The 108,400-nt window shown below is 38.1% G+C and overlaps 8 protein-coding genes and 1 long non-coding RNA gene across 16 annotated transcripts; 5 read left to right on the forward strand and 4 right to left on the reverse strand.

The window, feature by feature from the left end:
• Window positions 1-1,360: 1,360 nt before the first annotated feature.
• rorc (RAR-related orphan receptor C) lies at window positions 1,361-18,230 on the reverse strand. Its single transcript, XM_035530906.2, has 11 exons — window positions 18,001-18,230; window positions 6,701-6,786; window positions 6,277-6,418; window positions 5,702-6,034; window positions 5,476-5,595; window positions 5,204-5,325; window positions 4,592-4,724; window positions 4,275-4,382; window positions 3,923-4,033; window positions 3,731-3,840; window positions 1,361-3,398 (listed from the first exon to the last, which is right to left on the reverse strand). Exons 1-11 carry the CDS (start codon window positions 18,008-18,010, stop codon window positions 3,234-3,236), a joined length of 1,440 nt encoding a protein of 479 aa, XP_035386799.2. The 5' UTR covers window positions 18,011-18,230; the 3' UTR covers window positions 1,361-3,233.
• A 10,345-nt stretch (window positions 18,231-28,575) lies between these two features.
• Window positions 28,576-33,354, reverse strand: them4 (thioesterase superfamily member 4). The gene is made up of 6 exons (XM_027006646.3): window positions 32,665-33,354; window positions 32,240-32,423; window positions 31,258-31,420; window positions 30,908-31,018; window positions 30,291-30,415; window positions 28,576-29,020 (listed from the first exon to the last, which is right to left on the reverse strand). Exons 1-6 carry the CDS (start codon window positions 32,806-32,808, stop codon window positions 28,971-28,973), a joined length of 777 nt encoding a protein of 258 aa, XP_026862447.2. The 5' UTR covers window positions 32,809-33,354; the 3' UTR covers window positions 28,576-28,970.
• A 2,901-nt stretch (window positions 33,355-36,255) lies between these two features.
• LOC145651217 (uncharacterized) lies at window positions 36,256-43,051 on the forward strand. The gene is made up of 3 exons (XR_014117024.1): window positions 36,256-36,379; window positions 36,489-36,529; window positions 42,918-43,051. It is a non-coding gene; the product is annotated as an uncharacterized LOC145651217 (long non-coding RNA).
• Window positions 38,061-42,928, reverse strand: LOC118242116 (uncharacterized). The gene is made up of 4 exons (XM_035530433.2): window positions 42,535-42,928; window positions 40,407-40,461; window positions 40,096-40,213; window positions 38,061-39,698 (listed from the first exon to the last, which is right to left on the reverse strand). The coding sequence occupies exons 1-4, from the start codon at window positions 42,829-42,831 to the stop codon at window positions 39,665-39,667; spliced, it is 504 nt and encodes a 167-aa protein (XP_035386326.1). The 5' UTR covers window positions 42,832-42,928; the 3' UTR covers window positions 38,061-39,664.
• Window positions 43,052-43,622: 571 nt separating the features above from the next.
• Window positions 43,623-48,585, forward strand: zgc:174935 (uncharacterized). The gene is made up of 4 exons (XM_027006647.3): window positions 43,623-44,248; window positions 44,478-44,532; window positions 46,065-46,179; window positions 46,704-48,585. Exons 1-4 carry the CDS (start codon window positions 43,952-43,954, stop codon window positions 46,897-46,899), a joined length of 663 nt encoding a protein of 220 aa, XP_026862448.2. The 5' UTR covers window positions 43,623-43,951; the 3' UTR covers window positions 46,900-48,585.
• Window positions 48,586-54,542: 5,957 nt separating this feature from the next.
• Window positions 54,543-69,439, forward strand: si:dkey-17m8.1 (C-Jun-amino-terminal kinase-interacting protein 4). 4 transcript variants are annotated; one of them, XM_027006660.3, is made up of 28 exons: window positions 54,543-54,694; window positions 55,242-55,676; window positions 56,130-56,324; window positions 56,778-56,898; window positions 57,639-57,709; window positions 57,857-57,924; window positions 58,272-58,344; window positions 58,468-58,634; window positions 59,295-59,545; window positions 59,728-59,785; window positions 60,507-60,659; window positions 61,147-61,195; window positions 61,674-61,801; window positions 61,930-61,980; window positions 62,080-62,217; window positions 62,388-62,514; window positions 62,631-62,714; window positions 65,131-65,178; window positions 65,487-65,628; window positions 65,929-65,971; window positions 66,092-66,172; window positions 66,244-66,311; window positions 66,440-66,588; window positions 66,707-66,878; window positions 67,189-67,302; window positions 67,532-67,627; window positions 67,807-67,899; window positions 68,129-69,439. In XM_027006660.3, exons 2-28 carry the CDS (start codon window positions 55,578-55,580, stop codon window positions 68,236-68,238), a joined length of 2,949 nt encoding a protein of 982 aa, XP_026862461.2. In that variant the 5' UTR covers window positions 54,543-54,694; window positions 55,242-55,577; the 3' UTR covers window positions 68,239-69,439. The 4 variants fall into 4 exon arrangements, with proteins under 4 accessions (XP_026862461.2, XP_026862463.2, XP_026862462.2 ...); XM_027006662.3 differs by having other exon boundaries at window positions 61,147-61,189; XM_027006661.3 differs by having other exon boundaries at window positions 57,642-57,709.
• Window positions 69,440-73,711: 4,272 nt separating this feature from the next.
• ccdc106a (coiled-coil domain containing 106a) lies at window positions 73,712-84,021 on the forward strand. The gene is made up of 9 exons (XM_027006702.3): window positions 73,712-73,877; window positions 74,587-74,723; window positions 79,725-79,826; window positions 80,323-80,508; window positions 80,728-80,778; window positions 81,172-81,396; window positions 81,710-81,919; window positions 82,154-82,457; window positions 82,709-84,021. The coding sequence occupies exons 2-9, from the start codon at window positions 74,669-74,671 to the stop codon at window positions 82,731-82,733; spliced, it is 1,158 nt and encodes a 385-aa protein (XP_026862503.1). The 5' UTR covers window positions 73,712-73,877; window positions 74,587-74,668; the 3' UTR covers window positions 82,734-84,021.
• A 761-nt stretch (window positions 84,022-84,782) lies between these two features.
• On the reverse strand, window positions 84,783-96,944 carry arhgef5 (Rho guanine nucleotide exchange factor (GEF) 5). 5 transcript variants are annotated; one of them, XM_081696379.1, is made up of 17 exons: window positions 96,584-96,944; window positions 96,411-96,472; window positions 95,783-95,854; window positions 91,629-95,162; window positions 90,402-90,447; window positions 90,094-90,140; window positions 89,040-89,410; window positions 88,786-88,946; window positions 88,327-88,479; window positions 88,010-88,139; window positions 87,489-87,563; window positions 87,261-87,350; window positions 86,526-86,668; window positions 86,265-86,408; window positions 85,916-85,986; window positions 85,543-85,647; window positions 84,783-85,154 (listed from the first exon to the last, which is right to left on the reverse strand). In XM_081696379.1, the coding sequence occupies exons 4-17, from the start codon at window positions 95,140-95,142 to the stop codon at window positions 85,012-85,014; spliced, it is 5,193 nt and encodes a 1,730-aa protein (XP_081552505.1). In that variant the 5' UTR covers window positions 95,143-95,162; window positions 95,783-95,854; window positions 96,411-96,472; window positions 96,584-96,944; the 3' UTR covers window positions 84,783-85,011. The 5 variants fall into 5 exon arrangements, with proteins under 5 accessions (XP_081552505.1, XP_081552504.1, XP_081552503.1 ...); XM_081696378.1 differs by lacking the exon at window positions 95,783-95,854; XM_081696377.1 differs by having other exon boundaries at window positions 96,411-96,944.
• A 1,978-nt stretch (window positions 96,945-98,922) lies between these two features.
• m6pr (mannose-6-phosphate receptor (cation dependent)) lies at window positions 98,923-108,072 on the forward strand. The gene is made up of 7 exons (XM_027006697.3): window positions 98,923-99,314; window positions 99,654-99,818; window positions 99,898-100,058; window positions 100,307-100,416; window positions 105,189-105,319; window positions 105,953-106,079; window positions 106,190-108,072. The coding sequence occupies exons 2-7, from the start codon at window positions 99,664-99,666 to the stop codon at window positions 106,310-106,312; spliced, it is 807 nt and encodes a 268-aa protein (XP_026862498.1). The 5' UTR covers window positions 98,923-99,314; window positions 99,654-99,663; the 3' UTR covers window positions 106,313-108,072.
• Window positions 108,073-108,400: the final 328 nt, after the last annotated feature.

The raw sequence follows: 108,400 nt of genomic DNA on the forward strand, positions 1-108,400 counted from the left end.
GCTATGTGTGGAAAAAGATATGTCTGAACAGAACATGGTCAGGGGCCATACCCAGACACAAAGACTGTTATTCTAGTGCACCTCAGGAATGGCAGCATGTTTTTTTGGTCTATATGAAAGACATGCAGCACTGCTCAACTGTCTGTATCAGAGATGCTTCCTTTCATCTCTGTCATGATCAACAACTTCTTATCTTCTGGATATGTGCCAACTGCATTCAAAACTGCCAGGCTATTGTTTATACATCTCCCTTTAAGTGCTTTTTATTGTAAACCAGTCAAAAAGAACGATTTAATTAGATGCCGACTAAACTGCATCTAATTCAGTCACTGTGAACTGAATGAAAACCCTAAGATATACAGATTCCATGATAGCAGGTACTGGTGGTGATTCACATGGCCTTGAATTTTTAGCTTGTGGGGTTAAACTGAAATTTGCTAAGATGTTGTTTCCAATGATATTCTCATTGTGTTGTTCTTGCAAAAATGTGTAGATGTTCATGTTTGCTCTGGAAATCAGCATGGAAATGCAGGACATTATACAAAAATTTGCCTGCACCATTGATATTTGCGCAGTGATAACGAACATCTGGGATGTGCGACTGCCAAGTATGGAAAAAGCAAATAGTTTCCAAAAAAAATGAGGTTATGTCTTAATGAAAGAGGAAGTATGTCAGAATGAAATTATAACATATCCAGCTTAATCATGGAGCACAGAAAAACAAGTCATCTCCCTTTAAGTGCTTTTTACTGTAAACCAATTGCTCAAAATTATGTTTCTGATTAAATTTTCACTGTGCTGTTCTTACAGAAATGTGTAGATGCAGTGGTCCAAACACTTCCCGTATAATCATGTTATTTTGATTATATAGCAAAACGTAAGTAAAAGTAAGTAATATGCCTTGTCTCAGTCAAGGTTCTATTGTTGAGAAAGTTTAAAGTTCCTTATATGAAAGATTTCAGATATAAGGTAACAAATAAACCTTCATATGGAACATATTAAATACTATGCACAACTAATACATGGTGAAGTCTAAACCTGGCAGGGTCTGAAAAATGTTAGATAAGATTATGGTGATAATAAAGTCTTCTCAGGGCTTGTTCTCACACCGGAGAGGCAGCATAAAATGTGCTGAAAGCACTTTGATCACTGTAGTTGCCATGTAAACCTACTTGGAAAAATTAGTAACTAAATTTTATGAGATATCAGTGAAAACTTTGTGTCAAACATCTTAAGCATCCTCAAGACCAGTTTGTGTTTGTGAACATTATGATTTAAAACTAATACAGAGTATAGGATCAGTCAAACATTTAGTCAAAATCTTTTTTTATTTTCAACCATCTTTATTGTTATTGTTCAACCATCTTTATTGTGTGTGTTTTATTGTTGTTGTTTTTTTTGAGTGGGTGTTAAAAAAACAAATTAAGTAAAAATCATAAATGTTTGCGCATCAACCAGAAACTGAATTATAGTTATGACATCACATAATATAGAATATAGTTGTGAGGTCACATAAGACACAGGGAGGGAGTGTGACACGAGTGCAGGAATGGAGTGTTTACTCTCCACTGAAACAAAAATAATGAAGCATTGCTGTAAGCTGAAATAAAAGGAAAGAAAGAAAGTAGGAGTAGGGATGCAGCAAAGGAGCAGTTACAATCAGGGCATCTGTGGTACACGAGAAGCAATGCATGAGAAGCAATGCACAGCACTGGATGAGTGAACCTGTGGAGCCCGTGGGACACAGTTGAGGCAAATCAAGGTACAGGTGCAAGCAGTCAATAATAAGGTGATTGGGAGCAGGTGCGGTGTGAGTGTGTGTGTGTGTGTGTGTGTGTGTGTGTGTGTGTGTGATACAGTGGCTGTGTCCCTCGGGCAGGGTGCCTGGTGTACCTTGACAATAGTCCAATAGTCATAACATCTGGGATATCAGACCAAAATAATCCACATGAATACTTAGCAAGAGAGCAAGACTTCTTAATAGATTTATAAGACATATCATGCTCTCATGAATAGTACATAAACATTCATAAAAATAATGCTAGCATAGGTTGTATTATGTCATAAGATTCATGCTAAGTGCTGCCATTATAATTGTACAGTGTCTTTATAAACCCCTTACATGGTGTTTAAACACAACGTGTGAAGAGTAAGATCATAACAGATCTAATATCTTCGGCTACAATTACTTTATTTAAAAGTGAATATTAATAACCCCACATGAAACATAAAATGATTCAATATTTAATGACTAAACTGGGCTATATATAAAATTTAACTTTAAATATAAATGTAAATATATAAAAAGTATGGTGTAAAAGCAGTTTAGATGACGTAACTTAGACTGTATAAACACTGTGTGACCGAAGATTCATGGAAAAATCAATTCTGAATAAAGTCTCTCAGAAATCAGGTTGTAACACGTAAAACTGCAAGGGGTTCCTGGCTAAGCCATAGTAAGTTGTGTTCAAAAGAAAATTGTGGAATATGTCAAATTTTCCATCAAGCAATTATTTTTAATTAATGCAGTTTGTGCAATCATTCACAATTCATATGTATAAATAACCTAACTTACAATGGTCTTTAGTACTTGCTCCAGTTATCTACATAGTCCGAAATAAAGAGACTGAAATGAAGCAGACAACTGTACAAATGTAGAACATTCAAAAGAAGCAAAAAATAATAATTAAAAAAAATGCTCTATGGCAATGCAATCAATAATGTACAACTTCAAGGGACAGTCTAGTTACGTTTCTTTCTGTATATGAACAGACAGTGTGCATCAGAGTTGACCTAATTCTGTCACCCTTGTGCAAAGCCCTGTATCCTGATATGGTGTTCAAGTAAGTAATTTTCAATGCAACAGTCCCATAGTCTTGAAAGATTCAGTAATACTTCAAACAGCTTAGCAATGAGCCAACAGGGCCAAGAGGGTTTTCACAGACTGTAAAAAAGCCTTCTGATCACATTTATATACAGGCATCAACACTTAACAGCCTATACTACATAAATTAAAAAATACCATCACAGCTAAGCAGCTTAATATTTGTAACAATAGTTTTGTTTCACACTACAAAATAGCATGTGCACCAAAGTACACACACAAATATAATTATATTACTTTGATTATTATCTTTTCAGAATTACAAAAATATATTCATTTATTTTAGAAGGTTTAGACATATTAATTAAAATATTCTCTTAGTAACTGCACTGTGTTATTTGTTGTGCGTTCAGAGTGTAGCCACTGACTGTACATCAATGTCTGAACCAAAGAGCTCCTTGTAGAGAGCAGGAAAGAGAGAGTGAACTGTGAACGGATAGAGTTGACGGAACCAACGCAGCTTCTCTATATGCAGCGCACATAGGCTCCTCAACACCGTCACCTTCTGGTACAACTGAAAAATCACACAAAATAAAGAACCACATTTTCAGAGTCCGAAGGAAATAACTAATAAAGAAATGTCTTGTCTATTCTTATCACGTCCGATTTTCTCTTCCTTAATATTCTCCATTGTTTATTTCCTTCAACTACACTTGCATTCTACATAGCTATATTGCGATGGTCATGTCAATCTTTGCAGTGTGTAAGTTCTGGGCATGGTTTTCATTTTTCAAACGCACACGCACACGCACACGCACACGCACACACACACACACACACACACACACACACACACACACACACACCATGACATGCACACACAAGCACACAAACCTATGGACACACCTTGTGCAGTAGACTTTCCTGGTTGTCTCTGTGCAGGAGGTGACGGAGGGCTAGCTCCATGTCTTTTCTTACTCTCAGCACTCTATCTCTGTCCTCTAGACATGGGCGATCTGTAGACAGAAACAGCTATATCATTAATGTCTGTGTTGTTTTTATGAGAATGTCAAGCATGTTTGGGAAAATGTCCCATACCTGCGTTTATGAGTACGAGCGCACTGAACAGCGCCACCTGCTGTTCAGTTAGCCTCAGAGCACAAAGACTGTGAGCAAAGTCAAACACAGCTGCGATAAAATCACCGCATGCTGTAACACAGACAGACAGACAGACACACACACACACACACACACACACACACACACACACACACACACACACATACAAGAATCATCATAGGACAAAAGTAAAACTGCTAAGAGACATAAATAGATGGAAGGAGAAATGTAAGGATTTATAGAATGGCAGGGCATCCTAGTGGCATGACATCACACATTCCTCACAGAATCGAGAACACTGGGATTTTGTCATTTCAGATGTTTGGCTTACCAAGAGACTTGAACAGCTCTGTTCCAGCAAACTTGCCGTCAAAGAAGACTGTGCCATTTTCAGGGTTAAACAACCGACTCATACGGACCAGAACAACCTCCATCGAGCCTGAGCAAGAGGGCCGCACACAAACGGACACAACAACAAAAAGAGAGAGGGGAGGAACCTTACACAGATGCAAAAGACCAAGAAATGTAGACTGGGAGGAATGTGGAGAGAAAGAAGAGAAAACAAAGACAGATATGGAGGGGTAAGTGCTGACTCAGGGCATAGGCCTGACCTACTGGTCTGCCCTGCTGGACTGCATCACCACTCACCACTCTTGAGTAGGCAGATTTGATCATTCTGGCCAAGTTGCCGGAAGCCAGGGATGCGCTTTGCGAACTCCACTACATACTGCACTGCATCCGTTAGTCGCATTGCACAGTGCTGCCACATCTCATCCACAGTCTGTACAGAGAGAGAAAGAGAAAGTATGTGTGAGAGACAGATTAGATTAGATTAGATTAGATTAGATTAGATTAGATTAGATTAGATTAGATTAGATCAATGGTATCTGAACTCTAACCTACTGAACTGGTTAGGATACATTCTATGACTAAATGACAAAGCAGTTTTTTAAGTTGCTCTGAATAAGAGTGTTTGCTGAATGCCTAAAATGTAAAATAGATTGGACTAAATTCACAAGGTTAATAAATGAGAATCATGATAAAAGGCAAAGAATGGTGAAGGAAGGGAATTATGAATAAAGAAACACTGAGAGGACAAACACAGGTAGGCACTAATAGTCTGAGGTAGCACAACCAAACAGTTTTGCTCAGTGTGGCGGAGATGGAAACTATAGTTGTAGTAATGTAATGGTTAAGGGATTGTCTCATTTATTTATCATGTAGGCAGCAGAGAGGAATGCAGTGGTAGTGGTGTGGAACCTTGCTCTGGTAGGCATGGACCTCCTCCCTACTGAAGATCTTCCATCTGAGAGTTTGTAGCTCATCCACACGATACTGACTTGTCTCTCTGTGAGAACGCACAATACTTGCACACAGCTCCTCTACACACACACACACACACACGCACGCACACGCACACACACACACACACACACACACACACACACACACACAGTAGTTGTCAGAATCCCTAAACCTGAAAACATTCTTCTCACTAAACATCCTAAACTTGATTTTCAGGTCTGTCTGACCTATGTGCATTGAGGTAGGGTAGAGGCAGAATGAGCCTTCGGGATCAAAAGGTCGTAATTCCATTTCACTTGCAGGCATGCTCAGGATCGTGTCGGGAGTTGATTTCCTGGAGTCAAAGCCTATAAGAGAAAGCACAAAGACAGGGAATGAGAGATCAGCAGGAAAGGAGAGACAAACAGGGAGCAAGAGATAGACAAGGAGAGAGACAGACAGGAAGCCTCTCACCTCTCCCTGCTGAAAAGCTGCTGCTGTTTCCACTCCTCTGGGTACCTCTGTAGGCCATGCCCAGAGCCTGGGCCTCGCCTGTGGCACAGCTCAGGTAAGGGTGTACTTCTGTTGAGCGGATGGGCCGCTCTAGGTCCAGGGGGCAGGAGTAGGTGGGAACCAGGGGCTGGATGAGATGGGGTGAGTGGACGCGGGGTTCTTTACTGGTCCGGAAGGCAGGGAGACTCTGTGGCTCATCCTGGTTCGCCTGGAGACGCTGCTGCTGCCGGTGTCTCTCAACCTCAGCGATCAGAGAATCCCTTTGACGCTTAGACATGCGGCCAAACTTGACCGCTGAAGAGTCCACAGGGCAGAGAGTAAGTAAAGTTATTCAAATGGCAACACTAGCTAATGTCCAGTGTGTGCCATATTCAAGATACCATACTGAAAGCTTTGTATGCATCCCTCCTTCTGTTATCCTTTCTCTCTTTCTCACTCTCTATCTTTCCTTCTTTCTCTCTCTCTCTCTCTCTCTCTCTCTCTCGCTCTCTCTCTCTCTCTCTCTCTCTCTCTCTCTCTCTCTCTCTCTCTCTCACCATCCCGGCTCATTCCCTGGGCAACACATTTCTTGAGGCGGCAGCTCTGGCAGCGGTTCCTGCTGGCACGATCGATGAGACAGTTACTCTGTCTGGAGCAGGAATACTGTACACTGGATGACTGACTTCTCCGGAAAAAACCCTAAACCGAAGAGAAGAATAAGTGAGTGAGAGAGAGAGAGAGAGAGAGAGAGAGAGAGAGAGAGAGAGAGAGAGAGAGAGAGAGAGAGAGAGAGACAGACAGACAGAGGAAGAAATAGATAGGAGAGAGAGGAAGAGAGAGAGGAGAGTGAGTAGAATAACAATTATTTATCCACAAATCAAATCATAGACTAGTGTTAGGGAGAGAGTAATAAAAGTATAAATTAAAATTGGTCCATTGGCTGAATTCAGGGCTTAAGTACAAGTACAATATTGGTCTCACCTTACAGCCCTCACAGGTGATGACGCCATAGTGAACACCTGATGACTTGTCTCCACAGATTTTACAGGGGATCACCTCAATCTGAGCTGTACACACACACACACAAATTCAATTTTTAGTGAGGTGTGCTGTCCATGAACACATGTTCTGTATCCAATGAAGTGAACCCTGAAAACTGCAAATTATCATCTGATATTTAAAAAAACAAAAGGCCAAGACTGTACAAAACAATTGGTGAAATTAATGAGGTAGCAGGCCAAAAACCAAGCAGGGAGATAAACTCAGAATGTGTGTGTATAGCGTGGGTGTGGGTGTGCAAGTGTGTATGTGTGGTTGATATTTCAGTAAATCTAACCTGCTCACTGCTTGGAACTCAGATGTGCTTATGTGGCTATCTGGAGTGTACACACACTATACTGTTACCAAAGAACCTAAATATGGCCTTCTCACTCATACTCACTTGCTCTCATACTCGCTCTCTCTCTCTCTCTCGCGCGCACACACACACACACACACACACACACACACACACACACACACACACACACACACACAGCATATATATACATGCACAACAAGAGAAATTGATCATCATGTTGAAGTATACACAACCACTTAAAGAAGCACCCATATTATAGAATCTTGACTATGGCTGGCACCATGGCATTAGTAACTTTATCTCTGTATAAGCAGTTTTTGGCTTTCCTGCTAACAATATAGAGGGACAGATCATTCCCTGATGTAATGCTATAACTCTATCACTAAGCCTGCAGTGGAAAACTAGTTATTTCTTGGGACCCATGACATGATTTCCTTCTGGGCTGCCCTTAAGGACTACAGTCTTACTAATTTATTATAAAATGCCTGTGTCATAGGCACTCTGAAGAGCCGCTTTTGAAAACCATATTTGAGGAAACGGTATACACCAAAATGTCCAGTGTATTCTTATAGTGCAGATCACTGTCCATTAGGGATGAACTGAACATTGTGTAAATTCAATAATCTGACCGTTAATTCAATAGACATTTCCTGTCAAGAGGAGTAGTACTGATCACACAAACACATTTTCTCATCTCTTTAAGTAAGAAAATAAAACTCTCTTTTCATACCACAAAGAAAATCTTACTTTTAATAAAATCATACACACATCCCTATATTCTTCATATCATTCTTCTTTTCTGGCCTGGCTTGGACTTTAGCTTGAGAGTATTCTCAAAGATGACTTATCTATTGTCACATGAGGATATGAGTTTGATAGAGACTACAAGGCAATTCTGTAATTCATTCTGGACAAGGGCATCTGCCAAATGCTGTAAATGAAATGTAATTCTGGATTGTTTATCCTTATCCCAAAAAGAGCCATTTGGAAAACAAAATTCATTGTAAAAGTATCCTCTTTAGGACTTCCTATTTAAGGTACAAAGCCAGACTGAAATTCAAAGAAACATGATTAGGCTTTACTGTATATCGAAGTGAAATGAAACACCGGAATGAAACATGTGTATTTGTGTATTTTCTTAACCCCAAACTTTCAAGACTTTTTAGATTGCAGACAGCAATGTTAGGACCAGTCATTGCATACTCATAATCCCAGAGCAGGTGGGTGACATAAAATATGACATTTCTCATTTATTCCACTGTACACATACACACATTAACAAATCAGGACACTTCAACTAATGTTGATTAAAAAAATTAAGACAGAGTGTATATAATAATGACCTTAAATATAATGACCTTAAAATGCCCTGTTTTGTCTTCTGCAGTTACTGCCACTAATAAGCACAAGATGTGTTACATACAGGCCCAGCCTCAGAGCCATGCCTGCACACTCTGCCTCAGTCAACTGCATGTGTTTGAATATCCTCACACACCTTACTGCAGTAAGAAGACTTGATGCTGGCTCTTGAAAATCAAGTACCACTTTCCTATTCCAGAATTCCTTTCAATGGAAGATCTGATGAAACATGAAAAAAAACCTTCCCGTTATCCTGCCAGGATGAATGAATAGGCAATGAATTGGTATGAGTATGTCTCACACTTTTACTCATTCCCAAAACACCCTTTCAGTTTTTGGAAGGGGCTTTTGGGAAAAAAACTTTTTTTGCGGTGAAGGAGAAATGATGAGGGAGCAAAGTAGGAATGTTCCATACAGGCTTTCCCAAAAGTACTGCTTCCTGCAGTCATGATGGACAAATACTGTTCATTCAAAATGTATTGTTGGGAATAACGCCAGGTTGCAGTTTAGATTGACATTGGCAGATATGTAGATGTTATTTTTCACAACTATTGCCTGATTTATGAAGATCAGCAAATTTATCTCATTTCATTTGTGTGCTCTTTAAACTTTCCACATATTGACAAACTGGCATCTGACATATTTTTTACCCCAACAAATCAGATGGCATGGCTGAGCCATAAAGGCTTTCTAAATACATAGACCTTGAAAACTAAAATCTACATGGAAAAATGTTTTTCTACATAAGAAATTCTAATGATGCCAATAATTGTAATGTGTTATGTTTTGAAAAATATATTCCTAGGTTATTTTTTTATTGAATCTTTGATTTTTATTTTGACTTATTCATTACTTTTTGGTTTTAACCTCAGCTGAAAGTAATATTTCTTCATTTAAGGTATGAAAGCAAGGTAAAATATATACCAATCATATTAAGGTAAACAAAATATCAGTGACTAATTGTTTATCTATGGTTCTTATTTTACTTCTTTTTCCCCCAAATACATCATTTTTAAGGGGACTGTAAACAACCTATGATGATTGGTACCTAGTTGTGAATGAACAAACCTGGTTGCTAGCTGCTCATAAAGCAGACATCAGGAGGACTTATGTCATAAAGCTGACCAAGTGAGGCCTTTATTTAAAAGTAATTATTTGCAAATATAAAAGGATCTCTGCCTAAAACATTTATTAGTCAATTTGAAACATAAGGTATTGTATCTGAAGAAAAGTGAACAAAATTATTTCAAATGTGGAATATTTATACCACTTTTGAAACACATAGAAAAGAAGTTAATTAAAGTTTTAATGAGTCAACATCATTATGATTGGCATTATTATTGTAATTGCATTATGATTGTAATGTCTCAAGATACAGATTTACCTCGATTTAGGAATTTTTTGTTTTGGGATTTAACTATTTGAATTGAATTGCTAGCCTTGGTCAAAGAAAAGTCATTTAAAATAAAACCTAGTATTCTACAGGATCAGGAACAGGATGCAATAATCTGTAAATCCAATCGATATGAAAAGGAAAAATGAGGAACATTTTTAACAATGGGAAAAAAAACTTTTGTCCACAAGAGGGAGAGCAGCCCTACTCAGCCAAAAGAACTCCTGCAAACTGCATCATTTTGGTTGTTTCCTGTTTGCATATTTATATTTTAGTGTTATTTTTTGTACTGGTTAGCTCTGAGCTAAGGGCACAAACAAGTTCTTGCTGCTTATAAGACATGAATATCTGTGAATATCAAGATTAAAACCCTTGTAAGTGAATTGTAAATTAAACACTGCAGAGGCTCTGCCTCTGAGCCATATTGACATTTACAGTATGTAGATAGTGCAATACTTAGGGGAGTCTTAGTCTTATTAGCTTGACCTTTATCAACATAGAATTAAAGTTTCCTCTCGTTGGCCTTCCCACCAGGACTATCAAAGGCTCTACCATGCTAAGAGGACTGAGTGTGACAGGCATTTCTCACTCAGAAAATGAAAACATCAAAAACTACAAAAATCTCACAAAAACAGAGACAGAAAAAGAGAGAGAGAGTGGGGGAATATTTGACTGAGAGAGGAGGTGGACTTGAAGGTGTCAACCTCAGAGTCTTTTTAAGTGGTTTACTGGCTTTTCTTTCACTCTGACTATTCCTCTTTCATGTAGTCTCTTGCTTTTTCCTTCCCTTTCTCTGTCTCTCTCATAAAGAATATGCCTGCCAGTAAGAAACTCTTTTATCTGTGCTTTCATTGCCAGGAATGTCCATCCCCCTCTCCTTCTGACCCCCCATCTCAGCTTGTCTCTCTCTTTTCCAATCTTTCTCTCTCTCTTCCAATCTTTCTCTCTCTCTTCCAGTCTTTCGCTCTCTCTCTTCCCTCCTGTTTCTTTTCCATTCATTCCGTATCAGTAACACATTGTACTTTGTCTTCGTTGAGATGCTCATGGAATCTCATACAGGTTCTTAAGAGGATTCATGTAACAAAAAAACACGATTAATTGAGAGTAATTCTTTGACACTATTACCATCTGCCTGCAATCGGTCTGCAATGAGTTAGTCAGTAGATACCTGTGACCAATTTAGCCAACTTCATTTAATACTGATCTATGACTGTGTCAGACAAAGCGGGTGTTTCTGTGTCAGTGTGTGTTTATGTCAGTGTGTCAGTTCTTGCGTGTGTGCCCTGATTTTGGGCACCAAAGGGAACTCCAAAGAGCTCTTCATATCCGCAGTATATACAGTACTCTTGAAAAGAGTGTGCCTGCATGAATGTGTATGTGTGTGTGTGTGTGTGTGTGTGTGTGTGTGTGTGTGTGTGTGTGTGTGTGTGTGTGTGTGTATTCATACAACTACTGGTAAAAGAAAATGCTTATGGATGAGAACAGCTTGAACAGACTTGTTGCATATTCTACATCAAGCAGTTTTCATGTTCTTGAATGTGTGTGTGTGTGTGTGTGTGTGTGTGTGTGTGTGTGTGTGTGTGTGTGTGTGTGTGTGTGTGTGTGTGTGTGTGTGTGTCTGTCTCTGTGTATGTTTGTGTGTGTAAGCCTAGACAGAACAGTTGCAGACCAGGTGAATTTCCTGTTGTTTGAGGTTCACAGTCACAACTACGTGAGCCACAGAGACCCTGACATCTCTTTCTCTTTTTGTTTCTTTCTCTCTTCTAGTTGGCACTGTCCATATTCCTAAAAGGGTTACATGACAAGAAGTAAAGTGGAAATAATACACAAACACACAAACAGACAGACACTTATACACCCAGACAAGTGTTTGTATGCACATGAACACATAGTCATTACTCTGTGGTATTCTCTAGTCTGTTATGATTTCTTTGACCGGATGAAGATACCGCCACAGTACACCAGTTTTAATATAATTCATATAAATGTCTCTATGTATCTGTGTATCTTTAATTTGACCATCAAATTTCCATTCTCACTAGCTACTTTTGTTCACGCAACAACAAATTCACTGACTTTCACATGCTTTGGGTGAACAGTAAACACACAAACACATGCACGTGCAAACACATCAAAATCCACTATTTGAAACAAAGCGTTTACGTAGCATTCTAATTCTGTATCAGTCCCCCACCCCCTCAAAAACCACATGCTGATAACGAGTAAATATACTCATTCTGCACTTCACCTCTCCTGCATCTCTCTGTTCACCTTAACCACATGCTGATACAAACAAAAAGCTGTCACATTTCTCTTACGCTGACCTCATTCCTTATCTTACCTCTCTTCTCTGCCTATCATGCTATCTCTCCATGATAACCACACACAAAGGCAGATGTACATAGACATAGAAAACACTCATGAAAACAATAATGCTTCATTAGATATGATTTGATAATGCCCCAATACACATAGCACATTTTGTATTGTATAAACTCAAAAGTATAACTGATGACTACAATAAACTTAATGATAACTGTATACAGAAAATTCTGACAGCAATTTCCCACGATTCACTCCTTCATACATATTGAATGATGCCTTTTAAGTGTGCTGATATAGCCGTTCCTATTCTTGTTGTTTTATTTTGAAATAGTATGGTAGTTATATAGTTGCATAATAAATAAGTCCAAAAAAATGTATATTAGCCGAAATTTAAAATAAGAAAAAGTAATCGTCTGCATCTATAAACTGTCAATCATTAGAAATCTTTACCTTGATTTGATCCAATTGTATCACTGTAGGTACATTAGTTTACTGAAAGAAAGATATGATCTGGCATTTGCCCTGTAACTGTCAGTCAGATATAAATGCTGATATTATCTTACACTGCTGATACAGCAAAATAGGCCACAATGACATTCATACAGGAGAGCGAAAAATCTGTTGTATATTCACTTTTTCTATAAATGCTCACTTGCTTTTTTGTGAGTAATATCAAAAATGAACAATTTAGTTAACACAAGAAAAAAATCCTTATAATATCACAAGCAAAAATGGATAAGATTACCTCAAAGGGACCACACATAATGACCAGTGAACATCATGATCACATCATTAATGGGTATGCCATTACACTGTTAAAGACTCCCAGCTTTCTGACACCCGAGCCTGTACACTTACACCCCAGCCTGTAAACTTACACCCCAGCCCATACACATACACCCCAGCCCGTATACATATACCCGAGCCCATACATATACACCCCAGCCTGTACACTTACACCCCAGCTTGTATTCTTACAGTCTGGCCCATACTCTTACAGATGAATGGATTCAGGTCAATGGACTCAGCTGAGGTGGTTTTGCAATGTACTTGCTATCCAAAAGCCTTTGTTATTGCCAGAATCATGATTTTGGACTTCAAGGAGTTCTGAGGTCCCACTGTCATGGCTGGTCAGATTGCAAACTGATCACTAACAATCCTCAGGTTCCATAACAATGTAGTTTAGTTGATAGCTTATGGCATTTATCAGACACTTATCCAGAACGACTTACAAAAGGTCATTTACTAGAATGCATCCTAGCCAGTACAATAGGTTAGAGTACAAGATACCATTGAACTAGGATACTTCCAGATATAGGAGATAGTGCTGACACCTAGAAAGAATTACAAAATGTTCATAAGTGCAATACCAAACAACAATAAGTACAGAAATATATTTTAAAAGTTGAAGAATTGAAGAAATATATTTTAAAAGTATTTGTCCAACATTTGGTTGTTTTGTAGATAATGGTCATTAAATTACAGAACATAAAAAGGTTGACAACACACATTCAAGAATATATCTGTCGATCACACCAAGAATCAACAGATAAGGCATCACATCTAGACTTTACACTGCATTATTATGTAATCTTTATAGCTGAGGTTTGATGCAGAAATGGAAAAACACCTATTAGTTGCCACTGGATTGGTGGGTGAATATCAAGGGTGAATGTTTCTCTCTAATCTTCCTCCATTTGTTCTTTTTTCTTTTTTCCCTGAAACCCCTGTCAGCATTTTGCATTATAAACTCTTCAAACCTCAAAGTTCCACTGACGGAAATCCTCAAGATGAACAAAGACTTCGTCGAGACAAAAAACAGATGTCGAGAGAAAACCAGACGGAGGAAGAATTAATGTCTAAAAAAGGCACAAATTGAATTTAAATACAAACAGCAGTGCTAGAACTATGAATCAAGTATACCAGTTGGAAAAATAATTTATTTAGTACACCCGCATACACACAGAAAAAAGTTAAATACTGTGGTGGCACCTATCCTTAACTTGGCACTTGACAGAAGACTAAATATGTCCTTTAACTAATCAGTTATGTGCTTTGCCAAATAAAAAGTAGTTCACAGCAGTGGAGGAAAGCCAACATGTTATCAAATTGAATTCCAATTTTGGTATTTCTTATTTTCAGTTTCAAACATTCTTCTTGAAGAGTAAGTGCATTATTAGAAATAGACAATGTCTGCATTATTAGTTTATGAAGTACGTGTTATTAGAAAATATTCTTTATCATTGCATAATCCCCAACAAGGAAACACACATTATATCAATATATAAAACAAATCAACAAATCTATAGTATATGAGTGGGTGTTAAATAACAGCCATTGCGTCTATTAAGCAATTAAACAGCTGTGTCATGTTGAACTCATACAAATGCAGAAATGGAATTTTGTGACAGATAGAGACTGACACGGTTACAAATGGAACATAGAAGAGTGAAAAAACACCTGTGTGAAGGTTTCATAAAAGAGTTTCGTAAAACATACATCAAAAGACTACGTATTCCTAAAATCTTAAGGACACTGCAAGAAAATACTGTAGCAGAAAAGGGCCTATGTTTGGTGAGACATTTCAGTGTTTCACCTAGGCGGAGATGTTTTTGATCACTGGTATTTTGATGGATCAGAGAGTGCAGTTCTTGATTTCAGTATATGTTTTAAAATGTAAAGACCAGTTAAACAGAAAACTAATATAAAAAATTTATTCCCCCCCCCCAATCAAAGAAAACATGAAAGGATTATATGAAGCAAAATGGTTTATTAATCTTAATCTATATAAAACAAATATATATAAAACTGTTTTCTTATTTAAAATAAGTAATGATTGTTATTTTCCAGGTAATGTCACCCATGTTCAGCATTAGCACAGAAATCATGAAATAAAAGTATAGGATGGAAAAGAGCAGCAAACAAAACTATATATTCACACCTGTGCATTTGGGAAGGGTGAAGCAGTTTTGCAGCTGGTAAAGTGCTCTCTGGTTACATGTTTATGATGTGTGTATATGTATGAAGCGAAAATCTAGTGCAGAGGTGCAAACGTGCAAAATTATGCAGATTCGAAATACATCCAGAAACATCTGATACTGTTACTGCATCTGAACACGTCTCGTGTTTCAAATATCTTTCCCTTTCTTTCTCCCACCCATCCCTCTGTGTGTCATATACACATGCATACATACTACGCACCAACACAGTACTGCTGTTCCTCTATTAACTCCTTTAAAATCACTTGACTGGAAAGGTTAAAGATTTCTCTCTCAAACACAAACGTAATGTAAGAGATCAGAACAAGAGAGGCTATACATTTCTAAGTATGTATAGCCTCTCTAATGTGGATTTAAGAGTTTTAACATGCTTTAACATGCTGCCCCAGTCAAGAATACACTCAGACCAACACCGATCACACTTCACAACTATTTCCTCGTTCACGATCACCAGTTTATTAATTACTGCCTTCACCTGTTCCAAATTACTCTGCTGCTATTTATCCCCCACAGGTGGGCTCCTCCAGCGTGCCGCATTCAGCCTGCAGAGCCTGAAAGTTCGCGCGCTTCTATAGTTTCGACCTTGACTCGCTAGCACGTCTATCCAGCCCTGCCAGATTCCTTGACTACTCTTGTTTTGTTTTGGGTAATAAAATCCTGCCATTGCCTTCATCACTCACGTCTTGCTCCTTTGTTCAGTAATGGCACATATGCACACTAAAATAATATTTATATAAATGCTTAAAGAGCTTCTGAAAACATTTTTTTTCATCTTCTATCAACCACCAGATATCATTTGCACACGTTGACTGGCCTCGCATAGGATACTGTATGAGTTTAATTCATACAATAATTAAGGAAGAAATTTGCAAAGCACAAAAATAATATACATGATTTTCTACCAACCTCAGACGAGGCTGGTCAATCAAAGGCTCTTTAAATGAATACATTAGTCAATTTCACTTTTTAAAACCTTTTAATTCCAGTTCTAACCTGCAATGGTGAAATGCGAAGTCAGGATCTATTTGAGCGGAATGACGGTACTGGGTTCCAATTTGAATTTATTTCAAATGTTCTCTATTAAACATTTTCAGCCTTTTCCCCTGCAGGAATAATAAATGAATTAACAAGTACTAAAAGTCATAAGCATGACGGTCGGCAGTCATATTCTGATTGGATGCCGTTAACTGAATGTAAACCTTAAGTCGATAAATCTGCTATAGCCCTGTCGCTATAGTTAACTTCCTAACTGGACTTCAAATTTGTCATCCTTTTGTCAAAAGGACATCTGAAATTAGCATTCGGGCTAATGGAAAATTGTATGTGTTTTGTGGGCAAAAGAAGCCTGGTGACAGGAACCAACTCTTGTTCCACTGCCTTGATTGGGGTGTGTATAAGTCTGAATTGGTCTGCGTCACTCTGGGCTGCAGACATGGTCTCAGCCCAAACCAGCTGCTTTTTTTATATACACATTAAACCTAAAAACATTCTGGATCTAAAAGAGAAAAAAAAATCAAATTTAAAAGTCCATCTTTAGGCTTAAGACTGAACAGACCAATTTGTTTTGTTTAAACATTTTTTTATATTACTCTGTGACTTTATTATAAATACTTTCCATAATAGTATTAATGTTACTACAATATTACTATAATATTGGTAATACAAAATTTACCAGATATGTAAGATAAATAAATAAACAGAAACAAAACAATGAAAACCATTTAAGGTGAGTTTGTTAAAAGCACTGTAACTAAGTCAAACTATTAGGGAGACTAGAATGGTACCCACTCTACCATTTAAAGATGTCTTCAGCAGCGAAATGCTTTTAGCTATATGCACGAAACGTATTGCTCAATAGGCTTCTACCAGTCAAAAACATGTGAGTTTAAAATATATTTGTCTTGCACTTTAAACCTCTAAATCTTGACTATCATTTCAACGATTCTACTGCTAATGCAATTTTTTGTATTGATGATTTCCATATAAACTGTATACAATACTTCTGTATTCACCATTGCTGGGGTACTTTCTTCCCGTCACTGACAGTTTTCAATTTATTGCAAAGACAAAATACAAACTGACTCCTGAGTTTCTAAAGGGAGGATGAAGACAGCCATGCACTATGTTGTGGCATGTTTAATGTTTAGGTATGTGTCAGAAGACAAATGAAAACCCCCTCGTTCAATTCACTAACAGAAGCTCCCACACCCACAGAAACATAAAGGCTTAGCTTTCATGACACTTAATGTAGAAAGTTCTACTCAGTGAACAAACTATGTGAAAATAATTTAAAAAAAACAAAACATTAAGGCCTACAAATATCTCTTGAGAGAATCCAAAGAATATTTTTTTTTTTTTGTCACACTGGCTTCCCAACCAGCCTGAACACACAATGACCAGAACTCTGTCAAAATATTGATCTCACATTCAAAGGGAAGGTAAACAGCAGACTCTGTAAAGCCAGATAGCCACTGAAGAGCAAAACAGACAGACTTCATTCTAAATTTGATAACACGGAAGAGCAAACAACCATAAACAAAAGAACTGTGTAAGATGAAGGGTCAGATGTTACTATCAAATGAAAATGGAATTTAACATTTTCACAACCCCTGCTAAGCTGCATTTCACAAACAATGTTTGTTGCTACGAGTTTGTTTCCTTTCACAAGGTAGGCGACATTGCCTAAACAAATGACAATGCTAACACTAAAGGGTGCAGAAATTTGTTTTGATGTAAACAAGCATCTCTCACATACCCACAAAGACATACATTATCACGTGTACACATGCATTACACACATACATGTACATGACGTTTGAGATGTACAAAACACACCAGTGCCTACCTCGCATCATCTTCACAGTATGCGTGCCCGAAGTCTTTCTCTGCCCGAAGTTTTTTTTCCCTAAAATTTGAAATATCTCTCACTCTCTCTTTCACTATCTCTCTCCTTGATGATACTGTTAAAGTGTAGGAGAGATCAGAGAAAGATTAAGTGTTTTACGGTTGATTTGTGAGTGTATGCGTGGTGCGTGTTGGCATGCATGTGTGCATTTGAAAGTGACAGAGCGGGAGAGGGCCTGTCCCTTTCACACAAACCGAATGTACAAACACTACCTGTCATTTATGCTCACACTCTCTCTCTCTCTCTCTCTCTCTCTCTCTCACTCTCTCTCTTTCACTCTCTCTCTCGCTATTGCACACTCTCAGGCATTCTCTCATGTTTAGTCAATCTCTTCCTCCGTACTAGTTTTTAAGTTCATTTTGCCTTGCTTTACAACTTACAGATGCACTCTCCATACACCAAAGCAAATTTCAGTCAAATTAGGAACTGCTTGTGTAGAAATGTGTTCATAAGTGTGGCGGACAAACAGCACGCACCATATCATTGCAATCTTCACTATCCCTCTCTGATCCCCTTCTAACAGAGCGCATTCATTCAACTCATCACTCATATCATTCAACTGTACTATTCACCTCTCTGTCCAGCTTACACCTCACAGATTTTACTGCAAAGTACTCATGATAATTATCAAATTATTAAACCAACTCATTATCATGATGTAGTGATGAGAACCACAAACCACTAAAAACAGACTAAGATCGAAGATATTAGATCCCTCTTAAGTATTTTCTATACACTCGCAACAAAAGTTTCATATAACCTGTCATAAATGTTTTTGTTATAGATTGTCCTTTTCCAGACTGTCAACTATTAATAATTAGCTGAATGAATATAGGTACAAAAAATGTATAAGAATGGTAAACGTGGTACAATAGAGACAACAAAAATAAAATGAGAGGTAGGGGGGTGTGTGTGTGTGTGTGTGTGTGTGTGTGTGTGTGTGTGTGTGTGTGTGTGTGTGTGTGTGTGTGTGTGTGTGTGTGTGTGTGTGTGTGTGTGTGTGTGTGTAGCAGCTTATACAATATGCAGGTGTAATAAAGATGCATACAAATTCTGAACAGCAGCTTCATGAAAATAAAAGATGTTATCTAGACTCAGGTGGTGCACACACCCATACCTCTCAGAGAGAGAGTGAGTTTGTGTGTGTGTGTGTGTGTGTGTGTGTGTGTTTATAGTGGTAAACACTATCTCTATGCTCACTTAAATGCACAACTCCTGTGGCTTAAGTAAAAATACATATGTAGGCAGGTGCACAATACAGAGTGGGGCTGACAGATGTAACTGTGCACTGCACTGGTACATTGATACATCACCTCCATAACTATGGTAGCTTGGCTGTCAAATATGCACACACCACTTACGTGTGCTTACAGGTGACTCTCATACTCATTGCACATGCATGTTCCTCTCGCTCAAACACACACACACACACACACACACACACACACACACACACACACAAACACAAACACACACAAACACACCAGACCCAGTGATGTCCTACAAAGTACTTTACTACTGAATCTGATTGGCTGGATCATGTGACTATTTAGGCAGCAGTCAAAATTTTCAACCAGAAACTCTGTTTCAAATATACAGACTGTATGGCAAATATAATGATGCCGTAGTCCCTCTGAAATGCTCCTACATGCAAAAACCTAGCACACAAAGTGTGTGCTACTCTGGTACTGCTACTTGGTCAGTTTAGCAGCCTCCAAAGCAGACATGGACAAAGTGAAATACAGCCCCAAAATCCATATAGTATTCTGAGAGTATGGTCTGTAGCATTCTAACACCATTGCCTGTAGTATTATCACACTATAAAGTGTAGTATTCTCACATTATTACCAATAGTTTTGTCACAGTATGGCCTGTAGTATTCTCACACTATGGCCTGTAGTATTATCACACTATGGCCTGTAGTATTCTCACACTTTGGCCTGTATCATTCTCACCCTATGGCCTGTAGTATTCTCACACTTTGGCCTGTAGTATTCTCACCCTATGGCCTATAGTATTCTCATATTATGCAGTTTAGACTTAGATTTACCGATACAAAGAAATTTAGCTCAGCTGCACTAATATGCTTATCTTATGTTCTCCATAATATAATATAGTTCATGATTAGTCTTTACTCTAACTTAAATGGGGCTTCTTTGATAGTGGGTTCCATAAACAGACTGGAATAAGTGAAATTGTTATTCCCTAAAGATTTAGAGACAGTTTTCATGTTTTCTATGTCTCTCTCACACACACACAAACAATGCTAAGGTCAGGTAAACATACGAATATGTAATTTCAAGTTAAACTTAAATTCCATGTCACATTAATATTCAATTCTTGCGATGTAGTAAAAATCTGTAGTATACGGGAGCTAAGACAAAATGTTGTTTCTATCTCTCCATGGGAAAATAGACTCACATTCAAAACAATCACACACACACACTTCTTCTCAGGTAAGTAGTGATAGAAAAAAAGCCCCTTACTGCCCACACATACAGACACAGGAGTGATCTCTTCTGTCTGTCGTTTGACCACAATTTAAGTAAGATGAGATTTGATGCTGGTTTGGCCGTTTCCGATGTGTATTTTTAGCTGAATGTTTGCGTGTCTGAATATACAGGGCAGGTAAGATAACAATCACAGGGCAGTGAACTGCGTAACTCTACCGCTTTCTTTCTGTTTCTCACTTTCTCTCGTTCACACCATCTCAGACTTTGTCTTTGTGGCTGTGTGAACAAAAGAAAAGAGAGAGAAAGAGAAATCATTTTGCCTATGTAGCGGAATTCACAAAAATAGGTCCATGGCAAGTTGCAGATGCACTTGGAAACAAACCCAAGAACAATCTTAACAATCACATTTTATTGTTCAAGCCTAAATCAGGAATTTCTGCTACTGACAGGTCCGCATTTGCCATTTTGATGCATATATGGTTAGCATTTGTGTATCTTAGTGATTCTAAATACTGGGCTAATTTGTCTATTTGAAAGAGTCAGATAAGATTATGCAAGTGCTTATGTGCATTTATGATTTATTATGTGTATTTAAGTTCTTTACAGGGCAAGCAGCTTCAGCTCAGGGTAAATCTACTGGCTGGACTACACAGGTGACATAAGACACAATGGAAACACATATAAACAATGCTTGGATTATGTGACAATTAGCATGTATTTGGAATTTTCCAGTTGGAGGCATAGAATCCCTCCATATCTAAGAAAACACAGTATGAACAGCTGTGATTTAGCTCAAGTCTTTATGAAAAACAAGTACTTTTGATTTTAACTTTTAACTTTCATACTATTTGTGTAAACATAGGGCATATGTATATGTACAGCATATTTATGGATGGGTTAAGAACATTTAAGTTCTTTTATGCAAAAATAATGTACATAGTAAGTCAGTAAAATACATAGTATGTTATTATGGTTGTTACACCACAACATCTCCTCTTTGAAAGTTTTTATTTACCATTTATTTATCATATTTATGATCACGTCAAACACAGTGACACTTCTAATACTCATACATACACAAGTCTATGAGGTTGCACTTTTCCTCTATGGTTATGTAACCAGTCCTGTGAGAACCCATGTAGCAAGAGGTGTCTACAGAGAATGACTGTCTATTACTTCTTAAACATTATGACCTTATGGCTTACTTCTGGAAAAGTATTTTATACTCTGAATATTTCCATTCATTATTTCGGAATGGAAGAAACTAAGAAGTACAGTTTTAGGGGTTTCTGTTTGACTACTTTTGATACTCATTAGGAGAAGGGACATATTGTCTCTTTAATTAATGTACATGCAAAATATGTAATGCAATTGATGCTTTAAAGAATATTTATATATAAATATTACTGCATATAGTAATGGACACCCTAGCTTATAGTTTACAGGTTTTTCCCATATTTCTTTCTTTCCAACTCAAAAGTAGAGTCCTAAGTAAAATTACACTACTGATATCATTTGGTTCATTTATTTTAATATAAAATAATAACATATGTGGAAACATTTTTTGAAAGAGCATACTTGTGTAGCACTCCAGAGGGTGGTGCGTTCATATGGAACTTCCTGATCTGTAGACCATATATTGGTGCCAGACCAAGGCTAGGAGGATTGTGAAGGACCCCACCCATCCCAACAATAGGCTCTTCTCTCTGTTGAGGTCAGGGAAGCACTTTCACTCCCCGAAGACCAACACAGAGAGACTGAAGAGGAGCTTCTTCCCACAGGCCATTCGGGCCCTGAATCAGGGCAACTAATGAACTGCGGGGACTGTTCTGTGTATGATGTCCACAATAACATTAAAAAAAAACAAAAAACAAAAAAACTGTAAAAACTGTAAATTGTAAAAACTGTAAATTGTACATTGTATATATACATATTATACATTCCCTCTTCATCCATCATTACATATTTATTTATTAATCAAACCACATCTATTTTCCTGTATTTCCCTGTATCTCTCCTCAGCTCAGACAGAGCAGTTACAAAAAGCATTTCACTGCCAGATATACCATGTATGACTATGTAAGTGACAAATAAATTTTGAACTTTGAACTTTGTAATAAGGAAGTGTATGCTCTAGAGTACTGGAAGTTACTAAAATTATCCAGTTGGCTACTGGAAATAGATCAAGAGTCTAAACATATTCGCTAGCCATTAATTCTTCCTATTATCCAGATTATCTTGTGTCTTACAAAGCATGGGATGGGGGGGGGGGGGGGGTAGGCCATTTAAGTAGGAGGTATGACATTGAGAGAAAATAACTCAGAATAGATGACAAAATGACAAGAAATCAAGAAAAAGGACACAAGCCAAAACCTACCAAAGTCCTTGGTTTAGGGATTTGGGTTGTGGATATTAATATGATGGCAGTATGCACCAGTAGAGCCCCTACTTTGGTGAACAATAATGAGGTGGTAACTCCATCTGAAACACTGAAAATCACAAAACAGGTCTGCACAGAATGTTCATAATGGGTACCCAGCCCTCTTCACCCCAGGGTGTTCTGGAAACCCCTGTCCTTCATTCATTTATCTTCAAGTCTCATGGAAGACAAGCATCGAGACTATTCTCTGTCCTGGCTCCCAGATGGTAGAATGAACTTCCACTTGCTGTCCAGACAGCAGAGACCCTTGTAGTCTTCAAACACAGACTGAAGATCCATCTATTTGTGGAATATTTAAATGACCTCTGACTCTGCTCCTATATTGACTAACTAAAGTAGTACTTATTTTAGGCTATTGTTTATTACACTTTTGTCTAACAAACTCTAGTAGTTAAAGTTTATTGCACTGATCATTACAATAGACCTTATTCATTTTGTACTTCTAGGGATCAGTATTGATCCTTGTATTTCTACAGTGTTCTAGATCACTGGTATATTGGACTCTGACCTACACTACTCGATAGGATGTGTTCTATAAGTAAATGACAAAGCACTTTTGTAAGTTGCTCTGGATAAGTGTGTCTGCTAAATGCCATAAATGTAAAATGTAAATGTAAAATGTGTGCTTGAAGCCTAACACTGCATGCCATGTTGGATCTCCCAAGACATGCTAACCAGTAAACAGAAGAAGGTTGACCATAATTTTCAGGTCGTTGCCTTCAAATTAGAATTTAGGCACAGGGAATAGATTCTTGTTCTTAAAACACATTGGTCAACAGCCTTCAGACCTGTAGGATCAGAGGACAGAGACCCAAAACTAGTACAGTGTTCTCCTCAAGCCCCTGGCTGTTGACTACACAGTGTGCCCATGCTGTTGTAGCTCCCCTGTCAGAGCAGGCAGTCTTGGCATCAGTTTCTAGTGTACAGGCATACTATCATATTAATATACATGTGAGATATTTTGGATAAAAGCATCTGCTAAATGCTGAAAATGTAAAATGCCAGTGGTTTCTAAGTGACCTCTTAATCATATCACCAGCAGGCTTCATCTGTTACATGAAGCAAATTCACACCTTTGGAACTTCTGGGTACCTCACACCCAAACCCCCATGTTTCCACATTTGATTGTGGTCACTGTGTGGTAACATCACATAATTTTTAGGTTGCAGACAGTATGATTATCTGGTTGCCAATGAGTCTCTGAGTCTACAAATCCTAAGAATAGACGCTGCTGTGGGTTTATCTGGATTTAAGAGTTTTTATGTCAATCAGTTCTTAAAGGTGATTTGTGTCTGAGCAAGTGTTTTATTCAGGTATGTAAAGGTGTACAGCATGACCATAAAAGTCTAACAAAACCAGAAATACATTGGCTGAGACATGTGTTTTTGTGGGGTTATCAACAGATTAGTTTAATATTTCATCAAAGAATCCAGTGCAAAACTTTAAGTGAAACAGTCTTAAAGGCAGGGAATTTATCTAATATTTAGCATTGCAAAATAAGTTTGCTTTGCAAATCAATAACAGCTATAGATATTTTCATACATTTCCAAACATTTCAATATCTGATCCCTGGCAGAGGACTGATTCATAACTCTCAGGGGCATTATCATAGTAGTGCTGTGATTATTTGAGTGGGTTCTCTTCTTTTTATTTGTATGGTACAAGTGAGGATCTATATCTTAGAATGCTTATGGTGTTACATGTAGGAGGGAGTAGGAGGGAGGAGAAGAGATGTGTGTGTGGACTGTCAATAAAGGTTGAGCTAAGGGACTGTAAGTGTTGGATCACAGGAGGCAACACACCAAAGTTAAGAGAAGAAGGGACGGAAAAGATTGTTAGAAGGCTTCATGGAGAAAGAATGAGGCATAAAGAAAGGAAGAATGACAGGTGGCTGCTGGAATAACTGAAAGATTTCAGAATATTCAGATATTCATACAGGACCGACCCTTACCTATGTACCTGTAATATCCAGCATTTCACCTTGTATCAGAAACATGGTAATAAATGACAGATCCAGGACCATTTTCAGAACTTCCAGCCAAAGTGCAGGGACCTTCTAAATTTGGCCACAAGTTAGCTTGCTCATTAAGAGTCCCACCAGACAAAATATAACAGGACATTTTACGGCACTTTCCATTTTGCTGTTTAAACTTGCAGTCACATGACAACTACTGTATTATGAAATTATTTTTGTAGAAAGCTTTATATATAATTTTAAGAAGTCACTTTGTAAGTTCATAGTTAATTCAGCTACAATGAATCAAATTATTCATAAATCATAGTCACAGTTTTTAAATTCTTAAATCTGATTGCTATCTTCCTAAATGCAAATGTCCTAATATCACATGTTACATAGTTAAATCATTAACAGGCCCTACTACTAGTGAGCAAACTTCACATGTGCATGGAACAAGGTCACTGTATAAGTCAACCATCCCAGCAAATGAATGTTGAGCTGTCTCTCTGAGTTAGGTGTGCACCTATAGTGTTCCAGGAATGCCTTAAAGATTTTAGCGCTTAATAGAAATGGTTAATGCTGTATCAGCAGCTGTATGTGAGTTGATTCCATTCAACTTATAAGGTTTTAAAAGGATGCAATGTACTATTATGTAATCACAGTACATAATGGAACTGTTTTGGGGTTTTTTTCTTTTTTGACACAAGCACCTTAAATTACAAGGAAAGTGGAAGAGGTAACAATGGGGAGCATTCTTGCACAATCCACAACACGTTTGTAGCATATAAAAAGGTACAGAATAAACGCACACTATACAATATGGCATTTGGTATGACTATACTTAATGCTGACTATGCAAGAATTGTGTAAAATGATGGTCCTAGCAGTTTGTGCACAGATTGATTAAACTGTAATGGCTGTGGAGGTCAGTAGATTTCAGTTATATATACTGCTATAAATTTGTGTGGCTTGCCTTAGCATAGATTTTAGGGCTAGGTGAGTGGGTGAGGTGAGACTCTCCTGTGCCAGCTCACCCATTGCTGCCAGTGAGTGTGTATGTACAAAAAGGTTATATTTAAGACTTATTTATGAAAATCTGCACATTGTGCACACATTAAAACAATAATAACTGTGGCATTCACGCAATGACTTTTAATATGGCCACGGTAGCATAAAGACCTGGGGAGTGGGACATTAATTCTTACCTCTCCCAGTTTCCTTGTCATTAAGCCTTTGGTTCTGAGACTCAGGGTCCTCATTTTCCATAACTTGTACCTCAACTTTCTGTGGAAACACACGCACCTCAAGGCACGTCCAGCTGTTTGCTTAGCTCTTCACTCCAGAATATTATTCTACTTTAAATCAAAAATACTACACCAAAAACACGTTGCCATATTAACAGAATTATTTTGTGGTGTGTGTGTGTGTGTGTGTGTGTGTGTGTGTGTATATATATATGATATCAGTTCTTCACGTTCCTTCTGTGTGGATTAGAAAATTGCTGGAGTCTGCACAACCGTCATCGCATCTAGAAAAATAGAAATAGAAAATCCAATAGATAATCCGGCCGGAAGTTCGTGCGTACTTTAAATTTCCAGGAGCGTTTTGTACGCTCTCGTTCCTTGGACTCGCGTTGTGCTTGAAGTGTCCCGAGTTTGCACTCGGTTATATCATTAAACATTATGTAATATGGTCGGTGAGCGATCGATCAGAGAAACGATTTCTATTGTAACTGTAGTTGTAACTAATGTTTTAGCAGTAGTAATTGTATTATTTATAGAAAAATACTATAATAATGTTGTTTACGCTTCGACCGTATTAGAATTACTGTGCGCTGTCAACAAATTATTACAAACTAATCGCTGCTTTCCTATCTCATCCCAACTTATTGCTGTTTGAAAAAAAGGGGTTGTGCTGAAGATGTTCTCTTCAACTGCAATTTGATGTTAGCCTACATAATCCATAAAATAAATTGTGCTGTCAACGCAAATGCAGTAAGACAAAATTTTTGACAGTAGTTCTGCGTTTCACTTTATAGTAAATTAGGAATATTGCGTACAACGAAAGTCTAGCTATGACATAGCCTATGTGTCCTAATTTGGTTCCATACACCCTATTGGCATTTTACCCATCTATAACAAAATTACGTTTTGGACTGCAGTCACCAAGTGGAAACATACACTGTACCTTTGAAACCTTTTTTGTGTGAAAAATGTCTTTTAATCTTGTTTTTCTCTATTATTGCTTATGCCAAGTGAACAAATACTAATATTTCTTGTGCTGAACATATTACATTTGAGCAACAAATTCTACTGAAAAAAACTGCATTTATACACCTATTAAGGATTATTTACGACTTGCTTCCGTGAACATAAAACACAAGAATCGGTGTATTTTACTATGGGAAAGAAAGTGAAAATGGATTTCGTCAGTGTGAGGTTTTAACGTTAATACTGCGGACGGAAAAAAAGACCATCGCGGATATTCGCATCAGTGTCCCACAGAAGCCGTCATCTAAACCCGCCTTGACCAGAGCTAACCTCGACAACCGCTGCAGCGCCCTACATATTCAGGCGAGGGGCCCGCTGGAGCTCACGAGGACAGTCTACCACAGAGTCAGACGGAGAAAGAGAAAAAGACATAGCGCCTGTCACAGAGAGAATGTTTTTTTTTTATTAAATTTTTTTTGTCTTTTTGCCAGAACAGAACATGTTGTCCCCTCTTTTTCCTCTAAAAAAGCGAAATATATTTCTATATATTATCACTTGATTGTTGATTTTTCTTTTTGTATTTGCGTATATCTATTAAATGTTATTTTCCAAAGCTGTTGTAGACAAGAGAAATGAAGGCTACTGCCCAGTCAAAATGATTATAAAAATGGTTACGGTAGTATATACACCATTGTATATACTAACTGTGTCATACTGAACGTTACTGTGGTACTAAGATCAAAGTCTTACCATATGAATGCCCCTTTTCAGATGTGGACCGTGTGTCATTCATTACCATAACACTGTGGTCTTATTCATATCTTTTTACTGTAATAACTGCAAGAGGCAGAGGAGGGACGGTAAGGTTTGAGAGAGGCAGGGGTGGCAGCTTTTGCTACAGCACTGCTTCCCTAGCATGCTCCTGTGAGCCTCACACACTGCTGAAGTTGGCCTTTACCCTAACACACCCTATTCCAGCCCCGAGCTGTTTCTCAAGACAAAAAAAAATAAATAAAATCAGATCATAGTAAAATGACAGGCCCACTCATGCTAAGAATGGTTGCTTTGACTTGGAACACAGGAGGTAAGGTCATAACTACTTGTGTGTGTGTAATACCATCATACTACCCACAGCTAAAACTCCATTCAAGTGGTCATGAGCCTAAGTCAGGCAAATAAGCAACTGTTAGCTTTGCTCCCATTTGCACACAAACTGTGGCTAGATGTTTAAGGTGGCCTGAACCTGGGCTTCTACTTCACCCTATATACAACAAGATATTTACAGCATATTTGGATTTATGAACAATTGGGCAAATTAAGAAAAGCTATATTTCTAAGAAGGAATGGCTTTGTTGTGTGTATAAACAGTGTATATAAAAAAGTGATATATAATCAGTGTATATTTATTTTAAAAATACTAATTTTCCCTCATTATATAACTGTATTGGAACTGTCCAAATGTAATTATATTTTATTGTTTTTACTGAATACAATATAATTACAATCAATATTACATCAGTTGTTATTCCTAATACATATGGCATGTCCAGAAACCTTTACACAATTGAAGGCTGGAAAAACAGTTTTAGGATAAATACTAATCTGGTAAACATCAACAAATAAACAGTTAACAAAATAGAGCATCAATAAAATGTCAATAAATAGAGTTAATAATAATTACAAAACGAATTCGTTTAAAGATGTTCAAGTAAATTGGGTTATGATAACATTATCAGGGCATTTCAGAGGAAGCCTGGTGTGGCATGACAGATTTCAGGGGTTAAGCACTTGCACCACTATCTGCCCCTCCCCACCACTTTCACACACACTTATGCTGGATGCTGGTATGTTTAAAACCTTGTTCCAAATAAATGGCCCACATTAACTGACACAAATAAAGCTGTTGAGAGAGAGAGAGAGAAAGATATTTACCATGCGAGTTTAAAAGCATCAGCAAACTTGGATTATTAATATAAAATTTCAGGTCTTTCATATATTGTGAAAAATACATAATTGTCTGCATGGTCAATTATATGTATCTTTTCTTCAAGTATTCAACAAAAATCAACTTTTATACTGTTTAAAATCTACATCCTAATACACATGCAAACAATAAAGCAACCATGCATAAATCATCAACATCTGGAGAGTGCAAAACATATGTAGAGAGACTAAATCATCTATTGAAGATTTATGTATATCACCAGAAAACAAAATGTTCTCCTTATATCTCCTTATGTTAAACTCACGGAGCACTGTTTTAAGCTTGAATATGATTCTTCAATCAAGTCACTACAGATGGACATTTGTGTTTTTATAGGCTAAGCCAGGAAGGCCACATGACTTTCCCTCCTCTAACACTGTTGGTATAATATACAAGGGATATAACATTTGGTGTGTTAATGCAGGGAAACACTCGACATCATTGGTCTACAGGAACCAAGCAATATCCTGTATGATACATTGAATCAGCACATTATCAAGAAATAAACCTGATGTGTCCTGCATCACATCACAATTAATGACATGGTCTAGTCTTGTTTTACCACATAGCAGAATATACCTCACTGATGCCAGAGTGTCAGGAAAATACTACATTAACCTCAGGCTAATATCAAAAGGAGGACAGCAAGCAATTAGTTTCTGCCCTGGGCTGACATTTACATACAAAAAATGCCCAAATTATTACTATTAAGTGCTGATGCCAGACGTGCATGTACATTTTTTAGAAATGGAATTTGTGCTGAATTTTGGTTGAACATGGATTTCAAGATTTTAATATTAACTCTTTAAAATGGATTGCATTATACTTCTGAAGATGAGGAAATAAGGCGTAGAGAAGGCAAATATTTCTTTAAAAAGTAAAACATTCAGGTGAGATTTCTTACTTTTCATTTTTACTGTCTAGACTGTCTCTCTTGGGGGTACTTCAAGATACAAAGGTTGGATAGTACTTACAACAGTGTACTACTTACTATAGCAGCAGGAGACAAGTGATTAATTTATTGCTATGGTTTATGATTAGAGTAATAGTTGTTTCAAATGAGAAAATAGAAGTATATACCTATTAATTTGGAAATTGCCATTATTAATGTAACTTAGTTGAACTACATTTGTAAAATGTCCCATTAAGTGTGCATTTGCATGTGTACGTGCATATGCAAGTCTACCTGTAGCCTCTGTGTGTAGCTTGGATTCATCAGTGCTTGTAACTCTACAGGTTACAAAAAATTTTCTGCCCTCCACCCGATCCAGAGCACTATGCAGCAGGACTACACTACCCAATGGAATTGGACTATACAGGAACAACAGTGAAGAAAGACAGCATGCATTAGTAGAATGGTTTAGTATTAAGATTCTCACCCCTTAGTCTGACTTTAATGTGAAAGTGCACATAGTGCATTACAGCCAAGACTGCAGATTTTAAATAGGTATTTGTCTTAATACATTAACACAAACACTAAATATGTCTGAACTAAGGATTGTTATTGGAACATACATTTTAAATATGCTCGTTCCATTTGAATTCTAGCAGTGTGATTTGTAACATTACTGTAACATTATTGTGAAATGTAAAATCTGCTAAACTAGAACAGAACACTACTCCACTAATAGGTAGGCAAGAGTTCCAGATTCTTACCCACACACATTCGTTATAACTGAGTACACAAATAAAACATTTAAGATGCTTAACTATATGCCTAAAGCACTATAAACATCAAGAGACCACTGTGTTTTGGAGTGGTTTTACATCTCTCAGCCTTTTCAGTTAAGAGTGTTAGTATACCTGCGATAGTTGATGTTGAGGTTGGCAGTCATAACAGGCCCAGACATGTAACCAGCAAGAGTGCCCATTACAGAATCGATCATGGTAGCTACTGCTCCCCCATGCACATGCCTGTAGAACAGGAAATTAATCTTATGTCACTTCCTATGTTGTTTTATCTGGGGGTTTCCCCTTCCCTCACAAAAGGAATCAAAGGTTAGTCAATCAGAGGTCAGTGTTGCTTACGAAAAGCTTAGGTACCATTCAGTGGTCTTGAGTCAAAAGATTCCATTAACACTGTCTCAAACAAACCACACTTTGAATATATTTCATGCTTAGTGTGTCGTTTTTGCAAGATGCAATTTTCTCACCCAGGAGGTCCCTCCAGTAGATGTCCAGCCTGGAACACACACACACAGCGCTTCTCTTGCTTGTTCATAAAAACCACATACTCAAATGCTGCTCCGGGCTCCTTTATGTTTCTTGTGAAGAGTCGAGCTTTAGACTGGATTATTTTACTGAGGTACACTCCCCCTACCCCCCAAAAAAAATACAATTAAAAAAATCTGCAAGTTATTGTGTATATTAATATATTAATGTATATATTAATAGCTTTATATTTCTGCAAGCATATGTTTACAGGCTCTGTTTTGGAACCTTTTTATATTCTCCTTGGGATTTAACTCTGCTTTGCATTGGTTTTCAAGATATGAGTTTTGATTGATATATAATCAGTGAACCTTAAGGTTTTCTAATCTTCAGTTAGGGATCTGTGCATCTGATAGGCTAGATTTTGGTATAGCAACAGAGGCTTTATAAACAGAACAATTCAATAATATAGACACCCATAAAACATGTTATCTGTGTGTACAGTATTTTTTGAAGGTGAATTCAGAACAACTTCTGCAGCAGCTGTGCTGTTACATCTACAGTTGCAAAATCTAAAGTAGATCATCCATATATGGTGATGGAGGAAACGTAGCCCATTTCCTTAACCAAATACATATTACATTGTTCTTATGTCATGAACGTCATGAGCAACTGACTTTGAACACTTAAACTATGTCTTCATGCTTAGAGGTCTTTCTTACTTGCTAGGCACATCTTGTCCATATCTTACTCTGTGAGATTTATGAGCCTCTATAACAGCCAGACTTTCCTTACTTTTTTCAGTTTGTCTGAGGAACTGATCTGATTTTTAAAATGAATACAACAATTGGAGAATAAGAAGAGTGCCTGTTACAATGTTTTAAAGCATAAGCAGGAGACTTGCAGCATTTTGTAAGTCTTCAAACTCCAAGATGCACTGGTGGTGAAAATTCAGTCACAGAGAGAATATGCCATCTGACTCACCTGTAGTATATTTGAGGACACGGTTGTAGCTCGGCAACTTCCGCCAAAGTCTCCTTTTCTCATCTCCTTCAATCTCACACAGGGCATTATAATATTCGTACGCTTTCGACATCTCTGGACGCCATGACGCATTAGGCAGACTGAAGTCACGCGGTTTAACATTGAAGGGCCACAGCGACATCAGCTGGACAAAGAGTCAGACAACAACCACACAATAAAAAGTATCCTTGGTCATGAAACTGCGTGACAAATAACTAAACTTGTTAGAGGTACGTAGGAGACAGCGTTAATATGACATAAGTTACAACACCACATATATTTATTAGCTCATGTACGTACACGTCAGGGATTCTGAGCATTTAAGTGAGGTGTAGTAATGTTAGATGGAGTCTAGTATATATGAGTCAGATGGTAGATAATCTTACCGACAAAGTACGAATATTCCGGAGTGATGAGCGCAAATTCCATGCGGTCATAGAAAGTTGCTGATGAACAGTAGATGCGTTCTGATTAGAGAATGCATGACTGAGAGCAAGACCTCTCCCAAATAGTAAACTTCGTGGTATCATGAATACGTTTCAGTGTTAATACTGGCAGTGGCCGTTGCAAAAATCATATGTTAGAAGTTAACTGAAGCTGATTTGAACACGCTATAGTTAGCTTAGCTACTTAGTTAGCAAGCGTTAGCGAACCTAGCTAACTGACAAGAGACTCAACACCCATAATAGCAAAATTAAGTAGCCAGGTAGCTAACATACATGTAGACAACTTTAGTTTTATTATGTAACTAGTCTGTAAAGTGGCCGTTTTAATTAGCTAGCTAGCTACATATAACAAGTGCTCTTTTGTAACGAATTAGATGGCAGCAGGAAATACTGAAAGCACCAAGCCGGTCAACCCAATGACTTTCACTCAAGAGGACGACATCGATTACGTCAGATATAACGCTCTTCCTGGTGGGGCATGAAGCCGGCGAAAATAAATTACAGACTCAGTTCTCCGTCCTCCTTCAGTTAACGCTTTCAAAACGAACAACTAAAGTTTAGTAACATTAAAAATGAGAAATTAAAGTATGAACATTTCTTAGTATAACCGTATCCCCCATTCGATCCAGGGGAAGTTAAACAGGAAGAACTGGGAGTAGGGCTCAGTAAGTAAAAATGTCCTTAATCTATGGAAGACCGAAGGGGCCAAAACATCTCTCCCCCCCCCCCCCCGTGTCAATAATGCAAACCTGTTGCATATTGTTCTGTATAGGGCACGGTATTCCTAAAAATATTTGAAAGCAGGGATTAATCCAAGTATAACACATTTTCACACATATAGTTATTCAGAATGGCATTTCGTTAGCTAGCTCAATTTTCTAGCTGTCTTACTCACCAAAAACATTTTTGTGGCAATATTTCCATTTCATTAGAGTATATCATTTTCCTTGCTGACTGCTGGCTGATTTGTGTGAGTTTAGCTAAAATGCAAGCATATTTATGACAGGTAAATTCATATGCACATATATTTGTCAGTGTGAATTGCTTCATATGGAAGGTTTTTTGGGACAAAATGAATGAATCAAATCAACCAATCAATGAATAAATAAATATATGGCATCATATGGAAATAAATAAATAATAGTAAACTTAAAAGTGATTATAAATGTGCAATAAAATGTATAAATTAATAAAGTTATGTAATTGTCAATCATATATGTGTGTATTTATTTACTTAATGATTTAATGATGCTACCAACTAAAGAGTTTATATTTCAAGGGGTTTTTTTCATGAAGTTTCAAAAGAGGGAACTTGGTGATTGGTTGAATATTGTGAATGACACTTTCTGTAGGTGCAGTGTAGTGCAATCAATAATCCCTAAGACAAGCAAAAGAGTACATAAAAAAAAGCAGACATGGAGAGCATGAGAAAATTACTTGGGGAAGCAGCTATGCTTATCCAGTAAGCTCTTATATGTCAGTGTCCAAAAAGATGCACATATAGAGACATCCATCTATTTCCAGCACAACTCTAAACCCTAATGTAATTCATTTTCAAGGTATTTTTGTGCGGTGTCTCATAGCTCACATTATGTAGCTAGTTAGATAGTTAGCTAAGGTTAGATTTGCAAATCCTTTCTATCTTAGAAAATTCATTTGCTTCATATGAGATCAATTATTTAGTTATTTATAGAGGATTACTGGAAGCAAAATAAGTTTAAAAATAAAGTTTCATATGTACCACTTTGGTGGTAACTGCCTAGCTAGTAATATCACTGTCCATTCATTAGAAATTAATTTACAGCTTCTATTTCTAACAGCAGAAGTAGCATGATTGTTTGCACCATACTGAGTGGCAGTTTTACCACTATATAAACCATGCAAATGCGTGGGGCCCCAGAGATCAGATGTGCCTTTCCTCTGGCATTGCCATTCCCATGACAATGCTCACCTTGATTTTGTTTTGGTTTAACTTCCTGGTTTTTATTTCGATGTGCTCCCGTTTTGGTTTTACCTTTGTTCTGCCCTTCACTGATTTCACCTGTTCCTCATTTTTCCTTTGTTAGCCTGTGTATTAGCTATCTTCTAAGATGACAATACTTAGTAGCTCCCATTTGAAGACAGACACAGCTCAAGCTCAATTAAATAAAGAAATGCACTCAGAAGCTTTGTGACCAGGCAATTTTTGAAACTTTAAGGGGGGGGTCCCAATTGCCCATTGCTAGGCTTGGAGCAAGAACACAAGTGTATAAAACAAGGATACTCCAGGACCAATAACGCCATTATCCATATTCTTTGTTTGGCATCCTTCTTGAGTTTGTTATGATAGCCTCTTCCCCTTTCGTTCAGTTTTAACCATGACAAAAGTCTGAAGTAAGCAGTCACTATAACAACACTACCAATCCACACCTCTAATAGCTAGCTAGCCATCAAGTTCAAAACAAATGCTGTGAATTTGTTCCTACAACATGACAAACTTGCTTTCAGTCTAGCTTTCAGTCTAGCACTATTCATGCCTGGCCAACTATAGCTACATTGAGTGAGCTTTGCTTTGCAGCCAATTATCATAGTTGTCTTTGTTTAGTGCCCTTACCTCACCAATGCTGATTGAAATATACTGTGTCCTGGATTGTCAAGTCCAGTCATTCTGTGTCTGTTTACAGCACAAAATAAGGTTCCTCCTTGACATCTTCCAGCTGTAGGAAATGTTGCTAGCTAACTAGCTAATTAACCATTTAAAGTACTTGGCCATTTAAAGTACAATGTCCGAAGAACCTAACCATACTACTACTACTACTACTACTACTACTAATAATAATAATAATAATAATAATAATAATTTATATAGCACCTTTAAAAAAAACAAGGTTGCATTGGTGGTCACTATTGCTAGGGCTAATAAGCTAAGCTAAGAACTGTATGAATTAATAAATAAATTATAGAGCAAATTAACACATTAGTGAATCCCTAAAACAAACTTTAGCACTGGTTTATCAGACAGTACAATCTGTAGTGAGCTGGTTTGGTCTGACCTTGTTTATGAGCAACTGGATGAAGAAAGTTCAACTCTAGTGACTGGAAAAAACTGGCAGGTGGTGCTCATTACCTTATTATAAAGAGACATTAAAAAGCCCACAGTTTTAGATCAATTTAAGCCGCTTTTTTACGGAGTTTTGAATTGAAATTTAAACGCCAAAAAATACGCCATTTTTGGTGGTTTTGCGGCATATTTTATGCCATAGCGAACTATAACGGCTTATTTTGCGGCAAAATGCTTCCAAGAAGTTGAAAACAAATAAAACGCGTTAGGTTGAGACGAATTTTGACTACTTTGGCTTTCCAAACAGATCAGCAGCTCTCACTAAACTTGCGGTAGCCTACATGTACCGCACTCTGGAGCTAAACCGTGCTCTCTGGAACGTATTGTTGTGACCGGAAGTTTAATCACTATATCCGATTAGCATGATGCCTTAACAACCGTTTCCTTAGCTACCATTTAATTGCAACAGTTGTTTTTTCATATTCTAAAATCAATGATACACACTATTGTATTTTAAGAAGTTCTCGGCTCATTTGAAATAAGATTAAAATGTTTGGCCAACCAGAACGGCGTTCTAAGAACACACTTGTGCAGAGGGAAAAGGACAGAATAAAGGTAATCGCTAGGGGGAATTTTTTTTTTTGCTTTTAATTTAGCCAGTTCCGCTTACTTGATATTTTTCTTGATAGAAATCTTATTGGGCTGTTACCCTTTTGTGTCGTAGAAACATGAGGAAATATCCGATAGACTTGCTGAGCTTGAAAGGTGTGTTCACTTTGTTTTGTCAACTCTCATTATAACTTGATTTTAAAACACATAACAAGCTAACAGGTCAAAGCTTATACACTGGAGATCAAAATGAGAGAACACCACACAATTTCCCAAATATCAAGGTCACTGTGTAGTCCTATGTGAATTTATCCTAACAGGAGTAAAAGCAGTATTTAAGCTTATTTGATGAGTTGTATATGTTCTAAAGCACATTAAAAAAAAATGAGATAATTGAAAAAGAACACTGATCAAATTTAGGGAACACTTTCAGATACCTGCAAGTTATTGGTGTTAATCTGGCACCTGGTGCTAATTTCCTTAATTATCTGACAAACCCTATTTAACCTGCAGCCTAACTTTGCAGTTTTCACTGACTTTGTAAGATGGTGTGCTGTTCCAAAGTGACTGAAACCCTTTGGCAGCAGGTTGTCCAGATGAAGGCCAAAGGGGTAATTCTATCTGCCATAGCAAGAGAAGTTGGTTGTTCAAGTCTGTGATTTCTAGAATGTTGCATCTTTACAACATCATAAACTCATGGTTGCCCACGAAAGACAAATGCAAGAGAGGACAGGATAATGCAGAGAATCTCCATGGGTAATCAGTTCAACACTGCAGCTGGAATTATACACCAGTTCAGCACTGAACAGGGTAAGGATCTACCTCATCATACAGTGTCTTGATGTTTAAGAGCACTTGGACTGAAAGCCCCCTCTGCAGTGACCAAAGCTCTCATTAGCAGAACGATTCATAAGGCTAGACTAACCTTTGCTGAGGAGCATGTTGTGTGGACAGAGAAGTGGTCCAGAGATCACTTTAATGATGAAAGCAAGTTTAACTTATTTGGGTCTGATGGGGGAAACACTGTCAACAAACTGGGGAAAGACTGAACCCAAAGTGTGTAAAGAAGTCAGTGGAAGGTTGAAATACCTTGGTTATTTGGAAAATGCTGTTCTATTGGCATGGTATACCCCTAACAAAAAAATCCTTAACGTGTTGACCAATTACATTATTACATTATTTCTGAAAAAATCAAGTGTTCATAAATGTGTTCTCTAACTTTTATCTCCAGTGTATAACTAATATTAGCTAGCTGAGCTAAATGAAGTAAGGCTTTTCCTTGCCAAGCCTTAATTGACTCTGTATAAGCTCTGCCATTTGGTGAACCAGTTTATCTGATGATGGCATCAAGAAGGCAGCATTTGAAGGAAAAACCCAAACTGTTTCTGCAAAGGCCATGATCCGGCAAGAGCTTGCCCAAGGGCTTGCCCAACCACTACCATGTCACAACAGGTGCGTAGAGAGGCACTGCTTAGAATACTGGAGCAAGAGGGACAGTTATATAATACAGAGCTGAGTCAGAGAGGCCTGGCTATTTACCATCAGAGGATATAAGTCACATCTAATACTAACTTCCTCAGCATCTGTTGCACAGTGTTTAGGAGTTAGACATTTAAAATTCAGAATACAGTTAACAAATACACCAATATTTTACACAGCAAAGAAAATGAGACAAAACAAGCTGGCATCTATGCAGAGAATGTGATTTAATAACATTTCATTTAGACTTCATATTTTAGAGTAGGGAGCCCTTTTTAGGTCTTTTGTTGTGTTCACTGAAACAAAACTATACTGTGTTAATAGTGAAGAAATGCTTTATAAACTGTCTTAAGCAATACACACTGCACAGGATGGTCAGGAAGCTCTAGCTGCGGTGAAACTGCTAGTGATATAGATATGGCAACGAAAGCTAAAGCCTCAAAGGCAAATCACATGACAAAGAGGAGGTATGTAATGCGTAAAAGGAGAGGATAAGAACATAGTCCTGGGAACAATTCATGTAAATGGAACTTTAGATGATGTACTGTTCTGAATAGAGATGGACTGTAAGTAAGTATTTCAGGTGAAGGCAATATCTGAGAGGTAGGAGAGAAAAATGCTATATATAATAAGTTTCACATTTGTCATGACTCTTCTTTTTCCTCTCCCCATCAGTAACCTCCTTATATGTTAAGGAACAAAAATGGTTTCTCTTAAAATTGCTAAGGGCTGCCAATATACTGAGGTATTTTAAATGCTTCACTGTAAATGTTTATGCTACATTTAAAATGTTATAAATGATGCTGAGAAAGCAGCCCGTCTCAGTGACAAAGCAGTGTCAGTGACTGTTACACTGTATGTGTACACGGGTTTAAAGCTCTCATCAGCTATGTGTACAACTATTACAATGCATCAGCAAAATCTGAATAAGGCCAGAAGGATTTAGAATTGAAACTGAGTTGATGTCTGTAGAAACATGATGCATGCCTAGGTTCCACCAGTTAAAAATATTTTACAACATTGCCTAATGGAAGTCATATAACTTTGTTTAAAAAACAAGTACCCTTAAAAATATACTGTACCCCATTTCCCTATCCTGTGCCTTTCACCCTAGCCATCCCCTACTATAATCAGCAGTCTCCGCTGGGTACATTAGTGTCAGAGTTTAAGAGGGAAGCTTTGTCTGCAAATGATATGAGCTACAGCATAGATTCTTGCCCCATTCAATTTTCTGTAAGGCTATATAGTTGAAGATAACACCAGGGGTCTATATGAATGGAACAACACTTTTCTCTGTCTTTACTCTAGTTTTCCTTGATTTAACAATATTCTACATGGCTTGTATGGAAGTAAAGTTGTTGACTTGGTGCCGGAGGACATGAGATTCAAATTTCCTTCCTTTAATAACTTGTTTTTCCTCCAAGCAAGGCATTTAATCTGAAGTAGCTCAAGGGGTGTAGTATCGCACCCCATCAAGCACTGAAGCACAAAGCACAAGGCCCTGGAAAAAAGTGCAATAGTGCAAAAATAATTTGCTGGTTGCTAACAAAGGGCAGTAGTCTCCAAGGCTTGCATTAAAATTAGCAGTCTAATGTTAGTTTATTGGTTATATTTTTAGATTAATTTCACTGGAATTCAAAGGCATATAAAAGAAGCACAACAAATAAATGTAAGAGAACATTTAAAGAAAAGGTACCACTTTAAATTCTTTATGAACAGCATCATAACATATGATGTTAATAGAAAAGCTATACACAAATGTGCTATGGCACTTTCTCCTGAGTTTCTTTTTTGTCCTCATTTTAAATTACTTCACTGAGCAGCCTTTTTGTCCTCACACAATTTCCTGCAGAGATACAACAGAACATTAATTGTAATTTTTTGTTAATTTGTAAATTGTTTTTTGTTTAAATACATTCCTTTTTTACCACATAAAACCATCTTGTACTTAATATATATGTTGTAGTTCTCTTTTCATTTAAGCATAGCCTACTTCTTTTTCTTAAAGACCGCAACAAACTTGTTAGTGGCCTAAACTGTGAAAAAAATGTTTTCCTCTATACTCATAACACACAGTAAATGAGCCACTGTTCCTCAAATAACTGAGGAAATGTACAAAAATATAGTTAACACAGTTAACTCAATTTACCCAGAGGTTTCAATACAACACACAATTCCATTAAATTGGTCTCCTTCATTATACTTGCAGTCAACCAAGACAGCAATGATGGTGCTGGCCTCACCTTCCCTCCTCCTGCTGTTCATCTACAAATGCACAGATCTTTATATCTCTGTCTCGAATCTGCTTCTGCAAACCCTGAATCTCCTCTTGAGCTTTCTGTTCCTCTTCTTGCTGATCAACTGGGGGGAGGGGGACAGAGAGGTGGATATAGAAAAGGAAGGAGGAGGGGAGACAGCACAGAGTGGGATCAAGAGGGTGAACATGAAGAAATTTGGATGTGATGGATGTTTAAAGTAAACTCAGTCAAGTTTAAGACACATAATGGTGCTAAGAATCAGGCCTCACTGACTGAGGAATAAACTGATGTCTTACTTTTTAGTTTCTCAAGTGCCTCAGTTGCTTCTGTTTTCTTCTTGTCAGAGTCTGCCTAAGAAAAAACAAGAACATTCGGGAGGGTGGGTGTGCACAAGGAGACAAGCAAAGGAGGTTTAGTTTTCTAAATAAGTAGTTGTCAGCCCAATAGATTCTTTTCTCTATATTCCAGCTCCCAGCATGCCCAAATCAAGCAATTGGTTATACTAAATCCTTGGAATAGATCAGCTAGGACAAAATTGTGGACTGTGACTGAGCACTTAAATTCAAATTATAGGAATGCAGTCCCAAGGCAATCTGTCTATTCAAATTCCCTACTGCCCCAGCAGGCAATATGAAAATGCTGGTACTAGAGCCATACAAAGTCTGTTAGTCTGTTGCAAAAAGTTGATCAAAAAGCGGCTTCACAGATGTCCAAATCCAGACTTTAAAATGAAAGGGTGTCGGTAGCAAAGAAAAAAAATCCCTGAGGTCCAATGAGAATATATCCTTAAGAGGGGACAAAATTACCCCTCATACATTGTAGGTAATGCAAGCTTTACATTACATTATACTGCCTGCACTACATCTCTTAATAACTACAACGCCCAAATCGCTAACCCTTCCTGAAGAACCAAATACAGAGGCATCTCTTTGGTAGAGGAAGTCTAGTGGGGATTCTTGTTTCAGCCCAAGTATTTTTCACTTTGATACAATTTTGTCTCTCAAGCGATGTGAAGCTACCATTCATTCATGTTGGAGTGAATGAAACTTTGGATGACTTGTTGAGACTTCTGTAGATACACAGTGTGACAAACTGTGACTGCAGATATGAAGGAAAAGCAAGCTATAAAGAGGATCAGAAGAGCCTTCATCTTGCCATCAGTGAAACATTTTAGAATGTATGCAAAAACAGAGCTGCCTATATGCAAAATGGATGAAATGCAAACAAGAGAGAATAGATGGGTGCCTTCTGCTTGTGTTAACATTTTACTTCCATAGCATTTGGCATGCTTTTATCCAGAGCAATTTACAAATTTTTGTAGGACAGTATGGGTGACCTTGGTGTTTTTGGCACCTTGCTTTACCTGCTTTACTAAGAGAGCTACAGCATCTGTCTAGTTCTACTTTCTAGACACTAAGTTTTGTAGCAGGTACTAAGATGTGTAAATAACTAAGTGTCAATGTTATCATAATGAATGTGAACAGCTCTCAAACATATGTACACTTTAAAAAAGACATGTAATTTGTCAGTGTAATCCAGTGTTCTCACCACTGGATATAAAGCCATGGCAAAGTCGGATCAAGCATTTAATACATAGCTGACAAAAAGGTTGCTAATACTGAAGAAGGTGAATGGGTGCAGTGTTAAAATTAATCTTCATGCTAAACTAACCACAGGCAAAGAATGTCATACATATTTTGCTAAAACTACACTTAAAAAATGATATTTATAGACTTCAACAATATAATGCAAACATTTCATAGCACAACATAACCTAATGTAATCTGTATGCTTCAACATTGACACATTTGCCTTGTATTTCATCAAGCTATTACTCAATTTAAAATAGACTTGCTGGTCTGGTGTGGTCACGCACAATATTACATATTACAAGCAGAAAATCTTTATAAATTTGTTTTTGCTGTGAACCGTTCCCTAAATGCATTTCACTGTTTAATTTCATAAGCATAATGAACTTTTAACATGATGATGAATAATGTTACTTTATGTAATTTTACATAAAATTATTTTAACATGAACTGGGATGAGTGCAGCCTAAGGCATAATATACTGAGTTGGAATACAATTAGAGCCATGCGTCTTAAGGGACAAAAACTAGTCTTTTTAAAAAGATGTGATATGACATTACTGTGCTGCCATAGCATACAGTGTCTGTGTAGTGATTCAGTTTCAGTCACTTTTTTTATTTACAGTTGGTGAAATATTAATGTATTCTGATCAGTCTTCAAGTGTCTGCATTTAACCACAATAAAATGTTTCTGTGAAGGCTGTCACAGTTGCTAAGAGTATATTTAACATGGTTCTTTCTCGCTGCGTGCACTAAACACATTGAATTGTGCTAAAGCTGGTTTCAGCATTTTAGTTTCAATACATTTTGGAACTACACTACATGTTGTTCAGTACCTTCTCCATTTCACAGGTTGCCAGGCTACTGTCAGAGTCCCCTTTGGCCTTCATCAGTTCCTCCTTCTTCTTTACCAGCTTATCCCTCTCCTGATTCAGAGCAGGAAGCTCATCATTCATGTTCTGAATCTTCACCTTTGCATTCACTATTTCATTCTCCTTTGTTTTCACTTCTTCGGTAACTGAGGCAATTTGGGCCTTCATTCTGCGTATCCTGTACTCCTGTTGCATGGCCTGATAAGCCACTGAGATCAGCACACACACAGCCAAGAAAATCAACGCCACGAACGCCCTCATCTTGAAAAACACAGGTCCCACAGAGGAGAAGGGATTGAGGACAAAGTACAGATGGATGACGTTCCTTTCCTTCTTTCTCTGAACAGGCACGGAGTTCACCTGTTATAACAACAGGTGATTCGGACTACACTTCCATCCCCCACCCAAGATCCTGTTTTACCTGTCAAACAAGAAACTTGCGTGTGACAAGAAGAGCGAGAGGGTAGAATTGGGGGGGGGGGGGGGGGGGAGAAACAAAACCATAACAACGTGTTTGCTTTTTTAAGATAGTCTCAACCTTTTATAACACTCCTTTTATCCGCTTTCCCCTCCCTCTACACACATTCTAGTTTGCTCCAGTAGACTAATGGACAGACGCACCTACCTTCTTAGCTGTGCACACGCCTCAAGTAAACACAAAAATAGGCACAATGCAGGCAGGTTTGGCAACGCTGAAGAATTCAAAATGTATCAAAAAGAGGGTGTTGAACCACGATCCACTTATTTGCATAGGCCAACTGTATGGTCCAACCGGTCTGTAATAACACCTCTTATAATGGTGAGAGAACTCGGAATAAAATATAATTTAAAAAAAAGAATAGCAGAATAAAATGTTATTTACACGTTTCTCGTAAATGTGTGCATTTATATTATCAATTTTTCGCCGCAACGCTAAAAGCGCTTCATACGCATTGATTTCTGAGCTTCCTTTAAGGGTGCGCACGGTGGGCGGAGCCTACAGCAGGTGCGGTGAGTTTTTACGCAACTCTCATATCTTTCCACTTTTCTTCCTTTCCAATACAAGATATTCAGCCAGAGCGCCATCGGTATCCTAGATTATATCGTGGATGCTTATGCAGAAGGATATAGCCTAATTAAATTTATTGTAGTTAGATTTAAATAGTTTTAGACAGATTTAGATTTTACAAAATCGTACAGAGATCGCGCATTCCAAAATGAACATCAAGCAACGTTCAACAGAAAAAACCTCTTTTTTTCATTAACTAGCGGAGAGATCACATGCAATGCAACACTGTTTGTGTTGTGGATGAGGTTAAGTTCAACAACCGGTAACCAAGACTCTACAAAAGATTTTATACTTTCAGGCGGCAGGATTTAGCTTTCTCATTATTCCGCGATCATGAAGTGCCAGGCTCTGTTATTGACTTTACTAATGGTGTGCAGTTTGTGCGTTGTAGGCTATATTCACAACCAGAAAAAAGAAGAAGCCCAACTGAGCAAGCTGATCTCTTTTCAAAATGTAAAGCACCGGGTGACTAAGGATGTTATGCAAGAGTATCAGACTCATTTAATTGAATCAAGTTCTTTGCTAGACAAAATCAAGAAACAGATTCAAGACCTGGCAGGAGAAGTCAGAGGAGCCCAAGATGTTGCAGAAGGGACAAAAAATGAAGTGGACATGTGCAACAGTGACCTGGTGAGAGACAGGACGTATTCTATAAGGGGCATTTATCTGTAGTGTTGTCTATAGTTTAGTTTGACAAGTGTTACATCGGTGTGAAAGGGCAACACACTGGCGAAGGTGAGAGAGGGTAGACAGGTTAGATTTATAGATCTTTTTGATGTTCACGAAAATATTAGGAGGGCTGTTTTATCAAGAACAGCGGTGTTTATGCTGCAGTCTTGACTGTTCTTTCCTGTGTCAGAAACGCATCGCCGATGAAGCTGTTGCCACAGAAGCTGACAAGACCCATGTGAAAAGTGAGTGACAGTCAGAACCCACATTAAGTTCCTTTTAATAAAGTGTGAATAAGACTAGAGAAGGAAACCTGAGCCCACATCAGATTACAGGCCCTGATTTTGGAGGCATATTCACCAAGTCTCTGAGAAAATTTAAACGGATATTTTCTTGCACTTCAATCAGGCTTTTAAGATACAAAACTTTCAAGACACAAATCCGCGCACAACCTCTCAGAACCTTCGATATGTTTTTTACTACTTCCAATTTAAGTTTTTAAAAGCTAAATAAACGTAAATTATGGAGGGTGGTTCAGTTTTGTAGCATTAGCTATCTAACGCTAACGTTAGCTAGTCTAGTTAACCTACCAAAGTTGTCATGACTTTCCAGCGACGATGTAGGCTGTTTTAATTATTCTTCGTTATTAAATATAGAAGATAAACGTATGTCATTGTTCTTACGTTGTTTGAGGACAAACTAAAATATTCCTTTTAATGAGCTTCAATAACATTCATTGTGTTGGCCAGTTAGCTAAATAAGTAACTAGTTAAGATGGGGATAGCTAGGTTACCAATCTGCGAGGGAGTTTGATGCAGTTGATCAGCATTATGCTGTAGCTACATATTTCTCGGAATGTGGTTCACCCAAAGCATTACTTTACGTCTCAAAATGATGATAGATTTATATAACTTGATTCATTATGTAACGCTAGTTATCTGGCTATCTGAAGTCTGTCAGATGTCTAGGAGTAATCTCGGTAATTTAGCGACCAGTTTCATCCCCTCAGAATGTAGGTTAATCATCTTACTCCATTTTGGATAAACACTTCCAGTGTTCATTGTTTTGGCCGTACAGCGTATGATGTTTGCCTACAGTATAACTACTTAGCGATGCGGGGGGCTTAACTACCGAATCCCGCCTTGTTGTCTTAGCCACGTAGGCGGAGATGGGGTGGATTAACGGAGCATCAAGAAGTCTCATACAGTAATTGGCAGGAGGTCAGTGTAGCAAGAGATAGGACTCTAGTCTGGAATGTGGTTTGTCAAACCGGTTTTCCCAGGTAGCTAATGCTGATGTGCCGATCCTATTACTAAATGTGTGTTCTACATATTTCAGTTTATTTGCATAGATAAGAAAATGGTAAGGAATCGACTATGCACTTTTAAGCACGTATTTATTATAGAAAATATAGGAAAACACTGACTCCCCGTGGCCATGTTGGGTTAAAGCAACCAATTTACTAATATTTTATTCTAGAGTATTGTTCGAATATAAGTTGGAATATTGTTTTGTTTTTGTGGGGGGTTTTGTGTATGATCATGTATTAGATAAGCCTAACGGTTATATCAAAAATGTTTATAGTTAAAGGAACAGTCTACTACAACGCAATCTCAATCTTTTTTTAACCATTTCTTATGGCTTTAACTGCAGTTTTATTTTTGTTTTGTTTTTTTTTTCGTTTTTTTTCTTTTTTAAACAAATTCCCTGTCACATGGGAACAGGAATGCATAAACCTCTCAGCCCTACTTTTGACCTCACTAATTTCCATCTTCAGGTGAGTTTGAGAAGAAAAAGGCCAGTTTTCAGGAACAGCTGGCCAATCTGAAAAAGGAAATGGAGCAACGCAGCAAAGTGTGCGACTATATCAAAAAGACATCAGATGAGGCAAAGTGAGTAATGAACAGGAGACAGGAGTCTTTTAGTATGTAGTACTGTGTGAGAAATGTCACTAGTTATTTGACCTCGTGCTGGTTTGTTATTCTTAACATGGGTTAAGGCATCAGACCTGTGCAGCTGTTCTTGTGCAAACACATCTTTTCTGGGCTGACTTTTTCAGACATGAATGAAATGTTATACATGGCTAACTTTTGTTTCTATGAGCTAAGAATGGAGAGGTGCTAGTAAAATACTATAATCCAGAGCATACGAATCAAACATTTTATTGAAGGCTTTACTGTTGGCGTGAGGCAATACTTCTCTGATTTGCTTGAGTGCCCCATCCTCATTAAAGCTTCCTTTATTGGTGTATTTTTTGCACAGGTACAATGAATGACATTTATTACACACATCTTGCGATCTGCAAGGTTCTGATCTGTTGAAGGCCTAATCCCCAATCACCGTTACAGTCTTCCTTTATCATAACATTTAGTAGAAAACAATCTTGAAACTTGTAAATGTTTTGTTTGTACAACAGGAAGCTGTGCAGTATTATGGAGGAGTCTCCTAATAAAGAGGAGAAAAAAGAAGAGGCAAAGCCTGAGGCACCTAAAGAAGAGGCAAAGCCTGAGGCACCTAAAGAAGAGGCAAAGCCTGAGGCACCTAAAGAAGAGGCAAAGCCTGAGGCACCTAAAGAAGAGGCAAAGCCTGAGGCACCTAAAGAAGCCGCCTAGGAATGCAGATGCACAAGAAATGAGAGCCTGAAGCTGTGAAACTAGAGCAGCTAATACCATGGTCAAATCAATGATGAAAAATTCCAAACAGCTTCATGGTTTCTGTTGCATGCAAAGGGGAAAAACTGTAGGTCTCTTCTCTCTGGTTATTTGCTGATTGCTTCGTCTAGATAGGGGGGTTGTTGATGATTTATTAATTAGCACCTGAGTCTTGTTTGTTCTTTTGTTGCTACATTTTCTGATCTGCAAGTTGCCTTTTTAACTTTGCCATTTCACCAGCTCACTCCAGCTCCCTGGAGACAGCTTTTGCATTTGAGGAAACATTTACTGACTGCATGGGTGGCTTATCCTTACAAGGAATCACAGTAGGAGGATGTGAACCATGGTGTAACGTTATTCAGCATATTACCCTACAAATTGAGACCCAGTATATTACCTTAACATAGCTTTTTCCAACTGCCGAATAAGGCACTGAACCATGTACAGCACTGAGAATGCATGTCTTGCCAACTGTGCCCAGAAATCCATTTAATTAAATGTTTGAAAACACTTTAGGAGGCTATGCCAGGATTGAGAAAAGGCAAACCTTCTTGTTCCTGCTGAAGACCAAATAATACTTCACTCTTTTTAAATTGATGTACAGATTTTTAAAATTAATTATATTTTACCAGTTTGCCACTGTTCAGATGAAGGTATCTTCTTGTGTCATCTTTATTTTTCATGGGGACATGTTAATGACTCCTCTCATTTGAGAGATAAAAACAAAGGAGTGGAGAGAGACTGACCAAATAGGAGTGGTAGGAGATGTAGCGCTTCTTTTTGTTCTCCCTCTTCCCCATTTCTCCCTCATGCCTTATACATATCTCTTACTTGTATTTAGGAGACCCTTAAGCTTTTGTCTTTAGTGGGTATTGTGTGTATTTGCCATAATCTACAGTACATGTTGAATTTGATGAGCTTCCTGTCCTGTAGTGATTGTGCACTGCATAATACTGTGTGTGCATGTGTATGTATCTTTTGCCTCTCTTGTACCTTCCTCATTTTTCCCCCCATAGTTACCATGTGTGTTGTGGCCTACCTTCTGGTCCTTTCGATTGTGGTACACTCATGCATTGGTCATTTCTATCAACCAATCAAAAAAACTGTCACTCCTAATCACTTAGCCTGTTACCTCTGTACAGTCCTGTACTAAAGACAACCAATCAGATGCTCACAGGACCACCCATAGCAGAATAGTCATAAAAGTGCATCAGTTTCAATTTAGTGTAAATGTCTCCTATAAAATGTTATTAAATAATGCAAATCAATAGTTTAAACTTTAGTGTATACACAGGATTTATATATATTTTGTAATGAGAGGTACCTGTCTTCCAGGTAAAAACACTTATTAAATAACTGACAATGTTCTGATAAAGAATCGTAATCAAAGTGGTTCTGAATTAGGATCACTTTCATGTATCGGAATGATGTTCAAAAAGAGCCACAACATAATGTCAGATTTCCCAAGCTTATGTTTTTGTACTCCTCTATATTTTTATTATTCACTGTTTAGAACAGTTATGACAGTGATTTTATGCAATGGACAATATATACAAGTGTGAAGATCATGTTGTAAGCTTTGGAAATGTATTTATCTGTACTGGATATTTAAGACCCTAAAACTGGAATAAAGCTCACTACCTCTAAGTCTTTCAGTACTAAGGGTGCATGTGTATCCAATATCCAGCCAGTATTGCTCCACTCCCTCTTTGTCTCTAATCCCTGGGTTCCCTTGTCTTACTCTACCAATGACAGTGCTACCTCCAGGCTAACAAATAGGGCATGCAATTAGTGGCTCTTTGTTCTGCTCCATCTCACTCTGAAGGTCATATTGTCCAGCATGACCTGGGATAACAGGCAAAGGGGAGGGAGGGCATACAATTTAACCAACATCTGCACTTTTCCCTGAAAGTTTTGTGACGGGCATAACACATGATTTTTCAACATGATTTCTGTAACACTTGATAAATGTTCACGGTTATTTTTTTTTTAAACTGCAGTGCTAACTTTCCCGTCTCATTGCTATTTAACAGTGGCAGAACAAGAAGAGAATGATCTTCATAATCTGCAAAAATTAAGATCAATAAAAATTTGTAGCATATCGGATATCACCATTAATTATATAAAACCAAAGCAGTATTACATGAGAAATTGTTTTCTTCAACTTTGGTTGGCATATATTTGATTATTGTAATGCTTCTGACCATGAGTTGTTCCTCCATTTTGACAATGAGCAATCCTTTTTTTATATAATCACTTCCCATTGTTAAAGGAATACATTGTAGTGTGGAAAAAAACTGAAAAAGTGTCAGCTATCTTTAGAATGGTGTATTAATGTTTGTCAGTTATTCAGATTTATCCAGAGTAACAATACTATGTAGATCAGCTTTGTGGTGTTCAATAACCTGACATTCATATCTACATAATCACCAGTTTGATGTAAATTATTTTTGCTTGGATTAAATGCACTAAAAGACATTAGAAATAAACAAACAAAAAAGTAAAATATGCAAAAGTCCTAAATTTTATAAATAGAGATAGGAACACAGTTTTCACAGATCTGAATTTTTTTTCAGGGATTTGTTTTAGATTTGACTGACATTACAACTTTTCATAAAAGGTATTGAAGCTGTGCTACCGAATTTAAAATGTAAACTTTGTATGTCCCTCCAAAAACATACTTTCATTTTACAGGAAAGATTAACTAGACCACATAATTTCACATGAAGTCTATTGGAAAGTTGTGGAAGCATTTAAAAATCTTGCCAGTTCTACAACATAATCTTTTCCTACAAGAGGGGAGTGCAACTCTTTTCTAGAAAGGATGGAGTCCAGCACATTTTGGCCATTTCCTAATTAACAACCGGCAGCAAAATCAGCAAACTGCTGGATTCTGACCATCCAGGACTAGAGGTGTACACTCTTACACTGTGTGAGTGTAGTGAATCTGCCAGAATTTGAGATTGAAAACATCTTTTCACTCTTCAGGTTTCTGACTAGTATAGTACTACTGACAGCAGCTACTGTATAAGAGTAGTGATCATTTAAAATAATTTATCAGTAGTAGAAATTGTGGCAATAGCAGTGGACGGACCCCATGTTATGTGGACTGACACCTATGTTATGTGTGGATCAGCTCTGACTATTAGGATAATGATATGGGGATTTTATGACTGGAGTAAGTGACCCTGCTGTTGTCCTCTCGATGCATGAGTGTGAAATCACATCTATTGATCAGCCTAATGTAGGAGGAAGAGCCACAGGCACAGTGATCAATACAATTCTAATTATCCCCTTGCATGTGGGGTGTAGAACTTCTCCCAGTGACATACGTATATATATATATATGCTTGTCTGACTGATGCTTTCCACACACTCAAATATAGCGCTTTGCTAATGCCATGCACTACATGCACTAACTATAATGTTCGGGTCCATGTATTTATGTTACCTTATACATTCAGTGCGTTAGAGTACTTTCTTACCTGCAGTGCATACATAGGCTGATAGACATAATAATGAAAAGGGGTGTAAATAAGTATGTATTGTGTCCCACAAGTCATCATCTCTGCAAGGTAAGTTTGTATTTAAATACTGGATTATTGTATTATTGGTCTAGCTGGTTGCACTTTGTAACGGGCATTAACAGATGTCCCACTGTTTTATTGTGTGAGACATTATCCTCATTCCTGATACTCCTGTGATACTTCATTTACCACCTCCTCCATCTCTTCCTCCATTTCTGACCCTTTATCTTCTTTGGCCTCTTGTTCATCTCTTTATATTGCACTAAACCCATAAGTGTATGGCATCCATTTAATGTCATTAATCCATTTAATTAATCTTTTCCTTCAGGTACTGAGCTTGCCATTGATGAGCCAGGGGCTGTATGATATGTTTGATATTCGGTTGTTTTCCTCATATCACATCAACTAAATATCAGACATATTCCTACAGAGTCTGGCAAAGCTCAGCTCAGCATCACATTGGAAAGCTCCTGAACCACATTATTTAATTTTTTTAAATTACATTTTTTTTTTGGTTTTATTTTTTCTCTTATTATTTTATTCTTTTCTTTTTTTAGAAAAGTATCATACAACCATGAGTAGAATTATCGTATAGCTCAAATATATCAAACAGGACTAGGCAAGGATATGACTAAAGCTGTGCTAATAAATGTCTTACCACCACTTCATATGACTATTGTTGTGGTCAAAAGTTTTGAGACTGACACAAATTTTGGTTTTCACAAAATTTACTGCCTTTTGTCAGATGTTTATATTGCATAGTGAAGTACAATTTTAAGCATGTCATATGGTTTTTTTTTTAACTTTTTATTGACAAACACATCCAGTTTAAGCAAAGACTTAATGTTTACAGTAGTGACCCTTCTTTTTTAAGACTTCTGCAATTCACCTTGGCATGCTGGATATCAGCTTCTGGGCAAAATCTTGACTGATGGCAGCCCATTCTTGCCTAATTAGTGCTTGGAGTTGATCAGTTTCTGTGTTTTTGTTTGTCCACCCTCTTTTTGAGGACTGACCACAGGTTCTCAATGGGATTGAGATCTGAGGAGTTTCCTGGACCCAAAATGTCAATGTTTTGTTCACCGAGCCACTTGGTTATCACTTTTGCCTTGTGACATGGTGCTCCATAATGCTGGAAAAGGCATTATTCATCAACAAATTGCTCCTGGATCATTGGGAGAAGTTGCTCTTGGAGGATGTTTTGATACCATTCCTTATTCACGGAAGTGTTCTTAGGCACAATTTTGAGCAAAACCACTCACTTGGATGAGAAGCAACCCCAAACATGAATGGTTTAATTTTTGCCATTCCTGAGCAAGCTCTGCACTGGTGGCGACCTGATTCCCGTAGCTGCATCCTCTTTAGGATATGGTCCTGGTGCTTGCTTGACTTTTTTGGGCACCCTGAAGCCTTCTTCACTGCAATTGAACCTCTCTCCTTGAAGTTCTTAATGATTTGATAAATGGTTGAATTAAATCAGCTGCTTTGTCCTCATTAAAACTTTCTCCTGAGCTAACGGGAAAATCACTGAAACAATGTTAGCAGGCCATTTTGTGGCAGGGCTGAAATGCATTGGCTGGAATGCAGTATTTATTGTGATTAAGTTCATTTTCATGGCAAGGAATGACTTTGCAATTAATTACAATTCATCTGATCACTCTTCACAATCTAGAGTTAATGCAAATTGCCACCATAAAAACTGAAGCAGAAAACTTTGTGAAAACCAAAATGTGTGCTAGTCTCTAAACCTTTGTCCATGATTGTATTATACACATAAGATTTCTCGACTACGAACAATTTATGATGTCTGTTCTATATTCTGTTGATATATATTAAAAATGGTTTAGTACACTATGTTTGGATAGATAGGTGTTTAGGAAACATTTAAAAAATATGCTCTATACTCATATTTGCATTTTGCCTTCTGCTGTGTACAGAATGATTAGCACAAATATACAGAAAATCACACAGTCACTTTCAATGACACAAAAATGCATACATAGAGACAAGTATGGACACATGCATGCAACACCTCATATCTCTATTCGACTTTGGAAACAGAATTTTAAAAAATGAATCAATGTTATTTTAAAATGTTTCATATTAACCACAAAACCTAAATTTAGACCCTTATTAGTATGCTCAGATCACAGTATAACCTAGTATATCCAGACTACACAGTATCATATTTTCATAATACCTAAAAAATTAAATAAAATTATGGTAGAAAAGGAGAAAACATCTTGCTCTTATTCTATTTGTAAATCTGATATAAGAAGACATTTACTTTCATGAATAAATAAATTATGTAATGTACAAAGTAATCAACTGTAATTATACAAAGATAACATGTGTAAAGCCCAGGTCACCTCCAGAAGGCACACTCACTTTTAAACCAACCACATACACATCTTTAAATGTAAACTGACATTGGCATCCCTGGTGACTAAGGCTGTACCCAGCCCCACTGACACTGTTCATGTGTGTTCAGTGCCACCAGTTCTATATGCGCTTTACACACTACACCAACAGTGTTAAATCTTCATATATTTACTCACTGTACTGACTCAGCACAGCCAATCACTTCCTAAAACGTCAAATCCATACTGGCTTCCTCAATAACTTAATGCCTACTCTGTGCCGCCAGCTCAATATGGAATTTAAATACATCATCAAGAATTCGCCAACACAGTTGATCAATACTCTGTAGTGACTAAGGCAATACCAAGCCCCACTAGCACCATTAATGCATGCTCCTTGCCTTCCAACTGGATCTGCCATAATAAACAACATGACAACAATCCATGTGTGTGCCTAGTACTCCTTCCTCACACAAAACATTTTTTTGACACATTACAAGATATACTGTGATAATAATATCATTAAATATATCCCTACATCCTCCTACGGCCTAAAAATAATTGCAGCTTTGTTCAAAGGATGATCAAATCCATCATTCAAATTATGAAAAGAGGTTGCATGTGTGTCATGTAATCAAGCCAAATGTATTTATATAGCGCATTTTACAACACAAGTTGTCACAAAGCAACAATAAAAATGCATTGGTCCAGGTCCCCACTGAGCAAGCCAGAGACTAGAGTAGCCAGGAAAAACTTCCTTGGTAGAACGGAAACCTGGGAGGACCAAGATTCAAGATAGAATCCATCCACATTTGGTGGCCCAGCAGGAGCCTTAAAAGGCAGAAGTTCACCTCATAAGTATTTTCACCAGCTCATTCTCAATCTGATGAAATCTATGGGTTTGATTATGTGTGTAAGAATGTTTGTATAACTCCAAATGGACCAAATGTCCCCACAATAGGAAAATCCGACATTTTTGACCTTGTGGTACAAGTGTTACGGTTTGGTTTGGTTTGCTTTGAAAAAAAACTGGTACGTATATTTGAAACTAAACTAAAAACCAACAGAGACAAATTATTTACTTTGGGTAACTGAGGGTTAGAGCTAGGTGTAGGTTTACTATATCAACTATTTTTATTATGTCAATAGAAGAGCCATACAAGGATGGTAAATCAAGAGTGGCTCTTGTATATTTGTACAATTTACTGTAGTCTACATGTTTAAACTGTGGTTATACTGATAACGATACCGTGTTTAAACTGCAAATTGTAATCCTATCATCTATTAGGGGTTGACATAATTCTTCTGTGGAGTTAACAAGTCTAATATCTGTCACAGCATGATCTAATCAACCATTTTTTTCCGACTGCAAAAGTAGCCTGAACGTTTTTCCTCGTCGTCTTGTAACGTTCGGTGTTTAAATGTGTGATACAGCTGTGGGTCGCTCGCTGCAATGAGTGTAAATCCAAAAGCGGTTCCAGGGGCTGACAACACGATCAACAAGAATCATCTGACCTTTGATCGGCCAATATAGAAGGTCTGGAATGTAAGGCTTTTGGTTTCCATGTCCTTAGTCATGTGACAGTTACCCTTTTCCCATCACGTGTCAATATTCGAGTTTCAACAAAGTTTTTCTTTCCCAAGACGGAAGGCTGACCTTTCCCACCTCCTCTACACGTTGATTGGGTCTTGTGTACTATCCGTTGCTCTGATAGGTTATAACTTGATGACGGTCACGCTTATTCTTTCGTATCCACGCCCCTTCTTTAACCCGCTTTTGAGTAATTGATATCACTTCGCAAGAGAGTAACTTGGAAACTATCAACAAGTGGGTCTCGAACTTAATCGAATTTATAGTAAGAGACAGAGGTAAGCTGACAGTTATTTTGTCTGTAAAACAGCTTTATTCGGTGTATTTACTACTGGATCGACTGAACGAAAACAAGCGAGAGCAATAGCCCAGTGTTCCAGGTGTCTTTTGTCATACACCTCTGTTTTGGGTAGTGTATTATTAATTTAGGCCTTGTCTTGCCTCAGAGCAGAACCTAATTTGTTCTGACTTTTCCGCTCCTTTCATTTGGTATGTTATTGTGCTGACAGTTATGCACGGGCTCTCTAAAACCCACCATTTTCACGCACTAGTTTGACGCTTACCTGACACAAGTGTATAGTAAAACCAATCGTAAAGTAAGCAACGTAAGCTCCTTAGAATCAGAGAAGGAATTATGTCTTTATGGTTAGTAGTACTACCGCTTTGCAGGTCTTTTTTTTTTTTTTTTTTTTTTTTTTTTTTTAAATGTCGGTTTGTATAGAAGTATGAGCCTAATCTGGGTCCAAGAAACAAATGCTTAATTTATAGAATCACACACTCTCTTGGTATTTATGCAATGGAAATTATTCTGTTCCTCTTTTGCAGAATGGCCACCAAAACACCACCGGATATTAGCTAGGATTATCTTAATATAGTGTCACTATGTTGGAGTTCTTTGATAAAATATTTAGTGTGTATTTGAAGTGTGAAATGGATGAGGGAGAAGCAGACAGAAGTTTTGCACACTTTTATAAACTAGTTGTGGTAGTTGAGTAGGTGTTCACACACTTAATTTATAACAGAACATATATTTTTGAGGTGAGAGGGTCCAGGAAATGCAATCTAGAGAGTGGAAGTAAAGGGAGTGTGAAACACCAGGAGGCTTTAAGTCAGATATTGAAATCAGATATCAGTGATTGAAAAGAAGTTGAAAAAGCAGGAATGGAGTGTGGTGAATCTTTTCTGGGTGGAACAGGAGAGCTGGAACTGGACCCAAACATTGTAAGCGAGGAGGCAGGAAAACTGTATACAGAACTCCAGGTAACCAATCTTAATGCACACCTTTGTCCTACTTCCTGTCTAAACATGCCTGTCATGCATATGCCTGGCTGAGCAACAATGTGGAAAAGCCTCTAGACTGTCTGCAGTTGTAAATGCATAAAATAAAGGAATGTTTTCCTACTTTCCTTTAATTCATACAGTAGCAGGCCAAATCCTATAAAGAAAATGCTGACTTTTCATAAAGGAAATGAACTGTGGCTTTGTGTCCTTAGAAAGCACCAGCAGTAGTGAACTGCTGTTCCTGACATAGCAGCTGCCTGTGGAGATAAGACACTCAAATTAGACAAAAATCAAATAAGGTCACTGTGACCAGTCAGTAAAGGCTGTTTCTTTCTTTACCCTTACACTATGCTTCCCTGTCTCTTTCTCTGTCTCATTCCCTTTGGTACAGGGTCCTTTAATGTCAATTTCCCTTATACCATCCCTTTGTAGTCAGTGGTAGACACTCATGGGTCAGATGTGGTTGAGTCGCTGCTCCCCATCCTGGTGTGGGTTCTGGAAGGGCTGGCCAGCTGTCGGTCCCAACTGAGGGAGAAGGAGACAGCAGTGGAGAAAGAAAAGGAGGAGAGGACAGAGCTGTTGGAGAGGTATGAGAGGGAGCGTACTCTGAGGAGAGAGAGTCAGGAGGTAAGTTCAGTCCAGTTTGTGCTGGACTTAAAACATCAAGCTGATTTATTTATTTATTTATTTATTTAAGTGTTTGTCAGCTATGTGATTGTCTTTAGTGTTGTCAGTCAATATAGAATCACAGTTGAGTGGGTTTAAGTATTATTCAAGCATTTTCTTGAATAAAAATTTAAATGAATCCTTGTGGGGTTTTTTTTTTGGTTTTTTTTTTGGTTTTTTTTTAAACTACATTTTCTCATTCACAAATGCTGTTATCTGTAGAAATGTATTTTTTGCCTCCTTTTTGAGATTTGAAGCTAAAGTCTGTCTGCAAAACCTTGGCACCTAAAATAAGATTATTATTATTAATAGATTATAGTTAGCTAGATTATAATAGCTAGATTATTAACTGAGATGTTTCTTTTTCAACAGGCACTGTTAATGTCCATTTTAATCTCATTTTAATGTCTGCAGCGCTATCTGGAGTTAGAGGACCAGTTTGAGCAGGAGAGGAGGATGATGCGTGCAAGAGAGAAAGAGAAGGAGAAGAGAGAGAGAGATCTGGAGAAGAAAGCCAGAGAGCAAGCTGACCAATGTGAGACTTGGCCTTTTGTCCCTTTGCTCCTTTCATTAGCTTTTGTTTGTGCGTAATATATATTTATATTTAAGTGAAGGACTCATTGGTAGGACAGGTCTGTGTGCGTTCAGTGGTGGGAAGCCACAGCAATGCACAGTTTAGGGTTTTCCTGTACTACTTCATGATTTACTTCTGGCAGGTTCCTAAGCACTGAATGAGGTTATAGTTGGGAAAATTAAACCAGAATTGGATGTGAATGTTCATGTAGAAGGATTTTGTTACATTTTCAGCTGCAACAGTGCTACTTTAGACCAATTCACTCTAAATTACCTAATGTTGCAAGATATAAAGAACAAATGATACCTTTTCTATAGTTCAGGTGATCAATAATCTGTATCAAAATGCATTTAGGAAGTTTTCAGAATTTCAAGATTTTTGTCATATGCATGGTAAAACACTGTAGAATGAAATTCTTGCTTTGTTTGACTTCCATGGAACAGTGAGATGTATACCGAAAAGTGAGAAGAAATGACATAAAAGACATGTGTATGTCTAAGTGTAGTGCAAATGTCAAACAAGACTCTTGTATTAACCATACCAAGTGCTACCCATATTATAGTGTGGCCAGTAGTGCTTATCACTACTTATTAGCACAATGAGCAGAGGAGCAGTCATAACATGTCTCCTCCCCTGGCTTGCTCTTTGGTGCTGGTCTTCGTCTTTTGCTGACCTGAATCTCATGTACTTGTTTTCTATAGTAGGGGCTTTAGAGGAGCATAGAGCAAGCTTGGCCAGAGAATTTAACACACTGAAACATGCACATAATAAGGTTAGTCTGTTGCTGCTCTGATGGCATTTACTACTGAGCATGTCTCAGCTCCTGCATCTCACTCACTCACTCTCACTCACTTTCATTCACACTCGCTCACACTCCCACAATCTCACCTTTTCTTTTTCTTTCCGTTTCTTTATCCAGCTAGCGCTGAATTACCGGGATATGCTGGAAAAAAAGAAGGAGCTAGAGAAGGAAGGCTTCCCTCTAAGGTTAATTTCCTGATTTATGTGTGATGTACTAATTTTATTCAGATTTACTGATGAACCGCTGTGCTACCATTCTTATAGTAGTGAGCACTGTCTAAGGTAGATAGGGCACTGTCTTTCTTTGCATCTCACATTTTTCATATAAATGTCTCACTCTTTGTTGCATGCCAGTGTCATGACTTGCCATCAGAACAGGAAGTAAGACCTTTAGTGTTCTCTCCTTTGTGAGAGAGTAAAACATCTGATCAGACTGGTATGTTGATGCTTTGTGTAGCATCCTGTCTTGCACTGAGCAACTTTTTTTTTTCCTGTTGTAATGCTCATTGTCCCTTTTATGTATTTTTTTGTAGGAGTCGCAATCTCTCTAAATGCACAGAGGCTGCATCTATTCAGGGGCAATTAGACAATGCAGTCTCCCAACAGGTAAACTGATGCATTACCTAAAAATTGTAAGTATTGTTTGGTTTACTGTATGTTTAAAAGTCTGACAGGTGAAACAAGCTTTTCACATTGCTGCTCCATTTTCTCTCCTCTCCTGTGATGTAGCATGAGCCAGCACCTGATGTCACCCCTGACCCTGCTCAATCAGACTTAACAGCTACTAATTGCAGTGAAGTGATCAAACCGGAACCTCCCAGTGATCTGTCATTTATCAATACTCTCATGAGCTCTACCCCTGAGTTGGCCCACTTTCAATGCCTTGTTGAAGCAAGGTGCAGGAGTGTGCAGTGGTCTTGTTTTTTTCCTTTCTTTCTTTACTGAACATTGTTTTTTTTTCATGCAGATTTTTATTGAACACTATAAACAACTTCTCCCTCTCCTTACATATATTAAGATAATTATTTCATTGAGAAAGGAAGAAATGTAGTGGTTGGAGGTGCTCATAATAATGGTTTTGCTGCGTAATTAGCATTTTGTCAGTTTACAAAAATAGTCATTGCATGACAGATTTTCACTGAGGCTTACAATCTCGAACCACAGTGACTAGTCCATCAAAATGCTGAACCTGACAGTGGTAGCTTAGTGGATAAGGTACTGGACTTGTAATTGGAAGGTTGCTGGTTCAAGCCCCACCACTGTCAAGTTGCCACTGTTGGACCCCTGAGCAAGGCCCTTAACCCTCAATTGCTCAAGTTGTACTCAGTCATAATTGTACGTTGCTTTGGATAAAAAGCGTCAGCTAAATGCCATAAATGTATGCATGTTATAACATGAAGGTGGTTGATGTTTAGCCACCTTAAAGCTAGGGTTTCATTACCTGTATTGTAATGGGTTAGTTTAGTTGAACCACCAGTGGAGCTGACCTTTGGATTTCACAAGAACACACAAAAGCAAATACATATGCAGTGGTCAAGGTCTCCCTTTCTTTTCAGCACCCCTGTTCGAACAGATGGCAGAGAACTGAACTGCAGTCATGAGGAGATGAGACAGACCCAGGTGAAAGAGGGAAGTAAGGAGGAAGAGAATAAAAAACCTGAGGAAAAAGAGAGGGAGGAGGAGGAAGAGGAAGAAAGTAATAACCGTTTGGAGTGGGAGATGAGAAACACAGATTCTGTGTTCTCTGAGCTTTCAGAATTAAGCCAGGAATACATAGAGAGTGTGGACCAAGGAGTCTGCGTAAGAGGTGGGTATGTTAGGGGTATGAGCTTGTTTCACCATTTTCACCTAATCGAATGGGTTTTGGGTGTTAGCTAGCTTAGTTCATAACTGAAGGTTCAACATCTTGAACCATATTGAACATGGGGCCAATGTCCATCATACCTGGGTGTGGTTTTATAAACTCCCCTGTCTGTGGTTCCTGTACAGGCAGCACAGACCAGTTTGAGGAGATTCTTTCACAGAATGAGGAACTGAAACACACCCAGTAAGATCTACTTCCATTGTTTTCTGTTGCTTCTTATTTCAGTTGTTCCTATTTCATTTGCAGTATAAGAATTAGAGGCCCATATCAGAATTGTTAGCATTTGATAACAGTATCCATAGCTGGCCGTTGTTGTAGTACAACATCAGTTAAAAAAAAAAAACACCATTTGCAGTATGCATTTTGAGACAGCTTTAAATTTTCTTAAATGCCTACATTAATAATACTTTGTATACTATACTATACTATAGCTATAGTTTCTACATGTGCATTATTATAGAATAATCTTTAATTTACTAAGCTAATTGCCCATATTTATTAGAAAAATCTTATAGGAAACCTATAGAAATTCCTGTAGTAGAATTCTATATCTTCATAAGGACAAGCTAGCCCTCCTAGGCAAGGTAGGTCATTTAGCAGGTTCACTGGGTTTAAACCATGCCTCTTGGTCTTGCTGACATCACACCATGTTACTTTAACCTAAAACAATCCAGAGGCTTCTCTTCAGAATTTCCTGTCAAATAAATATTTCTCTTGTCTACAGTCATAATCAATAAAAGAATACAAAATCATCTATATTTTTGTTACATTATTTTGTACATTAGTTGGTGTTGCCCTTTAATTAAACACCTCTGGTTCTAACTATAATCCTTTCAGCTTTTCTGAAAATAACAGAATGTTCATTATTAATTTAGCTCAGTGTACTTCTCTCTTTCTCTCTCAGTGAGTTGGTGGATGCTGCTCGTAAAGCTCTTATTTGGCGTGTAGAGGAACTGACTAATGAAAGGTCTGCTCTGAACCTGGAGCTCACTTCCTGTCGAGAAACCATCATTCGCCTGGAGGCCAAATCTAAGGAGATGGAAGAGGATACCAAACGGTAATGGAAACCCTGTTTTGCTTTCTATATTGGCAGATTTGGTTTTGCAGGATCTAGTCCCAATCTTTCCTCTGTGTGATGATTTGCAAATAAGGGTCCTGTCCCATTCTGAAAGATTACCTTTGTTCAGCATGCATACAACCACAGTAACAAAGCTGAATTGCCATATTTTGTTTCTTTTTTATTAATACAGAAAAGAAGACAGAATGTGACCATTTATTTGGGGGATATACGCAATGATGTATATACTGACTGAGTCAGATTTCCAGTTGTCACAAATATGCTTGTGTGTGCTGATGTTTGTGGATCTTTCTTAACTGTCTGGGGAGACAGTATTGTTTTTCCTGAAATGTGACTGAGACCAGTCTATCAAGGAAATGCTGCTGATAAGCTCAGTTTAAGAGCAGTGGCAGAAGCAGCCATGGTGCACAGTTTACTTCCTCTTTCTAAGTGTATTCATTCAAGTATTTCTTTCTTCTCTTGACAGGCTGCATGAAGAGCTGCAGTTAGCTCAGGCCGAGGACCCTGATGTAAGCGTACGTTCATCTTGGTTTATAAGTGTGCATTTTTGTTTGCGCATACTGGGTGCATTTTTTTCATGTTCTTAATACCTGTTTCTTAAACCCAGGCCATCCCTACAGCCAAAGAGTGTATGTAGTGGCATATTGGCATGTACTTCCCTGCACTAAACTGTTGAGTAGACATCCTTTAGAAATCAGTGCAGCCAAAACTTTTAAGTTCCTATATTTCCATATGCCATATAAGTTTAACTGTAAAAGCAAGTGACTTCAATTAGAAGTCACTACAAGTTCTAAAAGCAGTTTAATTGCCAGTACATTAGCATGGTGATCATGCTCTGCTGCCCTTAATCACCTGGTACAGGTACAGGTGTCAGGAGCTGGTCAAGAATTGCATGCATATTCCTTATTTTCCTTATCTTTCCTCAAATATGTCTTGCACATGCAAAGTACAATACAGAGTTTTCATTTCCCCCTTTTCTCTTGCCCTTTTCAGGCTTCTCTGCCTACCTCATGCCGGCGCTTCTCCCGTTCAGAGATGGCGCGGGTGGTCATGGAGAAGAACCAGTATAAAGAGCGGCTGATTGAACTACAGGAAACTGTGCGCCGCTGTCAGACTCTTCGGTCTGTTTACTTAGACACACACACACACACACACACACACACACACACACACACACACACACACAGAGACAGAGCAAAGCTTTTAATACCCCCTCATTTTATAATGACTTATTCATCTTCTTCTGTAGAGTCACTAATGATGAAAGCATCCCAGGCAACAGAAAAAGTGTATGGAAGAGGTTTGAGACATTTTTGCTCCACTTTAAATTGTCAGCAGCCCATCAGCTAGCTTGTGAAGTGTGTTGTCAATATCATACTGGATTGCTTATCTTTCGCAGGTTTAACCGCTTTCTTGGTTTGAGTAAGTACCAGCTGGCCCCAGGTGCAACTCTGGATCTTACTCTGCCATCGGTGCAGCCTTCCCACTCACAAATGGGATCTCCACATCACCTCTCTGTCGACCAATCACAGACAAAGTAAGAAGGCTTTCTCTCTGTTTCATATGTCTATGGGAGCATTGGTTTGGGAGCTTTACTAACTGCTCAGATTAAAAAAAAAAAACTCAGTTCTTCAACCAGTTGCTGCAGAACTGTGGATTTAATTCTAAATTTAGTGAAGTGTGTTCCTCCTCCTTCTTTCCTCCCAGGGATTCCCCATCTCCCAGGCTAAGGAAGAGGGAGCTGTACAGGGAGATCCGCTCTCATGTATGGGGAGCTCTGGGAAAGCGGCAGGTGCATGGCTGGAGCATGCCCCTTTCACACACAAACCTGCAGGTACACCAGCACACCTGGACATTCATGCTTTCCTTGAACGTCCACATACTGCACATCACTAACATTTTGTTTTCGTGTCTAAATGACTTGGTGTGTGTCTGTGTGTCTCTGATCAGAACAATGACCCACCTCAGGAGCCTAAAAACGTGCCTGTCCTCACACAGTTGAGACTGCTTGACCAAAGAGATGCTTCTGCTAAGGTCAGACTCACTGTTTTGTTACTCTAAAGTTGGTTGTCAGGAAAACTATCTGGATGGCTAATGTGCTAAATAGCTACAAAATAATTGATTAATTGAATGAAAGATTTGTGCAGCCAGGTTGAACAATGAAAATGTGAATGTGTTGATCATATCAGAACAATAAGAATATAACATAATCCACTACCATCATTCCAATCCTGTGTCCTATTGCTTTTTACCTTTACAAATAAGCCCAAGACCCAACACAAGGTGCTTTCTGCTTAGAATAAATAGAAGGTTCCCTTGCTTTTCATAAAGAGCTTGGAGCAGGGGATCCCCAACTGTGCTATTGAAGGTCTGTCAGTCTGCAGAATTTAGGTTCAAATCTAATCAACACTCCTTACCCAGCTAATCTGGGCTTTATGCTGAATTTTAATTATTCAGGCAGCATGATAGATCTGCAGGACTGGAGTGTTTTCACCCTTGATCCAGAGCAGACTGGCACCTATTTCTAGGAGAAGGATGGGTAATAAAATAATGAGAAGGTTTATTTATAGAGCACTTTTTAAAATAAACTTTAAAAATCATGATGCAGATGATACAGAAACAAATAAAATGGAATAAAATAAGATAAATATAAAATTAAGAGGAGAAAATAAAGAGCAAAAGAAACATAAATAATTAATTACAGACTAATTAAAAGCAAAACAAATCTTCACCTTTTTTTCTTAAATGTACCAAGATTATCAAAATTCCTCAGGTCACTAGGAAGGGATTTCCAAAGATTAGGACTATAGTAAAGAAATTCACTTGATTCACTTAATTGATGCATGATTTCTGATGCATCAAAAGTTTGTTTGTTATTTTATTTAATTTTTTTTACAGAATTTTGACCTTTTGATTGTTTACTGGTTATTTCATGAAATCCCCCATTGCATAGAAGTTTTTGGTAATATTCCCACTGAGGAATGTTTTAATTTTATGTTTCAGTGAAATTTTTACACAAACAGTGACTGCAATTTTAAATTGTATCCCTTAATGTATTCTAGAGCTATTAGATAAATAGCATGACTCCATCTATAATGAAGAAAGGCAGTTCATCTGCGTTAATCTGTGTTAATTCACTTGATTCGTTTTGCTACATCTGTGGAAGCTATACTCTACAAAAACAAAGGCAAAGAGATTGTGAAGAAAGCTTCCATGTATGCTTTGGCATCAAGTCATGGGCACCGCATACAGTGTGCAACACGTGTGGAAGGTTTTAGAAACTGGAGTAAAGACCTGATAGAATCTCTTCACTTTGGAATTCCCATGGTGTGGTGTGAGCCCAAACATCATGTTGATGACTGCTACATTTGCAGGCTGAGTTTCAAGGTGCGTTTTTATTTTTCTCACCTGGACTACTTTCCTGACAATTTGGGTGATTTCTGCAAAGAAATGGGTTTCATCAAAATTATTAAAATAATGGAAACCCATTATCAGGGGAGATGAGATGTCAACATGATGGCAGACTGTTGAATGGTGTTACAAAGGCACTGTCCAGGTGACGAGCACAGAAGAAATGGTTTCGTTCAAATGAATGTTCACTATAAACAAACATTTCTAATTAACCACTTGCTGTGAGCCTCTGAACATCATAAGAACATCATATGAGTTTCTTGCACACATCCTAGCCAATGAGAAAAATGTAAATAATTTTGGTCATTAGTCCTAAGATCGATTAAATTAATCAGGTTATTGTTTGATTTGTGAAAAAGTCTGACATGATGGCCCAATTTGTGCTACATATTGGAAAACAGTAGGTCAAAATTGTAGAGAATAAACTTTCAAACTGGAGACATCTGACTTTTTTTTTTTTTTTTTTTTTCAGAATGCATAGCTGTGTGATTACACATCCAGGATGAAACGTTCTCTAGACAATCAAACAGGAAGATAAAAGTCCTAATAGACTATATAATAAACATGTGTACTCAGCTAGGACTGGAACAATATAAAATGGAAGCTAACGCAGTTAATTGTAACCAATAAAGTAGGTTTTTGTGTGTCAATAATTGGTGTTAACATCGATAAAGAACCAATATTGATATGCTACCCTCTTCTTTATTCACTCTGGTCATTAAGTGCTGTTTCTGTGCTATGATGAGCCCCAAAGTGAGACTGAAATACCTCCAATATCCTATTGCCTAATAAACTTCCCAAAATTCTTGCCTTTGTCAATAAAGAGTTCTGATGGGACATGGGGGCATGGTTGAGCAACCTATCAATTTTGATAGAGGAATTTAGGGTGCAGCCAAATATTATTCACAGATTTGGGCAAAATATATTGATCACTCATTACTTGCCTCTTTCAGTTATTGAATGGATAGTCAATATATAATAGACCAGGTGTATCCTAGAAGAGTGTTTACTAAATGTCCTCTTGTTTTCTTTTCTATAGCTGACATGTGCTGTAGCAGTTCCCCCGAAGGTGTCTGGAGAGCAGAGTGTATGTTCATGTCTCGACCCTTATATACTGACTTTGGATCAGCTAATTGTGTATCGGATAATTACAGAAAAACATGGAAACATATAATTAAACACCACCTTCTACATGAACTAAGCTTCAAGTAGGCCCAATCAAATTTTCCTTGTATACATAATTCAGCACTTTAGCGCCAAGAAATTTGATAACAATGCTTCCTTGTCCACGTTCACTTTTTACTAAAGCACACCTTAAAACCATGCATTTACTCACCACCATTTTCTACATGTCATGACTTTCTCATGCACATTACATACCTTTCTCAATCCCAGTGTTCAGTCTGGGCCATCAGTCGACCTGCCTCCAGTAGTGATGTCACAGTGATTGACCCGGCGCGATCCAATACCATCCTGGATCAGTTCAGCCTCCCACCCACCTGTCCAGCTCTGTGCATTTGTGCTGTGCCTCCCACTGGTTAGTTCAGACAAAAAAAGCAAGCCTAAAAATAGCTCTAATTGATGGGAGAAAACACTTTGAAATTTTTAGCATGCTACCAGTATCACTTTTAAATTAACTTACTTGTTTTGATGTTAAATTTGGGGGGTTGGGGATTCCTCCCTTAATGTAAGTAACTCTAATGATTGTGATTGTGGCAACAAAAAAGAAATTTAGTCCAAGAACATCTTTTTAGTCTGTATATACTAAACTGGCAGCTGCTGTTTTCTTCCTACACATCTTTTACACCCCTTACTCCGTACTCATCTCTTATTTCAGATGCAACTTCTGGGACTGTGTGGATTGGAACAGAGGATGGGGGGTATGGAAGTTTGTGGTTCCCTTCATTTTTAAAATTGTGTTGTTCAAATGAATATTCTTTCATTTAATGTATGAGACCTCTGATGAAAACATTTTTGCTGTCTTCTCTCCTTATCCACAGAGTGTTTGTTCATTCAGCCTCAGCCTCTAGGCGGTGTTGCTTGCAGTCTGTCAGCCTCCATGAAGGGGTGCATTCTCTCACGTAAGTTTTTGTTTCCTGTTTCCAGATTTTATGCAAAGATCATGTTGCTTCTAATGTAAATTTTCTAATAGGTTCTCACCTGGTCAAGTGATAGCTGGATTAAGCAATGGGACCCTTGCATTTTTCAAGCACAATTCAGGTATGTTTGAATCAATTTTTCGATTTGTGTGTGTTTCTCTGTAAATTTTCTTTTTTGAACTCTTTCATTCCTGTTTGTTTACAATCCTAAATACTGTACAACATGGGTTTGACAATGATCACTAATAGGTGGATGGGATCTTCAGTCACATGAAGTCTTTTCATTGGGCACATCCCCTTTGCAGCCCATTCGCTGTTGCTTGGTGAAGAAAGACCGTCTCTGGGTGGCATATTGGAACAAAGTTTACATGATTGATGTCAAGGATTGGAAAGTAGAGGTATGTATTTACTAAAAGACTTTAATGGAAATGGATTTTATTGTACACTTTAACCTGATTTCTCTTGTTACTATTTCTGCTTTCTTATTTTAATCTTTCTCACTTTCTGATTCTATAGAAATCATTCACAGTGTCACTTCGAAGTGAACAGCAGGTGCGCTTCCTCTGTGCAGCAGGAAGTGGAGTTTGGGCTTCCTGTCGTCTAGATCCTAGCCTTAGGCTTTTTGATTGGACAACTGGACGGCCACTACAGGAGGTTGATGTGTCTTCCATGATTACTAAAACTTTAGGTGAGCTGTAAATGTTTTGTATGCTTTATATTGCAGGGATGGCCACTAATCTTGTTCATTATATTATATAAATCAGGGGTGCTCAAATCCAGTGCTAAAGGACCAGAGTCACCCAATCACCAAATTCTGATGGACTCTGACCCTTGATGGCTGAAATTAGGCCTTGGTATTCATACCCTTGGTATACTCTTGGTATGAATACCATGATCATACCCTTGGTATGAATTCTTCAATGCAACATTGTTTTTCACACTGATTGAACTGACACTGTCTCGGCAACAAATGACAGACATAAATATGTCCCCCACAGGCCCTGCTTTCCTGTCCCTTTCTCCTCTTCAGATCTCTGCCATGTGTGTAGCGAGTGGGCGGCTGTGGGTGGGCACAGGAAGTGGTGCCATTTTCTCTGTCCCACTGTCACTCAGTAAGTTTTAAGTCTCTGCCATACTTCTGTTATTCCGGGGTGTTCTCTTCTTCTACATCTTTCCATAAGTGACTTCAAGCTTGTATCTCTAAGCCTATTTGTATTTTTCTTTTGTTTTGTGAGTGCTCAGGGAATTTGTTTGAATATGTAAGAAATTCTCAATTGTCTCTCTTCTGAATTGTTGTTGTTTTTTTGTTTTTTTGTTTTTTGTTTTTTGTTTTTCTGGCAGGTTCAGAGTCGTCTATTCCATACTGCTCTCTAGGTTCAGCTCAGCTGTGTTTCCATGGCCACCGACAAGCAGTTAAATTTATCATCTCTGCTCCAGGTCAGCACACATTGTTTTTGGGCAGGGGGCATGATCAAATATAACACATACCTGTAAGGTTTGTGAGATAAATACATTGTAAATATACATTTATGAACCAGCATGTCATCTAGCATTTGTGTCAACAGCATAACATGATCTCCTCTTCCTCATCTTAATATATTTTTGACTTTTTTCAGACTGTCGTAGTTCCTCTCCTACTGCAGATGACTCTGTTCCTGCCTTTCATCTCATTCTCAGTGGTGGAGAGGGTTACATTAATTTCCGCATAGGTGAGATAACCTAACCCCAAATCAGCACAGTCTATGTACAGCAAGGGCTACTTTTATACATTTTCCTTTACTTGTGCCTGTACCTAACCATAGCCAGTAATGTCTTGAGCATAACTGATTGCTAACCTTAACCAATCACTTTTTTTTTCCAATGTGATAAATTGTTTCCAATGTGATCAATTGTGTATTTTTAAAAAAGGACTGTTGTCATATATTTCCACTTCCACAGGAGATGATGCCAGTGATGGAGCTAGTGAGGCTGCCCCACAGAGATCAGAACGCAGTCACATGTTCATCTGGCAGAGTCCAACTTCATCAGTTCCTAGCCTCTCGCTTTGAATATGGTGTCATTCACAGCTTTTACTATCCAACCAAACTCGTTTTATCTGTCCTGTCTGGACACCTGCCTTTTTCTGCACCAAGATATGGCACCTTCTCTAAAAAATACCTTTAACTAAGGAAGGGTTCTTTAAAAAAAAAAAAAATCAAATGTGAGTGACTAATACATTTGTATTACCTATTGCCTAGAGGCTATCTGTGTGTGTGTGTGTTTCGGAGTGCTGCGTGTACTTACAGGTTGATCAATGCATGTCAACATTTTGTGTTTTATTGTGTGCTGATGAAAGTTGCAGTGTAGTTTTGTTTATTTTCTGTGTTTTGCTGAGCCTCACTGGTGGAAAATCCTCTGCGATTTAAGTCATCCTGTTTTACGCCTTCCAAATTTCTGTCTGCATTTATTTGTTTGTTTCTGTGCTGATGTTTTTGGGGGTTTTTTTCCCCTTTAAATTCTGATTTCCACCAGACTAAATGATTGAGAGCTATATTTATTGACACCATTATCATGGCGTCTTTTTAGATTTGTACTTTTGTTCTTAGATGTACTTCTCTTGAAAGGTAAGATTGCATACATGTTGTGTTGCCTTTTAAAATGGGACTTTTTTTAACAAATTCAGGGTGGATTTATTTCAAGTTGATAATGCAAGTAAATATTAACATGGAGAATGTAGAGATGTTGATAGTTGCTCTCCACAGTGAAGCTGCTAATGTTAGCTCAGCACAGCTATGCAAAAACTATGCAAATGAAAATGAGTTCAGTTTGGTTAACCTGCATTGCCAGCTAGGTTTAACATACAAACAGTTTCATGTTGATACACTAAATTTAGTAATGTCTAATATGAGATTATCTGATCTATTTTTGATTTTGACTGTAGAGGAGTGATCTAAAGTGATCCAAGTGATGTCCTCTATGGTTTCATGTCTAATTTACTGTGTATTTTTGTTATTTGACTTTAATTTTGCAGTATTTGAATAAGTGAAAGTGTATAAATGACTGCAGTAAGTGTTGGTTTTGGTTGTTTTCTATAGGCTAATCTCATATGTTAATTATTCAGTACTCAAAATGTTATGGAAATGGCCTTGTAAAGACACAACTTTGAACTGTATTATGAAAGAAAAGTTCAAAATTACTTTTGTAAGTACAATATTTTTTATTAAAAATATGAAATGTTCCAATTAAAATGACAATAAAACCTCAAAATGACACTTTTATAACATAAATTATACTTGCTATAATAAGAAAATGCATACCACCCACATAAAATTTTAACATTTAAAGGTTTTTTTCCACCATAAAGTAATACTTATGAAAGTCATCGAATGGATTCCCCACATGGAAGTGGCCATTTTTAAATTTAAGTTGGTACAGAATCTCTGATGTTAACAGGCCATTAGATGTCGGTACAATGGTTGTTACATAATGTGAAGAATCACTGGCCAAAAAAAAAAAAAAAAGACTTATTACTCCTTTGACAGAGATCTTTTATATACTGTGCATTTTAGATCTGGTAATGTACAACATAGTTTAGCAAATGGTCTCCATATACACTTGCCTTTAAAGTGATTTTACAGATAAGTTGTAGAAACAACAATATTATTCAAAGAAATAAATATGTACCATTACATCAGAGATTCCCCTTTGTGTGCTTGTTTTGAGTGTGGGGTCATTGAAATAATAGCTTTGATAGCACAGTCTTTAATTTGTTATATTAGACTTCACCATGCACAGTCATGGTAAGATTTAGAGAAAATCATCTTATAATTCTGTGCCTTTTGACTATATCAAATTGTCTCAAAATCATGTATTAAAACCCTCTGCAACTGTACTCCTCCTGTTACTTTCATCATGCTATATTTAGGGATAAGCTAATGCTTCAGAAGCTGAACTTTGGGCCTTGATAGCTATATGTACTCTATTCCAGTCAGTTGAGGTCCGCGACTGGGGGACGACTGTGATGACTGCGACGGCTCCTTCGTATCCGCTGACTGAGTGAGCAAGCCAGACGATCCAAGGGAGTACGTCTGGCTTCAAGGTCTTTTATTGAGGTCAAGCCTTCGATATTGCCGCTGTACCACATGACCCAGCCAGCCATAGACAGCATGACCAGAACTGTACCTGTATATACCAGCAAATCACCAAAGTCATGACCTTTGACCTCTAATGGGGCAAAGACTCCCATCAGCACGGTAGTGATCCCAAAGATGTCCATAATGATGGCAAACACCAGGATGAATTTACAATGGGCCAGCCCTTCATTCTTTGTTGACATAATAACCTGATCAAAATAGATTTATAATGAGAAAGGACAGGAACAGTGGCAAGACAAATAAGTATATAAATTGCCATTAATCTGTGAGTGGTCATCTATCCCTAACAGGCTATTATACAGTCATTTGTCAAATTCAGTCAAATTAACTTCATGCACCACTATAGTACTCTGAATTCAGTCCACTGACTTTACTGGAGTCCCTGTGTATGCTGTATCAGCCTTTGGCCATTTATGAGTGACCTGATCAAAGGGCATGGATCTGGATGAAATTATATATACATTTAAACTGTTTATGCACTTGTAAATGCTATTTTAAATGTGGGCAGTGGTAGCTCAGTGGTTGACTTGTAATTGGAAGGTTGCTGGTTCAAGCCCCACTGCTACCAAGGTGCCACTGTTAGGCCCCTCAGCAAGGCCCTTAACCCTCAATTGCTCAAGTTGTGCTCAGTCATAATTGTAAGTTGCTTTGGATAAAAGCGTCAGCTTACTGTAAGTATTTATGTAAACACATTTGAATTCAGTGTACTTTGTATGTATAAATAGATATCTAGCCTTAAAAAGTTAAATTAAACAAACAAAAAAAGTGACCAGGTCATTTAAACAAATAAACAGTGTAAACATGGCAAAATTGCGTAGAGTTACTAACTTCTGAGGACATTTATCACGCTGAGTTTATCAGTGACTGGCAACGAATATAGACTATATTATCAGATACATCAGAGCAAGACGTATGAGGAAGTCATGAGTATGAAGAAATACCTGAAAAATGTAACTTACAGTAATGTGCTCATTTATCGTTGCCTTGTGACAAAAGTTAAACCATCGTGTGATCACTTACCTGTCATAAATTATCTCCTTCTAAGCCTTAATTTGTTTTTTGTTCTTCCAAAAATTGATCATGTGAACCCTGAGCGCCTTTCCGCATCCACTTGTAATTTGAAAGCTCGCTCGCTCGCTCGATCTCTCTATTTCTCTCTCAGTTGAGCCCTAACCGCAAAACACGAAAGACAGGTTTTAAAGTTTAGTTGTTCAACAAATAGGGTGCAGTTATATCGAGTTCGTCATATGTAACTCGGCTTGAAACATTTTAAAAATCAAGCAAGCCGATATTATATCTGCTCATGTGTTACCAATACCAGCCAATCCCCAGACCCACTCCCCGCGTACACACACACACACACACACACACACACACACACACACACACACACACACACACAGAGAGAGCCAGCCAGCATATGTTCCAAATGGCATACTATATAATGGTCGTATAGTGCCCAAAACTAGCAGTACGTCTAAATTTCTACAGTAGCCTACACCAGTGAAACCAATGAGGAGGGACGACGTCCTCCGTTTAAATATTCCAGTAAGTAAGCTATAGCTTTAATTGACAGATAACAGACAACTAATTATTTCATTCTGCTTCAGAAGATGAAAACTAATTTTAACTGCTCGTTTTGTATATTAAAATGAAAATGGACGTTTGTTTTAATTGTCCTTTTGTATGGAAACAGGTAGCTTTATTGATCTATTTTGCTGAGTTTGTTTCGAATAAAGCACTATTACTACCTATTATTATCTGAATATTGATAAATGTAAGTGTATAGCAAATTTCTTTCAATGTTAGCAGACAATTTCTAAAATAATAATAATAATAAAATAATGAGAAACTTGTCTTTACTTTGTAATTACTTTATTTTTTGTATATATTTGCACTGAGTTTATAATTAATAATAATATATTTTAAAATGTTCTAGTGTGTTCCCCAAGTTGTGCTAATACAGTCCTTGAGAGCACAAGCAAGTGATCTTTTAAATTATCCACGTTATCCATTAAGGTTTACACAATTATAAGTGGCAGGCACAATTTAATGTTTGTGTGGTCGTTTATTTATGAATTCATTACTCTTTAAAAATAAATAGAAATAAACAAATAAAAAGAAATTGTAATATTTATATTCAAACTCTATATATGGAAATGACTAAAGAATGCATTTGATTTTATTACATCTTAGAATATTTTTTAAATATTTAAATTTTTAAAAAATGAATGGTTGTAACAGTTCAATGCTTCAGAAAAAAAAAAGAACTATTTATACTTAAGACATAAGGAACTTTTGTCTGTGCATTTCCTTTGTTACTGGACTACCCAGTCCAAAACCAATATGCAGTGCAAAATACCATTCTGAGAAGGCTTTCCACAAGATTTCAGAGTGTGTCTATGGAAAATTGTGCCCATCCAGTCAAAAAAAAAAAAAAAAGTTTTTTTTGAGGTGAGGCACTGATGTTGAAGGCCTGTCTCATAAGAAGGCCTGTCTCATAACTGTCATTCCAATTCATCCCATTGGTGTTCAGTGGGGTTCATGTCACAGCTTTGTGCAGGCCACTGCAATTCCTACACACCAAATAAATCAAAGCATATCTTCATGCCCTTCGCATTGTGTGCAGGGGCAGAGCCATACTGGAACTGGAACTGGAACCCCCACACCCCCACCCCAAACAGTTGCTACAAAGTTGGAAGCATGTAATTGTCTAAAGTATCTTTGTATACTGTAGCATTAATACTTCTTTTCACTGGAACTAAGGACCTGGCCCAAACCCTTAAACATCCCAGACAATCATTCCTTTATAACCTTTCTGTTATAATGCATTAGACAGTGTGTTATCCGCCAACAGCAGATTTGTTCATCAGACTGCTAGATAACATGATTGATCACTCCAGAGAGCACATTTCATTTGCTCCAGAGTCCAGTGGTGTTGATATACTTGCAATCTTCTGCAATCATTTGCAGTGCAGCTGCATGATAATTGAACGAATTTCATGAAGCTCCTAACACAGTTCTTGTGCTGATGCTATTTCCAAAAGGCAACTTTCACAAACTGACTTGTGGCAAAGGTGACAGCCTATGATAGTTCTGCATAAGGTCACTGTGGTCTTCAGTACAACCCATTGTACTCACAAGGTTTGTTTATGGAGATTACATAACTATGTGCTTGATTTTAGACATCTGTCATCAATAGGTATTGCTGAAATGCTTTAACTTAGTAATTAGCCATGGTGTCTACGTACCTTTGGCCATATAGTGTATTACAGAATACAGTACTGTTAACTACTGTGAGGAGCTGTATCTAGTATATGCTACTGCAGTATGCAGTATGCCTTATACCATTTTGTACAGAGCCACTGAACTGTACACGCACACGTATGTGCGGAAGTACGTCATTTTCGGGGGGTCATGATAGAATAGTGGAAAGACATTTAATTGTTATTGTTAGCTGGGAATCTTTTAGCAAATGCATAGACGTATAGAAGCGCATTCACTAAGCTTTTCTAGCTAATGCTCAAGGGAAGAAATTTAAGGACCACGGAACGGTTTGTGTAATTCTCTTGTCGTAATGACAAATGCTCGATTGTGCAACGAGAGTAACGATAGCTAGCTACCTAGCTAACCATATAACTAGTTAGCTAGCTGGCTAGCTCGTTTTGACTAGCAAAATGTTAACTAGCTAGCTACCTTAGTGGAAAGAGTTTATAGCAAGAGTTCTTTTCACCTCTCGTCATCTTTGTCATTACAGAGGCTACTCTCTGCAATTAGCACAGCTGTAATTTCATGTTTACAAGGATATAACCTAGCTAGCTAGCTAGTTAGCTATTACAATTATACCTAGCTAATACCGCAATACTGAGGGATAACGGTGCGTAACCTGTCTCTAGCTAGCTATGTGTTATGTTTTTGCACCTTGATAGCTACAATGTTTACATTACTGGGCACTCAGATAGATGCCATTGTAATTTAGCTATAACTTCATTAGTTAGGTTAGCTAGTCAGCTAACCCTATGTAGGATAGTAAAGTTGTGTAGCTAACTAGCTAAGCTAATTTGACAAGCGAGATTTAATGATGCCTAAACAGACAAGCTAAAAGCTGACAGCTAGCGACCTGTAGCTAGCTCATTTTCACTTGGGTTAGTGCTTATCTTATATTTTAAGCCCGTTTTTGCAATGGCATACCAGGTTTTGTTTATGATTACAATTTTTTTTTGCTCCTTCCTCCACCGACACTTTGTGTTTTTTAAATTTCAGCTAAAATTGGGATTCTCCTTTGATGAAACCTTCTCTTTATTAAAAACTTATCCCGAAACACGAGATTAAAGCAAACAGAAATATGAACGATGCAGAAACAGCCACTGGGAAGCATGGAAGTTCGCAAGAGTTGCAAAGTAAGTTTTTCCTTTTTTACTTTGACATTTGTCTGCAGTAGCCTTATGTCATTAGTACTGTAGCGATTTAATACGTTTAATGAATTGACTGTTACAGTTGGTAAATTTAATTGGGGCACCACCCAGATTCACAGGGAAATGTATTAATTTTAATTAATTTATTAATGACTAATAATTGAGTCTCAAATCATGAAAGTCGCCAATTAGATACGTGATTATTTCTCGTCTACCAAACATTATATCATCACTGTCACGATCGCCCCTCCCTGGCGTCGCGGTTCCCACGGCGACGCCTTCTGTTTCGTTATCTTCCTGGTTTTGTTTCCATGTGCTTCCTTGTTTTGGTTTTGGTTTTCTCCGCCTCATTTGTTTAGTTCTATGCCTGTTATTGGTTTCATCAATTGCCTTAATGGTTTGTGTATTTAAGCCCTGTGTTTTGTTTCCCAAGTTGAGGGTTGTTTTGGTTCATTCGGTTGTGTGTACATTCGGTATTGTTGTTTCTTGTCAGTTATCCAAGTAAATTGACCTCCATTTCCCTAAAGGTGGCGCTGTGCTTTTTCCGCACACCGTGAGGCGTAGTGACAAAATTCCTATTTCAGTGTATTCCTCGACTCAATCCAATAGGACCAATAATATACAAACCTTAACCTCCGCCCACTTAATTTTTTGCATAATATGTGAAACCTATTTTGTGAATTAGGTCCTAGGATCACCACAATCTTGGTGTCAAATGCTCACAAGAGTCTGAACCTCAAAAACATTTTTACATTTCAAAACAGTATGACCGCCATATGTCCTTCAGGATAAGCGTATATTTTGCATAAATGGCTATAATTCATGAACGCTTTATTTGATTTTGGTGAAACTTCAGAGCCAGGTTAAGCCCGTTACTGTAGGTTGCCCTACTGATATTGGCGCAAGTATGTCAACAGATGGCGCTATAAATGCTAAAAAATTATATCAGCATACTGGCATCAGATCAAGAGGAAACTTGATATGATGTATCCTTCAGCTATCATATACAAGGTCAATTAAGAATTAGCTGATAGGTCAAAAAATCTGATCGCCATTGGCCAATCAGCTTTCAGAAGACATTTGACAGGCTTAACATTGACTAATCAGAATGAAACATATATGCCATGGATGTATAAGGATTCTCTTTGAGTCTAGTTTCAAATAATTTGGTCACTAGGTTACGCTATACATGAATATCAAGTATAACTCCTACATATGTTCACTTAGAAACACAAACTTGGACTCATGACTCATGATTCCTTGCAGTACTCCTTTGCAATAACATGCCATTTTCAAAAATGCATAGTTTTTTCATTAATTCAAAAATAGCACTTTTCAAACTAGTCCTAGGAATTTGATCCAATTGTATCAAAATTGGTACTACAATAATCTACTCACTCTCTATGTATATAATAATTTTAAAAAGGTTCAGATTTTGTCACTTTTACCAATCATTCATTGCAGCCTTGCAATACATGACCTATATTGTTATAATTCATAAACCATGTAAGTCATCATATCCTAATTTGAAAGGTTTTTTTAGGTTCTTGAAGGGTCTACAAAGTTTGGTCTTAACCTTTTGGGGGCGATATAGCACACACACTTCTAAAATCCTTTAAAAATCACACCATCATCATTTTATGCACACTACAGACAAGTAATGGATGCCATATGATTTGCATCTATGAGCTGAGTAAGTTTGCCATTACAGATTATAACAAAAATTGTACTGCCTGATGAGAAATAATACTTTTAATTCACTAAAACATTTCAGTATGGTATTGCTTTGGCTCTATCTAGTGGGCAAACACTGAAACTGACTGAAAACTAGTACTTAAATGAAACAGCACCAAACACAATATAACTGAAAGACTAAGTATGTGAAATGTTACCCTGCAGTGCAGTCAGCTTTTCAATCATTACAAGTCATGCAGCTTTTACTGTATATAATGTGGATACCTATAAGTGATAAATAAGACAAGCAGATTTGCAAATGTAAGTTATGGGGGAAAATGTATTGCTTTCTAAGTATTAGCATTTGTTTAAAATCTTTGACTTACTCTTCATACAACAAATTGTTAATATGTGAACAATGAAGTCCATATATTCTTTCAAGGTTTTTCATCAAATTTCTGTGCAATTGGGAGCCTTTAACACAGGCCACATAGGGGCATGTCTCTTGGGTCCAAATGTATTAGAAAGTAATGTACATACATAAATATCTCATATGTTTTGGAATTAAATAACCTTGCTACTGACACATGTCAATAAAAACAAAAAATTAATCAACATGTAACCTATTGCTTTACCGTAATACTTCTTGAAAGCATAAACACTCCAACTGTTCTTGTTTGCTGCACATTTACTGCTTTTAAATACATTTAAGTGTTTACAAACCTTTCACAATTTGTTCAGCCTAAAACTGAATCTAGCAGAGACACTCCAACAAGCACCTTTAAAATAGCTTTTAAACTTACCTGTACAGAAGTCAGCAACTGTGAGTGATATCAACATAAAACTTTAGGCACATGTTTGACATTACATTCTTGTGAAGCTTTTCAGTTTTGACCCTGATTGGCCTGCACAGGGCACGGCAGAGCACCATCAGCTTTTAAACCTTTAAAAATCATACAGTTTTAGTGTTTGCAAGGTGGACACAAAGCTAAATAAGACAAAATATCTCATAGGTTTGGGAATTAAAAGACCATGCTACTGTCCTGTGTCACGAAAACCAAAACTAAATTGATCTTGTATTCTTAAACAGCATATACACTTTAATGCTCTGTCAATTTAAATGAAGCTTTATAGACTTGTGCAACTATGGGAAGCTGGCATAAATATGTGCTACAGTAATATGCAAAATATCTTTCTTCATGACTAGTTGCTTCAGATTTTACCAGTACTGGTAAAGACAGAACCAGTGAACTATAGTGAAGTATACATTTAGTAAGTTCTGGACTGATTCTTAGGCCTTGTACATGCTTGAACCCTCAATCGCTGCTTGCAGCAGTATTTTTGTTGTTTGTACTTGCTTTTAGTTATTGAAGTTACCTCCTGGCGCTTGCATCCTGCCTCACTCCTCATCTTTTTGTGACAGTCACTCTTGGCTCACACGTAATAACCACTGAATGTTATGTTCTATTAAGCTTCTACTAATGACCAAGTGTGTCTAGTTCAATAGAATCACTAGAATAACAAGCTTAACAATGTAAACAACCTAAATTTAACACAAACAATTCATGATGGATACAGGTAGTTAACTAAGATAATTAAAAAAAAGGGTACAGAAAGAAAAAGTAAATAGGTTATTTTAAACAACATGATAGGAGTAACCAAACAGGTAATCTACTTATCATTCAACAAGACCAACAAAGGAAACTTGTTAATCAACAAATTTGTAATGAAAGTATGTCTACAGTCTAATAGGAAGATCAGGAGAGAAAGATAGCTGTTGTGAACAGTGATATGGGGAGCTAAGTGTGATGCTGTGTCACCGGTGAGAGGAAAGAGTTTACACTAATACTCTGATTTGTTTAATAAACACTGTTAGTATCGGTACCAAACTGGTAACATATGAGGGAAATGTCGGTTCTTACGACTCACTGGCGTTCAACCCTGTCGAACCGTCTGGAGATTTACATTTATGGCATTTAGCTAATGCTTATATCCAAAGCAACTTACAATTATGACTGAATACAACTTGAACAATTTGGGGGTAAAGGCTGTGCTCAGAGGCCCAGTATTAGCAATTTGGTGGTGGTAGGGTTTGAACTGGCAACCTTCTGGTTAAGAGTCAAGTTCCTTAACCACTGAAGCTAAGTAAGCCGTTTGCTGATTAACACCAGTGCCAGATTAAGAGGGGGTCAGATTTTCCCAGGTATATGTTGGGGACAGAGCATGCCTAGTTCGTGCATATTCAGTAGCTTTTGTTCCTGCGATGGGGGGGAGGGATTTCTCTTGGACATATGAATACATTGGATCAACCACGAATCAACTGTAAAGGAAATAAAGAAATAAAGTAAATACATACATTAATACCCATTTCTGCCTCCTGATCTTAGAGTGTAGTTTTGAAAACAAACCCTGGGAGGTGCAGAACAATTGGATAATCGATTTAATTACTTTCCTAATTTCTGAAAGTTACAAACTACTAACTTCTAATATATTTTCTAACTGGTTTATATAGCATTTCTGGTGAACACAATTAGGAGTGAGTAACAATTAGTTTACCACATGCATGAAGTAAGCGACATACAAATGGGTGAATAATGCAAATTAATAAGGAACAAGTAATGAACAGAATAATGTGACTACAGATACCTATAAAATAACAGGAACAAATGTCATAATTTGGATTCTGTTAAAATAACCATACATTACTGATTGATTATCATTTGACATCATAGTAGATTAAATGCCAAGTTGTTACTTTTGACTCTGTGGGGTGATGAAGGTTGGTTGTCACGGTAGGGATTTGATTCTGATGGAATTTATGGTCACAGTTTCTTGAATTATAACCAGGCTTGTAAGCTTTTTCCTTCTTGTCCTTGGTTTATGACATCAGAGGCAAGGGGGTTGAGGGTCAGAACACCAAGCCATCTTAATAGCTAGGCCATTTATGGCTTTGTTGCTCAACCTCAAAACACCAGTGGGTTCTGGGTCTGGTCCATGGTCCAGTGGTGAGAAAGAACCCCCCTTTGACCAGGTCAAAGTTTCATCGGGGGGCTAATTTGTAGTCTGTCTTCACTACAGTACAATTTTGATGAGAAAGTGCATCAACGTGCTTTAAGAAAAGTAATAGTAAAAGGCTTTTGTAAATGATCATTTGTATGTTCGTATTCTTCAATAACAGTGTAATAAAAGAATTGTTACAGTTAATTGTTACACTGAGGACAAAAGCTAAAATCCATGTCCATAATGGCCCTGATTTGAAAATGTGCCATGCTTTCAGTGCAATCTTTCCTTAATGTGTTTTCATCTCCAAAGCACCAAAAAACGAGGATGCATATGAAATCTCCATTCCCTTTGAGGAGAACAATTTTGAGCAGCAGGGCGGCTTCTATAACCAGAATGAACAGAGCTTTGAAGGTCAGTTTGAGCATATCATGGCTATACCACTACTTTATTCAACACATTCAAAAAGAAACTTAGAAGAAGAAGAACCTGTATGTAATAATTTGACAGAGATGATGTTAATTCTAACATGACTCTCAGTTGGTGCAAAAAAAGGTGTTATTAGTTTCCTACAATGCAATATATATCTCAGTACAATATATATAGGATCTGTTGTGCTTTGTGAATTGTAAACTATCAAGAATATATACATAAATACATCATTTGCACACCTGACCACTGCTTATAACAGGACTGACCCATTTGTACCCATTACATTTGTGAAAAAAGCAATATACAGCTAAATCTAGCACATATGTTTTTGCACACATCTCATTAGTTTTATCAGATTTCAGTTTTATGACAGAATTGAAGTATTCAAATTTGAATGGTTTTACCTAGGTCTTGTCATGTACGTAAGTATTCAAATGTCTCCTGAATGTGTGTGTGGTTGTCTTAATTCCAAACATAGGTAATGATCCTCCTGCTCCGGCAAGCTCATACCTGCTGATCACAAACCTGCGCACACAACTGCAGATCTCCCTGGAAAAGAACTCCTGGTTGCAGAAACGCATTGAAGACTTGGAGGAGGAGAGAGACTTTCTGCGCTGCCAACTCGACCGCTTCATATTCTCTACCAAGAGTCAGGAGAGCAACGGTGAGTGCGAGAGAGTGGTGGATGAGCAAAAAGGGAGAGAGATTATGGCAATAGAGGAAAACTGAATACAAAAGAATAAAACTTTCCAAAGGGGCTATATGAGTACAGGATTTGCATGACATTGATAGATGTGTAGTATTGATATGGTATTCCTTTTTATGTTCATTATTAATTGTGAGTCTAAATGTTCTATATACATTTTTAATTTATATTTTTTAGGTAATGATTCCCACAGTTTTTCGTGGAGGAGGCGACGAGAGAATGAACGTGGTAAAGAATCTCTTACCCTGTCTTGCAAAAATTACAGGAAAAAAGTGTTACAATGTACCTTTGGCTGGTTGTTTAGTTACCTTTGAACAGAGAACTGAGCACTTCAGTGACACTGTTGCTTTTCATGTCCCTGTTACTCAGCATTCAATGAGCACAACCTCACCTGATCATCCCATCTTAACCCCCCATTAGCACAACACCAAAATAAACCTAATTCCTGAAATCAGGTGCATGTGTGAAACAAATGAATATAATAGACTGTATCCCCTGATGGATTTAATTTAGGCAAATGGCATTGTTAGTGTAGTTCTGTGCTGTACTACTCTAAACAAAATCTATATTCAAATAATGATAATGGCATTAACATTCTTATTAACATTATTATCATTTTAGATCAGCAAGCAGAGGTCCAGCGTTCAGCCAACCGTCAGTCATTCCAACAGAGGCCTGCCCAGCAACCACCAACCAATGCTAAGGTCATGAGCAGTGGCTCTGGACCAGTCAGTGCTCAGATGAGTTCCATGTTTGGTCCCTCCCATTCCCAGCCCCTCCTACAGGGTCATGGTGGTGGAAGCAGTAGTAGCAGTGGTAACAACAGATCAATGAATGACCTGCCAGGTGTGTGTGTCTGTGTGCGTGTGTGTAGTATGCACTGTGTATTCTACACGGTTTTTTATCTTTCAAATTAATCAGTGATCTTTGTGTGTATGTATGTGTAGCTTGCACTGTTGGCATTTTTACAGTTTTTTTTTTTCTTTGAAATTATCATATTCATGATACCTGTGCTAAACTTTGGTCTTTCTGGACTGGCATTGTGTACCCCCTATGTAAATTAAGAAGTGTTGACCCATGTATATAAACAACATTCATAGCATATTGATAAAATGTTTAACTTGGGAGGCTGATGTGCAGTGTTCCCTCCCTCCTCAAGAGTCCCTTTCACTTTTGGGAGAGGAGGAGGAAGAGGAATTTTTGGAGGACAGCTACCTGGATGAGGAAGAAATGATGTCTGGGGAAGATGTAATGTCAGAAAATGTGACACTGTGGAATATGGGTGCTTCTGGGAGACCAAGTAGTGGGCACCCTGCTCTGAAGAGGAGGAGGGTCTTCAGAATAGCCAGAGGGAGAGAGAGACAGAGAGGTGAGACACTCAGTTCAGAATATGTTGCAACTTTAAATGTTTTAAGAATCATGGCGTGGTTTTATCTTGCATTCTGGTCATTGAGAAACTGGTTGAGAGAAATTAGGTTGAGGTAGTGAATGTTAGATATGTAATGATTAAAATCAATGTAAATTAAAAAATAACTTTTAGGACTATGGGAGCTCTAAAATGGCTGTTAAACCAAGCTCATCATCATGTTTTTTCCTTTCTTAGTGAAAGATGCTGCTGGTGTGTTGTTCCGCTATAAGAAGATCCTGGTGACGTACCAGCGGCTAAAGAACATGTCCAAGGCCTTTCAGATCCATGGTGTTGATCGCAACACCGTGGCCTCCACAACCCCTATTGCCGAGCTGATGCTAGTGGCTCCAGAGAAGCTGGCAGAGGTGGGCGAGTTTGACCCATCCAAAGAAAAGCTTTTGGATTACGCCCGGCGCTGCTATATTGCCCTGGACCCTGACACCCTCAGCAAAGTTCAGGCACTTAAGAAGAACAGCCTGCTACTGCCAATCTCTTATAGGTACAGTGCATACATAAACATACTCACTCACTTGTTTTTTCATATATACATAAACTACAACACAGCCACTGCTGTTCAATACAATTATTAATCTGCAAACTCCCAGCCCTTTCCAAGTGCTTGTCATTGCCCATTTAATTTGGGTTCCACTTTTTAACATGCTTACAAGAGAATGATTGTAAGTGTAAGTCAGTGAGCTGAGTGAACTTCACTGTGATTGGTATATCAGTGTGTTTCCCCCTCCTCTACAGGTTGAAAGGAACAGATGGCCAGTAATTGGATAAGAGCAAGTGACTTCTGTTCTGCTGTATTATAGAATCCCTCACTGTATTTTAATGCTCCCCAGCACATATCTCTACTCTCTTAACCGCTTCATTCAACCAGTCAGATCAAGTGTGCTCTGAATCAAGCCTGCTGCCACAGCATACTGTATTACCTCTGTTCTTCACCACTGCGCACTCACATTGCGCTAAAAGAGCTGGGCTTCCTCAAGAAGGCTTACCGGATGGCCAAGACATTGGTAAAGACACTTATATCTGAGTCTATGTGCTCTGCGTATTTTGAAAACTTTAGTTTTTGACATCAGCTCTTCAAGATGTATAGCTAGCTCTATGACGTCACGTGTTGTTCTGAAGTACTGTATCAGGGGTTCTCCATTTCAGAAGGTGTGTGCGTGTGTGTGCATGTTGGTTGTGCATTTCACTCAGCACTTACCTGACAGATGAACTGTGCATTTCTTACATGATGAGTGTTGTGTGAAGTGTGCTGAAGACCACTATGTACACAGTCCCATGCTCTCTGTTTGACACTGTGCTAAACTAGACCAACGTGGGTCTCCATTTGTTTAGGCTTGTAAAGCCTCTTCAGTGCTGAGTAATGGCTGTGTTAGTGCATGTAAATCTTTAAATCATGTCACATCTTTTATTACACAACACTGGATACTGAACATGTCAAAGTGAATAGTGGGAATCCAGTTAGTAACAGAAATTATGCCTAAGCAGCCAGTAATAACTGATACAACTGTAGAATACCATAGTGTTTGTGTGCACGTGTGTTGATGTGCGTGTGTGCACGTGTGAATGCACATGTGCGTACATGGGTGCGTGTACTTGCGTGCAAAAATCATGAATCCTTACTCAGAAAATGTCTCCAAGAGATACAGTGGCTGTGACTGTATGTAGGTGTGCGTGACTGTAGAACAGAAAAATCATGGTTACTCTGACTTCATCCCAATTGTCAGAGTGTGTTTGATTGTACCACTGTCATTCTGATGTCCATTCCCATTGATTACGGGTTGGGGCTGTTGTACATTTCAGTTTTGTCTCAGGAACCAATTATTTTTTAAGTTTTAATACAGTCTAGTTTATCTTGTAACTCTGTGAAGGTTGATGGGTGTGATGTTAATTTATTTTTTTTTTTTCTGCCCCATGCTTACTATCTTACTGTGGGTTGAGAATAATAAGGAACCAATTTGTCCAATTTGTCATGTCAAAAGAGAAATTAGTGATGTCCTGTTGATTCGTCAGACTATAAATGACACTAAAGTGACTGATTTCCTACTGAACTGTTTATCCAGACTCTTCCTTTCTCCTCACTTCCCATGTTAAAATGGTTCCTTACAGGTGGAACTATAGTAGAAAGTATGTTTTTATGGTGTGATGTTAATTAATTATAATAATAGGTTTGTAATATCTAAAGACTAGGGTAGTTTATACCCATTGTGAAAGATGTAGGTGTTTGTCCACTATTTGGCAGGTACCTAGAGACCAGAGCTATGTATAGAGACTGGGACCTTCAATATTTTAGCTGTCCTAATGGAATTTCTGTAAATTGCATTACACTTACTTTACAAAAAAATTAAACCTCTCTTCTAGTAAATGGCTTGAATATGTATCAGTCATGTAAAATACATGCTCTAGCCATTCTACAGCAGTGCTCCGAAAATATCAAGCGTCAAGATGCAGAACCAATTTTCTTTTACTGGCATATCTGTGCCATGCCCGCATAAAGAAGATCTGTTTTTGCGCTCCTACAGGACAAATGAACACAAGACACTATGGATCTCCCTAAATACCTCAGTGGTTTATAAACGTGGTTATGTACAAACAAACCAGATACACTGTGTTCCATGATTATTTTTTGTCAAACTCTATAGACACTTATGTACTGTAGCCATTTTTCGTATTGTTCTGTTATACCAGCCAGGGGTATAGAATGTGTGTAATGTATAAAATCTATATAATCTTGTTAAAAAGGCAGTCGGACATTTAACCACAAACCCTTTGCAGTTCTTGTATGCATTTCCTTTTTCCCTTTTCATTTTCTTCCTGAGATAATGGTTCATATCCAGTGTTCATGTTCCAGTGATTTCTGAAGAGTTTAAAGCTTAAAATAATCCTTGGAGTCTGGTTTTAAGAAAATGTTTAGTGCAGTGAAAGTTGCACAAGGAGTTGTGACCCATTTGTAGAGTGACTCACTCAGTGTAGAGTTTTTGGCTTTTTTCAGTAGAGGTGAGGATACAGTGCAATACCGAGTAGGAGGCTGAGTAAATATTTCACACTGTGGCTGTTGCAGTTGTAATTTTCAGTGCGTCCGCCAGGTTGCACTGTCGAGCTTTTTCACTGACTATGGTTTCCAGATGAGACTCCGGCACCCATCCACGATGTCTATCAGATAGACGAGTTCCCTCCACCCACCCTTAAAAAAATCAACACAGACCCATTAGACTGAATGATACAGTGTCACTGAATCATTATTATCAGAGTTTTGGCTTCAACTGTCAAAAATGACAAGATGCTTTTAAAAAATTGTTTTTTTTTTTGCAGTCACTTATGAATGCAGTCACTTATGAATCTCAGGCTGAAGAATCAATTCAGGAATCTTACTTTATCAAGTGTGTTATTTACTTTGTGTATTAAATGTGTATGGTAACATTGGTCCATTTCATTATAATTCATTGCATGAAAAGTTCTACTGCTTGTACCTGTAACATTTGGCTCATTGTTAATAACACACTTGTTACTGAGCTGTGATAATGGGTTTATTTTTACGCACTGTGATTATGATACTTTAAACACTTCCTCACCATCACTGCTCTGCTGGTGCACCAGCAGGACGTCGGCTTTCTCCAAGTTAAGTTCATCAGGTTGCTGGGCAATAAAAGCCCTAATGCACTGCATCTGTGGAATATCTGAAGGAGAATGTAAAGGCAAAGCATCAGCCATTTTTCAGAATGCAACATACCAATTTTCTGTGCACCTGAATACTAATGAACATTTTCTCAAGAAAGTAAACTATTAAGAATACAGAATTTTCATACTAAAGATATGTATTTGCACTTAGTATGGAGACTGTCAAGTATCTTTTTGTTGGAACAGTAGGTATTTGAAAGTGTTAGAATTTGAAAAACAATTATGCTTCTTTCTTTTGTAAGTAATGATATAAGAAATTATCCATACCCTGTGCTGCAGTGAAGTCAATTTCAGGATGAGGACGAGAGAGTGCAGAGATCCAGCGCAGTTTATCAGCCCTGCAGGAAAGCACAATCCGAAGCTGACGGGCTGATGTTCAGTATTTTTCACTATACATGTGCTTGCTAGAGAGGAATGTGCCATTTCACATTAAGTGATCTGTTTGAGTAACTGGGTTGCATGGTCTTGTAAAAATGAACCAATGACTTATTAAATGCTCAAGACAAGGACATATGGTCACATATGTATGTTTGGCAAGGTCATCTTTTGAAAAGCATGGACAAATAAGACTTGAGCTCTAGACCTCCTTTTGTCTTATGAACTCATTCATACTCACTGTGTGTCTGTTCGCAGTAGCAGAGCTTTATTGGCTATGTGCAGGCGGAAGAGGTTCTTCTGCAAAGAGTGAAGCTTGACTCTGCAGTTTTCAACTCGTAGCTCTGATACAGGAGCATGCTCTATCACTGTAAACCGGCCAACTCTGCATGGAGAGAAAACACTATACTGTACTGTGGACATTTTGTATGAAAACAAATTTAATATCAAAGGAATAGATGCTTAAACTTTGGTTTTGAAACAAAAGAATAGACAAACTCACTCTTTGGGCAATGAAAGAAGCAGGTAGTCATTGAAAAGATGCATATAGGCATTTCTCTCTGTCTCCTTCAGAGAGAAATCCCTCAGCTCAGTGAGTGGGCCTTCTCTCACTAGCCTGCGTGACTGACTGATCAGCGGCAGTGTCTGACACACACACACACACACACACACGTTTTTCTTTGAGATTGTTGGCTTCCTATGGCATTTCCCATTTTGGATACTCATGTCAGAAGTGTAGATAAACAAATGGCATGAATATCTTTGTTTTCTTTTGCATAGCTAGATTAGTTTGTATTTCACAAAAATTGGTAATCAAGTCTCTCCCAGCCTGCCATGTTACTCTACATTAAACATACTCCTGTCATTTGTCTGTTGAAAGTTTATTTTAACATAATGTACTGTAAATTGATATGGAATAATACAAATATTTTATTCTTTTAAGTGTTTAACAGACAAATAAAAAGTATTTAAATGCATTATATTAAGAATGAGAATAAATTATATAACCTATATAATTAACATACAGAGGAACTATAAGAGTAAAACAACAAGTATAAATAATTACAAAGTAAGTAATGAAATTAACAAAAATTAAGAATAATATTTTAAGCTACTCTTTAAAGTAATTGTTCAATGTACCTGACAAATCTCTTGTGAGATGGAGTTCCAGAAATGCTGCAGCTTTACCACTTTTTTTTTAATAGTTAGTTATAGGTACATAGAAATGCATCCTCACCTTGCATTCAAAGTCCACCTTTGCATTGAGGGATACGAGTGATTCAATGCTCTTCATCTGAGATATACTGTCATTACTATCCTGAATCATCTGCAAAAATGCAAAGCAGCAGAATTTGTATTGTTGTGCATATGAATTGTGTGTGTGTGTGTGTGTGTGTGTGTGTGTGTGTGTGTGTGTGAGTGAGTGAGTGAGTGAGTGAGTGAGTGAGAGGAAAAGGATGCTTACCTTCTCCAGTAATTTCATGGCTTTGATGGCTTGTGCCTCATCCTTTGTCTTCGGCGCTGTTCTCTTGACAATATTCTAGGAAGAGTAGGAAAGAACATGAAATAATTTGTTAAACAGTTAGTGTCCAGTAACAGTAACAATAATTTACTCTCTAAATTAGTAAAGGGCGACAGAACATTCTCCTTTTTCTACTAGGTTATATTCTTATCTTGCTAATATTGTTTATTTTAGACTACATTTTTTATTTGTTTGTTTATTTATTTTTTGAGACAGTTGAAAAGCTCAGTGATGTCTCAAGTGTAACATAATCAAGTTATTCTAAGTCTAAAGCTAAAGCATCCACTTTGGACACTTGTTGAAAGTACCAAATTTTCTTTTGTAAACCAATAAGTTAGAAGTTAATTGTCTAATTTTAACTCCAATTCTAAGCCTCGTTTTGCCTAATACTGAATTCAATTGTCTCAGCAGGACAAGGAGAGCCAGAGAATGACTGAAAGAGAAAATCGTAGGAGTTAATGTACTTGTACTAGCAGTTTAAGGCGAGTTATTCTCTGGAAGGGGAGAATGAGGAAGGAACGGAAGGGGAGTCTCTGGCACTTGGGACTATGCTCCAGCTTCTCCACCATGTGGCGAAATGCAGTATTCTCATTCCTGTACAACAGAACATGGAGTAAAAAGAATAAAAGCCAGAGTGTGTAAAAGTCATTGAGCAAAGATCAAAACACTACATACCAGACTGCAGTACTAATCTTTTCTAACAAAACAGAAAAAAACATTTCCAGTAGTAAAGAATGAGAAATGAATGAATGAATAAATTATTTACATAGACAACACTCACATTAATTTTTGATATGTTTTGTCTTGGTATGATTGGTTGGTGAGGTAGGGCACATAGACTGATCGGAATCGTGGACAGTGTTTAATGATGATGTCACAGACAGTAAAGTGCAGTATGTCACTCTCCACTCTTTCCTCCAGTTGAGTGAAGAAACTACACAACACAATAGAATTAGATGCTAGAATAGCAGAGTAGTATTTTTTCTATGCAACAGAATAACTAATATATATTAGTGTGTTGAATCTTATTTTTTTTTAAATCTATTTATCTATTGGGAAATGGCTCACAAGTATGAGCCCTAGACAACTACATTTTGGGAAGAATCTCATTCAGATAAAAAATTACACATTTAATAAGAATATTAATGATTATGCTAGTCTTTTAGTACTTCATTAATATCTGTGATACCCCACATAGAATTCCTTTCTCATCCTCTGAACCATTACCATGAATTCTTACCTATGACTAATGGCTCTGACATCACAAAGCCTGGAAAAAAGCCAGTTCTTGTCCTGTGTAGTCAAGAGTGCGTTTAGCTGTTTGGACTTGACAAAGTGTTCCACCACGATGTCCAGGCTACTGCAGTATGATGCCTCTGATGTGACCACCTCAAATCTCACCTACCAACACACAGCTGTCAGTCAGACATGTCTTTTATTACTCCAGAGACATCCCTTATCCACTCTCCCACTCAGACTGAAGCAGTACCCTACCTCCTGCAAACGTCTCTTGTCTTCACTGAGAGTTTTAAGCTCAGGGCTGTTCCTCACTCCAGGCAGATCTTGCCATAGCATGGGCGAGGAGGTGAATGACTTGGTCAGCCGAGGGGATGAGGGCCTCTGTGTCATGTGATGGGATAGGGATAGAGCCCCACTCAAAGAATTGGTATGGGCCAGGGAATGGGGGTGGGACATAGGAGGGATAGGTGGGAGGGGCCTGCGAGCCAGAGGAGGAGAAGGACAGGGAGAGGGGAATGCTAGGGTGGCAGCAACCTCCCCAAACACAGACGAGGTGTCAGAATGAGCCTGATGCAGGATCTCTCTGTTCTGAACAACTTCACTGTACTGCTGATACAACTGAGAATCTGAGACATAGAGAGAAAGAGATGAAGGCTTAAATGAGTAAATAAACAAATTTCTCATTATGTTTGCATTGTTATTTGACTCCTCTATGCTCAGCCCCACCCAAAGTTGGAATGCTGAGTCTAGTTCAGTGGTGCAGCATGTTCAGGCAACATTTTAGCAAACAGAGGCTAGCTCCACACAGTCTATTCAAAATGCCAGCATCACTCAACAGCTGTTCTGCAGGTTTAAGACTGCAGGTTTGCATGCACAAACCTGCCCTAAGCCCATAAGAAGTACATAGAAACAAAAAAAGGGGATTCTTTCTCAGATCCCCAAATGTAAACTTAATAGCCACATCTGTAACAAGTAACATTGTTGTGGAGGCCCCTTGTGGCATACATATAAAGCTGTTATACTGAATTACAGGTGTGCAAACACATAGCAGTTACATATTAGCTTATGGTGTCAGCAGTTTTTCTAGGTGACATTTATTCATGGTGTTTTGCTTGGATAGCCTACAGGTTGCTTATATAGATATTTATGTAATATGAAAGAAAATGCGAAGGCTTGAATATGCACATTTGTGTTGGCTATTTTACATGTCACTTTTTAGTATGGTTACAGTGTGTCAGTAAATTTTATGTTAAGGCTCTCATGGCTCCTGTTCCTGTGTAAAAGAAGAATCACACCCAAAGACACTCACTGTAAAATTTTGAGTTTCTCATTCTTGACCTGTTGATTTTTCCTTTCCTAGAAGAAAGAACACAGAAAGAGAGGAGTTATGGCTTATGAGATAAAATCAGCATTAAATAATTGGATCTAAGGCGTATGGACAGAAAAACAATCAAGGACAGATATAATGTAATTTAATCCTTTGGGAAAAATATACATTGCCAAAACATTTTAGTTCAGTAGACAGAAATGTTTCCAGAGTGTGACACACTCAGTGTTCATAGATAAGCAGATAAAAGCTTCACTTAATAAACTGTGTAATGAAGATGGTTCACTTGCTTCAGATCAGCTTCACTCCAGGTGAACCGCAAATCATATTCACTGTCTGTATAACACAAACAGAAACACACACACACCCACGCATTTTAGCAGGGCAGCACTGAAGCTTATGCGCTATATCAACCAATCGAATAACACAAGTCCAAGTCCTCAGACAAAGATTCACTGTATCTTAATACAGCCCAGCGAGCCACTTTAATGACTGGTTCTGCAGATGTGGCTCTGGGAGAGAGTGTTTTGTTTCAGATATAAAAGTGCTGCAGATGCGTGAGAGACATTGTCACACATTGACCCTGATCCCATTCACATGCCACACCCTCACTGTCCTCAGTAGTTCAGAGCTCAGCAGTACATGCAGTGCACCTGCTTGGCATCAGGACTCAGGAGTCTAGTGAGTCACTTTCTTGACACTGTCAGTGTTGCTGTCAAAACAAAACTCCCTATTCTGGAATTAAAAATTTGCATGCTTGATACAAATATTACTCTGCTTACACCCTGTTGTGTTGCTGTATATTGCATTTTGTGTATATTAGTTTAAAGTTTCAAGTAAATCTCTTGTGCTTGTGTCCCCTAACTGGTGTTTTGAATTCTGTCTTACACAGATATTTTAAATGTTTTAAATTTCTCCAGCCTTATCAGTTTCAATAAAACACAACAGGAGACCTTCATATTATGACTGCAAAGTAGTGGGTTCATATCTTTTGTTGTGCACATCTGAGAAAACAACAAGAAAAAAAAAATATTTGAAGGTTCCAGCAATACATTGCCACTGTAATACCGCTTCTGAATAGTATTAACTTCTGATAAAAAGGTAATATGATAAAGAGGGTACAGACACACTTTTAATCTAAAAGAACCTCAAACTCTTTTATATGCAGCTTTCTTTTTTAAAAGGTAGATGGTAAGCAGTGTATTTTGATGTTCTGTCACTCCTTCTCTTTGGGCCTGACCTAATTTACTTATAAGCTTTTCCTTTTTTTGCCATTTTACTTTATCTTAGGCATAACTGTGTCATAAAGTCCAACTTTATTTCAGTAAAAAATCTCAATGGCAAACTCTCTGTACTGGTTAAAGCCTTTTTAAGTTTCTGCACCCTTCAGCATTACCAACCAGTTTGTGATATCTCAACACTGTTCTGACTTTCATGAGACATGTAGGTAAGGGTACATACAAGTATGTTACTAGGAAGAATTAGGATCTATTCATTCTCTTATTCCTCCTGCTTACCTGAGGGGAATACTCGGGTCCGGCGGTCCCTTCCAGCTCCTCCTCCCTCCTCCTCTTCATTTTGTTTTTCTATTGTCTTTCGGAATCCTCTCCTTCTAAACCGTGCTTCATTTCCCAAATCTCGGAAACTGCTAGAGCTCAGGATCTCCCATACCCCCTTCTTCTTCTGCTTCTCAGACTTCTTACTGCTTTCCTCCTTCTCTGTCTCACCTTCTGAGGAGAGGCTGTGTAGATCAACACTGGAGAGAAGCATGTCATATTCAGGGTCCTCATCCAACTCACCCTCTAGAAATTCTTTCTCCAGCCACAGTCTCTCTGCCTCTGCCTCCTGTTCTGACTCCTTCTCTACTAGGGCGAGAATTTCCTTCTCTGCTAGTGCATCAGCCTTCAGGTATGGCTGTGCCACACTACCTCCACCAATGTCTGTTCCATCCATTCTTGCCTGTATTGGCTCAGGGTCCATGCACTTGCTCCTGTTGCTCTGCTTGTGGGCCTTCTGGACAACACTGTATAGGGGTGAGGCTGGCAAACCTGGATCTCCCTGACCTTGAAGCTCAGTATGGGCTCCCCTGTCAGGCTGCTCACTTTGTGTGCTCAGCTCAGCCATATTAAGGTCTCCAACATCAGAGGAGCCCAGGATCTCATGTAGCACATTCTTAGCCCATTTGAGATGTGGAGCAGCAGAGTGACGCTTCCTCTCCAGTGGTGTGCACTGCATCTCTTCCAACTGGAAACTCTTCTCCATTTCTCCACCTTCCACTCTGTTTTCGGAAAATGTGTCATAAAATTCTGGTAGGTGTGGTTCAGAGTCTTTTTCTGCTCCCTCACTGCCTGTAACATCTAGATCCTCTGATGATGTAATTTCCTTGGTAATCTCATCATCTTCTGCTTTTTCTGTGTCATGGCTGCTTGAAATCTCCTCCTTGAACAAAGCCAGGTTATGTCCTGTACTGTCTCTTTCTGCCTGTGTGGTTTCTTCAGCTGCACCATCTCTCTCTCTCACAGATTCCTCTGTAGTGACTATGTCCCTGGATGGTGCTACATCCTGATCAACTTCACGGTTGCATCCACAGTCCAAATCTGAGTGCTGATTGGCCTCCTCCTCCATGTGATCCATCAGAGGGCTTTGGTTGGATCCTGACCTGGGAAGAGGTTGACCAACCACACAAAAGACAGTGACAGTGTGGTCACTTCTCTCCTTGGCCATTCTGGTTTCAATTTCTCCCTCCCTCTGGTGGGTTCTTGTGAGTGACTGCCTAGTGAAATCATCTCTAATTTCATCATCCCAGAATTCTTCACAGTCCTCAAACTTGTCCTCCTCTGCCTCCTCCTCATCTCCTCCACTGGACACAGTCACAAAACCATCCTCTCCTGATGTCATTCTCTCCTTCCTTTCTTCTTCCCATTCCCCCACACTTCCCTCTTTCCCTTCAGAGTCCCCATATCTGTCACTCCCTCTCTCAGACTCTCCGTCACTCCCCTCCAAGTCATTGGACACTTTTTCTGCCTCTGTTTGCCATGGGGCATCTAAATCCTCTTCATTATCAAAGACTATGTCTTCATCCCTTACACTTCTCTCTTCCATGTTCCCTCTGTCATCATTCTTCCTTAACTCTGCAGCTATGTCTAGGTTCCCATAGTTATCCTCGGGCAATGCTCTTACTTTTTCATGTTTCCTGTCTGCTGCGATCTCTCCCTCATCGCTTGATGTCTTTCTCTCCCTGTATCTCTGAGCATATTTTTCCCTCACCCTTTCTCTTTCTCTGAATTCCTCCTGCAATGACTCAGTTCTTTCTCTTCCTGATCGAGGCTCCAGCCACATTTTCTTTAGTGGTCTGTGTTTCCTCTCAGGTTTCTCTTGTTCTTCCTCTCTCTCAGTCTCTACTTCCTCTTTTTCAGACTCTTCTCTTTCGTCTCCTCCCCACTGTTCCCTTGTCACACCCTGTCTTTCCTCACTTCTTTTTTTCTTTTTCTCCTCATCACCCTCAGAAATGCTCACGCTCTCTTGGTCCTCGAGGCTGTCTTTCATTCCTCTTCTCTGGTCATACTCTACATCGCTTCCTGACAGGCACTCTGCACTATGGGCTTCTGTCTGTGTCTTCCTGTATGCCTCACTCAGCATTTGGCTACTTCTTCCCTCATCTTCATCCTCCCAACTCCTCTGTCTCTCTCTTTGCCTCCAATCTGGATACATGCCCATCTCTCTCTCTGCACTGTAGGAATGTATGTGTGCTCTCTCCCTCTCATTGTCTCTCCACTTCCTTTCACTCAGTTCTGGCTTTCTATTTCTCTGCAGATTGATTTCATCCCAATGTCTGTCAGGTCCTCTCTCCTTTCGCACCCAATATTTCTTTTTCTGGTCTCTCTCTCTGGACCGCTCAACATGTCCTTCAATCATCCATTCTCTATTCCTTTCTCTCTCACTTGATCCCAGAGTATCTGTTTCTCTCTCCTTTCTCCTGGCTCTTTCTCTTTGCCTCTCAATCTCTCTTCGTCTCTCAATCTCTCTTCGCCTCTCTCCTTCCCTCACTCTGTCCCTGGCTCTTACTCCTTCACAGGGAGTCACCAAGTCCTCTTCCCTTCGTACGTCTTTATCTTTATCCATATCAGTATCTCCCTCACTCTTTGTGTGTCTATGCCTCTCTTTCCTCCTTGCCCTGATCCTCTCATCCATCTCATCTCGATCAGAAAAATTCTCTCTATCTCCCTCCAAGATTCTTCTCCTTTGAGCAGAGTGAAAGCAGTCTTCTCTGCCTTTAGGCCTTGGTCTGTCTCTTTCTCTGTCCACCTCTCTCCCCCTCATGATCTGCCAGTCATTGACTTCTATATATCTCTCTCTCCATCTTTCCCTCTTTCCATCGTCCCACCCTCTGTCTCTCATTCTGTCTGTCTCGTCCTTTTCTCCTCTTCTCCTTTCACTTCTTTTAATACCTTCCTTTTCCCTTTTCATCTCCCCTCTCTGTCTTTCCAACTCTCTGTACCTTTGCATCTCTTTCCTTCTAGCTTGTTCTCTTTCTCTTCCACTCACATCTGTTTCTCTTGGACTTCCCATGCCCCTCTCATTACCCTGATTGGAATAGTATTTCTTTCCTTTTTCCCTTTCATTGCTTCGTTTCCTAGTCCTGGGGAAAGTATCCCCTTTCTCTCTCTCGCTATCTCTGGTCTCAGAAATCATCAGGTTCTGTACTGAGGTAAATCGTCCATTTGCATGACTGTTGTCCTCTCTCCTCCTGCCCATTTCTTTCCATTCTATGTCCTCTGCTCTCCCTTTGAATGCGGTGAACCTCTCCCTGTCTGCTTTCACCTCTCTTCTCCCTTCTCTTGGTCTTTCCCATATTCTGTCCATCTCTCTAGCTCTCCAGTCTTCCCTTTCCCTCTCTCGTTCAGCTCTGGAACTGGGACCAGCTTGAGGTCTGGCCTCACGACTTGACTGATAGCCCCTGTCATGAGTAGCTGGGCTGGGTGACTGTTGTAAAGGGTCCACGATGGTCCAATTTGTGCGTTTGGTTCCCATGGCAACATAATTTAGACAATCTGTCAGGGACAAATATTTATGACTTATTGAAATTCACAGTATATTTGATGATGTAAATAAAAATCAAGCCTGATTTAATGGCAATGTATCCAACTTTAAAAAGCAATTATCAATAAAGTCAGACAAGAACAGAATAATATTAAAACATTGTGTTTTATACTTAATTACAAAATGGCTCACACTCACTGGCCACTTTATTAGAAACATGTTTTAACAGTTACACTGTGGCCAGTGTGCACTGCATCTGTTGCTGAGCACAATTTGTCAGCTATCCTGTATTCCATTCATCAATGGTCAGTTTCTGACCACAAGACCATCGCTGACCAGATATTTAAAGTAGCGGACGACACTCATCAGAGCAGTAACAGAGGAATAGTAGTTGCAGCGATGTGCATTTGAAGCTTATCAGACACAGCAGCATTGCTGGAGTTTTTCCATGTGTCAGTGACAATACCAGGTTGAGAGGTGTCCGCCACCCCAAAACATCCAGTCAACAGGACCTGTCCACAGATGAAGGACTGCATGATGACTAACACAAATTGTGCATGGGTAGAGAAATACTCTACTATACACATTACAATGAACTCTATCTGTACACCCATGCTTCTACTAAAATTACCTGTAATGTGTGTGTGCAGGCTAATATATAGCTCATAGCCAGTGTATGTTTGTGTGTATTTTGGTCCAATACCTAAAATTAACAGAATAGAGTTACAATAGCAAATGACAGCTATATGTAAAAAAAAAAGAGGCTAGTATGCAGTATAACTGTCTCATAATCAGCTTTAATGTTCTAGCCAAATTATGTAAACCCCAGTACAACATTTACTTCATACAACCACAAGAAGAACAATATTTCCTACAGAGACATGATACTCGCTACAATAGGTAAACTGTCATGTTGCAAAGAATGCAGTTAAACCCACAACCAATCCTTGACACTGCTGTCATGATTTATAGGTACATTTTAACACCTCTAACCTAAGAAAATGAGTATTGTAAATACACAATCAAACACACCACAAAAAATATTGCATTAATCAGATTTAGAAAAAAAAGACCAACATTTCAACATGGCTAGCAAGCTAAATCAAAATGTGGATCATAGTTCAAATTAGCACATACCTCTAGCACACCTAACTCAGGTAAACTCAGTTGCTTACTGCTGACTGTGTAAGTCAATCACAATGAGGGCAGTTTATAGTATCCAAAAAGAAGAATGTAAGGACATTCTGTGGAGGACTCACCTGAGCACTGTCTTGGTAGAGGTAGCGCTCTCCTTCTTGCCTGTCCCTCTTTACTTCAGGAACTAGCAGGAATTGCACAACAAACAAACATTCCACATACCTGCTTCTGCTCGCTGAGTGGATCAGTGCTGAGAGCAAGATAACTGTGTTACTGATAAACGTGATTTAATTACCTCCTTTCTAACTCTGTTCTTCTAAGACTTGAGCTCCAAATGTTTCCAGCACTGCCAAATGTTTTTTACAGTGTTCTGCTCTCTCAGGGTTTCTTGATCTCCTTTCTCCTCAAATTCCCAAACAAGTCTGAACAATGACACAGGTCCTCCTTGCTCCTCCTTTATTACTTTCACTCCCACACTGGTATAACAAACAGTGGAACACACATTTCTACACTAGCAGCATTTTCAGGAGCTCTATGGCTCTCCCCTCCATTTTCCAGTAGTACAATCCAAACCGATTAAAACAGCTTCCCAACTGTTGTTCCAGTATTTCATGCGTTTCTCACCTCTCCCACGGCTAAACAGGAAGTGTACCTTCAGAGAGTCTCTCTGCTGTACTGTGATTGGAGAGATCAGACGTGCCGGGTGTGTCTGCAGACTGAGGCAGGTACAAACAGGGTAGGAGTGAAAGTCAGAAGGAGAGGGGGAGGGGAGAATAAGTGTAAGTGGATGCAGTAAATGAGATTTAAGAAAAAGAACACATATAGACTGAATGCAAAGGAATAAACAACAATATTACAGTCCTGTAAAAACTATAGACACAAGCATTTAGCAAGAGCTCACAAAGGTTAAACCACAGAACAGGTTCGAATAAACAGTTTTAGAAACAAGAAGGTAATGTAAAATATGAGATGTTATTACAGATTTTCCATTTATTAGAAAGGCTGTTTTCTAAAACAGAAAACTGCAAAAAGAAAAAAGAAAACGGTACATTTGTGCCCCTAAATCATAGTGAAACCAGAGAAAGGTAATCAAATAAGCTGAAACACAATTGCTTCATATTCAAAAGTTACAAGACAGATTACTCATGAAAGACAGGTAGGTACACAGATGGGTGTGACTGATCAGGACTTGTATTTAAATGTAACAGTTGTTTGATGGAACATAAGTCTTGATACCTTTGAAACTCTATTAGTAGGGCCTGGGAACTGAAATTGGCAAATTTTAAAGTAAAGTAACTTAAGAAGGATTTAGGCTTTATTTTGTCTCCATGTGTTGAATCACCCTTAAGGTTTTGGTTTAACCAATTGTAAAAGTGTTGTTCAATTTCAGATAGATGGCTATTGTGTTTTCAGCTATATTAATGTTATGATTAGCAGTTCTCATTAAAGGAGACTGTGATTAACAGGGGTTGTGATTAATAGTGTAGGCTACATTTCCTACTTTCAGCACACTCATCAGAAATGCCAAAAGAAGTATCATGTTGTTGGAACACTCAGTATCAGAAATTGATTGCTGCAAACATTAGACAAAACAAACTTCCTCTGATGCCTTGATAGTAGTGCTTGGAGAAATGTTAAAGAAAATACATAATCACACTGCCTCTTGTTGTTATAGAAGCATAGAAAAAAGACAAACGTGTGGAATGTTATGCTTACGTTATCATTTATGTTTCATTAATTTGGAATTATAGCAATTTTGTATTCAAAAGGCTAAGATGCATATATGAATAAATGCAAAATAAGTTGAATTAAATTATAATGGTTTTAAGTATGCAAAGGTTAATAAATGAATTTATGTTAAGTCTGCCTGTGTGTCTGCATTCTGTGTTCCAGGTTTTGCCTCTGCCTCTGCGGTATCCCCCAGTTTGATCCACACCAGACTTTCCGGTGAGCTGAGGACAATATAAAAGGAAGAGAACGAGACTTAGCTCTCATTAAAGAAGTGTTTGATGCTGCTGGTTTTGACATGGTGTGGCATTTTGAGCTTGTGTTTGCTGGATTTTGTGTGTGTGACTTTGGATTTGCCCCTTGATTTATGGTTTGTTTTGCCCCTTGTTTGTTTGATTGCTGGCTAATATGTTTCTTGTATCTTGTGTATAAATATTGCCCTGTATGTAGGTACACACTGGTCATTGGTAGTGGCTGCCATTTTATTTGGGTGTGGGTTTATCTTTGTTTCTAAAAGTGTAGTCATTGCCTGCCTATTTTTGTTAGCTTAGTCAGTCATCTTTTTGTGTTTAGTGTGGTTTTTGTTTGTGTTGGCCTTGGTCACTCCTGATGCAATTGCACCAGTTTCTTTGAACACCAAAACTTGTAAATGCACTTGATCTTTGTGTTAAACTTTGTTTGGTTACTCATTCCATCACTCATTTCTACTGCTGTAACACTCAAACCCTATGTTATGGCCTCCCAGCCTAGACAGGGTCGTAACAATTTGTCATTTAACCTTTTGTATGCAATAAAAGATACTAGAATCAACATCAGTGTCTCATGTTCCCCCCCTCCCCCTCCCCCTCCCCCTTGAACTCAAGCTTCCATGGATACGGTAATAATGCTGAGCTCCACTTGTTACCGGACGCGCTTGATGGAGTCACATGCGTTACTTGTTTAGTTTCACTTCCGCCTTTAGGATTTGATAGCTAGCTAGATAAAATCATGAGACTGTGGGTTTAAACCAACGTTTGACTCCACTTGAGCTGGGTGTAAATATCACTTGGCTGTTTTTTTTTTTTTTTTTTAAACGTGTACGCATGGATATTCGTGCGTCTGTTTCGGTGGCGTAAACAGCGCTGAACTATCTAGCTAGCCAGCTAGTTAGGACACAAGGACTAACTTTGCTAGCTAGCAACCTTACAACTTAGCAAACAGGCTAACTCATCCGGCTGGATAGCTAGCTAGTTAACTATCATATTGTTTTTGTTGCCGTGTTGCCTCTTAGTTGCATATTGCTCGGAGGAATCTGACAGGTATGCTGATTCTGATATTTTTTATGCATTTTGATATGCTAACGTTGCTAGCTAGATAGCTGGCTAGTGCATTTCCTTTTAACATCTGTGTTGGGTGATTGTAAAATAAACTTAGTTAATTAACCGAGTAGTTATCATGGATTGCTAGCTAGAGTTAACATTTCAGCTAACTAAAAGGGATAATTACTGGTATTTAAACTTTTTTTCGGTAAACTTCCTTGTCAAATGTGTGGACAATCTCTTGACTGCCTAACCTAAGTTATTAAAAATGAGGCTAGTTTCACAGTAGGCTTGTTAGTGTACGAGCTATAGCTAACTAACGTTACATTTTTTACGCAGATTTTTACAGATGGCTATCTTGCTAACATGGAGAGCGCTAATTTTCCTGATCTTGTTGGCCGGTGGAGGACAAGCAAGTGACAACACGGTGATGTGCAAACTGGTTAAGGAGAATCAGTCTGAAAGGAAGGTCCTCAGTCTTCTAGAACCCCTTACCAATCAAAAGTAAATGTTTCTTCTGCAACCTTACTTGTTCATTTTAACAAGTTTTGCACAAAGTAACTTTTTCTTCTGCTTCAAATAGTTTTACTGGTGTTACCACGTCTGGAGAAGAGTACTACACATACGTATTCCAGGTGTGTGGTGATGCAGATGGGATAAAAGAAGCGGGAGTAGTACAGAAGAGCAAGACTGGAAAACAAGTCCTCGTTGGGAACTACAGTTTAACACAGGCTATTGGAGGAAGTGAGTACCAGTTTAGTCACGGTTTCATTTTTAACACTAGCCAATATGATCTTAGCCCACTAGGTAAAATAAAGCTTTGTTAGGCATATACCTGATTATTACATTTGTTCAAGTTGTTGGAAATAAACTATGACTACAAGGAATTTAGATTTTACAATGTTCATGTAAGAAAGAAGCAACAGACAGTGATTTAAAACTCACTGAATCTGCATGGAACTGCTTAAAGTGCTTTCTTATTTTCTCTACAGGTGGCTGGGTAATGTTGATCTACAATGGTGGAGAAAAATATGATGGACATTGCTCAGGAGAGCATAGAAGCGCCATCGTCATGATTTCCTGTAACAGGACTACAGCTGCGGTGAGTTTGCATTCTGATTTTCACTTACAAGAAGTATGGTTGAGAAACCAAGATTTTGAATTCAGGTTTCTGTTTTGTATGAGTTGCACAGATAATGAGAAGAGAAAACCAATAGATGACACTTAGTATGATGCATATTGCACGTTTGAAAACTATTCCTTCAAACTTTATTTTCTAATCTCATACAAAATGAAAGTGTGAACAGATACTTTAAAATGGTATACATGGTTTATCGTTTTGGTGTAATTATTTAGTTGACACAATGTTGCACTTAACTTGGTTCATAATCAAAGACCTAAAGGCAACTTTGTTAGTCTTATTAGACTGTTAAATAGTTGCTAAATAGTTTTTTTTAATCAGTCCTCCTGGCTGCATGTAGTTCCTTTCTTGTGTAAGTTTATCTGATACATGGCACTGGTTATAGCACTCCTGCCCTAACTTGTGCCTATATAGCATTCTGCCAAGCAGTACCTAAAGGAACTATAGGAGGTGGACTTTTTGATAATACAGGTAGAACATGTGCACTGTAGATTAATTTATTGGCTTTTAAACACTTGCTTTTTTTGTTGCATGATGGACACTTGGTGCTGTTTGAAGCTCTTTGCTCATTGGGACTTTTACTGATACTGAAAGCTTTTTAGCTTCAATCGTATAAAGTGTAAGATGGCCATTTTTTTTGGAGGGGGGGGGGGTGTTTGAATGTCACTGTTCTGGTTATTTTTGTTTCAGCTAGTGACATGTCAGACAGGTCCTGAATTGCACACACATGGATGTGTGGTTTTATTTTTTTATTTTATTTTTATTTTTTTGCTGGGTGGTGACAGAACGCATACTGGTTGGTCCCTCAGTCAGTCCTCCAGTCCCTTAGTCATCCCCATGAAGATCCCATGAAGGTATTTCTATTGGGGTCATGTGTTCTTAATGTTAGAAGTGTAAACTGTTATTATTTTAAGTAAGTTCCAATGTATAGAACATATTCATTTTATCATTAACAACACAGAGATGAAGCTTTCTACCCACATCTTAAAAAACAAATATATTTGCAAATATCTCAACAAGTATACCTTTTTATATACATCAGTCTCATACTTTACACATAGGACAACTTAAGACAATTATTAAAAAATGATCATGGTACTTTTTTTTTTTTTTTTTTTCACCAGTGAAGGGAATAAAAATGGAGCTTATGTCTGGCTACATTTCAAGCTGCAGCATCATGCTACAGCATAAGGGGTCATGAGAAAACCACATAAACAGCTTTCAAGACCTTGTGAAATAGTTCTGTATTCTGAAATTTATTGTGCACTTCTATGAGCAAATTAACACATTTGAAGCCTCAAATTGCCGTATTAGGCTAAGCTCCCTTCCCAATTTGTCCAGAAGTGACTTTCATTAAAAACCCTTCTAAAGAGGTTTTCTGTTTATGGAGATTAGTCAAATGATATATTATTATTTTAGCAACATTAGCAGTAGAATAAAGAGCTTATAAAGCCATTGAAAGGGAAACGAATATTACTTGAATTATTCACACTGTTATTTATGCTTTGTAACCTCATAGACAAATAAAAAAGCATTAGTCAGTGATTTTAAAATATAATGCTGGACAGACTGTCGAGATCAACATCAAGGGTGATTTGTCACTGCACTGTCTCTGGGCTGTGTGGGTCTGTGCAGCAGAGCACATCAGACCTTAGCCGATTGTCATGGAACAATAGCAGAAATAAAGAAGAAAGTTAAATGCTAGTGTCAAAAAAGATAAATGCAAACTGAATTGTCATCTCTTTCTGAGATTTTCTAATGTGAGTCATGTTGGTAGCAGGCTGAGAAGATCAGCCCAGACCTTTCTGTTCCCTGCGACAACATCCAGCTCCTCCTGTGGAACTCCCAGATGCTCCCAGGCAAGCTGTGAAATATAAATCCTCCAGCAGGTCCTGTCTCTGCCTCTGGGCCTACTTCCATATACATATGTCTGGAGCAGCTCTAGTAGAAGGTGACCATGGGACATCCTTTTGAGATGCTTATACCACCTCAACTGACTCAACTTTCAATCTTGAAGATCAGCAGCTCTACTCTGAAGCCTTCTAGAGTAGGCTAGCTCTTCATCCTGTCAAAGTGAGAGCCCAGCAAACCTGCAAAGATATCTGATTTGTGCTGCTGTTATTCAGGATCTTATTCTTTCAGTCATTATTCATGTCTCATTGCCGTAGGTGAAGATAGGGACATAGACTAGTACAGAAAGTTTTATTTTAGGATTAAGTTCACAAAATGGACTGACTCAGGGGTTGCATTAGTGCTGCTGCCAACCCAATCTATTTGTCAGTCTCAAGCAAAATTTCTAACTCTTCCAGAAAAAGCACGTTTTCTGCCCTCACCCAAAGGAAGAATTAATTCTTTTCCAAGAAAGTGCCCAATCTCAAACTTTGAGGTGCTCACTTTTATCCCAGTTGCTTCACATCAGACTACGAATTGGTTTACATTGGGCCACATTGGGCTCAGATGAGTGTTGAAAATCTACCTCAGAGGCTGCTGAGAGGACATCATCTGCAAATGCCATGAGTGCCAAACAGAAATAACATCTCCAGTCCCTTATACTGGACACCACTCCAGTCTCAGATGCGCCATGATATCCTGTCCATAAAACTATAAACAAAAATGGAGAAATGACACACCTTTAGCACCACTGTGAATGATTCTGAATTAATGGCAAAAGTGAACCACAGCTCTTACTGCATTCATAAAGAGACTGGACTGCCTGAAACAGCAACCCTTATACTTAATGCTCCTGCATCAACTCTAACAACTTGTGTTGAGGTACATTGTTATATGCCTTCTCCAGGTCCACAAAGCACACGTAGACTGGGTTGATATACTTCCATGATCCTTAACAAATCTGTGCCAGAGAAAAGAGCTGCTGCAATGTCTCACAACCTGGGTGGAAACCACATTGTTCTCCTGTATCCTAGGTTCAACTGTCAGACACATTCTCCTTATCAGTGCCTTGACATAGGCCCCTCCTGGGAGGCTGAAGTGTGTGACTCCACTATAATTGGAGCACCATTCCAGTTTGCTAGTCCAAAGGCACTGTGTCTGTTTTCCATGCAACATTGAAGAAGCATGTTAACCACACAGTCCCAACCCTGTCCAGTGCCTTCAACATCAGTCAAATTTCAACCATTAACCCCACCACAACCCAACCTTTTGGGTGGTGACATCATCCATAGCAGTAGGATTTGAATGATCACCAGTTTCACATGTTACCTCCTGATATAATAGCATGTCCACTGGGTTGAGGAGGTACTCAGTGTTCATGCTACTGCGCAATAATATCCCTAGTAGCGCTCGACACGCCCCCACCCATTCCAATAGCTTGGGTGATATGTCATCCCTGCCTAAGGGGCAGCACAGTGGCTTGGTGGTTAGAACGTTTGCCTCTCAGCATTAAGGACTTGTTTTCGAGTCCCTGTCTGGGTTGAGTTTCCATGTTCTACCTTTGTCTGTGTGGGTTTCCTCCCACAGTTCAAAAACATGGAGGTTTGGTTGATTGGATACTCTAAATTTTTGTGTATGAATTCGACCTGTCTAAGTGTGTGTGTGTGTATGTCCAGTGATGGTGGTGGCTCTGTCCTGGTCTTAACCTCCTCCCCTTCCCCTGCCCCCGGTGCAGTCCCCCAGGAGTCTGTGGTTTCTAAGTGAGAGCACGCTGTGTGCAAATTGGCTGCTACTTCTCATTGGTGTGTGATTGTAAAATCTGATATATGTCTGTAAAACATCCTTGAGTTAGAGAAAGGTGCTGCGTAAATGTAACTAAAAATAATAAGGCATTGAAGAGTTTGCCAGAACTCTTCCACCCAAAAAGTTTCTCCATGGCCTCTCCAGACTCTTCCCAGGATCAAAGTTTTGCCTCAGGAAATGCCTTAACTACAGTCCAAAGGCCCTCCAGTACCTCTCAACTGATCTTGGAAAGCTTTCCTCACCGCTGGTTTCCACTAGCATATTCTAGGATTGCTTCCATGACGGGCACCGACAGCCTTCTAACCTTTTTGAGGACTGCAGTCCATTTCAAGGATCTCTACTCCCTTAGAGGATCACAACCTTGTCATGGTAAAGGGACTGGTAAACTTCAGTGAACCTCAGAGCTGTCATCAAAAGTTAAATACTTCTAGTACAGTCACCCTTGGTGAATAGGTCTGATAGATCAGACAAAGAGTGGTCCAAAAGATCCTCATGGATACATCCTTGGAGCCAGACTTGCATGGCAGTGAATGCAGTCACACTACTGATGGTCAGGCTACCTACAAACCCAGTTGAACTCAGCCCCAAAAGGTGATGCGCTACCTTCATGTGGCTTCACTGTCTTCAGGGTGAAAGGTAGCGGTTGAGTGCAGTGCCAGTTGAATGGCAATCACAGGTTAGATGGTTTTACGGTGACTAGACATTGGCATTAGAAACTGACAGAAATTAAAAATATTTTCAAGCTAATCAAACAGAGAGCTAAAATGGATCAATTCATGCAGTGTTTGACTTTGGGGAACAGATGAATGACGGGTCTGGACCACTTGTAAATGTATTTTGTGCCTGGCAAAATTTATTTTGAGAAAACTGGTGAAATTCTTGAGTTGTACAAGCAATTTAAGAACTAGTCCTTGTATGACTAGCCCTTGCATGATTCCTATTTTGTCTGAAACTAGTGTCCATGGTTGTGTTCTGCTTTTTCTCTTTACATCTCTGTACTTTTTGCAATTTGTCTACACCCCTGTCTTTTCCTCTTTTAGGGAGAGTTTTCAGTGGTTCTGGAAAACAGGGATAGAGGTCTGGATTGTTTTTACCTGTTTAAGATGGACTCCAGTGCAGTGTGTCCAGTTATTTCCTCCAAGCTCAGCACTGGATCCATACTTCTCATTGTGTAAGTGCTCAGATAGTAGCCATTATGAAAACAACCTTAGAACCAACATTGAATTAGACTGACATATAAATTCCATTTGAGATGTAAATATTGGGGTTTGATTTTAATTGTTGTAAAAACATCAAACAGAACACAATGATGATTTGCTCTTTAAAAGTGTCATCTAGATGTGGAGAATGCAAACAGAATCAAACCCACCAAACATCAAACAGTGTTTCCTCCTAGGCTGATCACATATACATATAAACATATAAAGAGAAAATAATTATAGAATTATAGAATACACGAACTATAATTCTATAAATAAAAATGTATTTTAAAAAGAAAGTACTTTAGTTGGTGTATCAACTAAAAGATATTTTCAAACATTTTCAGCCATCATGGATGTATTTTATAAAAAGAAGCATAAAACCAAACAAGCCACACTACATTAATTATTTTCAGAGGTCAAAGCCGTGTACCTTAAGTTCAGCTATGGAAAAACAAAGATACAGAAGAGAATAACGAAGATACAGTATCACTTCCTCCAACCAACACCAAGGACCTAATAAATGTAAAAAATTGTCCAGCAAATATTTACTGCATCTTCCACATATTCCTAATTGAATTAATTTGATTTGATTTGTGTTGTAGTGGCTTCTCCTGCTTGGCTGTGTACCTCATTGGGGGATTTCTCTACCAGCGGGTGGTTGTCGGAGCAAAGGGAGTGGAGCAGTTTCCAAACTATGCTTTTTGGTCAGAGATAGGCAACTTGACAGCAGTAAGTCTCCTCTTCTCTCATGCACTTTTTTTCCTTATTTTTTTCGGTTCACTCTCTCATGACTGGTTTTAAATAAATTTTATATTAACTAAACATCTGTACTTTCACAGGATGGATGTGACTTTGTTTGTCGTTCCCGTGGGAGCAGAGACGAACCGCCAACATACAGGGGTATAGCTACTGAGCCATTAGAAGAGCCAGAGGAAAGGGACGACCATTTGCTTCCGATGTAACCACTGTATTTGATCCAGTGGGGAAGACTTCATTAATTTAGGTGTGAACCAGGAGGGCTTGTGACAGTGTAAGTTCTTTATACAAACCAAAAAAAATTATCTTTATACATTCCCTATATTGCTCTTTATACTGTTCAGACATTTTAGACATGAAGCTAATTTCAATATTTCATCAAATTCAGTTATCTTATCTTATTTCTCATAGTAGTATATATGTAGAAGTGATGCTACTGTGTTTTTTTTTTTGCTTGTTTGTTTTTTTGAGGACAAACTTGGCTAAAAAGTCATTACATGACTAAAGTGATGAATGAATAATTTGTATCTTCAGGTTTACTTGGCATACCTATGCTCATATATTCAGATATATTAGAGCCTCATGTATTAGTTCCTGTCCAGTTTTGTTCCAAAGAAATCTAAATTGAATTAAGTATTTTGATTTAAATGGTTAGTTGCGTTTAATATTTATAATGTCCTGAGAGTTTCTTACTACTGCCCCTCTAGGCTTTCTCCAGTGTCTGTCTAGAGAGCACCTCAGCCAGTCTGTGCTCTGTGTTCTGCCAAGGGAAAGATAAATTATTTGTGCACACAGATATAAAATGGGTATGTTGGTGTTCTGATGGTGTTCAAGTGAGCCACTGGTATAGCAGAGATCATAACATAACTGAGCAAAAGCGCTAAAAATGCTTTGCAGGTCTAAGGTATATTTATAAACATGCATCACTAGTCAGAGCAATGATGGTGTGCATGTTATACCTTATTATGTTACTGTATTATTATTATTATTATTTACACATTACATAAATTCTTTATTAGAATGGCTGATCACGGAGAAAATAAGTGATGGGTACTATGTCTAAAATTAAAGAACACTTGTAATATTATATGTGATGAACAGTAAGTAAAATCGTAAGGATTATGTGCTACATTTTGATAAATAGTCTTTGGCTAGTCTTGTACTAAAAAGCACTGTCAGGAGAGATTCTCCAAGAAATTTCAAGACTAGGCTTGACCTATGTCTGGAAATCTGGTGTGTATTACAGTTATTGCATAAATAAATTTAGCTTTGTGTTTCTTTTTTTGTTGGCTTCTGTAAATGTATCTGCTTTATCTAATAAAACGGTTTGTACTGTGAATGTCAGTACATAGCTATAGGCAGAAATTTACCATAAATTCTGACCAAACTTTGGTTTAAGCTACATCTGACTTAAAAGGAAAAAACAATTCCAATCTTTTCACAGTTTATTTTTGCACTTGAACTGAACCACTTTGTGAGAGCTTCTAGACATCTTGATGATCACTAATAAGTAGTTTGAACAAACTTCATTTTCCTCTTATGTCCAGTAGGAGTGTGCAGGGCACAGCTTTTGCCTACTTTAAGATTGGGGTACTAATGTTCACTGTTGACTGAAAAAGTCAAGAACTGAGTTTTGTCATTCTGTAGAAAACTGCTCCTGCGCTAACAAATGTCTAAGAATGTGTATGAATTTTTAACTGCCTATATAATGAAAACTACTGAACCCAATTCAACTCTATTAAGGCACAATCCCAGGAACAAACTTGGCAAATCTTGAAAAATCAATTACGCTCAGGAGTGTCATTCTAAGCCAAATATAAACACGTGTCTTGAGTTTTATCTGCTTTGACTGCTTTTGCTCATTCTTTGTTAGTTTCTTTTTCTTGTTCATTCTTTTGATGTTTGGAAATAAAGGTTTGATTTTTGTTTTCAGTGAGAAAATAGTAATAAAGCATTTATCAGCCTTTTTTTGGGTCCTCAGAGCCATATATGAATGGTTTGGGGAAGAAATGGCTAATGGCTACTTACAGTTTACTATTAACTTTTTTTTTACCAAACTTTCAAATCTTGTGTACAGTTCTTTAAAAGCAGCTGTGAAGCTGTATATGAAAATAATCCTTTCCGTTCTATTTAATATTTATTTTTTGTTGCACTTGTTTGAAAGTTGCTCTGAGAGAGCATTTGTAAATAAATTTGTAAAAATATTTCCACAATTGAAAAAAAAAAAAGTTTTAAAGGAGTAATTATTAACTTGATGCTTTGATTATTGTTTGTATATTATTAGCTGGTAATAT

The sequence above is a fragment of the Electrophorus electricus genome, chromosome 14 (assembly GCF_041902795.1).
Source record: "Electrophorus electricus isolate QZ-2024a chromosome 14, ASM4190279v1, whole genome shotgun sequence".
Taxonomy (NCBI): Eukaryota; Metazoa; Chordata; class Actinopteri; order Gymnotiformes; family Gymnotidae; genus Electrophorus; species Electrophorus electricus.

What these genes read in the sequence shown, in the direction of transcription:
- them4 (XM_027006646.3), bottom strand. Translation starts at nt 32,808, where the DNA reads ATGATACCACGAAGTTTACTATTTGGGAGAGGTCTTGCTCTCAGTCAT. An exon ending in GGAATATTCGTACTTTGTCG is followed by an intron (nt 32,424 to 32,664) that starts GTAAGATTATCT and finishes CTCTTTGTCCAG; the next exon opens with CTGATGTCGCTGTGGCCCTT. An exon ending in GCTACACACAGAGGCTACAG is followed by an intron (nt 29,021 to 30,290) that starts GTAGACTTGCAT and finishes CTCTCTCAACAG; the next exon opens with CTTTATTTGTGTCAGTTAAT.
- zgc:174935 (XM_027006647.3), top strand. Translation starts at nt 43,952, where the DNA reads ATGAAGTGCCAGGCTCTGTTATTGACTTTACTAATGGTGTGCAGTTTG. An exon ending in ACATGTGCAACAGTGACCTG is followed by an intron (nt 44,249 to 44,477) that starts GTGAGAGACAGG and finishes TTCCTGTGTCAG; the next exon opens with AAACGCATCGCCGATGAAGC. An exon ending in TGACAAGACCCATGTGAAAA is followed by an intron (nt 44,533 to 46,064) that starts GTGAGTGACAGT and finishes TTCCATCTTCAG; the next exon opens with GTGAGTTTGAGAAGAAAAAG.
- LOC118242116 (XM_035530433.2), bottom strand. Translation starts at nt 42,831, where the DNA reads ATGAGGGCGTTCGTGGCGTTGATTTTCTTGGCTGTGTGTGTGCTGATC. An exon ending in CAACCTGTGAAATGGAGAAG is followed by an intron (nt 40,462 to 42,534) that starts GTACTGAACAAC and finishes GTTTTTTCTTAG; the next exon opens with GCAGACTCTGACAAGAAGAA. An exon ending in GGCACTTGAGAAACTAAAAA is followed by an intron (nt 40,214 to 40,406) that starts GTAAGACATCAG and finishes CCCTCCCCCCAG; the next exon opens with TTGATCAGCAAGAAGAGGAA.
- ccdc106a (XM_027006702.3), top strand. Translation starts at nt 74,669, where the DNA reads ATGAACGATGCAGAAACAGCCACTGGGAAGCATGGAAGTTCGCAAGAG. An exon ending in GAATGAACAGAGCTTTGAAG is followed by an intron (nt 79,827 to 80,322) that starts GTCAGTTTGAGC and finishes TTCCAAACATAG; the next exon opens with GTAATGATCCTCCTGCTCCG. An exon ending in CAAGAGTCAGGAGAGCAACG is followed by an intron (nt 80,509 to 80,727) that starts GTGAGTGCGAGA and finishes TATATTTTTTAG; the next exon opens with GTAATGATTCCCACAGTTTT.
- arhgef5 (XM_081696380.1), bottom strand. Translation starts at nt 95,142, where the DNA reads ATGGGAACCAAACGCACAAATTGGACCATCGTGGACCCTTTACAACAG. An exon ending in GTCAGAGCCATTAGTCATAG is followed by an intron (nt 88,480 to 88,785) that starts GTAAGAATTCAT and finishes TGTGTTGTGTAG; the next exon opens with TTTCTTCACTCAACTGGAGG. An exon ending in TGACTTCACTGCAGCACAGG is followed by an intron (nt 85,648 to 85,915) that starts GTATGGATAATT and finishes ATTCTCCTTCAG; the next exon opens with ATATTCCACAGATGCAGTGC.
- m6pr (XM_027006697.3), top strand. Translation starts at nt 99,664, where the DNA reads ATGGCTATCTTGCTAACATGGAGAGCGCTAATTTTCCTGATCTTGTTG. An exon ending in GAACCCCTTACCAATCAAAA is followed by an intron (nt 99,819 to 99,897) that starts GTAAATGTTTCT and finishes TGCTTCAAATAG; the next exon opens with TTTTACTGGTGTTACCACGT. An exon ending in AACACAGGCTATTGGAGGAA is followed by an intron (nt 100,059 to 100,306) that starts GTGAGTACCAGT and finishes TTTTCTCTACAG; the next exon opens with GTGGCTGGGTAATGTTGATC.
- si:dkey-17m8.1 (XM_027006660.3), top strand. Translation starts at nt 55,578, where the DNA reads ATGGAGTGTGGTGAATCTTTTCTGGGTGGAACAGGAGAGCTGGAACTG. An exon ending in CCAAGGAGTCTGCGTAAGAG is followed by an intron (nt 59,546 to 59,727) that starts GTGGGTATGTTA and finishes GTTCCTGTACAG; the next exon opens with GCAGCACAGACCAGTTTGAG. An exon ending in CGCCGCTGTCAGACTCTTCG is followed by an intron (nt 61,802 to 61,929) that starts GTCTGTTTACTT and finishes CTTCTTCTGTAG; the next exon opens with AGTCACTAATGATGAAAGCA.
- rorc (XM_035530906.2), bottom strand. An exon ending in CAGCTTTTCAGCAGGGAGAG is followed by an intron (nt 5,596 to 5,701) that starts GTGAGAGGCTTC and finishes TTTCTCTTATAG; the next exon opens with GCTTTGACTCCAGGAAATCA. An exon ending in TCCATGCCTACCAGAGCAAG is followed by an intron (nt 4,725 to 5,203) that starts GTTCCACACCAC and finishes CTCTCTGTACAG; the next exon opens with ACTGTGGATGAGATGTGGCA.